Below are 101,590 nucleotides of genomic sequence, written 5' to 3' on the forward strand. Positions count from 1 at the left end.
GCACTTTCTGATAAGGTGTGGATGCTACTGAAAACCAGGTAGACAGGTCGCTGCCCTCCTAGAGATTATAGTCTGGTGAGAATAATCCCGTTTTGAGTCCCTGCCAGGCTCTAATTTGACCTTGGACAAATAACTTCTCCTGCCCCAATTCTGCAAAATAAATGGGGGTCAGACTAGCGGATCTACTCCTCAAATTCTGAGCCCCAGGCGTATCTGCTGTCGCAGCGCCCTGGGGAAGGTGGGCTAGACTCCCTGGCCCTGCGCCACGGCCTGCCGGGCGCCAGGGGCGCCGCTCGGGCCCTGAGAGCGTTCGCGTTCCGAAAGCGCTTGTCCCTCGCGGCGCCCCGTCGGCCCCGCCGCCGCTGCCGCCGCCGCCCGCGGAGCCGGAGGAGGCGGAGCTGGCGCTGTCCCGGCTCCCGAGCAGGGAAGCAGCAGAGGAGGCGGCGCGGCGGGCCCCGGCCGAGGCTCGGGCGGGGCGGCGGGGGAGGCTGGCAGCGGCGCCGGTAGTGCGGGGAGAGGGGCGCCGTGGGCTGAGCGCTCCCGGCGAGAGGAGTCCGCTCCATGCATGCGGGCCGAGCCCGGCCCCTGCGAGCCGCCGACATGAAGAAAGACGTGCGGATCCTGCTGGTGGGAGAACGTGAGTCCGCGCACCGGGGCCGGCCGCGGCCACCGCAGCCCCTGCCGCCCCGGGCCTGCTCGCCCCTCTCCGCGCTCTCGGGCCTCCCAGCCCCTTAGCTCTTCCCTTTCGGCAGCCCGCTGGCGGCCCTCAAGCTCTCACCTCACCGTGGGCCCTCTTAACACATCCCGACCCTGACCCCCAGTCGTCCTCTCGAGCCTTGTCTCTGTGAGTCTCTGACCGCCAGCCTCATCTCTCCGAAGGTCCTCTCCTCCTTTTCCGCTTCGAATCCTTTCCTCCTGGGCCTCAACGCGTTTCCGAGGCCGCTTGCCTTTCAGACCCTTTTCTCTTCGTGGAGAGTCCCTTGTCACTGCCGGGCAGGTGCTGAAACAGGCCGACTGACCAATTGGGATGGTGTGAACTGGCTCCCGGGGAAGCTAGGGGGAGGGGGACGCAGGACTGTTCGACTTGCGGACAAGGTCAGGTTTCTGCCTTTTTTTTTTCTTTTTTCTTTTTTCTTTTTCTTTTTCTTTTTCTTTTTCTTTTTCTTTTTCTTTTTCTTTTTCTTTCTCTCTTTGTCTCTTTCTTTCCTTCTTTCTTTCACGTTCGCAGTCTTCCCACCCTCTGGCATTGACTTCAAGGTAGGGAGCGTTTTTAGAGATACTTGCACTTTACATTGGAATAACTTCTGTTATGCTCTCTGTTTCCTCAAAAATTTACTGTCAAGTTCAAGTTATACAAGTTACACAAGTGCTTAATGAATGAATAATTATCTGGGGAGGGTTCTTTAGTTGAGAGAATTATTCTTACCCTAAAGCCTAATTTACTCTCCTCTTTTTAAGTATTATTTATTCCGTAGCTTGGTAATTATTTTATAAATAACAGGCACACAGGAAAACAGACACATGCACATACACATAAGACCCCCTAGAAATTCTTAGATTTCACCCCTTTAAGATATAATAAAGGAGAAATGCCTCTGTTTACTGACTTGGGGACAGGACAACAGGGACTTCTTGATATCACTTGGCTGGTTACATGACTCATTTGGTAGGACTAAAATAAGAAAGTGGGCTGGGAGAACTGAATTGTTTGTTTGTACATTAGTTAATGCTCTGCCATTGCTGATTTGAAGCATTCTTTTCCAAACTCCATTTCAGCCTAGAGTAGCCCCTCCAGGTCACTGTGATGCACTCCCAAGGAAGAAAGCTAACACATTTTTACCCTTCTCTGTAGTGTTCTTTGATATTCATTGAAGTCTCTGTTCACCTGCTCTGTGGAGAAGTCTTTAGAATCAGAATTTGGAAGTAAGCTTGGCCTGACACTGTTGTCTTTTGGGTTTGCAGTTGTGAATTTTAGTCTTTATTTATTATTGTATCTTAATCTGTATTTTGCATCAGTTTCCTTGACAAAGTTCAGGAAGGTGTTACTTAACATGTGATTCATAGCTGATGCATTTGGAATATGGTAGGGAAAGTGAGTAGATGAGCCACTTAAAAAGCTGATCCTTAACTGTCATAAAATCGTTTTATAGTATGGTGATTGTAATGCTAATGTTCTAAAAGCAGAAATCCTATGTTTTGGTTTTAGTTTTAGGAAGCATATAATTCGTCTGTGAAACATCTAAATGGAAATGCTATATATACGTAAGATATATTGACAGCCTTAGGACATTTAAGTTAAAACGTTAACAGTATTACTTATTTAGAAATACACAAAAGAACTAAAAATTTGTTGAGAAAATTAAAAGCCATGTTCTGCAGATATGAAAGCAAACAGGAGAGTTGAGAAAAGTGTCCATGCAAGAGTGTTTTGATTATAGGGAGTTACCTGACTTAAGAGAAAGTCTTAGTTTTTGAGGAAGACATTTTTCTTGAAAAGGTTTGTACCAAAAGCTTTAGGCCAGCTACCATATATATAATTTTTTTCACATTTAAAAATATTAGGATTATATTTATGTGAAATATGTAATTTTAGTGAGTTTTATTAAAGGTTGGTATTTTGGGAGGAAAAAGTTGGAAAGATTAGTTTTCTTTTTTTTAAATTCATTTTGAGAGGGAGAGAGTGCGCACATGTGTGTACTTGTGCAACTGTGTGCACATGATTGGGGAGGGGCAGAGAGAGAATCCCAAGCAGGCTCCAAGCTGAGCAGCACACAGAGGTCAAAACCATGAACTGTGAGATCATGACCTGAGTTGAGATCAAAAGTTGATGTTCAACCGACTGAGCTGCCCAGGTGCCCCAGAAGCATTATTTTTTGAGATTTAATATAAATATTTGTTAGCTTTAGCCTACCTGCCCCACTTTAAATGCTAGGTAAACATAACTGTGACGAAGGCTATTTTAATACTGGTCTAACACATGAATTTATCTGGGAAACCACTTTTTTAGGTAGAAGTGGTAGTAACTTAGTTGTCATTTTAAGATGGTTAATTAAGAGAAATGGGAAAAGCAAACAAACAAACAAAATCCCCACATCATTTCTGGTATTATTGTAGAGCCTGTTCCTTTGCTTTCACTTCAGTACATCTTATTGCTGTTAGCATCTGTCCCAGAACCACACAGCAGCTGCTTCATTCACTGAAGCTCCCAAATAGTTGTGAATGGTTTCAACATTCTCTTGGCTAAACCTATAATGTCCTCCGAAGGTGAAACAGATCTTTTTTTGGCCCATCCAGAATCTGGATTCTGATCCATCCAGGCTTAAATGCTAACTGATGCTTACTGTCTGTTTAGTGCTTAGATCAAAGAAGTTAGATTGTCTATGAATTTTAAGGTAATTATTTGCAGAGAAAGCCAAAGTGTTTTAAATATCATTTGCACCTTATCTTAATTATTGAACACAGTGAATACCATTCAGGCCATGTTAAAAGTCAGTTGCCATTCTTGAAACAAAACAAAATTTTTAAAATCATTAAAAATGCAAGCATGCAAAACAGTTCTCAGGTTATGATTTTTCATGGTCAGATTCTTTGGCCAGAATTTGTGTTTAACGATGTTTGTGTTAGTATGCTTAACAAATGTCCTTGTTGCAATAAAATTAGCATGAGCCTTAATACCCTTTTATCTAAATCATGTAGGTACATTAAAATTACACAAGATTTAGTTTTAGCGAAGTCTTGTTTTTAAGTTGAGATACGTTTGTCTTCTGATCAAACTCATTAAGAAAGTGGAACTGTTACCCTCTTTTTGAATGAATCTGGTCAGAGGCACCTGGGTGACTTGGTTGGGCATGCGGCTTCACCTCAGGTCATGATCTCACAGCTCGTGTTTTTTTTTGTTTTCTTTTAATTTTATTTTTTATTTTTTAAGATTTACATCCAAATTAGCATATAGTGCAACAGTGATTTCAGGAGTAGACTCCTTAGTGCCCCTGACCCATTTAGCCCATCTCCCCTCCCACAACCCCTCCTGTAACCCTCAGTTTGTTCTCCATGTTTATGAGTCTCTTCTGTTTTGTCCCCCTCCCTGTTTTTATATTATTTTTGTGTCCCTTCCTTTATGTTCATCTGTTTTGTCTCTTAAAGTCCTCATATGAGTGAAGCGATAGGATTTTTGTCTTTCTCTAATTTCACTTAGCATAATACCCTCCAGTTCCATCCACGTAGTTGCAAATGGCAAGATTTCATTCTTTTTGATTGTCAAGTAATAACTCCATTGTATGTATATACCACTTTTTCTTCATCCATCCATCGATGGACATTTGGGCTCTTTCCATACTTTGGCTATTGTTGATAGTGCTGCTATAAACATGGGGGTGCATGTGTCCCTTTGAAACAGCACACCTGTATCCGTTGGATAAATGCCTAGTAGTGCAATTAATTGCTGGGTGGTAGGGTAGTTCTATTTTTAGTTTTTTGAGGAACCTCCATGCTGTTTTCCAGAGTGGCTGCGCCAGCTTGCATTCCCAACAGCTCATGGTTTTGAGCCCCGCCATCAGGCTCTTTGCTGACAGCTCTGAGCCTGGAGCCTGCTTCGGATTCTGTGTCTCCCTCTCCCTCTGCCCCTCCCCTGCTCGCTTGCTCGCTCTCTCTCTCTCTCTCTCTCTCTCAAAAATAAACAAACACTAAAAAAAAAAGTTTAAATGAATCTGTCACTCTTACCCAATGTCTAACTGATTAGCTTATCATCGAAACTAGTTGAAGCCACTACAAGCTTCGACTGGCTCTGGCCTAGGCTTTTGTAATATCTCCTTACCCAGTCTCCCTCCTTCTAATTTTGTCCATTCTCTATGTAGCAGGTAATCATCTTTAAAAAAATATCTCAGATCCTGTTACCTGTTTTTAAAATTCTTTGATGATTTCTCCTTTGACTTACAAGAAAAGTCCAGACTTCTTTATGCAGGCCTGCAGATACCATCACAGTCTGGCCCTTGCTTCACTCTTGTAGTGCTGTCTACTGCTTTCTCTACAAGAAGTCCCTGACTCAGGCAGTTCTTGTGTGCATATTTGTTCACTTGTCTGTTGGGCTGGAAAGTAAGCTTCATGAGGGTGGTGGATTTGCCTCGTTTTATTGCCGTATACCCTGTGCCTGGAATAGGCCTGTCACAAAGTGGGCACTCAAATACAGTTGACCTTAGGTGGCTTAGTTGATAAGCGTCTGACTCTTGGTTTTTGACTCAGGTCATGATCTCATAGTTGTGAGGTTGAGCCCTGCATCGGGCTCATGTTGGGCGTGGAACCCTGCTTAAGATTCTGTCTCCCTCTTCCTCTACTCCCCTACCGCATGAGTGCTCTCACTCTCAAAAAAAAAAAAAAAAAGTCAAATACAGTTGACCCTTGAACAACATGCAGTTCAAACTGTGTGGGTCCCTTTATACAGGGATTTTTTTTTACACTACTGTAAATGTATTTTCCTTATGATTTTCTTTTTTTTTTTTTAACGTTTGTTTATTTTTGAGAGAGAGAGAGCACGCCTGCGCACAAGCAGGGGAGGGGCAGAGGATCTGAAGCTGGTGCTGATGGCAGAAAGCCTGTTGCAGTTTTCAGACTCTCGAACCATGAGCTCATGACCTGAGCCAAAGTTGGACGCTTAACCACCCAGGCACACCCCCCCTTATGATTTTCTTAATAACATTGTCTTCTCCAGCTTACTTTATTGTAAGAATACAGTACATAATACATAAAATATACAAAATATATGTTAATAGACTGCTTATGTCATTTGTAAGGCTTCCAGTCAACAGTAGTTATCAGTAGTTGAGTTTTGGGGGAGTCAAAAGCTATCTGAGGATTTTGGACTACCAGGGGGGTGGAGAGTTGGTTGGCGCCCCTAACCCCCACGTTGTTCAGAGGTCTTCTATAGCTTTTGGAAGAATGAATGAGTTTAGGTTAGTTCCATTTATTTAGACTTTGCTTGTTTTCCAAATCACTCTTAGTCATAAAAATTTTATTTTCTTTCTTTCTTTCTTTCTTTCTTTCTTTCTTTCTTTCTTTCTTTCTTTCTTTCTTTCTTTCTTTCTTTCTTTCTTTCTTTCAATTTTAAAAAGAGACAGCACAAGCTGGGGAGAGGGGCAGAGAGAAAGGGAGAGGGAATCCCAAGCTGGCTCCATGCTTAGCATGGAGTCCAATGTGGGGCTTGATCCCACAACCCTGAGATCGTGACCTGAGCCAAAATCAAGAGTTGGGACGCTTAACTGAGCGAGCCACCAAAGTGCCCCTGCTCATTCTCCTTTCTCAAATCCGGTCTGATATGTGGTTGCTGTTAGCATTTGAAGGGGCAGTGTTCATCCAGTCTCTTGTTCCAGGTTCTTAGCTTTGTTTGACCTGGGAGATTCCTGTGTTCTGGCCATAAAGTATACCAGTGACTTCTAATGATGGGGTCACGCCTATTCCATGTCTTGGCTGCCCCAGTTCTATTCCTTGCCAAAAGAAATAGAAACACCAGAGGTCGGGGCACCTGGGTGGCTCAGTTGGTAGAGTGTCCGAGTTGGCTCAGGTCATGATCTCACAGTTCATGAGTTCTAACTCCTGCATTGGGCTCTGTGCTGACAGCTCGGAGCCTAGAGCTTGCTTTGCATTCTGTGTGTGTGTCTCTCTCTCTCTGTTCCTCCCCTGCTCACACATAGTCTCTCTCTCAAAAATAAAGATTTAAAAAAAAAAAAAAAGAAAGAAAGAAACACCAGAGGTCATCTTAGTGGGACTGGGAAACAATTCTTCAGGCATAAGATAAGAGTCAAAGAAACTTCAGTAATAAGCTAGCATTTATGGTAGAAAAAACTTTCTACAATCCTTTTAAAGCCGTATTGCTTTCCATTCTGGTCTTTGTTAAATGATATTTGAAGATTAAACTCCATTTTCAGTTATACTGTGTTTAGTACCTGGATGATAGTCTGTGACCGAGCATGTTCAAGCATAGTCTACATAGTCTTTTCTGTTCAGATAGAGTCTATTCTGTATCATTCTCACATCTGTATTAAAACTCATCTTTTTGTTCCTCTGGCACCATTTGGGCCCTAGTGTTGATGTAGTTCAAAGGAGAGGGATAGACCGTAACATTGTTCTTCTGCAGCACAGATAGTCTGATTTGATCAATGAAATTTTCCTTTGGAACAATACTCAGCTATTGCCACAAATGCCAAAGTTTCCCAGTTAAAATTCTAACTGCATAGTCACCCTCCTGCTCCCTGTGTATTCTAATTTCCTAATTTAGGAAGAGTCAACAAGGCTTCTTAAGAAGCCAATAAAAATGAGGAGTAGGGCCCTTTGCCACTTAAAGCACGGGGTGTTTGTTATCAAGAAAAATAGCCAATATGGCTGGTAGGATGGTATTTGGAACTAGAAAATGTTATTTCTGCTTCATGAATATTAGGAATTTGCTGTCATTTAGAAGTAGATGTTCAAAAGATGTGATGAAAAGACAAAGAAATTTTTAGCCTGGATAAATCTAGATAATTTGTTCTATAGTGATGAATTATGTTTCCCATGGATGACCTACTTAGAAGCGTGGAGTGTCAGACAGAACTGTAGCATGTTGTGTTGAACTGAATCAGAAGGCCTTCTCTCTTTGGGGATAATTGTGACCGTGCCTTTTGTTCTTACAGATCGCTTCAGTGTTTCTCAGGCAAAACAGAGGAAATAGAGACCATTAAATGGCTAGTTAACAAAGAATAATTTTTTGTCCTCCATATAATATACTTATATCAAATACATATATTTTTACATGTATTTATTTATACTTAGGTATTATAAATTATGTAACAATATCATAGATGATATTTATCTTGCATATAAAATTTAATTGGTAGAGTAATTAGAGAGTTTTCTTCCTTTATGGAAATTATTTTTTGGAGCAGTTAAAAATATGCAGTGTTTATACTCCTGCCATTGTCAAAGAGCCTTTTTGATTGTAGGCTTATTTAAATAATTTTTAAGGGGCGCCTGGGTGGCTCAGTCAGTTAAGCGGCCAACTTCGGCTCAGGTCATGATCTCGCAGTCAGTGAGTTCAAGCCCCGCGTCGGGCTCTGTGCTGACAGCTCAGAGCCTGGAGCCTGTTTCAGATTCTGTGTCTCCCTCTCTCTGACCCTCCCCCGTTCATGCTCTGTCTTCTCTCTGTCTCAAAAATAAATAAACGTTAAAAAAATTTTTTTTAAATAATTTTTAAAATTTAGTATTCTAAAATGTCTTCCTTGTTTTTAAGGTCCTCATTTATTTTTGCAGTTAAGATTAGCCTAAAGTTAGTGGCCTGTTGTAATTTTAAACCTGCCGATTCCCTATTTCTTTGATAGTCTTACTCAGGGTTTGGTTGTTAAGTCTTAAGGGAAGCAAAAAGCTGTAGTTTAGATTCACTGAAGCATTTCTTAACTTAATCACATCTGATCTTTTATTAAAGTAGCTATCATCTTACTGCTCTTCCAAAAGGAAACCCAAAATGATACTAATGAAAATGTGCTCATTTTCTCCTAAATTCACTATAATGTGTCTCGCTCTAATTTTAAACTTTTTTTTTTTTTTAAAGAGGAAATCACTCTTGGATTTTTATGTAAAGGAAATTCGTGTTTGATTTTTAAAAGGCCTATTATACAATTACTTCAGAAACTAGATTCAGTTGTTTTATTGTAGTGAGTACTAACCTGCATCAGATTCTTTAATGGGTGAGGCACAATACGAATGAATAAATAAATGAAAATGCCATACTCTAAATGATAGTACCCATATAAATAACTTAAATGGAATGCTTCTTACTTTTTGGTACCACTGTCTGTATCATCAAGCATCATAAAGCTCTTTAATTGTTGCAGTGTTTACAGTGCCCTTCTCCTGCTGGGGGTGGGGGTTCCTTTTCTGTCTCTGAGGCCTGCCATGTCGGAGTAGACCTGGTGGCAGGTTTGTGTTTTGGCAGGAGTCTGCTGCTGCACAGGCAGCCAGAACTGCCTTGTTGAGCTGAGCTGTGAAGAAATCTGAATTGCCTCAGAATGTTGGGCTTTCTTTTCTGGAAATATTGCTGGGAAAAGAAGAAAGGGACGATGGCTCGGAAAAGGGGTGTTCTCCTGAGTTTTAAGCAGAAAGATGAGGAAGAATGGATGACACGTAAGGGTCATGGTGAGGGAGGGGACTTCAAAAGTAACACGGAACACCTGTTGAAGGCCTGAACTTTGCTAAGAGAGCCTAAGTGGTTGTGATTAAGGAGCAATAGTCTTTAGCTTTCTTGGAAACTAATAAGTCACTTAATGTTGGTGTTTGACTTAATTTTGATCGTTCTTGTTTAACATTTTGATCTATGGATTAAAAGTTAGGTAGATTTCTTCTGAGACTTGTCAGGGCTTTGGAGTGGAGGGATACAAGCAGATTTTTAAAAAGGTAATTCTGAAAAGGGAATCTGAGGGGAATCAAGGTCTTAAGGGTATTAAGGCAGGCAAATTTCTCAAGGACCAAGCAGGAGGGAGACTTGTTTTTCTTTTGGGTAACAATGAGCATCTGAGTTATTGAACATCTGATTCATTTTTCCCATTCCTTTTTTTTTTTTTAGGTTTATTTCTTTTGGGGGTGGGGTGGTGGGGGAGAGAATTCCAAGCAGGCCCGCCGATGTGGGGCTTGATCTCTTGAATTGTGAGATCACGACCTGAGCCGAGATCAAGAGTTGGACGCTTAACCAGCTGAGCCACCCAGGTGCCCCTCATTTTTCCCATTCTTAATAAATAGTTGATCATGGATAAGAATGTAGAGATACGTAAGATGTCCCGGAGAGCCCTGCAGAAATGGAACAGTTTCTGGGAACATCTGTGCTGGCAGTAGTTGTGGGATTTTGGAGACACTAGGGAAAAAGACCCAGAAGTTCAAAGGTCACAGGAATTGTACAAGCATTGGATCTTCTAAAAGGTCTGTTGTTTTAAGTACCTGGGAGTTTTACCACTTACTAAAATAAATAACATACAGGGCCTGGTGGACGCAATTGGACTTCACAGCAGAGGCATTCTGCTATCAGGTGACAGAACTCTGCTGTATGTTCTCTTAGCTCAGACATCACCGCCCTTTGCAAGGAACTTGATTAGGGCTCTTTCCCAAATGCACTCTTGCTCTGCAGCCTCAGTTGCCAAGAGTAAAAAATAGGCAGGAGGGCCAAGTTCTAGGTTTTCTGATGCTGGAATAAAGGGCATTGGCGTGGTTCACGTTAAGCTATTTTGCCTCCATTGTGCATCGTCATGTGGAGTTAGAATGGACCACTGTGGATGTTGAGATGAATACTACCCTGAGCTAGCAAATGGTTTGGCGTTTCTGGGACCCTAAACAAGGCCATAACAGAAGCAGTTATTTAAGGAGAAAAGTTACAAAATGCTCATTATAAGTCAGCAAGTTCTACAGATTTCTGGACCCCATATTGGCTTGGTCCCACTTGAGTCCCACTTTGTTCTTACAGATACATGAATGTTCCTCACCGATCACTTTCCATACACAACTAAAATAGATAACAGATACAACTTGGGGATCTGTCTGCCATTGCTAGGGTACTGTAAGGTACATGTCATATGCGCTTTTTCATCTGTTGCAGGCCAGTCTTCTAGGTGTGCTACACGATAGTTTAGATTACTCACAGAGTGTACACATTGATAGCATCTGGTCCTTTTTTCTTTCTTTCTGTTTTCTTTCTTTCTTTCGTTCTTTCTAACTGTTGAGAAAATTGAGGCCCAGAGAGAGTCAGTGACAACACAAGGTTATACTGCTAATTAGCTGATTCCCAAATCCGAAATTTCTGGCCCACTCTCATACTCCCTTAACTCCTTTAATTTAAACTGTGCTCATCATCATCGCAACAACTATCATTTGTGTGTTTTATGTTTGTCAGGTATCGTCCTAAGTGTTATATATCTGTCGTCTTAATTCTCTTACCAATTCTGCTGAAGCTGTTCAGCACTATATAGAGGGACAAACTGAGGCTTGATTACTTGCCTGAGGAAACACAGCTAGTCAGTACTGGAACTAAGGTTTCAGTCCAGTCTTGTCTGATTCTGAAGCCTGTATTGTTTTCCTTTTGTTTTGGTGAAAAATTTATATCAAAGGTATAAAGAATAATATAACAAATACCCATCACTTAGCTTAATAAATAAAACATTACCAATCAGTTGAAACCCCTTGCATTTCCTTCTCTTTCTCTCAAAAGTAACCAGCCACTCTTCCTAAATCGTAAATCTGTGCTCTTAACCGCTAAGCCATAAGCTCCATTTACTAAGAGCATTTGCTAGGAGCTAAGATTCAACAGTGAACAAGAAAGACACATTCTCTGCCCTTGTGGAATTTCCTGTGGGTGATAATGAAATATTTGTTCCTTAGTCTTTCTAGAGATACTCAGTAGCTGGTAGGAAAAGTAATGTTTTCCCCAAGGTCTAGGAAGTCCTTCAGGAGACCACTAGTGATGTGTTAGAAGGTTGCCTGTTACACAGGCACAACACTGTCTTAAGAAACATACATGTCTTAACTGATTATTCAATTTTTCCTCCTTGTGACCAAACTATAAGCTTCTTTTATGAGATTTTCAATTTTCTGCTATATTTAGAGACTTCTGAGAAAAGTAAGTATTCTCTTCCCATCCTTCCCTGCCCACCTTCCCGTTTTTCAAGAGTGATTGAACATAATACTTGATCCATACTTCTTTCATAGCAATTTTATCTTGTTTAATACATTTTCCATATTATCCCCATAGAATATCTAAAATTAAGTTTTGTGCTTGGAAGGCAGTCAGGTGAATACTTCTCAAATGAATTAATAGAAGGAGTCTGCACAAGTAAGATGGGTCATGGAGAAGCATAAGTTAATACTCTCTACATGATCTTTCAGGGTTTTGTTTTGTTTTGTTTTTTTGTTTATTTTCTTTTTAAAAAAACAATTTTTTTTAACGTTTATTTATTTTTGAGACAGAGAGAGACAGAGCATGAACAGGGGAGGGGCAGAGAGAGAGGGAGACACAGAATCCGAAACAGGCTCCAGGCTCCGAGCTGTCATCACAGAGCTCGACGCGGGCCTCGAACTCACGGACCGTGAGATCATGACCTGAGCCGAAGTCGGGTGTTCAACCGACTGAGCCACCCAGGCGCCCCTGTTTGTTTATTTTCTAGTTTGGTCCAGGCCCGGGAAAATATGCCAGAGTGGAACTTGTACTCTTGGATAGTTCTGTTACAGTGTTTCTCAGTTTTTTGAGCCATCCCTACTTTTTATAAATACAAAACTGTCGTGCCCTCTTCTTTCTGATGATTGTCTGACACTGGGCGTTCTACAATTCATTTCAGTTTTGACATTAACCACCTGGGTTAGCATCAGATCCTACAAGTTAAAGGGCAAGGTCCCCAACAAGATTACCCTTACTTTAGACACCAGCTACAAGTGTGGTCCCCAGACTATCCACTTTTCTTCCTGGCTGACTACAAATTTGGGGCTTTCTACAATGCCCTTAGACTTGATAATTCACTAGAACAACTCACAGAACTTGGGAAAGTGCTATCCTCAGGGTTACACAAATGAACAGCCAGATTAAGAGGTACATAGGGCAAGGTGTTGAAGGATCCTGAGCCAAGACCATTTGTCCCTGTGGAGTCAGAGTGCACCACCTTCCTGGTTCACCAATCTGTTCACCAACTAGGAAGCTCCCCTGAGCTTTGATGTCCAGGGTTTTTACATGGGGCTTCATTATGTAGGCACAATTGATTATATCATTGACTGTGTGATTGAACTCCATCTGTGGGCTCCCTCTACCCACCGCCCTCCACCACACTGATAGGTTTTGGGGTGGAGCTGGAAGTTCCAACCCGCTAATCACATGGGTAGTTTGTGTGGCAACCAATCCCCATCCTCCTATCTAGGGCCTATCTAGGCCCTCCCTTCTCCCTAATGAGTCACCTCATTAGGATAACTCAAGTATGGTTGAAAGAGACTATAACAAAACACACTCCTATCACATGGGAACTTCCAAGGCGTTTTGAAGCTTTCTGCCAGGAACTGTGTGGGGATGAAGACCAGATGGATTCTTTGTTATATCACACCCTCCTTTGATATTATTTGAAATTTCAACATTAATTATTTTCTATTAAAGACAAATCGAAAAAAGTAATTTTAGAATTTTTTTTCCCCCTAGCATTCACAGCTTTGCAGTTGTTGTTGAGCTTTGAATGGGATAGATGCTCCACGAAGTGGAACTTAATTTCCTAAATGGCAGTGCTGAAGCAGTAGCAATGCTGTTGTGCTTGGGCGAGGTGAAAGCAAGTCAAATGAAGTCAGTCTGGTCGATGTGCTAGAAGTCTTTCTCCCATTCATATAAAATTAGAAAATTCAGCTCATTATCCAAGGGTTTTCAAATATTAGATTATTGTGTTAATGTAGACACATACATGTGAAGTATGCACCTTCCATTCATAACTGTTTGATGTAGGTTAGGTGGCACGGAAGTAGTTCAGAGGGGGAAAGGAGGTCTACAGTAGTCCTGGGATGTCTTTAAGGATGAGGCAGAATTTGAGCTGTCCTCCAGAGTTGGTTAACATTTGGAAAAGTCGAGGGGAGAGAGGGACTGATGTTTTAGATGAAGAAAACCTTGTGAGGAGGCAAGATTCATCATAGCTTGTTTGTGCTTGCACAGAGCAGAATGGCCTTATGTGAGCAAATTGTGTGTATGGGAATAGTGAGCAATGAGGTTGGGTAGATGAAGTGAGGTTAAATTATGAATTGCATGATTTTCAAAGGCCAGCAGAGGAGTTTCGCCTCGATGTGGTAGGTAATTGAGAGTCAAGGCTTTTGATGAGCTGAGAAAATGAAAAGATGGAGTGGCATTTGTATTGTTGATAGATTTTAGTAAGAGGAGAGATTGGAGGAGGCGGGGAGAAAGTTGGGAATAGAGAGGTGTTTCAGTAAGAGTCCCATAATTAGGGAAAAGTGGGAACAGAGAGGAAGGAGTGAATATTTAAAATTTCAAAGGAGGGGCGCTTGGATGGCTCAGTTGGTTAAGCTTCCAACTTCGGCTCAGGTCATGATCTCGCGGTTTGTGGGTTTGAGCCCCATGTGGGGCTCTGTGCTGACAGCTCAGAGCCTGGAGCTTGCTTTCGATTCTGTGTCTCCCTCTCTCTGCCCCTCCTCCGCTTGTACTCTGTCTCTCTCACTCTCTCAAAAATTGAATAAACATCAACAAATTTTTTGATAAAATTTTCAAAGGAAGTTTTGACAGAGTTTAAGTGTTCAGTATAGAGGAAGGGTGAATCAAGGATGGCTAGTTTTTAAATTTTTGCTTTTTATCCTGATGTGAAAATCTCTTATTGGTGAAAATCTCTTAAATCTGTTGAAATATAATCTCCGTGAGGGGGTGCCTGCGTGGCTCAGTCGGTGGAGTGTCAAACTGTTACTTTCGGCTCAGGTCATGATCCCAGGGTTGTGGGATTGAGCCCTGTGTCGGGCTCTGTGCTGAGCATGGAGCCTGCTTAAGATAGATTCACTCATTCATTCATTCATTCTCTCTGTCTCTCTGTCTCTCTCTGTCTCTCTCTCTTCCTCTGCCCCTCTCCTTCTGCCCCTCTTCCCCGCTTGTGTTCTTTCTCTAAAAATAATAATAAATAATAAAAATTTAAAAATATATATAAAAAATAGGGATACCTAGTGCTATGATCAGTGGTATCCCTGGCACCCTGGGATAGTGCCTGGTATATAGAAGTGCTCAAGAAATATTTGTTGAAGGGATCGAAGAATGCATTTTACATGTCAGTAGGTAAATTTCAGTGGCCATCTATAAATTTAGAACATGCCAATTTTTACTGCTAAAAATTATGACTGTAAAATAGTACTTGTTAACATTTTCTAGTAGCAAAAATTGTATATTTTTGTTGTAGAAAATTGGGAAAATATGTGAAAGCACAAAACACAAAAAAAGTTACATTTACTTCAGAGATAACTGCTGTTGGTGTATATATCCTTTCTGGGTTTTTTTGTTTGTTTGTTTTTGTTTTTTTTGGTGTGAGTACATATTCATTTATAAAATGGATCATATAGTAATGCTGATTTATACCTGCATAAATGCCCTTTTTGAAAGTAAAATGGAACAATTTGAGCCTCCAGATAATGACAGTAGTGGATTATAACACGTGGAATAATGTAGGAGTCCACAAGACCGTGCTGTTACAAATCAGATGGGAGTGTTTCCTTAAAGTGGAATGCAAAGTAATGTAGAAGGATTGGTAGAAATAGAAATATCACCATCCAGCAACCCCTGTAGCAACACAAGACTAGAATCATGAATGGCTGCTAAAACTAGGAGGCAAAAGTTTGATGAGAAACAATATTTTCGTGGTCTCAATGTATCTTCTCACGGGTTACTTTTTAATTACAAAGAGAAAAATAATAACCTGGCAGACACCACCTCCTCCAAGGGACGATAGTTAACATCACCAGTAATGGGACAAATTGACATCATCTCCCTTCTGCTGTGATGCACTGTGAAGGATACAGTATCATTTCTGGGGCAGTCCTGCCCAAAATGCAAAATCTGAAATTAATCATGAGATAACATTATAGAAACCCAATTGAGAGCTATTCTACAAATTAAATGGTTTGGGTTTTTCAAAAATGTCTAGATCATTAAAGATACTCTTCCAAGCTAGAGACTAAAGACACATGACAACCAAATGTTGCATTTGATCCTGGGGGTAGAAAAAGATTTTTCTTTTTTGTAAAAGATGGTAATGGAACAAATGGTGAGATGTGAATGAGGTCAACAGACTAGACAACAGCATTGTATTAGTATTAAATTAATTTCCTGATCTTGACAGTACACTGTGGTTATGATGAATAAGACAATGCACTTGTATTTAGGAAATACATCCTAAGGTGCTTACGGGTAAAAAGACATCATCACAACCTACTCTTAAATGGTTTAAAAAATATAGAGAGTTGGGGGTGGGAGAGGGAGGAAACGATAATGCAAATGTGGTAAAATGTTAACATTTGGGGATTTGGGTTACAGAATAGACGTGACTCCTTTGTACTATTTTTGCAATTTTTCTGTAAGTGATACTTTCTCAAAATAAATTACAAAAAAAAAAAAAAAAAAGGAACCAGAGCTGTTGGATTAGTCACCAGTGAATCAGTGGATATTTTAATTAATTTACATAGTATTTGTATATGTAGTGCTTGCTGACTTTAGAGGCCATTATTCCTTTTCTGTATTGTGTGTTAACAATATTTTTTAAAACTATGTCATAATAAAGAGGAAGAACACTGGCTTAGTCATCAGAGGATGGGCTATTCTCTTAAGTCTGCAACTCATTGTTTAGTGAGACCTTGAGAAAATCACTGTTTCTGGGTCCCGGGTTCTGCACCTGCAAATGTTTGCAGGGAGCTGGATGAACTAACATGGATAACTGGATTCTAGCCGTTGTGTGATGATGGGTTCTGGACTCACTACCATGGTCGGAACTCAGGGAAATGTTATCTCACGGTTAGCTACTTGAAAAAGGCCCAAGCCTTCTCACACAAGTAGACTGAAAAGATCCTCGAACCCTCCACTCTGGCCCTCCACTAGCGCACGCAACTTGTTAGTGGCACATCCTCTGAGTTGTAGGACCAGTACTCTTCTTTCCAGCCGTTCATCATTTTCCAGAGACTTGACTTGTGTTGTTAGTCACCCTTTCTTTTAGTCATTTAAAAAAGGAATGTGACTTTTCTTCGCTTTAAAATTTTCCAGTTCTTTCATATCTAGACTTTACCTTTGGAAAGTAATTTGCCATTATGGCAGAGATGAATAAGTGGGTGGACTGTTTTCCTCTAGGATCACGAAAGAGTTCAGTTGATAAGCAGTTGAATGTAGATGACCAGAAAGTGATGGGAATGGAAGTAAAATTTCAGAATGAAAATTAAGATTTTTAAGTTTGTGCATTGAAAATCTTGTGAGGTTAGTAATGTAACCAGGAAGTTACTCTTGCTCTTCTAAGCCTTTCAATATGATTCCCCAAGAAAGACAAAAACGTAAGGATACCCAAAGCAGACACTCTGGTCTTCTACTGGTGAGGATGTAAATTAGTTTTGGGTTTTTTTTAGAGGTAATTTAACAATATTTATTAAAAATAAAAGAGATCATGCATGCTAACTTGAGTTCCACTTCTAGGAATTTATCCTGTAGAAACGTTCATTGCAGCATTGTTTATAAAGGTGAAAACTTGAGCAGTGTTCATTGTTAGGACACTGCATTAATAAATTATGACATATCTTACAATAGATTCTTATACAGCTGTCAAGAAATAATATAAGATTTTTTATGTTAATATAAAATGGATTTCCTGTTGCTGTTTTTAAAAATTGTGACAAAATATATAAGACGTATTATTTGACATTTTAACCATTTTTGAGAGTACACTTAAGGGGCATTAAATACATTCAGTGTTGTATAACCATCAGCACTTTCTACATCGAAAATTTTTTCATCATCCCCAGTAAAACCTCTGTATCCATTAAATAACTTTACCTTGGGGCGCCTGGGTGGCTTGGTCGGTTGAGTGTCCGACTTCGGCTCAGGTCATGATCTCACGGTCCGTGAGTTTGAGCCCCGCGTCGGGCTCTGTGCTGACAGCTCAGAGCCTGGAGCCTGTTTCGGATTCTGTGTCTCCCTCTCTCTCTGACCCTCCCCTGTTCATGCTCTGTCTCTCTCTGTCTCAAAAATAAATAAACGTTAAAAAAAAAAATTAAAAAAAAAATAACTTTACCTTCACCTTTCCCCCCACCCCCAGGAGATTTTACATATTGACATGGAATATGGCCCAAGTGCATAATTAAATGATAAGGGAAGACTGTAAAATAGTATAAATACTATGATTCTACTAGTAAGTTGTATGGGGAATTATAGTATGTTACTGTAAGTGTGGAAAAAATCTGGGAGTCTACATGTATTAAACTGGTAAAGGGGGATATTTGGGGAGATTTTAACTTTTCCGTTGTATTTTGGTAATTTTTTTGTTTTAAAGGGATGTGTAACTTTTCTAAGCAAAAAACAAGAGCTGTGCTTTAAGTATTGTAAAACTTGGTGATTTGGATAACTCTGATTTTGTCTAATGAATAACAGACTTTGCTGTGTGGTTGCTGAATTTGAGTTTATATAGAACCTAAACACTTTATTAAAATAATGATGTTTGTTTTCACAGCTAGAGTTGGGAAGACATCACTGATTATGTCCCTGGTCAGTGAAGAATTCCCAGAAGAGGTAAACATTTTTATCTTTTCTATATTTAAAATCTTTTAAATTTATCAAAATTGAGTTAAAATGAAATAAATTCTGCTCTTTTTTTGGATGTGTTTCCTTCCTGACAGTTATGACTTTAAAAAGGCTCATATTAGTTATACAAGACATCCCTGAAATATAGTGCAGGAGAAAGAATCAAACTAGATCTGAGCCCACCTAAGTCCTTTGTTCTTCCTACGTTTTCTATTTCTTTTTTTTTTTATTTTTATTTTTGAAGTTTATTCATTTTTGAGACAGAGTGCGAGCAGGGGAGGGGCAGAGAGAGAGGGAGACACAGACTCTGAAGCAGGCTCCAGGCTCTGAGCTGTCAGCACAGAGCCTGACACGAGGCTCAAACTCACAAACTGTGAGATAAAGACCTGAGCCCAAGTCGGATGCTTAATTGACTGAGCCACCCATGCGCCCCATTGCTTTTTCTCTTTCTTTCTTTCTCTTTCTTTCTTTCTTTCTTTCTTTCTCTTCCTTCCTTGCTTCCTTCCTTTTTTTAGTTTATTTTGAGAGAGAGAGGGACAGAGAGAGAGTAAGCATGTTCGTGCACACACAAACAGGGGAGGGGCAGAAAGAGAGGGAGAGAGAATCCCAAGCAGGCTTCGTACCATCAGCACAGAGCCCAGCATGGGGCTTGAACTCACGAACCGTGAGATCATGACCTGAGCCAAAAATCAAGAGTTGGATGCTTAACTGACTGAGCCATCAGGTGCTCCTGCTTTTCCTACTCTGATCTTGGCTAGGACATTTCTCATCTCTGTGCCTTAGTTGTCTCATCTGTAAAATGGGAGCTGGAAGGGATTATTAGAGATCATCTAAGCTGTTAATCCTTTCTTAAATATAAAACAGGTGAGTATTCCTTTAGTTTGAAGTAAGGGTAAAAGGTCTGCTGGTTTCCTGCCTGCCTTCCATCTGCCACTCTCCAGTCTTTGAGGCATTAGAACCACTAGGATTCTGACACATGTATTTGAGAATCTTTAATACTATCCATTGCATCATTTTACAGGTGAAGAAACTAATTCATTCCACCTTTACCTAAACTCAAAGGATTGTTGTGTCTCAAATGAGAATTGCTTAATAATAGTAGAGTGCCACCAAAAGTAAGGTGGTTTTATTATTACTTGCAATATATTTATTTATATTCTGGACGTTCCAGGATGAGGGACTGCTGGCTAAGGCCTTACGTAAAGTTAGAATTTTGTTTTGGGAAATGCTATTGATGCAAATGGGGTGAACGTTATTTCTCCTTTATTCTGTGTCTTCACATAGTTGGTACTATTAGCTCCACAATTTGCATTTTTCCCTTTTTTTTTTACTCTTGTTTAGTTAGAAATGCATAAATTCACTGTTCAGACAGGAGTTTGATACATTATGTGGTAGTGTTCTCAGCAGCTACAAATACCACATGACCATTCATTGTTTCTTTTGCTTTTTTCCGTTCTTAAGTAAGATAGCTAAATAAGTAAGTACTTAATTTGTGAAATGAAACATATTGTCATCTGATTACTCAGAGTATAATACCTAAATGTTTTCTCTGATTGTTTAACTTAGTTTAGACTTGTCATTTTAGCACTGTCCTCTTGGGTGTGGATAAAGCATTTTTAATGTATTAAAAAAATCATAGTCTTTCTAAAAAATGGATTCATTAAGCAAGGCCTATGTAGCCAGTTATCTTCTAGAAGAAATGAATTTTGATCATTTATTATTTTATTTGAGAATTGCTTTGGATTAACATAGTTCCTCATTTGTATAGCATCTTAAACTTTCAACAAAATAGAATGAAAACAGCATTTTAAAAATCAAATGTTTGAAACACCAAATTAAGTATTGTTTTAGGCTGCATCAGATCTGAAGTATCCTTAATATGCATTATGCCCACACAGGTAGCAATGTACATGCTTTTTTATTTTTTTTATTTTTTTAACGTTTATTTATTTTTGAGACAGAGAGAGACAGAGCATGAACAGAGAGAGAGGGAGACACAGAATCTGAAACAGGCTCCAGGCTCTGAGCTGTCAGCACAGAGCCTGACGCAGGGCTCGAACTCACGGACCGCGAGATCATGACCTGAGTCGAAGTCGGACGCTGAACCGACTGAGCCACCCAGGCACCCCTGTACATGCTTTTTTAAAAGAAATATTTTATCACGTAGCTTTTAATATATACTTGAATCCCGGGGCATATGGGTGGCTCAGTTGGTTAAGCATCCAACTTCTGCTCAGGTCATGATCTCATGGCTCATAAGTTCAAGTCCCGCATTGGGTTTGTGCTGACAGCTTGGAGCCTGGAGCCTACAGCCTACTTCTGATTCTGTGTCTCCACTCTTTCTCTCTGCCCCTCCCCTACTCGAACTCTGTGTGTGTGTGTGTGTGTCTGTCTCTCAAAAGAATTAAAAAAAAAAAAAAAAAAGTGTATATACTTGACTCTGGTAAAGCACAAAAAATAAGCATTTAAAAGTGTAATAAATCTTGAAAGGGCAGGTATGGGTGAAAGGGGCTAATACAGATGAATTTACATGCTCTGTTAACAAGTTTGGTTGATAATATCCAAAGGGTTTTTTCCTTTATTTGTTTGCTAATGAAGGTTCCTCCGCGGGCAGAAGAAATTACCATTCCAGCTGATGTTACCCCTGAGAGAGTTCCAACACACATCGTAGATTACTCAGGTAATGAATATCCTCTTGTGGGTGGCGCTGTAGGGTTAATTTAATAGTCCTCCAAAAAAGTGTTCAAAGATAGGTGTTCCTTTTTCTCTAGCAGCAAATAATCATTTATGACTCTTGTCTCATTTGTATCTGCCCCCACCTCACACTCCACATAAAGCCTCCATCTTGCAGTTGTCTGTCCCAAATTTACTAAGTTGGGTTCCATAATAATGAAAAGGAAGGAGAGAGATGGCAAATGACAAGTAGTAGTTAAATCATTACCCTCCTTGAATTGGCCTGTTTGCAGAGGTAAGTTCTAGATTAGTTTTGTTATCAGGCATGTAGAAAGAGTTCTGCATTTGAGAATTTGTTGAGTTCTAAATTCGTTCTTTAACTTATCTGCCTTTATTCCCTTCCCCAAATAATAGATAAAACAGTTGTCAGCTTGTTTACATTATATGATAATAGAAGCACATTTGTATCACTTAATAATTTAAAATTTTTCTACCCACTGGTACTTACTTTTTTTTTGTTTCTTAATGTTTGTTTATTTATTTTGAGAGTGAGAGAGAACACAAGCTGCGGAGGGGCAGAGAGAGACGGGGACAGAGGATCTCCAAAGCAGGCTCCAAGCTGTCAGCCCAGAGCCTGATATGGGGCTCAAACTTATGAACTCTGAGATCATGACCTGAGCTGAAGTCAGACACTTAACTAAGTGAGCCAACCAGGCATCCCTAGTACTTACCTTTTTTTTTTTTTAATGTTTATTTTTGAGAGAGAGAGAGAGAGAGCAGAGCATGAATTGGGGAGGGGCAGAGAGAGGGAAACATAGAATCTGAAGCAGCTCCAGGCTCTGAGTGATCAGCACAGGGCCCAACATGAGGCTTGAACTCATGAACTGTGAGATCATGACCTGAGCCGAAGTCAGACGCTTAACCGACTGAGCTACCCAGGTGCCTACTTACTATTTACTCTAGTACTTACTCTAGTACTTACTATTTAATCACTAAATTATTTTGCTTGCTTTAGGACTTCTTTAAAAAAAAAAAAAAAAAAAAGGAGCAGTGCCCAGCTGACTCAGTCATTGGAGCGTGTGACTCTCTTGATCTCGAGGTTGTGAGTTCAAGCCCTATGTTGGGTGTAGAGATTACTTAAAAACTTTAAAAAAACCCATAAATAAAAAAGGGAGTCCATTGTAATAGATGTCCCACTCTGATGGGGAATATTCATAATGTGGGAAGCTATGTGGGGTCAGGAGGTATATAGGTAATCTCTGTACCGTCCACTCAATTTTGCTACGCATTTAAAACTGCTCTAAAAATTAAAATCTGTTTGTAAGGATGGTGTAACTGCACTGTGGGGTTATATGCACATCTACCATTAGACCTGTTCCAGCCAGAGATGATATGCTAGAAAGGGAATTCTGGACGCTTTATTTATTATCATGCTCCGGTTTTGCTTCTGGGGCCTGCTCCCTAGCTTGTATTGCCCAGATTCTCACCTGGCCTTCTGACCCTGTGTGTATGGACTCTTTGTCTGGGCTTCTGACTCCTCCACCCAGTCTTCTAGCTTGGGTTTCTGATCTCTTTGGCCTGACCCTTCTCAACCCTGGATCAGATGCTGGCCTAGATTTATCACACAATGCCTTCTGCTCTCGAGTGCCTGAGTTATCCTCTGCTAGACTTGTCTTTCAGTGCCAGCCAGCTTCCTTATCATAGCCCAGCTCTTTCCTTTCCCTGGCTTGCCCTTGTCTTTGCCACCTCATCTGGCACTACACTGCGTAGATGACACAAGGGATGAAGGATATTGGGCGGGTGCCGTGTAGATGTTAGCTTCGTCATTCGTTTTTATGAAAATGTTTAAAATAATGGACATTTTTTGACTTTGTCATTTGTAGAAGCAGAACAGAGTGATGAACAGCTTCATCAAGAGATATCACAGGTGAGTTAAAAAAAAATAGTTGCAGGTTTTTATGTGGGAAAACATCGATGATTCTGTGTCTTGTCTTTTTCATTCTCTCACTTAGGCTCTTTCAATTCTTTGTTGTTACTGCTTTGAGTATGTTTTTTTGCTATAAATCCTTAGGAATTTTTCCTCTTAGAAGCATGCTAACTTTGGGGTTTTTTTAGGTTTCAGAGTTTATTCTTCCTTTAGCCCAAATATATTAGCTAGTTGGTAATTAAATGTTACCATTTACATTTGTATTATTTTAAAATGCCGTTAATGTCTTAATTTCTCTTATAGGCTAATGTCATCTGCATAGTTTATGCTGTTAACAACAAGCATTCTATTGATAAGGTATGAATGTGTGAGTTTTTTCACTATATTTGGTTAAATTTCAGTGAGGGCACTTTTAAAATTGATCCTCAAAAAAGGGCTTCTGTTGTGAGTGGCACACGTAGGGCAGCTCCATTGCTCTTCGTACAGAATTGACATCAAGAGATTTCAGAAGCAAAATTTTTTGGTACCCAGGCAGCGGGTGATCATTGGTCCCGGCGCCCCAATAAAAAATAAAACTGATCCTCAGCTTAGAGTTTTAGGGGTCCAAGGACAGAGTATTTTTCAGAGAAGAGCCACATCGTGGTTTAGCTCTTGTTAATTTTCTTTTAGGTAACAAGTCGATGGATTCCTCTCATAAATGAAAGAACGGACAAAGACAGCAGGTATTTTTTTTTCCTCTGCAACTTGCTATATTGAAAAATTTCAAACTTGAGAGAAATGTTGCAAGAAATAGTACAGAGAACAGCTGTAAACCTTCCACTTTTTAAAAAAAAATTTTGTTTTTAATGTTTTTATTTATTTTGAGACAGAGACAGACAGCATGAGTAGGGGAGGGGCAGAAAGAGAGGGAGGCACAGAATCCAAAGCAGGCTCCAGGCTCTGAGCTGTCAGCACAGAGCTGGATGCAGGGCTCGAACTCACAGACCGTGAGATCATGGCCTGAGCCAAAGTCGGACACTTAACCGACTGAGCCACCCAGGCGCCCTAGAGATCTTTATTTAGGAATTCATACAGGGAGATTTCTTTGAAATTCTTTGGGAGATACATGCGTGATGGGAAAAAGTAAGAGAGCACACCTTCTGTATTTTTCTGAGCAGAATGATAGTTTTGGGTATAGATGTTTTCAGTTTTAAGTGAAAATGGAAATCAAAAATTTTTCTTTCAGTATTAATCAATTGAACATGTTATTTATGAAGCATTTGAGTATTTTTAAACATTAGGAAAATCAGATTTCTCTTTTGGTTGGACATTTTTGTGCCTTGAAACTATAAAGATGTGGTTCTAAACAGATGAACATGGTCATTTTTTTTTTATTTTTTTATTTTTTAATATATGAAATTTACTGTCAAATTGGTTTCCATACAACACCCAGTGCTCATCCCAAAAGGTGCCCTCCTCAATACCCATCACCCACCCTGCCCTCCCTCCCACCCCCCATCAACCCTCAGTTTGTTCTCAGTTTTTAACAGTCTCTTATGCTTTGGCTCTCTCCCACTCTAACCTCTTTTTTTTTTTTTTTTTTTTTCCTTCCCCTCCCCCATGGGTTTCTGTTACGTTTCTCAGGATCCACATAAGAGTGAAACCATATGGTATCTGTCTTTCTCTGTATGGCTTATTTCACTTAGCATCACACTCTCCAGTTCCATCCACATTGCTACAAAAGGCCATATTTCATTTTTTCTCATTGCCACGTAGTATTCCATGGTGTATATAAACCACAATTTCTTTATCCATTCATCAGTTGATGGACATTTAGGCTCTTTCCATAATTTGGCTATTGTTGAGAGTGCTGCTATAAACATTGGGGTACAAGTGCCCCTATGCATCAGTACTCCTGTATCCCTTGGATAAATTCCTAGCAGTGCTATTGCTGGGTCATAGGGTAGGTCTATTTTTAATTTTCTGAGGAACCTCCACACTGCTTTCCAGAGCGGCTGCACCAATTTGCATTCCCACCAACAGTGCAAGAGGGTTCCTGTTTCTCCACATCCTCTCCAGCATCTATAGTCTCCTGATTTCTTCATTTTGGCCACTCTGACTGGCGTGAGGTGGTATCTGAGTGTGGTTTTGATTTGTATTTCCCTGATAAGGAGCGATGTTGAACATCTTTTCATGTGCCTGTTGGCCATCCGGATGTCTTCTTTAGAGAAGTGTCTATTCATGTTTTCTGCCCATTTCTTCACTGGGTTATTTGTTTTTCGGGTGTGGAGTTTAATGAGCTCTTTATAGATTTTGGATACTAGCCCTTTGTCCGATGTGTCATTTGCAAATATCTTTTCCCATTCCGTTGGTTGCCTTTTAGTTTTGTTGGTTGTTTCCTTTGCTGTGCTGAACATGGTCATTGACCTTGCCTCATATATTTACAGAGGCAGACTTTGTGACTGCGATGGCATTGTGTATATGCTATGTCTTGCAGCTCTGATGGCTCCTCTTTGTTATAGCTGTAAACTCTGTTGTTGTTTTTTTAATGCTTATTTATTTTGAGAGAGAAAAAACACACTCGAGTGTGAGCAGGGGAGAGGCAGAGAGAGAGGAGAGAGATAACGCCAAGCAGGCTCCGAGCTTTCAGCACAGAGCCGACTTGATGCTCGATCCCATGACCGTGAGATCGTGACCTGAGCCGAAATCAAGAGTCGGACACTCAACTGACTGAGCCACCCAGGTGCCCCCGTAGCTGTAAACTTTGTAGTGACTTCTTAACGAGGTGAAAAGGGGAGAATGGCCCTGTGGAGCTAGTGTCCAGTGTGGTAGACTCTTGTCACTTGTGGCTGGTGGTTACAGTAATAGACAGTACAGGTAAATATCATTGCTGTCAACACAGAAGGGTGTGTCAGAGAGGGCTGCCTTGGAGGAGCCCACGGCCTTATGCTCCTGACACTTGCTTTTCTTGCTGAACACCTGAGCTGTTTCCAGAGGCGACTCTTCAGAGGAGGCATTTTTTCTGGGATCTGTCAAGCACTGTATTGGACCACTGAATTAAAAAAAAATTAGTTTTACTAGGACAGCTTCCTGAAATTCTGTGACTAGTTTTGTAGCCCTGCTGGGAAAGGAGCTTTTTTAACATTTGAAGATTGAATTGGGCTTTCTCAGGTGTGGCTGTTTTTTCCCCCCTCCCTGAATCATATGAGCATACTTATTTTTCTTGTGGTTGACTTGTCCCAAGGTGATCTGTTTCTTCATTTTTGGACCTTACACTTTCCCGGTAACTTCCTTCCTGAGCCTCATACCTTAAGTTTTTGTTTGTTGCACATATATTTTTCCTTAGGATTTCCTTGGACTGTTGTCACAGTGGTTCTTAATCACTTAATCACGGTCACCTGAGGTACTTTCAAAGACTACATGTGCCTTTGCCCCACCCCTAGAGTTTTAGAATCTGTAGGTTTGGAGTAGGGCTTGGACATGTGTATTTTTTTTAAGCTCCATAAACTATTCTGAGCTCCCCTTCAGTTGCAAACCACTACCTTTGGAAACCTCCTGGCTGTTAGGAATCTATATTTGGGTTATATAATGGGCCAGTCCCCTTATGCATAACCATACTAGGGGGGTAAATAAATGCTTGCAGGAATTTCTCTTGCTATTTGGAGTTCCAGCAAGATGATTTGCTTTCTTTCCAAGCTCTCTTGCAGGACGTACAAATAACAGTTCCCTGCTAGACTCTCTTTGATAGTCCCCATTTAGATTTCTGATAGGCCTGTCAAATTTAACTTGTCTAAAACAAAATCCTTAATTCCCTGCCTACGCCCTACCTCACCCCCAAATCAATCTTTTCTGTCTCAGGAGATCTACTCATTTTGTCCAGCCAAAAACCTATGTATTTTTCCTGATTTCCTGCCTTGCCCTCCACCTCCATATCTAATCTACCAGTTGCTCCTATCAGTTCTGCTTCTAAAACATATCTCAAATCTGAATACTTTCTCTCCATCTTCACTGCTCTAATCCAAGCTTTTTAAAATCCAACCACATTTTAAAGACTTTATTATTGGAAAAAGCCAAACACACAAGAGTAGAATCGTCTAAAGAATCCCTCTGTATCTGTCATCCACTTCAACAGTTATCAATTCATGACCCATCTTGTTTCGCTTATTACCCCTCCCATTGGGATCATTTTGAACAAATCATACTGTAAATATTTCAGTACGTATCTCTAAAAGACAATATATGACTCATTTTAAAATGTTGATCAGATCATGTTGTTCCCCTACTCATAGTTCTTCAGTGGCTTCTCATTTTTAAACTCATAAAAAAATGCACACTCCTCACCACAGCTTATGTGTATGTCCTTTGTTCCTCTTTCCAACCCCATGTTACACCTCTTTCCCTTCGCTTAGTACTCTCCAGCCACTCTGCCATTTTTCTTTCTGTTTTTCTGTTCTTTGGACTCACAAGGGTATTTTTTTCAATTTGAGCTCTATGCATGTGCTGTGCTTTCTTCCTGAACAGTTCTTTTCTGGCTCTTCACAGGGCACATTCCATTTCATCCTTCACTCCTTGGCTCAAATACCACCTTGTCAGAGAGATTTCTCCCTGATTCCTATATAATTAGCCCCCTTCAATTACTCTGTCCCATATTCCCCTGTTTATTTTCTTCATAGCACTTACGGAATTGGAAGTATATTGTTTATTTGCTTATTGTCCATTTTCTGATTTTCGCTATTAGAATGGGCAGGGACTTTGTCTATCTTATATCCTGAATGCTTAGAATGGTACTTGCTTTTAATAAGTACTCAGCACCTGGATGGTTCAGTTGGAAGAGCTCGTGACTCTTAATCTCCGGGTTGTGAGTTGGGTGTAGAATTTACTAAAGAAAATAAATGAACCTAAAGATTTTTGAAAAAAAAGTACTGAGTAAATACTTGTTGAATATGAACATGCTCTCTAGGGGACCAGAGCGGACTACAGTAGAAGGTTCGTGTTGGGGGGATTAAGTAAAGCTTATTAGTTAGAATGAGTTTATGTACTTTAAAATGGATATTTAAGGTCTTTTGCCTTCCTTATTGTTACAACATATCCTGTTTATTTCAGGCTGCCTTTGATACTGGTTGGGAACAAATCTGATCTGGTGGAATACAGTAGTATGGAGACCATCCTTCCCATTATGAACCAGTACACAGAAATAGAAACCTGTGTGGAGGTATGCATTACCGTTTGATTTTGAAATTTACTAGTGAATTCTCACTAAACTGAGGTTTAAAATCAGATGTGGGAAGGTAGGGGATGGAATAAATTACCTGCTGTTTGTGAAGTCATGTAAACCAGATAAAACAGATGATTTGGAGATGGCCGCTGTGTTCTTGTAGACATTACTATTGTGATATCAGCAAAGAAAAATGTATTTTTCAGTTTCTTCAGGCAATCTTATTATTATTTTATATTGATTAAAAATTGTCTTTAACTCCCATAAATGCTTTCAGAGTATAAAATTTTTAACTTTCTTTTCAGTGTTCAGCAAAAAACCTGAAGAATATATCAGAGCTCTTTTATTATGCACAGAAAGCTGTTCTGCATCCTACAGGGCCTCTGTACTGCCCAGAGGAGAAGGAGGTAACCCCATCACCCCCAGGCTATGTTAGTAGGGGCTGGAATGTGTAGGTGGTAACTCTAGTAGTGATGATTTTTTAGTAACTCTTAAGTATTCTTCTGAACTGCTGAAATCTAAATTTATTGTCTCTCAAACAGTTACATTTTCTAGGTACTTCAAAGGCATTCATGTTAAATACTGTGAATAATATTCCAGATCAAATAGTATTTCAGGAGATGCCATTAAAACAAACCAAAGAATTGGCAACAATAACAGCAGAAAGTCCAAAGACTTAAGTAATGGTCTACTTGCTTTGCTTGGATAAAGTTCACAAACTTAAAAACACATACAAACGAAAGCCTTGTGTAGTAATTTGACATAGGTACAGCATGTAATACAACTCGAATACTCCTTTTTGTTTCATAGCTAAGAAACACAGTAATATCTAAAATTTAACAATATTTGCCATAGACTTTTTTCTGTCTTTTTTTTTTTTTTTTTAAATGTTTTTTATTTATTTTTGCGACAGAGAGAGACAGAGCATGAGCAGGGGAGGGGCAGAGAGAGAGGGAGACACAGAATCAGAAGCAGGCTCCAGGCTCTGAGCTGTCAGCACAGAGCCCGATGCGGGGCTCGAACCCACAGACTGTGAGATCACGACCTGAGCTGAAGTCGGACGCTTAACCGACTGAGCCACCCAGGCGCCCCTTTCTTTGTCTTTTTAAAAAATTGTTTTTTAATTCCAGTATAATTAACATACAATGTTGTATTAGTTTTAGGTGTACAATATAGTGATTCTACAGTTCTGTACATTACTCAGGGCTCATCGTAAGTGTGCTCTTAATCCTCTGTAGCTATTTGCCATAGACTTTTTTTTCTTTTTTCTTTTTTTTTTATTTTTAATTTTATTTTTAATTTTTTAAAATTTACATCCAAATTAGTTAGCATATAGTGCAACAATGATTTCATGAGTAGATTCCTTAGTGCCCCTTACCCATTTAGCCCATCCCCCCTCCCACAACCCCTCTCGTAACCCTCAGTTTGTTCTCCATATTTATGAGTCTCTTCTGTTTTGTACCCCTCCCTGTTTTTATATTGTTTTTGTTTCCCTTCCCTATGTTCATCTGTTTTTGTCTCTTAAAGTCCTCATATGAGTGAAGTCATAGGATTTTTGTCTTTCTCTGACTAATTTCACTTAGCATAATACCCTCCAGTTCCATCACATAGTTGCAAATGGCAAGATTTCATTCCTTTTGATTGCCGAGTAGTACTCCATTGTATATATATACCACATCTTTATCCATTCATCCATCAATGGACGTTTGGGCTCTTTCCATACTTTGGCTATTGTTGATAGTGCTGCTATAAACATAGGGTGCATGTGTCCCTTCGAAATAGCATACCTGTCCGGGGTGCCTGGGTGGTTCAGTCAGTTGAGCAACCGACTTCGGCTCAGGTCATGATCTCACAGTTGGTGAGTTCAGGCCCCGCGTCTGGCTCTGTGCGGACAGCTCAGAGCCTGGAGCCTGCTTCAGATTCTGTGTCTCCCTCCCTCTCTGCCTCTCCCCCACTCATGCTCTGTCTCTCTCTGTCTCAGAAATAAATAAGCCTTAAAAAAAAAAACAAAACAGCACACCTGTATCCCTTGGATAAATGCCTAGTAGTGCAATTGCTGGCTGGTATGGTAGTTCTATTTTTAGTTTTTTGAGGAACCTCCATACTGTTTTCCAGAGTGGCTGCACCAGCTTACATTCCCATGCCATAGACTTTTAAAATTAACTTTTATTTTTTTTAATGTTTATTTATTTTTGAGACAGAGAGAGACAGAGTGCAAGTGGGGGAGGGGCAGAGGGAGAGGGAGACACAGAATCTGAAACAGGCTCCAGGCTCTGAGCTGTCAGCACAGAGCCTGACATGGGGCTTGAACCCACGGACTGCGAGATCATGACCTGAGCCAAAGTCGGACGCTCAACCAACTGAGCCACCCAGGCGACCCTAAAATTAACTTTTATTGAGATATAACTCACATACTTTAAAATTCACCCTTTAAGTGTACAGTTTGGGGTGCCTGGGTGGCTCAGTCAGTTAAACACCTGACTCTTGATTTCAGCTCAGTCATGATCTCATGGTTGATTTCTGGGATCAATCCCTGTATTGGGCTCTGCACTGAGAGTACAGAGCCTGCTCGGGATTCTCTCTCTACCCCTTACCCCTCTTGCATGTACTCTCTCTGTTAAAAATAAATAAATAAACATTAAAAATAAAGCATACAGATTAGCGATTGCTAGTATATTCACATTTATACATCTGTCACCATTAATCTAATTCCAGAACATTTCACCATCCCAAGAAGGGATGTACCCATTAGCAGTTACTACCATTCCCCCTTTCCCCAGCCTTTGGCAACCACTAATCTTTTTATCTCTATGGATTTGCCAGTTATGGACATTTTAAATGGAATCACGCAATAGGTAGTGTTTTGCGTCTGGCTTCTTTCACTTCACGTGTTTTCAGCATACATCCATGTTGTAGCGTGGATCAGTATTTCATTTCTTTTTATGGACAAATAATATTTCCTTGTATGGATATTCCACATTTTGTTTATTCATTCATCTGTTGATTTTTTTTCCTTCTTTTTTATTCTTTTTTTTTTTTTTTTTTTTTTAATATTTGAAATTTACTGTCAAATTGGTTTCCATACAACACCCAGTGCTCATCCCAAAAGTAATCTGTTGATTAACGTTTGGGTTGTTTCCACTTTTTGATTATAGTGGATAGAGCGGTTGTTAACATTCATGCAAAAGTTTGAATACTTGTTTTCATTTCTTTTGAGTGCATATTAGCAGTGGAATTGTTAGGTTACATGGTAGTTCTGTTTAGTTTATTGAGGAATCACCAAACTGAATGGCAGGTTCCAATCTCTCCACATCTTTGCCATACCAGTCCTTTTTATTTTTTTTTAGTGGTTTGTTATAGCCACCCTAGTGGTTGTTGGCATTTTGATTTGCATTTCCCTGATGGCTAGTGATGTTGAACATGTGCTTATTGGCTACTTGTATATGGAGAAATGACAAAGTCTTTTGCCCATATCTTAATTGAGTTGCCTTTTTTTTTTTTTCTTTTTTTTTGGTGCTGCCTTTTTATTGTTGACTTTCAAGAAATCAAAAGTTGTAGATTTTTTTCCAGTAAAAGTTTATAGTATAGGTGAGTGGTTGTCTGACTTTGACCTAATTGGCCTGCCACCAATTTTTATATAGCCTGTGAGCCAAGAATATAGATGTTACACATTTTTCAATGACTGAAAAAAAAAATCCAAAGGAATAATATTTTGTGATACGGAAAAATTATACAACTCTCAGATCTCCTCATTCATAAAGCAGATGTTGTTGCAGCCCAGCCACGCTCATTCCTTTATGTTTGTCCGTGACTGCTTTTGTGCTGCAAAGGCAGAGTTGAGCGGTTGCAGCGGGGCCCGGGTGTGGGTACTTGTCACTCCTCATCTGCTTGGCGGACTGCTGAGCGCACTGAACAGGTGGAACTCGATGGCTTGAGTCCTATGTGTGCCACAGTACCATAGCACTTCATTTTTTTATTGCCAGTGCATACCTATCACGCCAAAACAGGAGAAGAAACAGTTGGAGTTTTAGATGTCAAAGCAGATATGTTTTCTGAGCTAAGACCACAGTTCCAGCATCGGTTTTCGGGGGACCGTGATGAAAATGTGAAGGAAGTTTCCTGTTTTGTAACCCATCTGACTGTACACCGGAGGCCCTTCCCCTAACCTTCCATTGGGACTGGCTAATCTACAGTGTGATGACATGCTAACAGGCAGATATCAAGAAAAGAATCTGATTTTATAAACGCCTTCCAAGCAGTGAATGTGGTTGATTAAAATTACATGTGTACGGATGTGTGTCAGTATTGTCTGCATGTATCCACAAAATTATTTTTCAAAGAAGAAATACGTAAAATCTCATTACAGATCAGCATTAACAGACGAACATGTTCAGTTTTCACGACAGAGAACGCTAACTTTGAACCCTAATTAAGCGAAATGTTACTCCTCCAAAAAGAATTCCATTTTTTTATTAGTAGATCTCTATAGCAAATTTATACTCCATTATTATTACATTTTGAATTCCGTCAATTAAACCTTTGTGGAAATTTGATTCTCCCTTATACCTACATGATCTTCTTGATTTTGCCTGTTGGCCCCCAAAGCCTAAAACATTTGTTATGTGCCTCTTCACAGAAAAATGCTGACCCCTGGTATTAGTAATTAATCTGAGTTATCCCTTAATCCGACCCTGATTTACTCTTCCTTAATCCTGATTTCTTGTTCCATAATAGGAATGCTTCTTTCTAATTTATTCTTAGTCCAGTATTTACTTGATTTGCTTCATAATAGTCACTAGGCACACTTGTTACAAACACCAGTTCCATTCTGATTCTGCCAGGTACCACATCCTGTGATCAAGGAAATTTGGGAAACAGTCTCATCCTGTGCAGATTTACCTGAGGCCCAGGCCCAGTGGTACATTAAATCCCCTCTCCTAGTTTGTTCTCAGTGCTTTAACTGCTACTTTTTCCCTAGGCCTATTATTAGTTATGCTAATCTGCTAATCGCCCCTGTCCCTCCCCTGGTCCCATAAAAGTAAAACACCTACCACCATCTGTTCTTTGTTTCTCAGGTGGACCTACCTGACCTAAAATCTGTAACTTTTAGAGACTAAACCTTGTTTTAGACAAGTATAAGTTTAGTGTCTAAGCTTGTACCAGAACCTTTTATTTACACAATAATAACTTTTTTTTTTTTTTTTTTTTTTTTTAAGTAAGGTCTATACCCAACGCTAGGCTCAAACTCCCGATCCTGAGATTAAGGGTTGCATGCTCTACCGACTGAGCCAGCCAGGCGCCCCCAAAATAATAAACTTTTAACACAGATTTGAGGTGGAATCATCAAAAAAAATATTCAAATTTAAAACCTGATTATTAATTCAAAAATAATTCCAGTGATGATGGACTCTGAATGGCCCATGGAATCCTCGACTTAGCTAATAATGAAGATGTGACTTGTATAATAATAATGTTTACTCTGTGAGGGTTTCAGTTACTTACATGCAAACAATATTTTTATTGTAAAAATTTTTTACAGCTTTATTGAATACAATTTTTTTTTTTTAATTTTTTTTTTTTCAACATTTTTTATTTTATTTTTGGGACAGAGAGAGACAGAGCATGAACGGGGGAGGGGCAGAGAGAGAGGGAGACACAGAATCGGAAACAGGCTCCAGGCTCCGAGCCATCAACCCAGAGCCTGACGCGGGGCTCGAACTCACGGACCGCGAGATCGTGACCTGGCTGAAGTCGGACGCTTAACCGACTGCGCCACCCAGGCGCCCCTGAATACAATTTTTAATACCTTGTAAGCATAGTCATATTTTGGCTTATATTTTAAGGTAATTATTATTTAAATATTGTATTGAGCAAATACCTTAGACCACTTTAGTTTCTGATGCATTTCAAATTTTAATGAAAAATGCATCATTTTATTTTTCTCCAAATTACCTTTTTTTAATGTAGCTTTTTATGATGTGAGGAAAAACAAAAAGTTACTTTTCTGTTTTTTACATCTTTCTAGGTATTGCTACTTTTTTAAGCATTTAGGTTATTATGTAACAGATTTTTGAAAGGAAAGTAAATAAAGGATAACAATGGAGTCTTTATTAATTTTGAGTATCTAATATTAGGATCACATTTATAGAAGTTATATCTTACCATTTTAAGTAAAAACTCACCCATGATTGTAGATGTTCTAGGTATGGCTCATTTAGTATGCTTACAGAGGAAGCCCTATGAAGGCTTTTTAACTTTTCTCAGTTTTTTATAATCTCTTTATATCTTAGGTTTTATCTTTTTCTCATTATATCAAATTGCTCTCCTAAAGACCCTATTTTTTTTTAATGTTTATTTATACGTTTGATAGAGAGAGAGAGACAGAGACAGCATGAGTGGGAGAGGTGCAGAGAGAGAGGGAGACACAGAATCCAAAGCAGGCTCCAGGCTCTGAGCTGTCAGCACAGAGCCCAACGCAGGGCTCGAACTCACGAACTGTGAGATTTATGAAAGCCACCCAGGTGCCCCGTAGAGACCCTATTTAAAACAAAAAAAAGAAGGGTTGTCTATATATGCTTGGGAAGAAAACTGTTTCCTTTTTTTTTTTTTTTTTTTCTTTTTTAAGAGAGCGAGCGTGCGGGAGCTAGGGAGAGGGGCAGAGGGAGAGAGAGAATCTTAAGCAGGCTCTATGCTCAGCTCAGAGCCTGATGTGGGGCTCAGTCCCTCAACCTTGGGATCATGACCTGAGCCAAAATCAAAGTCAGATGCTCAACCAACTGAGCCACCCAGGCGCTCCATCTGTTTTCTATTTTTATTTTTATTTATTTTTAAAAATTTTTTGTTTAATGTTTTTATTCACTTTTGAGAGAGAGAGAGAGAGAATATGAGTGGAGGAGGGGCAGAGAAAGAGAGAGACACAGAATCCAAAGCAGGCTCCAGGGTCTGAGCTGTCAGCACAGAACTCAACACGGGGCTCGAACCCACGAACTGTGAGATCGTGACCTGAGCTGAAGTCGGATGGTCAACCAACTGAGCCACCCAAGTGCCCCGTTTCCTATTTTTAAAAGAATTTCTTTTCTGCATTTGAGTTTGATAGCATGATCAAAACTCCTCATTACTGTTTGTTCTGGATAGCATGATTTCAGTTAATAAGTACACATTTCCTCACCTTGCCATCTTCATTTCTCAGATTCAGACTGTCCATAAGAGATCTCCTTCCGGGTTAACACAACGTTTAGAGATCTTCCTGAAAGTTCCATTTTCTCAAAATTGTTGACAGCGCTTATCTTACAGCAATTATACAAATTAGAAGCCTATGGGCCTTATTTTTAAATAGTAAAGTATTTGTTCTATCCATTATAAATCCTAAAACAAAATTAAGGAAGCTGTCAAAATATGTCTCTAGCAACATTACTTATAAAGGTTTTACAGAGTCCCAAAAGGCAAGATTCTATTTTAAATGTAATTCTGGTAAGAGGAAGTTAATAAAAGCCTTTATGCTTCTAACCAGTGCTGTTTGCCACCTGTTTGTGAATAAGTACACTTAATTCCCAACTTTGATACACACACACACACACACACACACACACACACACACACATGTGACCAAAACTTTAGTCCCATTCTTCTACCAGAAGATTGGTCAAAAATCAGAAATTGGTTATACCTCAGTAAAGTTGGGGGGAAAAATCAGAAGTTGGGAAGGAAAGCCCTTATAAGTGACTTCATATTCTTTCTTTTTATTTAAAAAAAAAAATTTTTTTTTAATGTTTATTTTACTTTTGAGTGAGAGAGAGAGACAGTGCGAGCAGGAGAGGGGCAGAGGAAGAGGGAGACACAGAATCTGATGTAGGCTCCATGCTCTGAGCTGTCAGCAAAGAACCCAATGTGGGGCTCGAACCCATGAACCAGGAGATCATGACCTGACCCGAAGTCAGACGCTTAACCGACTGAGCCACCCAGGCGCCCCGAAATTCTTTTTTTTAATTAGTATTTATTTATTTATTCTGAGAGAGGGAGAGACAGCAGGGGAGAAGCAGAGAGAGAGATGGAGAGAGAATCCCAAGTGGGCTGCATGCTGTCAGTGCAGAGTCAGATGTGGGGCTCCATCCCACGAACCGTGACATCATGACCCAAGCCGAAACCAAGTGTCAGATGCTTATCTGACTGAGCCACCCAGGCACCCCAGTCAATTCAAAGTCTTTATGAAACAAAGGAGGGCATAAATAAATATTTCTTTTCTATATGACTGGAAAAATAAATCTTCTCTAAAGATGAACTTCTTTTTTGCTTATCCTTGGAGAATTTGTGGTCATGAGGGGCAGAATTTGACCACTTTGTATATTGGTCTAAGTAAATAGTGCCTCATTTACTTAAAAAGGTTTTGAGTATAAAAGTTAATGGTTTAGGGGCACCTGGGTGACTCAGTCAGTTGAATGTCCGACTTCGGCTCAGGTCATGATCTTGCAGTCCATGAGTTCGAGCCCCGCGTCAGACTCTGTGCTGACAGCTCGGAGCCTGGAGCCTGTTTCGGATTCTGTGTCTCCCTCTCTCTCTGCCCCTCCCCCACTCACACTCTGTCTCCCTCTGTCTCAAAAATAAATAAACATTAAAGAAAAAAAAGTTTTTTAAATAAAATAAAAAATAAAAGTTAATGGTTTTGCTTCAGTTCATTTTTCATGCTGTATTTGATGTTATATGTTTGATAATGAAAACAATCAGAACTATTCTTTTTTTTTTTAACATTTATTTATTTTTGAGACAGAGAGAGACAGAGCATGAACGGGGGAGGGGCAGAGAGAGAGGGAGACACAGAATCTGAAACAGGCTCCAGGCTCTGAGCTGTCAGCACAGAGCCTGACGCGGGGCTCGAACTCACGGACTGCGAGATCATGACCTGAAATGAAGTCGGACGCTTAACCGACTGAGCCACCCAGGCGCCCCAGTCAGAACTATTCTTAACATTGCTTATGAAATTCATATTTTGAAATCCCAACTATTTTTTACTTCATTTAATTTTTTAAATTTTATTTATTTATTTTGACAGAGAAAGAGAGAGAACTAGAGGGGCAGGGAGAGGGAGACGGAGGATCCAAAGCTGGTTCTGTGCTGATAGCAGAGAACTGGATATGGGGCTCAAACTCACAAACTGAGATTTTCACCTGAGCTAAAGTGAAGTGCTTAACTGACTGAACCACCCAGGCGCCCCCCAGCTATTTTTTGTTTGTCTGTTTATTTTGAGAGAGAGGGAGAGAGAGTCTCAAGCAGGCTCAGTGCTGTCAGCGTGGAGCTTGATGCAGGGCTTGAACCCGTGAAATGCGAGATCATGACGTAAGCCAAAATCAGGAGCCGAACACTGTGCCTCTGAAATCCCAACTATTTTAATTAACATAATTGTTTCTTTTCTCAATGACGTTTAGATGAAACCAGCCTGTATAAAAGCCCTCACCCGTATATTTAAAATATCTGATCAAGATAATGATGGCACTCTCAATGATGCTGAACTCAACTTCTTTCAGGTAGCCCTATTCTTCAGGCATTTCTCTATCTTGGGGTGGGGGGGGGGTTGATGAGAAAAGCTATAAAAAAAACTTACTGGCTTCAGTAATGTTATGTTGATAAACATGTCTCTTTCACGTAAAACTCTTTCACATCAAGCTATTCCAGTCTTTACCTGAGGTATAAAGCTCTCCTATGCATAGGAATTGAGGGGACTCCTTGACATTGTCATTTCATGGTATACAGTGGGTGTATTAAAGATGATGTGAAATCTGAACTCTGAATTATTTTTTTCTTTCTTGGTTTGTATAACATGGGTACACAGAAAACTCTGTATAAGAAACACAATGGAAAGAGTATGGAAGGTTTCTTTCCTTCTGTGTATGATAGGTTTTAAATAAATAAGGCAAGGTGGAGATTATCCTAATTTAGAATTTGTTTCTTTTGGTTACAACTGATTTAATGTTGTTTGGTAGATTAACGTTTTATATGGTTTGTGGTTTTAATGCTATTTTGTTTTTAAATTCATTTTTACATTTTTTGCTAGAGAATTTGTTTCAACACTCCATTAGCTCCCCAAGCTCTGGAAGATGTCAAGAATGTAGTCCGAAAACACATAAGTGATGGTGTGGCTGATAGTGGATTGACATTGAAAGGTGGGTGAATGGTATTTTTCCCCCTTTTAACCTTTTCAAACTTTGGCAGAAGGTGAAGGTCTTTATAGCATTATGTATACTTTAAGGAAATGTTAGTATTTACTGATACGCCCGAAATCTAACTTGGATACTCACAAGAGACAGGCCATTGTGGGGATAATCATCCTTACTGTCAGCATAAATTAGAGGTGGGGGAATTGCTTGGTTCTTAGGAATGCGGAGGTCCATCTGATGGACAGAGATTTCTGGGACAAACAAATTTATCTTAAAATTCTTACTACTTAAAGGCATCTTTTAGATAGAAATTATTTTTAGGGAAGACATTTTGTCTACCAGTCATATTTACTGAGTAGAAAATGTTCCTTGTGGAATGTATTCTGGAGGCTCAGTGAAATAAGAAACAAAATTGAAAACCATAGTTTTCCATTACAGAAATAAGTTCAAAGAGCAATAAAATGACTTCCGTTTATTTTTATCCTATAACTGTGAATGTCGATGTACTCCTTAGGATTCATTTTTGGCTCTTTTATCCATTGGGATCTCTTGTTGACATGGGTGTATGTGAAATGATTCTGAAATCTGTTGTGTTTCATTCAGAGACTTGCAAACTGCATTTTGATTTGACCTTCCATATGCAAAGCTTTATGCATGTGTTCATGGATCTAACTCTTGCCATTGTGAGTTACGTGCTTTTCTCCCATGTGACTTTGTACCCTTGTTCACGTCAGCCGTACTTACTAATTCATTTTATTTCAGGTTTTCTTTTTTTACACACACTTTTTATCCAGAGAGGGAGACACGAAACTACTTGGACTGTGCTTCGACGATTTGGTTATGATGATGATCTGGATTTGACACCTGAATATTTATTCCCCTTGTATGTACCTTTGGCCTTCTAATTAATTTTGCTTGCCAAGTATTTTTAAGTTTTATTTAGTGCACAGTTTAGGTAGGCTTTGAGCTACTCAGGACTAATTTAGATTTATAGAGAGGTTTACAGCAGGGTTTGTCAACCTTGGCACTATTGACATGTTGGACTAGACAGTTCTTTGTTATAGAGTCTGCCCTGTGCATTATAGAATATTTAGCACATCCATAGTTGCCAGTAACACCTCCTCCCCCAGTTGTGACAACTGAAAATGTCTGTTGTCTCTAGAAATTACCAAATGTTCCTTCAGGAGTGAAATCACCCCCATTTGAGAGCCCCTGATTTATAGCATGGCATAAACTTTTCCTCTTCTTCTCATGGAGAATATAAGTATCTTTTTTTTTATTCATCTTACTATGGAAGGAGATCATAGGTGCTGGACAAACTTGCATTTGGAGTCAAGAGGTCAGAGTCTATTAGTTCACTTCTTTTCATTGGTCCTTCTTCTAAGTTTTATGGCCTTTTCTTAGCTCAGGGTAAAAAAAGTATTCTTCCTAAATAGCCAGACTGTTTGTAGTTATATTCCTGCAGATAATGCTATGTGTAAGTCGCGTTTGTTAAAAAACAGACCAGTGTCACCTAAAACAGGAGACTGCCTTACCGTTGGTTGCCTTTCCTGTGCCCTAGGGAGGTGGGCTTTTCAGGGAGGCGATGTCCCAAGATCTAACCTTTTGGGTCTTTAGCCTTTCTCTCTCTCTTTTTTTTTTTCCCCCTGTGGCACATTGTCTTCATATTGTCCCTTTTTATTTTAGCATAGCACCCCTCGCTCTCTATGTAAGGATTCAGAAAGATTCTTGTTTTTTTCATTTCTCATCAAGAAAGCAAAGTTCTTTCAAGCTGGATTCCTGGTCCATTAGGTCTAAGTTGGAACTTCTCTTGTCAAAGTTAGTAAATCTTGGCTCAAGTAATTTCCCAGATTTTTCAATAAAAATATATTGAATGAATGAATTTGTCCCGGGATCTTTTGTCAAGTTTTCTGTGCCATTAACATGGGTAGATAAATTTTACAGGAGATTGCTTACTGCTTTCTTAAGCATGACAGTAAGAAAATGCCATTGCTAATGGCTTTGTGGTTCACACTAATATCTTCCAATTTCTTTAGGCTCTTTGCCTTTTGTTTTCTGTAGAATAGCCCTGTAAAGCCACCACTTGAATCTTTCTAGCCTTCTTACTGAACTATCTCCTTCTGTCCTTCATACTGCTGCTAGATTAATAGATTTATAAATACAGATTTGCCCATGTCACTTCTCTTTGAGCCAGGATAAAGCTCAAGCTTCTTAACATGTTATACAAGGTCATTCATGATCTGCTGTGCTCATGCTCACTCCCTGCCTTCATTCTAGAAGTAAACACTAAGCTATTTTTAGTTCCCCAATCATCTGTTGTTTCATACCCCAGGCTTTTGCCCAGGTAGTCTCACTTTCTGCCTCTCTCCTTTACTCTACTTACTAGCTTTTATCCTTCAAATCACCATTCAGGTGATGATGTCTCCCAACACAGCTGTCACCTTCCCATCACCGGGCCAGAGATGTCCCCTCTCGTGTGGGCTCCCCTAGCATCCTTGGCTTACCCATATCCACCACTCGCCTCATTCTGTTGCAATAGTGAGGTTGTCTGTGATCTGTCTCCCACTTGAATGTGGTTCCGTAGAGGTAGGGAACCTGTCGTGTTTTTGTGTCCCTAGTACCTAGCTCAGTGCGTTTGCTTGAACTGAACTTCAGATGTTTAAAGGTCAAATCAGGCAGAAATAATTACTTGAGGCTCACATCATTTTTAACTCATTACAATGTTGACATAAGCAACAGTTATGACTTAAAATTTGTTTATGAGAAGAACAAACCCGTTACAGTGTAATCAGTGTTACTTGTAAAATTTTTATTTCAACCTGCCCTTCAGAAATTTGAGAAAACTTTGTGTTAGCTCAGAGTGAGCATGATCATGGCTCTTCTGAGGATTGCCATCCCACTCTGTTGACTTACCCTGGGAAAGTCTAAATAAATGGCTTCAACAAAGATACTTTATAAATGCTATCATCCCACAAAAAGACTTGTTGCAGTTTTATATTCATTTCTTAAGTTAAATTGTAATGTTTGGTTAATGATCTATTTTACTCTTGAAATTTTTTTATTTACAGGCTAAAAATACCTCCTGATTGTACTACTGAATTAAATCATCACGCATATCTGTTTCTCCAAAGCACCTTTGACAAGCATGATTTGGTAAGCTTTTTAGCTGCAGTTTTCCATGATTTGTAATAAAATACTTTTCTGTAAATGATTTAACTGTTTCCTTAGCTATGGGATGCTCATGTCACATAGCCAAGAATTGCTCAAACTTGTTAAGTTAGACTAACAAAAATACTTTCTTTTATTTATTTACTTTTATTATTTTCTCAAGATGAAAAAGTCTAGATTCTAATAGACTCTTGTATAGGTTTTCTTATGTACATGAGAGGAATTTTCTTGATAAAATGTAAAATTCCATTTGTTTTTAGAAGCACAGCTTTATTAGACTGGGGGTTCTTATGTTTGGGAGTTATTCTCTTACATATCTAAACATTTTGTATACTTCCTTATGTATCTTCAGGATAGAGACTGTGCTCTGTCACCTGATGAGCTTAAAGATTTGTTTAAAGTTTTCCCTTACATACCGTGGGGGCCAGATGTGAATAACACAGTTTGTACAAATGAAAGAGGCTGGATAACCTACCAGGGATTTCTTTCCCAGTGGACGTGAGTACAGAGCTCACCTATCTCCTCTAGAGTTACAGCTCGTTTAAAATTATGATGCGTCACATTCATCATTTTGTAAATTTGTCAGGTCTTACGAAATGCTTCAGTCATAACTGTAAGCAGGATTTATAGTGCTGATGCAGTGTCTAAGATGAACTTTAGACGTTCTGTCAATTTATCAGGAAGGGATGTGTTTGCTTTTGGTTGATGTACAGGGAAGCAGTAATAAGTCTTACATCAAAATTGAACTAGATTGTCATACTTTTTTGATTAAGGGAACTGGAAATCTCATTGCTATTACACAATTCTTACACTTCCAGAATATGGGGAGAGCATATTTTACTTGACAGTGAAGACTTAATTTTGAGGGTTTTTTGGTTGGTTGTTTTTATTTTTGTTTATTTTTTTAAGTGTTTATTTATTGTGAGAGAGTGCCCATGTGCATGCAAGTTGGGAAGGGGCAGAGAGGGAGGGAGAGAGAGAATCCCAAGCAGGCTCTGTACTCTCAGTGCAGAGCCCAAGTCAAAGCTCAATCCCACGAACCATGAGACCATGACCTAATCTGAACTCGAAAGCTGCATGCTCAACCAGTTGAGCCACCCAGATGCCCCTTTGTTGTTTGTTTTAACGCACTTTTTTTTTTTTTAAACATTTATTCATTTTTGAGAGAGAGCATGAGCTGGAAGGGGCAGAGAGAGAGGGAGACACAGAATCCAAAGCAGGCTCCAGGCTCTGAGCTGTCAGCACAGGGCCCGATGCGGGGCTCGAACTCACGGACTGTGAGATCATGACCTGAGCTGAAGTCGGACGCTTAACCGACTGAGCCACCCAGGTGCCCCTTGACACACTTTTTAATGAGGGTTTATCTACAGTCTGTTTACAGTGTAGTTGACATTGTATGTAGGGTACTAAGGACATCCTCTGGTCATGCATGATGACATTATTACTTTAACCTTGGTGAGACTAAGTTTCTCAACACCAGGACCTATTCTTTTCTCACATCACAAAAAGGGCTAATTTCAAGTTATTTTTGCACCCTTTGCAAACCTCTTCGGATTTAATTATCAAATCCTCAACCAGCCAGTATTTGCGATATGCTGTGTAACTTGGGAAGCAGATAATGTAAAATATCCTTGCCCTAGATTTTACCAGCGTCTCACTGCTCATCTGTGTGTAGATACAGGAATCCCATTCTACCCCTGCCAATCTTGCGTTCCCTCCCTCTCTTCTCTGCCTTGAGAATGTCAGTGTAGGGAAACCTGTGGTTGGGCACATGGGAAATTAAAGGAGTCTGACAAAAATTATCTGGGTCTGGTGATAAGATATTTAAGCTGTTGGCTTTTGGTTTTTTTTTTCTGTAAATGTTCATTTAGGAATTTTTCTGATCTTCACCTCTTCCCTTTCCTAGGCTCACGACCTATTTAGACGTCCAGCGCTGCCTGGAGTATTTGGGCTATCTAGGCTATTCAATATTGACCGAGCAAGAGTCCCAAGCTTCAGCCATTACAGGTGCGTATTTGAATACTACTCACTCCATACTTAGAAACGTTATTTACTATTCCGGTTTCATGTGTGAAAAGAGTGAAAATAAACTCATCTTCGTTAGCCTTCCCTGTCTGCACTCTGTTTGTTCTCCCTGCCATTTGGTAATTTGAGTCGAGAGTCTAGATTTTATTGTTTATCAAAAAAGAAAGGGTAGAGGTTTAACTTCTAGTTTCCCCCTGAGGATACTCCACTGAGGAAAATCAGGGAGGGCTGTGGGCATTAAGTGTATTGTAATGTGCCAGTTTATCTTGTGTTTTAATTTTCTGTAGACATTAAAAACTGTACCTATTAACACGTAATCCTGATATTGAACTAATTGTGTAACTTGTGGTTTTGTAACCATTTTCTACATTAGTAAATCTTTCACAGACTTTGTAATTCTTGCTAAGCAGTGTGCTCCACTTAAAGAATACCATAGGAACAGATATAACAAGTTAGGGAACTGATTGTTTCGAGATTTTCTTCTTTCTTTTTCTTTTTTTAAGTTTATGTATTTTGAGAGAGAGAGAGCATGAGCAGGGAGGGGCAGAGAGAATGGGAGACAGGGAGAATCCCAGGCAGGCTCCACGTGGCTAGTTCACCCCTCAGGATTTTCTTATTTCCTAATTGGTGGGGGGAAATGCCATATCTTACAGGAGGAAGTTCCAGCACAAGAAGACAACCAATCTTAAATCGACAGAGCAGGTACCCTTTAAAGTAGTTAACCGGGGGGCGCCTGGGTGGCTCAGTCGGTTAAGCGTCTGACTTCAGCTCAGGTCATGATCTCACAGTCTGTGATTTCGAGCCCCATGTCAGGCTCTGTGCTGACAGCTCAGAGCCTGGAGCCTGCTTCGGATTCTGTGTCTCCCTCTCTCTCTGCCCCTCCCCTGCTCATGCTCTGTCTCTCTCTGTCTCAAAAATAAATAAAAACGTTAAAAAAAAAATAGTTAACCAGGGGCCCCTGGGTGGCTTAGTCAGTTAAGTGTCAGACTCTTGATTTAGGCTCATAATCCCAACGGTTTGTGAGTTCGAGCCCCACATCCGGTTCTGCGATGACAGTACGGAGCCTCCTTGGGCTTCTCTCTCTCCCCCTTACTGTCTGCCCCTCCCCCACCTGTATTCCCTCTCTCTCTCTCTCTCTCAAAATAAATAAACTCAAAAAAAAAAAAAAGTAGTTAACCAGTTAAATGTTATTTAATTCAGCACCAAAGAGCAAGGAACTAATTGCTAGCTAGCATGAGGTTCTTTCACTTAACAAAATATTGGGGACATGTTTCTGTATACTTCTATGTATACTTCTATAAATCTTTAATGTTAAATAATGCACCATAATATGGATGTTGTAATACTTATTTAACTAGCCCCTAATTGGAGTGTGTGTGTGTGTGTGGGAGTGAGTGTTGTATCATTTTCAGTTTGGGGCTACTCTAAATAATGCCTCTGGTGAGCTTTGTTAGAGTTGAACTTTTGAGTACAGCTTAAGGAAGTCTCTTTGCCTCTGGAAGAGATTCACAGTTGCTCTGCCGTTGGAGCATTGCTATCTGGCCTGCCTCTTTTACACATTTATACTGGGAAGGCCACTTAAGCCCAGAGTGCATATTCCTTTCCTGTTTATAGATTCAAAAGAGTGCAGATTGGAGAAAGCATCTCTTAATTTGTCATTTGTTATGACAGTCATTTATCATAGAAAAAAAATAGATGGGATATAATGTTGGCTGTATTCACTGTAATTTTCATTTGTTTTTTTGGATATCATTTTCCTTATGAACATGTACTACTTATTTTATGATGAAATAAATATCACTTTAGAGCCAACTTTCAGAAATGCATCTTTTCCACTAAGTGAAGCCCTTCTGTATTATATTTAGTGTTTTATTTCCCATACAGCTTGACTGTTGCACAGTATGTTTATTAATCATACACTTCATAAAAATGATAGATAGCAATACCATATTTTGCAGAATGTGAAATGCGGGCTTAGTGAGTCTAAGTGGTACATAATTAGGTTTTTTTTTTTTCTTTTCAGTAACAAGAGATAAAAAGATAGACCTTCAGAAAAAACAAACTCAAAGAAATGTGTTCAGATGTAATGTAATTGGGATGAAAAACTGTGGGAAGAGTGGAGTTCTTCAGGCTCTTCTTGGAAGAAACTTAATGGTGAGAGTTCTCAGAAAATAGAGCTTTATCCAACAACTTTTTATCCTCACGAGTTTACGTAATTTTTTCATAGCCATTAACTTTTTTAGATGATTGCTACAGATCAGTCTGTAACTTGTATGTATTAGTAAAGTGCAATCTAAGGGTAACAGTAATCCTGTTGAACTGGCTTTATTTTGGTTTCATTGCTGTTAGTTATCCTTTGTTTTTGTTTTTGTTTTCCTAAGCAGTGTTTTTAGGTGGGGGGTTAAATAAATAGAATACATCTGTGAAAGCACCTAACACAGTGCTTGGCCTGAAGTGAATGGACTGTAAATACATCAAATTGAATACTGTATCTAATTCTGGCTACTGCCCTGAGTACGGAGATGGATGTATTTCCACACGAGTTTCATGGCGGACCAAATTATAGTGTAAGGAGCATTGCTAGCAGGTGGCTCTGCAGTGCACTTGGCAGTGGTGTAGTTTACTTCCTTTTCAGCTCCTGCTTTTACTTTGTGCAGAACAAATGCATCTTTTGAACTAAGAACTAACACCTTAAGACCTAAGAACTAAGGAACGTAAAATCAACGTCCCCTCTGTATGGATAAATAATACATAGCATAGGGAGGAACGCCCTTTTATTTGTAACACACTCACAGGTACATGCAGAGTGTGTTGATGAAAACTAGATACTGTAATTGCTTACTGTAAATATTGAGATTTCCGGTTGTTTTCAGAGACAGAAGAAAATTCGTGATGATCATAAATCCTACTATGCAATTAACACTGTTTATGTCTACGGACAAGAGAAATACTTGTTGGTAAGAAATTCTCTGGCATGTAAAGATTACTAATTATTAGGTGTATTTTTATATGACTTTGAAAACATAATTGGATTTAATTTAGTGGCTGTTTTTAGAACTTTTGTGATTTTTTTTTCTTTCACTTGATTTATTCATTGGAATTAATTTTAATTCCCTTGATGTGTGTGGTGATTACATGGGTGTAGATATAAGTAAAAATCTATTTGTGTGCTAGATTGTGTATTATACACAATAGAAAGTAAAACCAACAACAAAAAATAATTTCTCTTTCCTCTTCCGCTTTTATTTAAAAAAATGTTTCTTCCTCTACTGTTGACTAGAAATCAATATGAAAACTTACTGTGGGTACTTTTGGTAGTTTATCTATACTCTGAATCGAGTTTTATCTATTTAGCAGGGAGGAGTATAGTTACCAAATGTGTTAGTCCAAAAAAACGGATGAAAGAAGTATATGACTGAAAAGATACTGTGAAATACAGTAGTAAAAGATTATATGTTCTTCTTGGATCCAGTCATATTTTGGTTGGAGCCCTGGTCCACCATTGATTAGCTGGGTGACCTCAGGCAAGTGGCTTTTTCTCTCTGAGCCTGAGTTTCTTACTAAGTTAGCTAATATGAGGAGCTCCTAACAAATAATAGATACCAGAAAGAGTTAATTTCCTTTCTTTTTCTTTTTGGTAATTATTTATTCTGCTAGACAGATGATCACATTGAATTTTATACAGTTTTCCTCTTTATGATAAAAGTTCTTTGTCAGTTTCTTATTAAACCTGGTTTATCTCCCATTCTTCTCCTATAAGTTTAGTTCTACTCATTGGGTACTCTGTGAATGTAGCTGGCTGTTAATTTTCCTGTTTTTATTCTTCTATTGTTCTTTGCAAATTGATATCTTTCATGTCTCTGAATGCCCATGCTATAGTAGTGTTTTATTTGGAATATATTGAATTGCTTCTGACCCTGTATCTCCCCTTTCCTCTCATCAAAGATACACTCTCTTATATAACTCAATAGTACTGAATTTTACTCTAGTTAGATCATTGTCATATTATAGGTGGGATATTTCTTTAGAGGTTTTATAATAAACATTGAGAGTAGGCAGTGAAGTCAAACAAAATGACCTTAAAGAGTCTTTTGCTCTGTTTTTGTTTTTACTTTTTTTTTTTTAATTGGTGAGGAGAAAAGGTGGTCTGTAGTCTGTTCGAAAGAGAAGAGACTTGGAATCACATCTGAGCTCAAAGTTTGGTCTGATAACTTGGTAGATGTGTTATATTGGGCAGTTGACTTAATCTCTATAGCTTGTCTAATCTATATAGAGAATGTGTGTAAAAGGCCTTGCTGGCACACATTGGTCACTAGCTAAATGTTCACTTCTGTAAAACCTTAATTACCATTTTCAGTCCACAAAATCAGAAGCCACTTATTTATCTACACTTCCCACCTCTAAAAACAGCCTGAAAGTTATGCTTAACTAGTAGTTTCTTATTTGGAAGTCAAGCAGTAATAACACATGACTTGAAGTAAACATTGTTATGATATTAATGTTTATTATCTTTCTCTTTTTACAAGTTGCATGATATCTCAGAATCGGAATTTCTAACTGAGGCTGAGATCATTTGTGATGTTGTGTGCCTGGTGTATGACGTCAGTAACCCCAAATCCTTTGAATACTGTGCTAGGATTTTTAAGGTTTGTTGTTCTTTTGGTCGATAACGTAGTTTAACTTTATATGGAGTTAAATGGAATTGTAATGTGATGTTTTTCTAACCAGGGAGATGCAAGAAAATCACTTGCGGGGCTTTTAAAAATACGTATATTTGTGTCCTATCCCTACAGGTTCTGGTTTCATTTTGAGGTGTATTATAAAATTATTATAAAATTTTTTTTCCACATGTGCCTCTGATGGGCATTCCTACTTAAGAACCTCTGCATTAGGGGCACCTGGTTGGCTCAGTCGGTTGGGCGTCCGACTTCGGCGCAGGTCACGATCTCACGGCTTGTGAGTTCGGGCCCCGCGTCAGACTCTGTGCCGACAGCTCAGAGCCTGGAGCCTGCTTCAGATTCTGTGTCTCCCTCTCTCTCTGCCCCTCCCCCACTCATGCTCTGTCTCTCTGTCTCTTTCAAGGATAAATAAAACATTTGAGAAAAAAAAAAAAAAGAACCTCCGCATTAATGGAAGGTCTTCTTAGCTGTTAGGAATACGCAAGGAGGGATGCCTGGCTGGCTAAGTTGATAGAGCATGCAACTTGTGATCTCAGTGTTGTGAGTTTGAGCCCCCCATGTTGAGTGTAGAGATTACTTAAAAATGAAATCTTAAAAAAAAAAAAGGAATGCACATGGGTTGTTATACCAATAGTAATAATAGAGCAAGGGGAATAACCAGAGGCTTGAAAAGTCCTCAGTCACTTTGAGATTATCACCAAGAAGCAATAGGAGTAAAAAATATATGTATAAAGGAATTTATTCTAGCATTGTTTTTATTTATTTTTTTTATTAAAAAAAATGTTTTTTTAACGTTTATTTATTTTTGAGACAGAGAGAGACAAAGCATGAATGGGGGAGGGTCAGAGAGAGGGAGATACAGAATCTGAAACAGGCTCCAGGCTCTGAGCCGTCAGCACAGAGCCCGACGCGGGGCTCGAACTCATGGACCGCGAGATCATGACCTGAGCCGAAGTCAGCCGCTTAACCGACTGAGCCACCCAGGCGCCCCATAGCATTGTTTTTAATAAAAAAAAGAAAACTAGAGGGGCGCCTGGGTGGCTCAGTGGGTTAAGCTTCTGATTTCAGCTCAGGTCATGATCTCACGTTTCGTGAGTTTGAGCCCTGTGTAGGGCTCTGTGCTGACAGCTCGGAGCCTGGAGCCTGGAGTCTGCTTCGGATTCTGTGTCTCCCTCTCTCTCTGTTCCTCCCCTGCTTGCAATCTGTCTCTCTCTCTCTCTCTCTCAAAAATAAGTAAACATTACAAAAACAAACCAGTGGGGCACCTGGGTGGTTCAGTCGGTTGAGTGTCCGACTTCAGCTCAGGTCATTATCTCACGGTTCATGAGTTCGAGCCCTGTGTTGGACTCTGTGCTGACAGCTCAGAGCCTGGAGCCTGCTTCGGATTCTGTGTCTCCCCTTTCTCTGCCCCTCCCATGCTCATGCTCTGTCTCTCCCCGTCTCTCAGTAATAAATAAACATTAAAAAAAAATTTTTTTTAAACCCTAGAAATAATCCAGATGTCTAACAATAAAGGGTGGTTTACCAAATTAAGATAAAATAACAGAGCAGAATATTAAGCAGCTATTGAAAATAATGATTTTGAATTCTGAAAACATGGAAGATTCAGTGTTATATATATATTTTTAATTTTTTTTTTTTTAATGTTTTTACCTATTTTTGAGAGAGAGAGACAGAGTGTGAGCTTGGGAGGGGCAGAGAGAGAGAGGCAGACATAGTATCCAAAGCAGGCTCCAGACTCTAAGCTGTCAACACAGAGCCCAACCTGGGGCTCTAACTCATGAACCACGAGATCATGACCTGAGCGGAAGTCAGATGCTTAACCTTAAAACTGAGCCACCAGCCGCCCCTCAGTGTTGTGTTTTTAAATGGCTATGTCCAACATAACTTGAAGCTACAGAAAAGTTTATAAATGCATGTGCTTAAGGACTAGCAGTACATAAAAAATGAAAATAGTGAAAAAAATAAACTGTGAAGGAGAAATGTATGAAATGAAAATAGTGTGCTTTAGGATAGAGGAATTTAGATGGATTTCTCATTTCAAAATATGGTATCTTTTTCATAAAATATATATTTTTTCAAATTGTAGTGAATCTGAAGAATCGTTATAGGTTTGTATTATTACCAGTGTTAAGAGAATTGGCCCTGGTCTTACTACGAGACTGCTCTAGACCACTGCCAATCATTGCCTCTTAGTTTACTTTCTCTTTGAAGCTGTGCTTTGCCTAGGCAGAGATAATTTTTAGTACACATTTAATTAAATTTAGTGATTTTTTAAATTTGTCATCAGCCTTTGATTTTTTATTCCATAGCAACACTTCATGGACAGCAGAATACCTTGCTTAATCATAGCTGCAAAGTCAGACCTGCATGAAGTTAAACAAGACTATAGTATTTCACCTGCTGATTTCTGCAGGAAACACAAAATGCCTCCACCACAAGCCTTCACTTGCAATACTGCTGATGCACCCAGTAAAGATATCTTCGTTAAATTGACAACAATGGCCATGTACCCGTAAGTACTTGCTCTGCCGTCATTTTCATGTTGCATGGTTCATAATAACATTGCATGCCATTATTAGCCATGAAGGCGAAACTTTTGTCGCATAGAAGTTGTTCAGCAACAGAAAGAGACTTTGTTCTGAGAAGGTACAAATTTGAATAAATGCGAGTTTGGTTTGGGTGCCATAATAAAATTACATAAACAGTGCTTCTGACAGTATTTGTATATTTTTAAGCAGGCTGTAACTATCTTAATAGGATAGTACAATAAAACTCAGCCCCAATCCCAGCGTTAAAAAAATAAAGTCTTACTGCATTAAAATGGGGTTGGCATCATGTTGCTTTATGCTTTTAGGACATTTCCATATGAACATTTCCATATGAATTTATATTAAATTATAGATATGTTTGAGTTCAGACTATAATGTCTTTTTTAAGTGCTGTAAAAAGTAGTTGTGATTGGAATTCCTGCTATATAAATGTTTTACATTAAGTGTTAATGAGCCATGAATTTTATGTACATTTATTGTATATCTATACATGCATATGCATAAGCACATAACTGTGGACATCTTCATAGCTTACTAACTGCCTTAGAAGTGCATGGTTCTTAATGGCATTCTCCTCAAGTACCGTGTGTGTATAATTCTGTTGTGTAACAAGATAGTTTTTCAGGCAGTGCGTTTCTCAGGACGTTAGCTTAATCTATTTATTATTAATTTAGTCTCTAAATAATTTTCTTATGAAAACTAGGATATAAAATAGAGTAATAATCAAACATGGCTATAAACTGAAGTCTTGCAGAAGGTGTTAATTTGTGCAGATTTTTCAAGTCAGAGTCAACTTAACTGCTATTCTGTTAACTAATACGTTTTTAAAAAGGCAGCAAACCCTTGAAATTCTATTTGTATTGGAAGACAAGTCATTCCTATTACTATAAGATAAACAAAGCCTTATTTATGTTTTACCTTTGCTTTAAAACTCTCGTGTATGTTATCTACAGAGAGGATCATTACAGAGACAGACTCTCCCGAGACACGGGCAACCCTGATAGGATAGAGAATTTGAGAAAAATCTGGGTCTTTCTAAAAACTGCTTTGTAAGTTACTTTTTCTTTATGGCTTCTGTGGGATTTTGTTGACATTTTCTTATAGATGACCAGATCTCCTTTCTTGCCAGAATTAACATTTAGTAATTATCCAGAAACGCACTGCTTGGTCCGGCTTATTGCCTAACTGTATATTACAGTGGTGTTTTTTATATTTTGTTTTGTTTTACTATGTAAATGCGCTGTATTAATCTTGTAGATAGCTATGACAGTGTTTTCAGAGCTGCATCTTTAAAACATTTTCCTGCAATTTGTGTGCGTGTGTATGTGTGTGTATATGATAAATGTACATACAGGGACACTTGCTTAGATGGTGACTCCCAAACTACTTCTCATGAAGCATCTCCCTGTTGCTAAGCATACTTTGCATCTCTCCTTTTTGGTGGGTGGAGCCTGTGTATGTTGAAGAGTCAAATTATAAAATAACAGACGGATTCCAGTATGACAGCTGGCAGCGACTTAGTAGCTTTGAGATGTTCATCATCGCAAGTCAGGTTTTTGAAAGGAATGTCTTGAGTCTGTAAGAGTTTTTTTAAAAAAAATTAATTCTTGTTTTTCTTCATGTTGGGAATTAGGCATTGTTGGGATGCTGCTAATCTCCACAACCATGCCACCGTGCCATGTGGTCTCATCAGATCTCACAAGCTCAGCCAAGTCAGATTGGGCCAGTCCTTTGACTGAGAAGCCTTTATAAAAAAATGTTCAGGTGTTACAGGAAGCGATGGCATTGATTCATCAGGTGGCACTCTTCCGAGCAGGTTCTGCGCCAGTGCCTCTTCAGGGTGGTGTGATGGCTTTGTGTGTCTGAGTGGCTCTGACCACCGAGCGGTCGTTGAAGACCCCCTACTTTGGTGGTTAGGACGGAGGTGAAATAGGTTGCCCCATGTGCCTGTACCAACTAGTATCACTCCACTCAACCAGAAAGGAGCCAGAAAGTCTCCCTAAATTTCATCTCTAAAATCAATCGGACCCATTGTTGATTTTTACAAGCTGAACCCAGAGTTTCATACTGTCATACTCAGCTGCTGTGTTTTAGTAGCAGGTGAAATCAACCCTATATTTTTTTCAAGTGGAAATTTATGAAGCACTTTGGTTTCCTTTGGGAGCCAAGGTGCTTGATGAATTAAAGACGATGTTGTTCATATCTCCTCAGGGTTGAATATACTCGTCTTTTGACTCTTTTGTGTATTTGTCACTCTTCTCCTTCCTGGTTTTCAGGCATGTGTGTATGCTGAGGGAGGAGGAGGAGAAGGGAATGGTTATTTAAATGCTAGCAAACTGTGTCTTTTCGGTGGGTGCTATGGCTTACTCGGTTTTTCTTTTTATTAATTTACATGAGGGTGCCATCTATTGCTGTGCATATTTATTCCACTAAACCTCTTGTAATAATAATTCCATCCCCCCTCCAAAAAAAGCCAAACGTGTTAGCTGATTTTCCTTAGATTTTCTCTAGGGAGGGAGGAGGGAGCTATTGCTGTTTATTATATTTTTGGTAAACGTGGAATTCTGCACAACTTTAGCATGCCCCACACTGTCCTTTTCCTTAGTGTTGCTTATGCCTAAATCTTTTTTTTTTTTAAGTTGGCACACCCTGACTTGTGCCATATTTGTAAGTAAGAACTCAACTCCTGTCCTTCTGTGTGTTTTCGCAGCCATGCCCGGTTACGCTGTATGTGCACCTGCAACAGGTGTACATTTTGCATCTGTCAGAACTTCCTCAACTCAGACTTGCTGCAATCTGTAAAGAACAAAATCTTCACTGCAGTTCTTAACAGGTTCTTAACTTTATTTACTGGGTACCAGGCATTCTGTTAAAATACAAAAGAAAAAAAGTTGATAACTATTTATTATACATCTACTCACTACAAAGACAACAAGCCAACTGATGCCCAACTAACTTCCACTAAAATACTTACTGTGGTGACAGTGTTTTTAGGGGACTTACAAGATTTTGAATTTCTTTTTCATGAAGGAAGTTAAAGTATTTTTCATATTAGAGGATAATATGTGTAGGGAGATTACAATCTTTTGGTTGAGAGTTGTAGAATTAGATTAGGATTTTTGTGGTAAGGAGCAGACCCGTTGTTCCCAAATGTTATGCATGTTACGCTCAACTACTATAACTTAATTAAAACCATAGTAATGAAAACAGTATCTTGGGTTTAAAAAAAAATTCTCTATTATAAGTACTGGAATGTTTATTTGAAAGAGCATGGCTTCTGGAATTGAGGATAATAGCCAACTTTAAGGATTCAAAGGAATATCATGGGAAAGAAAAAAGGATCGGTAGAACTAGTTTTTGAGGTCTTTATAATTGAGCCCAAAACATGAAGTATGCGTAGAAAGTAATGCGCTTTTTCAAAAGGCAAGAAAAACAAAAATATAAGATACGGACATTCCTTTAGAGTGATGAACTTGGAAGGTGTATTCTTATTCTGGTTATGCTTCCATTGTTCAGATTGACATTTTGTGAACACTTAAGAGCCTGTGTACTTTGTATCTACTGTAAAGTTTTGTGTCTGAAGATGAATGAGTGTTCTGAAATTGACATTCAACTGTTATCAGGAGCTGAGCTTGATTAAAACAGATGATGAAGCTAAACAGATTTTGGTTAGAAATGGGTCCATTCTTTGGTTTAGCACTGGACTCTCAACAAAGGCTAGGCTCTGATGGTACCGAATGAGTAGGATAGGTTGTGTCCACTAGCAAAAATAGTAGATGTGCCTATGAAACAATGAGACTGTATTCATGTGAGTCAGAAACTGATCTTGAAGGCATTCTAAAAAGAGTTTCGATGATATTTTGAACACTAGCAGCTCTGGAATAAGAATGCAGCCATCTCGGGTGACTGCTTTGAAGGGACCGCCACACTAATTCGGTGGTAAAGTTCTGCCTCTGTCCTTCGAATGGCTTCTTGTAAAGTAATGACACAGATTCTCTCATGGAGACTGAGAAAATACAAGGCTAGTTCAAACCAAACAACATTCAGGAGCTCCGGTGTTAGAAATGGTAGAGTTGGAAGAGATTCCAGAATTCATCTGGCCTAACCTCCCATTAGAATGCCTTCCTGAAAGCCTTCCCATGGAGAGTACTGCTTATCTGCTGGTGGCTTTCCTCATTGGAGAGGGTTTTTGCTTTTGCTTTTGCCTTTGCTTTTTAATTTTATTTTTTAACTAAAATGATTTCCCTATAACTTTCTCTCCTTTAGTTTTAGTTCTGCCCTTTAGAACAACATACGACTATTCTCCCTCTTCATCATAACAATCCTTCAGACATTTGAAGACGGCCATCATGTCTCCCCTAATTTTCTCTTCTCCAGGTAGAACATCCCCATTTCTTTCAGCCTTTTCTTAAATTAGATGGTTTAGTGACCTCGTCAGTCCTGGTTGTTCTCATCTGAAAGCCCTTTAGGTTTCCAGAGTTCCTCTTAAAAGAGGTGCCACTGAGGATGGAGAGCAGTGCCTCAGGTGTGACGGGGCTAGTCCAGAACAGTGGGCAGGCCTGTTCCACAGTTAAGACAGCACCTGCCCGCTGCATGAGTTAACTTTTTTAGCAGCCCCATCCCATTGTTGATGCATATTAATCTTGGGGTTAATGGAAATCAGATTTTTTAAATATGAAGTACTGTTAAGGCAGTGTCCCCTCCTCTCTAATTATGTATTTGACATTTTTAGTTGACTCTCTGAATCTAAACACAGATACGTATGTATCCCTATTAAATGTCATATTCTTCTTTTTGATCCATTTGTTCTAGCTCAGTCATTTCAAACATTATTTTTGTCATTTGTCCCATTATATATACTCTCTCGGCATTGTGTTATTTGCAAATTCGGTAGATATGTCTTATCTTTCAAGTTACTGATAAAAAATAATGTTGAATACCCGGAGCTTGGAGAGAGAGAGAGAGGGCGCCAAAGCCAGCAAGCCCAAAAGTATTCCACTGGAGAACTCTTTTGCCAGTGACACGGATTTAAAATTCTTGGGGAAAGACTGTTCTGTAAATTAAAAATATTTTATTATCCGGTCTACATTTTCTCTTATTATCTTACAAGAGATTTCACGGAGGGCTTTTTTGGAGTCAATATGTAACTTCCACCACATGCCTCTGATCTACCAGTGTAGTCATTTTACCTGAATAGGAAGTGACATCTATTTGGTGTCTTATTCTTGTTGAACCCGCCTTAGCTCCTAATAATTGCTAATCACAAACCATCTATTTTATTTACTCTGGAAGGTCTTGAGTGTCCATAATTGCAGATTGATACATTGTCCGCACCTTTAGTGACAATTTTATTGTTGGGTTGATTTAGTCAGTTTCCAGATGAAATAGGTTGGGTGTATATTAATGGATGAGCTTCTTTATAGTAAATTACTCTGTACAATGATCTTTGAAGAGAAATCAGTACATTTTGTCCTATCTACTTACAAACTAGAAGTAACTTAATGGTAATGTCAGCATACATCACTGACAACTAGTAACCAAGAATGGAATAAATGAAAACGATAAAGAGGAAAACCAGTGTACCTTTCAGAGAACTCCTTCCTGGTTTCTGGAATTTTATGGAAGTGCAGTGGACATTTAGGGCTTCTGAACTGAAGTTTCTCCTAGTTTACAAAAGGGTGTAGGTAAGGTAGGTGGGGGTAGAGGCCCAAAACTTAAGTGCCTATGGGTCTGGACAGGCAATGTGAATGAACAAAGGTGACCAAGTAAAAGAAGTAAGAGCCGCGGGGACTGTGACAGGCCCTGGCGAAAAGAGGCAGCCACAACCCAGCTTGGGCCGTTTGTTGTTGTCCGGGCTGGGTGTGCCAGGTCTTCTGATTCTGTGAGACCCTAGAAATCAGGGTTTTATGTGAAATTTCCTGCTGGTCAAATAATGGCAATTAAATTTGAATCTTGGAAAGTACTAATCAGAACAAAGCGTGCTTACAGGCCACCAGCTTGCAACGTCAGTCTTAAGCTGTGGCCAGGCAAGAAAAAGAAAAACATACACCTGAGGAATGAAAATGTCTCTTTCCCTCCCCCTCACCACATCCTATTCCTTTTTCACCAAGAGTCTGAACACGTTATGGGGTCACCTCCTTTCTCTCCCATCTCTCAGGTCGTGGCAACCTTTGGTGGTTGGTCACAATTGGTTCATCGTGCTAGATGTATCTTAAAGTTATAAAAGCAGAAGGAGGATTGACTAATTGGGTAAAAGTCATCTAAGAGTTTTTCACTGTAGTTCAGGAGGAGTGTCACTCAACACTGAGCCTTAAGTCTTTGGTTTCAGAGATCTGCCACATCTCGTGTTTGGTTTAGAACTGTAAGAGAGTAGTTTTGAAATTTTTATTCAAGCAACAAGTTTCATTAAATGTTCATTAAACTCTGGTACATACGTGTTGGTCTCAAATTAATGCCTTGTTTTAGTGTGCTTGTAAACATGTTGCTTGCTGAAACAAGTCACTTCTAGAAATAGTCCATGTTTGAGGCCACATTCTGCCTTCACCTCCCCCTGTCCCTGTGATTTATTCAAATACTTAAGTACCTGCTTTAGACAGAATCCTCTGCGAGCTGGGGCAAAATATAAAGATGAAGATAGGGACCTGCCTTTAAGTAAATATTATGTTATTAAAATTTTTTCCTTAAAGTTTGGTTATGTTTTCAGTAACCTTAGCCCCTCATACCATAAAAGGAAGTGCTATGTAACCTCATCATGAGAGGCTTTATTAAGCCTAACCATTTATATTCAGGCTCTTCCCACAGATTCATTTCTAAAATTATCCATTTTTTTCCCTAGCTGTCTTTGGCCAGTAAATATTGTCTCCCCTTTTTTTTGAGCTTATTTACTGACACTGCATTATTTTAAGTAGAGAGTAGTAAGAATTTTTTTTCTTTTTAACGTAATCGAATATATATATATATTTTTCAAGATGTGAGAAAAGTGTTAAACTATGTGTCTGATATATAACTTTGTTCTTTGATAACTATGGTCTCACCCTTCTGACCTGGATAGGTTTATGTTTTTCTTTAGAAGAATTTCTGAATAACGGGATTATTTGCATTTAAATACATTTGGAAGACGACTAACATGTGGTCAGATGATTTTAATCTTTGGCAATGCTTTCATTTCAAATATTGGTACTGGGATAAATATACCTTCTGATTATATTTTAATTTTTAAAGACCTTTTTAACCTGAAAGTGTTAAAATGAGTATGTAGGAGTGAGCTGGATTGTTGGTTTGAACTACCCAGGATTTTAGTTATTACGTATTTATTATTCTGACTTCAGAAGACTCCTACTTTGCATGAGGATGTTACTATACTGTAGTGTGCTGTGAACTTTAATTTGTCCTTTCCTTTAGGTGTTCAATTTGTCTGTCTGTGTCACTTAGTCATTTTTTGAACTTCTCTCAATCCCTGTCCCAGCTAGAATTCTGAATGTAATCCTCCTACTTCTCCCAGCTTATAATGTAATCAAAATTGTTTATTTTATAATTTATTATTTTGGTGCAATTTTCTTTGATACAATTTTGGTTTTAGGATTCTTTCATCCCATTTTATTATTTGAATTAGCCTCATAAATTATTTGTTCATGTTACTTCTTGAGTTTAGTAGCAGCATTATACTTTAGCGACCAAGTACATAGTTCACAGTGAGTATTTGAGTAATGATGCATTTTTAAAATTGGGTATATGTGGCATTTATTTTAAGCCATTTGTTAATGACATTTGCCCATATTGCTTTAATAATCACCTAAGTTGCTCCTTAATGTTAGAGAGGTTCTGTTGGGAATGTAAGAGTGCTTAGGATATTATGTTACAGTAAGATGTTATATACAAGAAAGTCTGTCCTATTTGAGCTTCATATGAAACCTCTGTGTCCCCCTGTATCAAGGTCCTAAAAGGCTTTTCTTTTAATTAGGATACATAGTCTTATGTTTAAAATTGTACAGGAGCTTATGTTATAGATTCTCATTAAGGAAGCCACTGCTTGTACATTTAAAATTTTTTTGCCATATTGTCAGAATATTAAAGACGCCACAAGGTGGAGTTTGCCTATTCTGATCTTTAAGTGTCAGGAGTTAACATGTAGATATTATGTGTTTCCCATGTATCTACGATCATCTATAAATTTTGGTTCTTCTAATGCTTGGTGAAGCATTTCTTGACATTGATGCACACTTATGTCCTTTTCTAAAGTATGTTAGGCATGCTCAGTTAACAGCTTTCTTACGATTTGTGTTGCAGTTCATCTTTGTTGGATACTATATTTTGACTTCTTAACCTATTTTGAGAAATATATTATTAAAAGATTTCATGCCTACTAGTTAGAAGAATTGTCATTGTTAAAATTGTTATTAAGAGTAATGGCATTATTATTAGGAATGAATGTAAAAAATACTTCACTAGGCAAAACAAACAAACAAAACAGTAAGAGGAGTAAAAGCAGAGAGGCCCAGAAGACTTTAAGAAGAAAGTGAAATATTTTATTTATTTATTTATTTTTAATGTTTATGTTAGAGAGAGCGAGTGAGCATGGGGGAGGGGCAGAGAGAGAGGGAGACACCGAATCTGAAGTAGGCTCCAGGCTCTGAACCCTCAGCACAGAGCCCGACGCAGGGCTCGAACTCATGGACCGCAAGATCGTGACCTGAGCTGAAGTTGGATGCTTAGCTGACTGAACCAGCCAGGCGCCCCAAGAGTGAAATATTTAAAAACAGAACACTTAACTATAGTTTTGGTGACCTCGGTACAGTTTTCAATTTGAGATATGTTTTTGCAACTAGGAAAAAGCTATATGTGATATCTCTGAACCCTAGTAACTAGGCTACACACAGTATAGTTAAATAGGCTGTTTCAAAGTATTAACTTAAAAATTCATACTTGAGATATGTAAGTGGATAGAATTATGAAACTAAAAGTACATTAATATTACTGCATTTGTACACCTCTGAGTTGGGTTTGGAAAGGATCAGACGGTGAGATGAGAAAAACAGGAGCTAGGAAATCCACACTTATTTCTGAAAAGCTGTGTGGGAGTGCTGAGAAGTACTTGGCTGGAACTGCTCTTCCTGCAGATCTCCTAGTGCTACTGCTCTTGACTGTGTTCTCCTGAACTTTTCCTTCCACCTCATAATAGCCTGCAATCCCAGGCAAGGTTAATTGATACCTTGACCTTTCTGAATTCTCCCCTTTCCTTAAATTCTAGTTTTTGCAGACTTTAAGTCTTTGCAATAGAGTTTTTATGCCCCAGATGTAAAGTTCCATGACACGTTATAAAAAACAGTATTAAAAGTACCCTATTTGGGAATAGCTAGAATGGGTTTAATTCCATTGAGCCCTTTAGAGTTTGATTGTTTTGTTCCTAAATATTGCAGCTGATAACATTCCCTTTATGATTGGTTAAATACATTGAACCAATAAAGATTTCACCTCATGTTCTTATATACGCAGTAAATTGCAGAGTGAATCAAAAGTATCTTGTATGCCTTCTTTAAGGCATTCTGTGCAAAGATACATAGGAATTTTGGTCATTCTGTTATATGCCTTATGTGATTGTTCACACAAACACCTCTTCATTTAAGTCTTTATTGCCTGACGTTTGAAACCTTTCCTCCTCTTTGCCTTATTAAGTAGCAGGGCCTGGCTGGCTTAGCCAGTGGAGTGTGTGACTCTTGATCTCAGGGCTGTGAGTTCAAGCCCACAATGGGTGTGGAGCCTACGTAAAAAAAAAAAGAAAAAGAAAAAGTAGCACTTGTCATCTGATTGACATATGGGCCCTCAGCACTTCTAAGCAGAAAGCCAGCATCCAATATGCAGGAATTTTCCACCTAAGAGCTTTGAAGCTCTGACAAGCTTCAAATGATTAACTAAGTTATATTCTAGTATTTAGTAATGATTTCTTATATTCTAAAAAGAGATACTGCTGAACTAAATTATTCCACGCAGAGAAGGAAAATGTGATTCTGGTACATCAGTAGGTATTTTTAAAAAGAATCTTTATACACACAAATGCACACTCATTTTTGACCCTGTAATACTAATTTTTGGGAAGTCTGTCTTAAGGAAACCACTAAAAATGGAGAAAAATCTTACATGGAAGGATATTGATCACTTTATAGTGGAGGTGGCCACCCATAGGAGTGGAGTATAATAAAGCTGTCTAAAATGATGTTTCTGGAATTATGAAAAAGTCCTTATATAAAGGATGTAAAAGTATATAAATTATACATATTGTATTTGCAGCACTGTAAGAAGCACACAGAAGAAAATCTAAAAGGAAGTACCCTAAATTTTAATCAGTTGCTTCAAGTGATGGGACTCTAGGTGATTTTTTTCTTCCTTCTTTTATTTTCCTCGTGTCTTATCATGAACATATATTATATTTTGACAGTAAAAAAAATAATAAACTTTAAAAAGAAAGAAAAAGTATGCCATAAGATATTATAATTTATTCTAAGATGATATTTTAGGTGAGTCACTTTGAAAGGATTACACTTTTGAATTGTGGAAGGATTATTTTTGCTTGAGTTTAGAAATGAAGTAGGAAGCAACTCTCTGAAACCGTTACTCCGTTTCCGCTTGAGACCTGAAATGACAAATGTGGCCCAGTGCTGATACTCTGGAATACAGTTCAGATCTTCACACTGTTCTCTAGTCAGGTGTTGTCAGTCAGCTAATCAATGACAAATGTGCCATCCGGTGTAAATGCTTTCTCCTAGATGGAGAGCCTGCTTAGGGCAGCTGTTAAAAGCACATGCTAAAGGCATAAAGTGGGTGTCTAAGTAGCTTTTCATGTCTAAAAGTGTCTTAAATAACCACTATAACGTTATGGAGTCATTGAAGCATATTTTATGAGTTAATAGTTGCCTTAAGTTTTAAACTAGCTGTATCTAGAGTATGTATCTATATTATTTGTCATACAGGAGTATGAACTGCTGTTCTGCCTGTTGGAGGCTATACTATAGTTGGGGGAAAATAATAATCACTATAATTACTATCTGACATGCAAAAGTAAACCAACCAGTAAAGTCAGAATATATTATGTCATGAATGGTAGGGAATACTTTCTTAAAATACAAAAAAAGGAGCTGTGTGAAAACAGATTCCATACTTGAAAAAATGTTTATGAGAAATCATTGTGACTGATTTTAATGTGATGGCAGCTAGCTTTAATACTAACCCCTCTCTTGCCCAGGTTAAAAAATGAATGTAAACATTTTTTTTTTAATCCTCCATCAGTAAAGATGAATAAAAAATCACAGAGAGCCCAAAGCTGAAGCAGAAGCTCTAATGCACTTGTAGCCAGTGTTCTCACTTTAAATTCTGTGCATCTCTAATTGATTTGGAATTATGCACTTTGAAACTCTCACTGTAGGTCTGTTACAGTCTATGATTTTGGGATGTTGGACCTGATTTTTTACAGATACATGTTTGCAGTTGTTGGTAGTCTGCAATTAGAAGCCTCAGTAAATTTCATGACTAATAGCTGTTAGCCTCATTTTGAATGAATACTTACGGTCACCACGTAACTGTCAGATACTGCTTTTGGTATTGGTTTCAAGGGCTTCCCTTAGTGTTTTGGGTCAACCAAGACCAGCCTCTAAGGGATATATAGACACTGTATATAACCGCCTTAGGTTTCCTTGCCTGGTACGTGAGTGTTTTTAAAAAGTACACATAGATAGGTGTTTTTTTTAAGTTGGGCAATTTGTTACAGGATATATTTATTTAAATATAGAAAGCATGAGATGCATCCTATTATGGTGGCGACTCAATTTGTGTGTGCGATGTTTAATTGAGAGATGTTATTTTCAGTCCCCCACTTTTGTGAGCTCTGCTGTGAACTGCAAATTGTGTGCATGTGTATATAAAAGGTTAAGAGCCCGGGTAGCTGAGTGGGGTGCCATGCTGTTAGCAGACGACGAAGGCAGTATTACTCACCAGGTGCACGCCGTCAGCTCTGTAGAAGATTCCATCTTCATGGAGTCATCTCATGGTCCACTTTTTCTTGAAGCCAGGTAACATTTCCCCCAACCAGCGGGTTGGCCTTGGTGGAGTTTTTCCAACTGGAAAAACTGAAACCGAAGAATTTTCTTCCCCTAACTTAAAATAAATAATTAAGCATTGCCTGTTGGAAGAACTAACTCACAAGGTGGAATGAACCTGTGTTACCACTTTGCTTTGTAAAATAATACTTATGTCAGGAGTGATTTTTATTTTTATTGTTTAGGAACTGGGGAGGATAAGAAATGGGAGTGCTGTGTGTTGTGTTGCCATGGTGATAAGCATGGAGCACTCTGGCTTGTATTACAGACTGTTGTTTCTAGAGATGCGCAGGTTGCATTTTGTGATAACTAATCTGATTGTCACCCTTTGACTATTGCTGAGGCAAAGTAGTTTTGTACAATTGATATTCTTGGCTCTTAACTCTTTTGCATATGTCAGTGTCTTGGTCTTTTAATGATGTCTGACTTTTGCTTCAAATCTGTTTGTTTCACTTAGTTGTAAAATAACCTAAACTAGACAGCCTCTCTAAACTCCTAATTCTCTAAATTTTCTGTATCTCCTCAATTGTGTTCAGTTAACTCAAACTTCAGTGATACTTGAATAAAATATTCCAGCCTTTGCTTTAAAGCTTTATCCTCTCTATGGTAAGCTGTCATACTTGAGACTCTTGACGGTGCTTAGCAGTGTTATTAACTGAGCATGCTCACAAACTCAGTTTGTGGTACAGGCTGTCCCTGTTCTTGTCATGCACAATATGGCTTCTTTTACGTCATTTACCTTTCAGTCCATCTTGTTTCATTATGTCCTTTGGTTGGTACCATTGTCACTGCCTGTCTAATAATCAGGGTTGTTTTTGTTTGTTGTTGTTTTTTTAAATTTTCTTTCTTTAATCAGCAGTAACCAGATTAATGTGAGCTGGTAAACCTTCCCCATCCCCTTTGGGATTTTTTTGGTAAATTTTTATGGAGCTCAGTGTTCCCAAAGTTGATTTTAAGCAATGCTCTTAGAAAAGTATTGTCACTTGTCGCTTAACTGCTTACAAGATAGCTTTCAATTCCTGGGGACAGGAGATTGTATATTAAGTCCCATGAAATTGACTCTCAAAATTGTGAGATCTCAGTTTTACCTCTCATTTTGAAGGACTGTGGTGGTATTAAAAACTGGTAGGTTGATTTGTCTATGTTCTCCATTTCCCATGTGAAGAAAACACACAATTTTAGATGTTTATTACTCCCAGATAGTAGCTAGTTGTAAAGACATTTGTCTTTATTAATGTCTACATTATATCGTAAGATAATGATGATATAAACAATGTACATGTGGCCACATGGATAAATGATTTTGGTAAGCATTACTGTATGCAATTAGCCTGACAAGTGTGCTAATACTTCCCTAAAAGTAGACTGTTCATATAATTGGTATTTTCATACTAATCATGTTTTGAACATTAATTATATTTTCTAACTACAGGCACGTGACACAAGCTGACCTCAAGAGCTCCACGTTTTGGCTTCGAGCAAGTTTTGGTGCTACTGTTTTTGCAGTTTTGGGTTTTGCAATGTACAGAGCATTGTTGAAACAGCGATGATTAAAAAAAAAAAAAAATACTGGCCCCACCAAAAACAAATACTTTTATGTATTTATGTATGCTTTAAATTCTGCTAGAAATATTGAGATATTTATACATGCAGAGTTACTTTATTAATATTTGTAATTCATGCATAAGAGTATTTTAATGATAGTTATAACTGCAGTATTGACTAGCATTGGAAAAAAACAGCTTAACAGCCAAACTAAAATGGCTAAATTTCAGAGGCCAAAAGGGAATATTTTGTAAATAATGTACATATTCAGACAAGATATGGTCTCCCACACTGAATTCTAGAAATGATGTTTCTAGACGTTTCTACATGGTATTGTTAGTGTTCAGTTGGCTCATTCTCCTAGGTCTAAGCTCAGAGATTGTATTTACTCATGGATTACTTATTTATTTCACATTTTACTCAGAATGATCCCTCTGGGTTCTTCAAAGAACACGAGGCACAATTGGCCATTTTCTCTCCATTTTTAAAAACAGATGAGTCATGTCAGCTTACACTTCTCCTTCAGCCACTCATGGTAGGTCAGCCTTGAAGCCATCGTGCAGTCTAGAAAATTGCATAGCTGAGTGCTGAAGTGCTTCTTTAAGGAAGGAGTGAGTTCCTGGCAATTAGCAGAGGCATTGCCTATATGATTATGTTGCTTCCTTTGTCTGTATGTTGAATTTTATAGCCCTTTCAATCAAATGAGAAAAAAAGATTTGTATATTATCAATGTTTTTAGTTTAAATAAACAGTCACCATTCCTACTATGGAATTTCTTCCCAAAGTGCGTACATCATTCTCTAGTGGCTGTGTCTGTTCTAGTGTCTTACAATAGCTGCATGTGTCATACCGTTCTCCATCTGGCTAGGATAACCTAGAAGCAGCACTTTTGTAAATGGTAAAGTAAATCTAATGAATATAAACTCTCATGATAAACCTATTTTTTTCCATCATCGAACTTTTCAAGTATTTAAATAAATAACTGCTGTGTACCGTGATCTTGAGTTTTTTTGTCTTCTGGAGTAAATATTTTGCACAGATGTGAATGCAGTCCTCTGGTTTCTATCTTTCTCACCTTGAAAATTATTTTTTGTTCAAGAAGATAATAGTCGTGAGGAAAGAAGACAAGTATGATTTGTATCATATGAGAGGAAGTCTGTCTTAAAGTTGTGGGCAAATCTATTCTCTGAGAAGGCCAGTTGTTTTCTCCTGCACGTACCTAACTAACGTGGTTTCTGCTGTGACTTACATGTTTATCTGCTCCTCTAACATGGATTTTTTTCCTCTTTGCTGTTGTGATGAACATTTTCTCTAAACATCACACTCCCGGGGGGTGCCTGGGTGGCTCAGTCGGTTGAGCCTCCGACTTCAGCTCAGGTCATGATGTCACAGTTCGTGAGTTCAAGCCCCACGTCGGGCTCTGTGCTGACAGCTCGGAGCCTGGAGCCTGCTTCAGTTTCTGTGTCTCCCTCTCTCTCTGTCCCTCCCCTGCCCCTGCTTGTGCCCTATCTCTCTCTCTGTCTCTCAATAAACATCACACTCCCTGAGGAGCTGGTAACAGCAGAAATTACTAGCTATACATTTGTAAGATAATATGTGCCATACTTAGCTACATACTTCCCTTCCCCCTCCCCACCCTCCCACTCCCCATTTCCACTCAAAATGTGAGGAAAGAAGGGGCGCCTGGGTGGCTCAGTCATCTGAGCTCCAACTCTTGATTTCAGCTCAAGTCATGATCTCATGGTTCGTGAGTTTAGGCCCTGAGTCAGGCTCTGTGCTGACTGCGTGGAGCCTGCTTGGGATTTCTCTCTCCCTCTCTCTGTCCCTCCCTGGCTTGCTCTTGCGCGCACGTGTGCTCTCTCTCTCTCTGTCTCTCTCTCTCTCTCCCTCTCCCTCTCCCTCTCCCCTCCCTCCCCCCCCAAAAAATAAACATTAAAAATTTAAAAAAAATTTTTGAGGAAAGGAAAAATTAAGCAAAAATCTGGTGACTCCTCATTTCCAGAAGTCTCCTATTTACCAAATACATTTTCATCAGTTACACGGCTTCCAGAGACCATTCTTTGCTTCCAAGTTCTTCCCTGTTCAGACTGAAATATTATTTTAAAGGGATATGCCTTATGGATTGATGTGTTTGTGAGAAACAGAGGAAAGAACGTGGTTTGCCAAGACGTGAGAAGTGACGTTGATATATTTAGGCTTTTCTCTCTCAATCTTTCTCGTTTGAAGCTTAAGTGTCTGACAAGGAGGCTGGTGGCCACCCCGTCTCCCCTGTTGTTGCCACGTCTCCCGCTCGGAGCCTCCAGCCTCCCGGTACTGTCAGCCAGTCCAGGTGGGGCAGATGTGCACGGCAGTGCCCCCTGGTTTCTCCTCCGGAACAACAGGCTCACGCACGCATTTCCTCCATTTCACGTTCACTCTAGAGACTAGTAAATGTGGGGAAGTGTGTGAATAGATCTAGTAATAGGCTTCTTCTGGCTTTCGTGATTTACTCTCAGAAGACGGGAGCTATAAGAGCACTAAGGGAAAATGAGGAAAATAGGAACTTGAGGATTCAAAGAATACCTTTCTTTCACTTTGCACCAACTGCATTGTCTCTTAAACGGACAGCTCAGGCTGCTTGCTGCAATAGTTCAATGAATAGTGAGGCAGTCGTGTGAAGAAACATCACTGTGAAGGTTTGTAGCCTTACTCAGCACATCAAGGGTCTGTTGCTTCGTTTTTTATTTTTGTTTTTGATGTTTATTCATTTTTGAGAGAGACGCAGCGTGAGCGGGGGAGGGGCAGAGAGAGAGGGAGACACAGAAGCCGAAGCAGGCTCCAGGCTCTGAGTTGCCAGCACAGAACCTGACATGGGGCTCGAACTCATGAGCCACAAGATTGTGACCTGAGCTGAAGTTGGACGCTCAACTGACTGAGCCACCCAGGCGCCTCTTGGGTCTGTTGCTTTTGCCATTCATGTCTTTCTCTTGCACATTTGACCAAAAAACGATTCATGTCCCACATTGTTGGAGCTCATAAGTGCTACAGTAGGAGTGAGTTCGGATGTTAGCAGTTTGGGGCACACATATTGGCCTGTGAAGGAAGTAGGAAGGTTGCGGAGATCTGTGCATATCAATACATCACCCGTCAGGGGAAGGCACCAAAGAGGAGACCCGCTGATGAGCCAGTCCTGAATGAAATGAGAATTTTTCTGACCTGAGGGAAGGCAACTGAATAAAGAAGAGCAGGGAGAAAAGAGGTGAGTGCTCAAACCCAGGGTAGAGCATCAATCTTTCCTGAATAGGCCCTGTGAACGCAACTGGTCTTAGCTTTGGTGCCCCTTTTGTCTGAGTTGTACTAGCAAAAAGCAATATAAAAGTGTCTTTAGAATATATGTGCAAGTTTTAAAACTGAGTATGTGACCTAGTTGTCATTAACACATTTATTTGCCATTATCCTTCAAATTTTAATAGTCCATGTGTTTTTAAGAAGCTGACGGGGGACTAGTTACTTCTTGCGAAATAGGACATCAAGATACTAAATTTATTTAATGTTTATGGCATGACAGTGCTCCAGGCAGGTAGCCTCACCGTTCCAGAAACACTGATCCCCAGATTTCACAGCCCCAGTAACCCACTTGTTAAAACCTCTAAGCTTTTAAGTAATTCTTGTCTTTTTAACTCCGTTTATCAAAAGTCCGTCAGAAGGAACGTCTGTTAACCTGAGCCTCGGCTCTATGGAAGTCTCGACCTGTGAGCATCACAGTTAACAAATCTCACGTTTCTTTAGTGTATCCCAAGTTCAGAAACTCCCAGGGCACGCACAGACTATTCAGACCATTTCCCCCCAGTTATTTTTGGCTCAGAAAGTATGGACATGTTTATCAGAAAGCAAGATTTTGACATCAGGAAACACTTCCTAACTTCATAGCCCCTTTCTGGTTCCTGGATGTATTTTCCAATGATAGTGTTTTGCTCTGTAGATTTTCTCATCTTCTTTTAGACAGTGGCGGATGTCAGGGAGATCGAGGGGCTGTCATTCATTCTGGGTTTGAAAGCCGTATGTTGGATGCACACTCCCCGGAGGGCACTGCCAGCATTATCTCTGTCCATTGAAAACTCCAAATTCCACATGATCATTTTTTGCTTTTTCAGGATTTTCCTATTCATGGTTTACATTTAAGTCCTTTATAGTCAAATAACCCTTGGAAGTTTGATTAGAATGATGTGGGTATACATGTTGTAGTATAACTTACGGGTCACAAACTTTTTCCATCAGGGGCCAGATGGTACATGTTTGAGACTTCTGCTGCTCCTGTGCTCTGTCATAGCAAGAAAGCAGCCATAGACAAAACAAATGAGCATGACTGCATTCTAATAAAACTTGATAGGCACTGAAATTGGAATTTCATATCATTTTCATTTGTCAACAAATATTTTTAATTTTTTTAATTACATAAACATGTGGACCTTCTCTTAGTTCAAGGGCTGTACAAAAACAGGCTGTGGGCCAGATTTGACTGACACTTTGTAACTGATGCAAGTGTAGTAGTAAATGCATGGCAGCTTTTACCAGTAGTTAAAAAAAAATTTACCTGATTGTTTTGGAATTCGAAAAGGTATAGTAGTAGGAAGAACTTCAGGGTATTGTAGGAGGTGTTTGATTTGTTTCACTTTTGCTAATGATGATGTTCAGAACGCCGTGCTCCGGCTGAGCTGGGGCTCATCTTGGAGGGCAGTGTGGCCCGGGAAGGTAAAGACAACATCAGTTTCCCTTCCTCTGAGCGCTCCCCTGGAGCCGTTCCTTTGGTACTTTATCCGTGTTTGTTTTCCTTTGTGAAGTTGTGTAATCACACCTGCAAGGTAAAAGAATCCCACAAGAGTATGTAGTTTGAACTCCAGTTTTCTGGGGGATCTTGTGCACATGACAGCATGATAATGCTTTTCATTTCTTTAGATGTCGAAGTTAGAATTTCAGAGGTAAAATAGACCAAGATATCATCTGTTCAACTCTATACTTTTATAGAATAAACTGAGCACAGAAAGTAGAAACGACTCATTCAGAGCCACACCGTTAGTCTGTGCTTGAGCTACGACTGGAATGCAGGTGTCCAGACTCCCAGTTCAGTGCTCTTTCCACAGCAGGAGCCAGCCCTAGACAACTTGACTTGATTTTTTAGCTTCGGTAAGTTTGCAGTATGTTCGGTTTTAAAAACCAGACCTAAAAAGAAAGAAAAAAAACCAGTTTTGACATTTCTATTACTAGAAGGGTTAAAGATGGCAAAGCGAATTCTTTGGAAGACTTTCAGTTCCTCTGAGGCATTTTGCCTTCACGTCTGGTAGCTGTCACCAGGTAATTGATGGTGTCTATTTACAGGAGCGCAGGCTTGGTGGTTAGGTTTATTTCAGGGATAGATAACTGAGGGAAGTAGGGCTGTAGCTTTTTTTTTTTTTTTAATTAAAAAATTTTTTTTTAGTTTATATTGAGAGCATTTGAGCCGGAGAGAGGCAGAGAACGAATCCCAAGCAGGCTCCGTGCTGCCAGCACAGAGAGCCCGACACGGGGTTTGATCTCACAAAGTGTGAGATCATGACCTGAAGCAAAATCAAGAATTGGATGCTCAGCCAACTGAGCCACTTAGGTGCCCCTTTATTTTTTTATTTTAAGGATGCTCCACACCCAGTGTGGAGCTTGGACTCAACCACCCTGAGATTAAGAGTTACATGCTCTACCCACTGAGCCGGCCAGGCGCCCTGTAGCCACTCTTTTAAAAGCACTGTGTATGATTTTTGTTTAATATTAAACTGCTAATTTTGAAAAAATATTCTTTTTTTATTTATGAGTAGAAAAGTACCTTGGAACAGAGGCTCTACTAGAGGGGAAAACTCCTTGAATCGTGTTTTGTCACTGACTTAACTCTTTTTATCTCCGCTTCTCTAACCTCCCTCTCCAGCCTCCTGCACCCTGGCCACTTCTGGGTACCACCTAGACCCTAAGCGGCTCGGTGGGTCTTCACACATCTGCCCTCGCAGATCTCTTACTTTCCCCCCAGATTCTCCCAAGTGTGGTCACAGTGCTCGGGGACTTGGAAGGAATAGACTTCAGGCCCCACCCCAGACCTACTGGCTCACTCAGACACTTGGGGGTTGGGGTTCAGCAAAGTGCGTGCTCACAGCCCCCCACCCTGGGACTCTGATGCATGCTGCAGTTTGGGAACCCCTGCACTGGACACCGGGGGACAGAGTAGTTCGGTACTCAGTCTTGGCCTTCAAAAGGGGATAATGTTCATCTCGGATAACTGAGTTGACAGTGGTTACAATTATTTTCCAACAGAGTGATTAAATTGTGCATGCGTGTTTAAAAAGTTAGCAAACTCTAATGTCTTTCCTTTCCTCTCGTGATAAAACTCAAACCTTAAGGTGGTTGACAGGGTCCTGCAGACCTGGCCCAGACCTTATTTGTCCCCAAACTTGCACTCTCACCTCTCACTACACTCTAGTCAAAGAGATCTTTCAGTTCTAACAACACTCACTGTCTGTTGGGCTCTTTGCAGATGCTTCCTCCAAAACCCTTGTCCTCCCAGCTCCATATCCTGTAGGTCTTGGGAGGGTCAAGGCCAGGCCACCAGTATCCAGGAGCTCAGTCTTCATCACCCATTTCATTGCCCTGCTTGCAGCATGGCTCCCCTGCCCTCACCTGTGTTTTGTCCAGAGAGTCTCTTCTAACCTCTCTAGAGGCTCCATTAAAGGGTTTAAACAGGTGTTAGGCAGGTCTTGGCAAATTGCCCCTTCCCCTGTCACTGAGGAACTGAACTCAGAGTAGCTGACCCATCTGTGTCTTACTGGTCGTGCACGGAGTCCCAGATCTTTGCCCTGCTTGCTGTGTCCCTTGCCTATTCTCAGAGTACCCAGGGAGATACATGTCTGTCTCTTGTGTCTAACTTCATTTTCTTGATTTAAACACTTTCATGAGAAGCAGCTTTACTCAGTGACTGCCACTCTTGTGGAGACACCGACTAGCAGCTCTAGAAACTAAATGATCTCTTAGTGGTATTGGGAATTCACTGCGTGCGGGAGTATAAAAGCATGACCTTAAGAGGTAAGGCCTTGAGTTTGAATCTCAACTTTGCCACTTCCATTGCGCAAAGTACTTGAATTTTCTTGTTCTGTTTCCCTCTCCATAAAATGTTAGGATTGTTGTGCACATTCACTGAGATCTGTCCCTGGTTGTTTCACCTCCCTCTTTCCCCAGGTGAATAAGAGAGCTGCCGTCCCCACAGCAGACACCATTGGGCGGCAAGGCTCTGGTCCTCCCACACGTGAGCAGAGCTGAACCATTGCATCTGGGAGAGCAGGAGAGGCCTGGGCGACAGCCAGTTTGTGTGTGTGCATATCTGAGAAATGTCTTGATTAGGATGTCTGAAGGACTGGACCCAATAAAATGTCCCTCAACCCCCTGTTGCCTTGGCAGGTGGCACAAATAGCTGAATTTCCTATCTTTCTGGCTACCTTCTGTTTTTCAGTCTCTCTTGGCTGTTCGACCTCTGCTGAACTTCGAGAGCCGTTGGTGCGCTCCAAGGTTCTGTCCTGAGTTTTCTTACCCTATCTATACCCTGCCTCTAGGTGATCTCACTGAGTTCCTTGAACTGTATTTTTCTTAACTTTTTATTTCAAAATAATTGGAGACATCTTTATAAGTTACAAAAATAATAACAGAGTTTGCCTGTTCTGGACATTTCCTATAAGCAGAGCCGTCTAATATGTAGTCTTTTGTGACTGGCTTTTTTCATGTAGCATAATGTTTTCAAGGTTCGTCCACACTGCGTTGTGACACCAGTTACTTCATTCCCCTTTTTTTGACTGAGTGATAACTCATTGTATGGATGTGCCACATTTTGTTTATATTATCTGTTGAAACATTCAGATTGGTTTTACTTTTTTTTAACAGTTTTAATTTTTTACTTTATTTAAGTAAACTCTACGCCCGGTATGGTGCTTGAACGCAACATCCCCGAGATCAAGAAGTATATGCTCTGACCGAGTCAGCCATGCACCCCTTTATTTTTTGACTAGTATGAATAATGCTCCCATGAACATTTTGTATGAGTTTTTGGGAGGAGGTATGTTTTCACACTTCACTCGGGCATGTACCTGGGAGTGGAATTGCTGGGCCATCTGTAACTCCGCTTGAGTATTTTCCAAAGTGGCTGCACCATTTTACATTCACCCCCGCAATATATGAGGGTTCCAGTTTCTATGTATCCTCGCCAACGCTTGTTATGTGTTTTTTTTTTAATTTTTTTTTTTTAACATTTATTTATTTTTGAGACAGAGAGAGACAGAGCTTGAATGGGGGAGGGGCAGAGAGAGAGGGAGACACAGAATCCGAAACAGGCTCCAGGCTCTGAGCTTTCAGCACAGAGCCTGACGCGGGGCTCAAACCCACGGACCGCGAGATCATGACCCGAGCCGAAGTCGGCCGCTTAACCGACTGAGCCACCCAGGCGCCCCTGTTATGTGTTTTTCATTGTAAACGTTCTAGTGAGTGTAAAGTGGCATCTCATTGTAATATTGACTAATACTAATCTTGCCCAGAATAGTTATTACTGTGATACTTGCTACATTTTCTACTTCTATCATTTATTCCATGTTTTTTTAATTGGAATTGTGCTATAAGGAAAAACCATGCCGTTTCCTCCATTTATTTACTCAGTTATTTATGTGCATCAGTATGGACTTGTGGATGTTTATTTTATGGGTCATAACCCATTACTTTATTTATTTATTTATTTATTTATTTATTTATTTATTTATTTATTTATTATGAGTTTGTTTATTTTGAGAGAAAGGAGATGAGCTGGGGAGGGACGGAAAGGGGGACAGAGCATCCAAAGCAGGCTCTGTGCTGACAGCAGAGAGTCTGATCCGGGGCTCAAACTCACGAACCATGAGATCATGAACCATGAGTTCAGGCCCCACCTTAGACCTGAAGTCAGACACTCAACCGACTGAGCCACCCGTGCGGCCCTATCAGTGTTTATTTTGTTGCTCATCTGTTATCCCAGATTTGGGCATCAGGAGTGCCTTCATCCTGGTTCACGGATCCTTTCAACATGTACCCATGGTCTTCTTTGTGCTCCTTACTTTCTGGCTTCATAAAATGTTCCAGGCAGCTTTTGCACTTCTTTACTCCCTTGCCATCCTTCTGTACTTAACCCCAGTCCTAGTCCTGACACCAAAAATTTCTCCAAGGAACCTTGGTTCCTTTCACTGGAAATGTGGTTAGAAACCAAGATCTGGCACTAGGTGTAGCTCATTGCTGCTAGCAACTCCTTGACTTTGAGTTGAATCCTCCAAAGACCCCCACATTGGTATTATCATCCCTAACCTCATTCCAGAAATCCACACTCCTATTGCCAGTTTCCTGCCTTTTGTTTCCTCTTGGATATCTAAGGCACTTTCAGCAGAGCCTTTGATATCCAGCACTAACTGCCCCTTTTCCAGTTTCCCCATTTTAGCAGATTACACCATCATCTGTGTTGTTGCCCAATGTAGAAATCTTGAAGTTCTCCTCTGCTCTCCACCACCCATGCGGTCCATCAACAAGTCCTGTTGACTCTACTTTCAAAACCTGTATCTGTCCACTTCCTTGATCCACTACTATCACCTAAGTCTGGGCCACACGACTTTCCACCTGGACTAAATGCAAGTGACCTTCTAACAGTTGGTTTCCTACTTTGATTCTTTCCTTCTCAAATCCATTCTCTTTACAGCAGCCAGATTGCCATGACCATGCTTAGATTCTCTCAGTGTCTTCTTGGCACATTTTAATAAAATCATATTCCTTGCCTGCCTTCTAACCTAGCTGACCTGCTCCTTGCCTGCTTCCCTGACTTTACCCTGTTTCTAGACTTTGCACCTGCTTGAGCCTCTGCCCTGGCTGTTCCCTATTCAGAATCCTTTTCTCTGATTTTTGCAAAGCTGCCTCATTCTTGTCATTCACATCTCAGTTTAAATATCACCTCCCCAGAGAGGAACCCTTCCAGACCATCTACTCCAAAAACGCTCACAGAAACATCACCCTGAATTCTTAGCATCTCACCGCCTGTGGGTTTTTTTCCTCATGTGTATCCCTTCATATGTTGAATGTCCCCACCCCCTGCTTGCTTGTAAGCTTTGTGAGAGTGTGGCCTTGTCTGTCTTTTTCTTTCTTTCTTTCTTTCTTTCTTTCTTTCTTTCTTTCTTTCTTTCTTTCTTTCTTTCTTTTGAGGTATAATTGGTAATATTAATTTCACGTGTACAACATAATGATTCACTATTTGTTTATATTGTGAAAAGGTCATCATAATATGTTGTTCCTATCTTTCACCGTACAGGTACAAAACTTTTTTTTCTTGTAATGAAGACTTTTAAGATCTACTCTTAGCAGCTTTCAAATACGCAATAAGGTATTATTAAGTAGAGTCACCATGCTGTACATTACATCCCCATGACTTATCTTATAACTGAAAGTTTGTACCTTTTGACTTCCTTCATCCAATTTGCCCATCACACCCCAGTCCCTCCCTGGCAACCAATCTTTTCTCTATATTTATGAGCTTAGTTTTCATTTGCTTGTTTTTTAGATTCCACGTATAAGTGAGATCATACAATACTTGTCTTTCTCTAACTTTATTCACCTAACATAATGCCCTCAAGATTCATCCATGTTATCTCCAATGGCACAATTTCGTTCTTTTTGGTGGCTGAATAATATTCCGGGGTGTGTGTGTGTGTGTGTGTGTGTGTGTGTACATCTTCTTTATCAACTCATCCATTGGACGTTTAGGTTGTTTCCATATCTTGGCTATGGTAAGTAATACTGCAGTGAACATGGGGGTTTTCATTTTCTTCAGATAAATACCTAGAAGTAGAATTGCTGGATCATATGGTAGTTCCATTTTTAATTCTTTGAGGAACCTCCATACTGTTTTCCATAGTGGCTATACCAATTTTTTAAAGATTTTACTTTTGGGGCGCCTGGGTGCATCAGTCGGTTGGGCAGCCGACTTCAGCTCAGGTCATGATCTCGCGGGCTGTGGGTTTGAGCCCTGTGTCAGGCTCTGTGCTGGCAGCTCAGATCCTGGAGCCTGCTTTGATTCTGTGTGTGTCTCTCTGCCCCTCCCCTGCTCGCTCTCTGTCTCTTTCTCAAATAATAAACATTAAAAAAAATTTTTTTTGAAAGATTTTATTTTTAAGTAATCTCTACACCCAACGTGGGGCTTAAACTCACAATCCTGAGATCAGAAGTCGCAAACACCACCAACTGAGCCAGCCAGGTACCCTTGTGGCTGCACCAATTTAAATTTCCACCAACAGCTCATAATGATTTTCTTTTTTCCACATCCTTACCAACACTTGTTACTTATTGTCTTTTTGATAATAGCTACTTTAACAGGTATGATGTGATATCTTATTGTGGGCTTTGGGTCTTTTGAGAGAAAGAGCACGCACGCATGCAAATGGGAGGGGCAGAGGGAGAGAGAATCATAAGCAGGCTCCACACCTAGCACAGAGCCCAACGCGGGGCTCAACCCAGGGCTCGATCTCACAACCGAGAGCTCATGACCTGAGCTGAAATCAAGAGTCAGATGCTTAACTGACTGAGCCACCCAGGAGCCCCTCATTGTGGTTTTCATTTGCATTTCTCTGATGATGAGTGATATTGAACAACTTGCCTGTTGGCCATGTCTGTATTTGTTGGAAAAATGTCTATTCAGATCTGCCCATTTTTTAACTGGATAGTTTGGCTTTTTGCCATTGTGTTATACGAGTTCTTTATATGCTTTGGATATTAACCGCTTATCAGATACATGATTTGCAAATATTTCCTCCTATTCTGTAGGTTGTCTTTTCATTTTGTTGATGTCTTCTTTTGCTGTGCAGAAGCTTTTTATTTAGTTTGATGTAGTCCCATTTTTTTTTAATATTTATTTATTTGCTCTTGTTGACTTTACTTTTGGAGTCAGATTTTAAAAATCGTTGCCATGACCAATGAGAGGATGTCTTCAATCATCACTGTATACTCAGGGCCTAGAACAATAGTTGGCAAGAGTCAGTGCTCAATAAATATGTTTTGAACGAACAAATGAACAGGCAGAAAACAAAGCAGGCTGTTGGCCTTAAAACTCTCTGGGAAGTCAGTGCAACATACTGGAGTAAGAAGTAAGAACTAAAGGGAAACCGAAATATTTCCTGCTGAGATGGCCCTGACAACTGAGCTGTGGGGAGGGGCCTCAGCAGAATTAACTACAGAATAGCAGGGACTCAAATACTTTGGAGCCAGTGGGAGCAGCCCTCGGAATTGGGGTCTGGGCTTTTCTAAGCAAGTAATTTGATCAACTAGGCTCCTTAGCCTGAGCTCAGCGATCTCTCAACTACTGCCACACTTGGTTTTATCAGGAGGGGTTCCATCCTGCTTGGTCATTCATTCACTCAGAGACACGTATATGGAGGCTTCTGTGTATAAAGTGCCAGGCCAGGTGTGAGAAATAAAAATGAAAGAGTTACAGGGGGAGAAGGTGCTGGATCAGAATATTTTTATCTTTATTTTATTTTATTTTATTTTATTTTTAATGTTTATTTTTGAGAGAGACCAAGTGCAATCAGGGGAGGGGAAGAGAGAGAGACACACACACACACACACAAATCTGAAGCAGGCTCCAGGCTCCGAGCTGTCAGCACAGGGCCCTACATGGGGCTCGAACTCGTGAACCGCGAGATCATGACCTGGGCTGAAGTTGGACGCTTAACCAACCGAGCCACCCAGGCGCCCCAGATTCTTATCTTTAAAAAGGAAATATGTAAATAAGTGTCTACTGCGGGTAGAAAAAAAACTGCAGGAGATAAAATCAAGTGCAATGGAAATTCAAGCAAAGGGGGAGTTTTCTCAAGTTGAGGAGTCCCCCAAAAGTTTTATAGAGGAAGTCATGTTCAACTTGACCTTGAACAACTTCTACATAAAAAGTATTCAGTTTCACTTGGGTTGAAGGAATCAAGTGCCTTCATGCTTCCAGGGCTAGAGATTAGCGATCACCCCTTTGAAGGACTTTCTCTGGCATGGCATATAAAAATGGAGACACTTCTATAAAAAATGTCAAAGTAGCAGCTGAATTTGAAAAATATGCTGCGTAGGGGCCGTGCCTGGGAGACTTAGTTTAATCCTCACATCAACTGTAGAATTTACTCAGAAAAAATAAAAAAAAATTTTAAAGAAAGAATTGGGGTACCTGGGTGGCTCAGTCGATTAAGTGTCCAACTTTGGCTCAGGTCGTGATCTCACAGCTCGTGGTTTCGAGCCCTGCCTTGGGCTCTGTGCTGACAGCCCAGAGCCTGGAGCCTGCTTTGGATTCTATATCTCCCTCTCTCTCTTTCCCTCTCCCACTCATGCTCTGTCTCTCAAAAATAAATAAACATTAAAAGCAATAATAAAAAAAAAAAAAAAAAGAGAGGCATGTCACCCGCCAGAGAGAGCCTATCTTAAGTAGCCAGGTGTATGGAGATCCCAAAACTGAGGGACCTCGGAAGCTGGCCAAGGAAGTTTGTCTTTGGATGTCTCCTGGCTGGTTTCTCTGTCCCTGGAGCCACCTATCTTTAGAGCTCCCTGCTGTACTCTGCTGAGTTTATATTTATGCTAGATCAAATTTTTGAACTGATTTTCTCTTTGTGAATCAGAATTTTAGAACAGAAAATATGTGGTTCTGGAATTTGTGAGAGACAGGACTGCTGTATGTGTTGCTTTACTGGGTGCTTGCTTTAGAGAAGGAAGACACCGGCCTCTAATTGTTCACCCAACCCAATATGGTTCTTTCTGGTCGTAAGGCTGCATTCCTATACGAATTAACCTCTACCTCCTACCTCCAAGGAACAGCTCAAGTGCTGCTTACATTGTTTTTTAACTAAAGATCTCAAAAAAACAAAAGGAAATCCCTAGAGTCTGACACTCCAAGCAAACCTAGGTCTGGGAGAATTGACAGACAAGGATTTAGGTGAATAGGCAACCCATTGTCCTCCCGTCTCACCTGAGGTCAGCTCACGTGTGGCAGGGGTGCTTGATGTGTCGGTATCCGCTTACTTCCTCTTTGTGTGGTATTTAAGAGGTGATTACCTTACGAGGCGCCTGGGTGGCCCAGTGGGCTAAGTGTTCAACTTGATCTCAGCTCAGGTCTTGATCTTGGGGTCATGAGTTCAAGTTCTGTGCTGGGTGTGAAGCCTACTTAAAAAAAAACGAGGTACGGGGTGCCTGGGTGGCTCAGTCGGTTGAGCATCCGACTTCGGCTCAGGTCATGATCTCACGGTTCGTGAGTTCGAGCCCCGCGTCGGGCTCTGTGCTGACACCTCGGAGCCTGGAGCCTGCTTCAGATTCTGTGTCTCCCTCTCTTCTCTCTCTGCCCCTCCCTGGCTCACACTCTGCCTCTCTCTTTATCAAAAATAAGTAAACATTAAAACAAAAATTTATAAAAAAAAAAACAACCAAAACGAGGTGCTTACATTAAGGGAGTACTCAATCTGCATATCTTTCTTTACCCACTAATCGAAAAGAGTTCTTAAATTTGCAGCTAGCAGGTTGGATTCCCATTTATTCTGTAGGCAGGATGGCTCTATTTAGGGTTCCCCTTCTCAAAAAATAGAAACAGGGAAAGGCAACAAATTCTTCTGAAAAAGTGTATGGGGTTATAGCAGACAAGGGTAAAATGCCTATCACAAAAGATAACCTATTTTACTCATCAATGAGCTGTGTGTCCTTTGACTTCTCAAGGTCCTGGAGAAATAGGAGTCCAGCGGGCAGTAATCTGTGGGGACCCCTACCTGTGCTTTAAGCATCGGGTAGTTTAAAGTAGCACGCTGCCCCTCCTTGGTTAGGAAATGATTTCTGAGCCCTTGTAGGGGGCAATACAGCATAGGAAATGCTGGGCTGAAGGATGAAAGTGTCTGTGCTGGCATGCTTCTGCCCTCAGGTTACAGTCTGGGGCCCTGCAGATGGAGGGACCCCCAAGCACTTTAACCTCTTGCCAGGACGGAAATGGAGGCGTGCCCTGAAGCCTCAAAATTTGTCAGGTCTCTGGTTTTTTTCTACGCCGCCTCTCTGCCCCACACACAGAAGGAAAGAGCACCTTGGCTCCCTTACCAGCAATATGGAAGAATGGCCCCCCGCTCCCCATCTCAGGATCACCCCCACCTCCAGCCCATAGGAACTCAGATGCTTGGAGAACTGCTGGCCTATGAAATCAGCGAGCCCATCCTGCCCCATCCTCTTAGAATATGCAGCCAGGGCAGAGTCTTGACTGAACTGATGAATCCTTTTCTTCGGGATGTGTTCTTCCAGTTTCATTTTCCTTCCCGTGTTGCCTTTATTTCTAGAATTCTGGGAGCCGTACTGATCATTGTTTCTACCCATCATTATTAAGGGAGAGATAGGGAAACATTCCCATGGTAACAGTTTCATCTCAGAATATCTGAATGCTATTAGCTGCTTTCCCCTCCAGGGAAAAGACTAGATTTTTTTTTTTTTTTTTTTTCATCTTCATCCTCAGAGTAGAGTTGACAACTCCTGTCTATCCTGCTGGGAGGCCTACCCAGGTCAGGAGCAGAGAGGAAAGCCCAGAGAACAGAATTTGTTTCCTAGCTGACCTCACTTTCTGAACAAAGTGAAAACATTTTTTAAAAAACTTAAAATTTATATGGTTCTCACATTGACCTAGGGAATGGCTGGTGGGAACACAGACGAAAATACCAGCTTCTTTACTCCAGGGGAAATCATCACCTGAGAGCACCCGAGATGGGCCAGCACAGATGTGGCTCAAAGCCCCACATGCCACGCTATCTTACTGCAGAGGAACATGGTTTGAGCAAATTCAGACATCTGTGCTGATCATCGGAGAGGCAGGGGAGAGGAAGGGACAAAAGGCACCATATTTTATATTCATGACATACTTTATAGCCGGCAAGGGACTTTTTGTATTGAAATAGGATGCTGAATGAGATGGGATGCATTTGTTTTAAGCATGTGTATTTGTTGTCTCACAGTTTTGGTGGGTCAGACATTTGGGAGCAGTTGAGTTGGGTGGTTCCGGGTCAGGGTCTCTGATTAGGTTACAAACTGCCAGCTGGGGTTACAGTCATCTGAAGGTTTGACTAAGGCCTCAGAATCCCTTTCCAAAATGGTTCACTCACATGGCTGTTGGCGGGAGGCCTCAGTTCCTCACCACATGGTCCTTTCCCCATGGGGCTGCTTGAGGTCATGGCGGCTCCCTTCACCCGAGAGCAAGTGATCCAAGAGATAGAGAACAAGGAAGAAGCTGAGTTGTCTTTTGTGACCTAGTCTTAGAGGACACACATTGCTTCTGCCATATTCAGTTCATTAGAAGTGAGTCACGAAGTCCAGCCCACACTTAGGAATCGAGGTCCACCTCTTGAAGGAAGGAATATCAAAGACTTTGTGAACATATTTTTAAATTGCTATATCATAGTAGTTATGAAAAAGAATGAGTCAGTGCTATATGTACTGATAATGAAACAATCTCCAAGATACATATTCAGTGAAAACAGCAAGATGCAGAACATTGAGTAAGTTTGGATACCATTTGGGGTTTTTAAAAGCGATGAAGGATATATATGCAAATATACCTATGTATGCTTTCATATACATAGATTATCTCTTGGGGGATATTTAGTAAACTGGCCTCAAGGAGGAGGACTGGGGACAGAGGTAGGAGAGTGATTTGCTTTCTGTACCTTTTGAATTTTATTTGTGCAAGCATTTCTCTTCAATGACAAAATAAAATTTAATTTTAAAAATTGATTAAAATAATAGAAATAAAGGGGCACCTGGGTGGCTCACTTGGTTGGGCCTCTGACTCTTGGTTTCGGCTCAGGTGACAATCTCACGGTTTTATGGGTTTGAGACCCACGTCGGGCTCTGCGCTTATAGGGCAGAGCCTGCTTGGAATTCTCTCTCTCTCCCCCTCTCTCTCTGCCCCTCCCCCACTTGTGCTATCTCTCTCTCTCTCTCTCAAAATAAATAAAATAAACTTAAAAAAAATGACAGAAATAGGGGCACCTGGGTGGCTCAGTCGGTTGAGTGTCCGGCTTTGGCTCAGGTCATGATCTCACGGTTGGTGGGTTCAAGCCCCACGTCGGGCTCTGTGCTGACAGCTCAGAACCTGGAGCCCGCTTCGGATTCTGTCTCCCTCTCTCTCAGCCCCTCCCCCCACCTCAAAAATAAATAAACATTAAAAAAAGATAACAGATATAGATAACATTGTTGAAAGAACTCAGAGCAAAAGAATGACCAGCTTGAGATAGAGTTCATTTTTAAAAGCTACCAAGGTAGATGATCTGGGGGGTGTTAATGTGCTTGCTTGCTTATTTATTTTCTTTGAAGCCAGTTTGCTTTCTTTGAAGGCATGTGTTGAGACAGGAGGCTGGAATCATGATGTTCAAGGAAAATAGACCGAGCTCTCTGAAGGAGGGCTCTTGGAAGAGAACTTCCTCGAGCTCCCACACCATCTATATACCCACCTACCTGTATTTGTATGTGGCTAATGTACTTTCTTTCCTGTTATTACACATAAACTGTCCACAAGGCAGCCCATTACTTCAGCACTGGATTCCAGCCCCTCTAATTTACTCCAGCAATTCTCTCTACCTCTTTCTCTCTCTCCCCTCCCACACCCACCCTCCTTCATCAACCATTTTTCCTCCTGGATCTCTCTATACAAATATATTGTTATCGCGGCCATCTGAAAACATTATCTTCTTGTCCTCATTCCTCTGTTCCCCTTTGTTGCTTGAAAGTTTCTCCTACATCTCCTCCTATTCTCTTTTGAAAACTTGGGATATAATTCACATACCACAAAGTTCACCTGCTTAAAGTGTGTGATTCAGTATATATCTTCACAAAGTTGTAAAATATTCACAAAATTGTAAAACTGTCACTGTGATCTGATTTCAGAACATTTCATCACCCCAAAAAGAAACCCCATACACGTTAGCAGTCACTGCCCCCCACCCCCCTGGCAAACACTAACATACATTCTGTCGCCATGAATTTGCCTATTCTGGATCCTTCATACAGATGGAATCGTACAATGTGTGACCTGTGTCTCTGGCTTGTTAGCATGTTTCCACAAGGTATATCCATGTTATAGCATGTATAAGGATTTCATTCCTTTTTATGGCCAAATAATATTTCATTGCATGGATATCCCACATTTTGCTTATCCGTTCATCAGTCGATGGATTTAGGGGTTGTTTCCACCTTTTGGTTATTACGAACAATGCCGCTACGAATATTTGTATCCAGGTTTTTGGGTGGACATACGTTTTCAGTTTTCTTGAGTATATATTTAAGAGTGGAATTGCTGGGTCATGCTTTAACTTGTGTTTAAAATTCTGAGTAACTGCCGGACTGTTTTCCAAAGCAGCTGCAACATTTTACATTCCCACCATTCTTTCCCACTGTTAACACTTGTGATTGTCCATCTCGCTTTTGTAGCCATCCCAGTAGGTATGAAGTGGCATGTCATTGTGGTTTTTGATTTGTATTTCCCTAATGACTGATGATGTTAAGCATCTTTTCGTGTGCTTATTGGTCATTTGTATGTTGTCATTAGAGACACGTCTATTCAAATCTCATGCCCATTTAAAATTTTTTCTTGCCATTTGCAACTACGTGGACGGAACTGGAGGGTATTATGCTAAGTGAAATTAGTCAGAGAGAGACAAATATCATATGACTTCACTCATATGAGGACTTTAAGAGACAAAACATGAACATAAGGGAAGGGAAACAAAAATAATATAAAAACAGGGAGGGGGACAAAGCATAAGAGACTCTTAAGTATGGAGAACAAACAGAGGGTTGCTGGAAGGTTGTGGGTGGGGGATGGGCTAAATGGGTCAGGGGCATTAAGGAATCTACTCCTAAAATCGTTGTTGCACTATATGCTAACTAATTTGGATGTACATTAAAAAACAAATAAAATTAATAATTTTTTTCTTTTTACTAAGCTATAAGTGTTACATATTCTGAATGCTACTCCTTTATCACATATATGATTTTCAAGTGTTTTCTCCCATTTTATGAGTTGTCTTTTCATTTTCTTGATTTTCTTTGAAGCATTTAAGTTTTTTTTAAATTTTTAAATGTTTTTATTTATTTTTGAGACAGAGAGAGAACAGAGCATGAGCAGGGAAGGGGCAGAGAGAGAGGGAGACCCAGAATCTGAAGCAGGCTCCAGGCTCTGAGCTGTCAGCACAGAGCCCAACGCGGGGCTCGAACTCACAGACTGTGAGATCATGACCTGAGCTGAAGTCAGATGCTTAACCAACTGAGCCACCCAGGCGCCCCCCGCATTTAAGTTTTTTTTTTTTTTTAAGTTTTTATTTATTTATTTGGCGGGGGAGAGAGAGAGCATGAGCAGGGGAGGGGCAGAATCCCAAGCAGGCTCCTCATTATCAGTGCAGAGCCCAGCGCAGGGTTCGATCCCATGAACCATGAGATCATGACCTGAGCTGAAATCAGGAGTTAGATGCTCAACTGACTGAGTCAGCCAGGTGCCCCATAAGTTTCCTTTTTTAAGTAGTCTCAACACCCAACATGGGGCTCAAACTCATGACTCTGAGATCAAGAGTCACATGTTGTACTGTTGAGCCAGCCAGGTGCCCCTAAAATTGTTCTCTTAATTTCATTTTCAGATTATTCACTGCTAGTATATAGACATGCAATTGATTTTTATATATTTACCTTATATCCTACAACTGAGCTCTAATAGTTGTGTGTATGTGTGTCTGTCTGTCTGTATTCCTTAAGCTCTTCTATACATAAGATCATGTCATCTGTGTATAGAGATAGTTTTACTTCTTCCTTTTCAACCTAGGTTCCTTCTATTTATTTTTCTTTCTTAATTGCCCTGGCTAGAACCACTGTACAATATTAAATAAAAGTGATGAGCAGACATCTTTGTCTTATTCCTGGCCTTGGGGGGGAAATATTCCATCTTTTCAGCATTAAGTAGGTTATTAGCTGCAGGTTCTTTATAGATGCCCTTTATCGGATTGAATAAATACACTTGTATTCTTTGTTGAGTGTTTTCATTATGAAAGATGGTTGGGTTTTGTCAAATCCCTTTTCTTATCTATTGAATAATATTTTGGGTTTTATCCTTTATTCTGTTAATATGATGTTTACATCATTTTTTTTTAAGTTTGAGAGAGAGCCGTGGGGAGGGGCAGAGAGAGAGGGAGACGGAATCCCAAGCAGGCTCCATGCTGTCAGCAGGCCTCCATCCCACAAACCATGAGATCCATGACCTAAGCTGACATCAGGAGTTGGACACTCAACCAACTGAGCCACCCAAGCACCCCTTACATTGATTTTTGTAGGTTGAACCAATATTGCAATTCTGGGATAAATCCTACTTACTTAACATGGTGGGATTTGTACATAAAAAGGACTTTAGGTTGGCTTCAGTTTGCTAGTATTTTGTTGAGGGTGTTTGTATCTATAAGATAAGGCCGATTGATCTGTAGTTTTCTTGTGATATTTTTGTCTGGCTTGGGTACCAGAGTATTACTGGCCTCACAGAATAATTTGGGAAGTGTTCCATCCTCTACTCTTTTTTGGAACAGTTTGTGAAAGAGTGGTTTTCCTATTTTGTCTTGAATCCACTCTAATCAGGCTTTTTGCCTGCACTATTGTGCCGAAACTGCTCTTGTCAAGATTTCCAATGACCTCCACATCGCCAATTCAATGGTCCGTTCTCAGCCATCATCTTAAACTCATCAGCATCATTTGATACATTTTCTTCTTGAAATACTCTTTTCTTGACTTCCGTACTTCCGTGGTTTTCTTTCTGTATCATTGACCACTCTTTGTGAATCTCCTTTGCTAGATTCTCCTCCTTTATCAGATTTTTAATAAAGGGACCACAGGCCTTGACATTTTTCTGTCTTTTTTCAGACTTTTGGTGATTTCATCTGCTCTCCTGAATTTAAACACCAATTATGTGCTGAAGATTCCCAAATTTGGAGCCTATATCTGTCTCTGGATTTATATGTCTCCTGCCTAGTAGACATCTTAATGGGGATTTTGAATGTACATCTCAAACTTATCACGTCCAAAACAAAACTTTTGATTTGTCCCACGAAAACCTGCTGTCCCACCATCTTCCCCATCATATTCAGTGCAACTTCATCCTTCCAACTGCTCAGACCAAAAATCTTGAGTCATCCTTTTTGGCTCCTTTCTTTCTCTTATTCCCTACCCATTCCATTAGCAAATCCTGTGTGGACCACCTTCAGAATAACCAGAGTCTGAGCACTTCTCACCACCTCTGTGAATAGATTATCACCCTGGTCTTTCTCCAGCTGGGATTGTTGGAATAGGCTTCTCACTGGTCTCCCTGCTTCTCTCTTTGTTGGCATTCAGTCTATTCTCAACGTGGAAACCACGCAGGAGTTTTTGTCATGCATAGATGTTGAGTTTTATCAGATGATTTTCTACATCTGTTGAGATGATCATTGTGCTGTTGTCTGGGTCGTTTTGTTTTGGTCTGTCAATGTGGTAAATTACATTGATTTGCAAATGTTAAACCAACTTTGCATTCCTCAGATTAACCCCATTTGGTCATGTGTATCCCCCTTTACATATATATTACATTTGATTTGCCGAAATTGCAAGAAAGTTTGAATCTATGATCATAAAGGATATTGGTATGTCATTTTCTTTTCTTATAATTTTTTTCTGGTTTTGGTGTCCAGGTAATGCTGGCCTCATAGAATTAGTTAAAAAGTGTTCCCTCCTCTTCAGTTATCCGGAAAAAATTGTGCAGAATTGGTATTTACTTTTAACCCATCTTTTTTTCTTTTCTTTTTTTTTTTTTTTTTTTTTTAAGATTTTACTTTTAAGTAACCTCTACATCCAATGTGGGGCTTGAACTCACAACCCCAAGATCAAGCGTTGCATGCTCCACCGACTGAGCCAACCAGGTGCCCCTTAACCTATTTTTTATTTAAAGTAACTTTCTTGTTGGTGCGCCGGGGTGGCTCAGTCGGTTAATGTCCGACTTCAGCTCAGGTCATGATCTCGCAGTTTGTGGGTTCGGGCCCCATGTCGGGCTCTATGGTGACAGCTCGGAGCCTGGAGCCTGTTTCAGATTCTGTGTCTCCCTCTCTCTCTGACCCTCCCCCATTCATGCTCTGTCTCTCTCTGTCTCAAAAATAAATAAACGTTAAAAAAATTTTTTTAATAAATAAAGTTTCTTGTAGATGGCATATAGTTAAATTGTGGTTGTTGTTGTTTTATATCCAGTCTTTTTTATATCTAGTCTTTTAGTGCTTGCTTTAGGATTTATAGTGTATAGCGTTAGCTTATCTCCATCTACCTTCAAGTGATATTATACCACTTTACGTACTATATTAAAATCTGTGGACAATACAGATAAAAGAGATTAAGAGGTACAAACTTCCAGATATAAAGTAAATAAATCACAGAGAGGACAAGTACAGCACAGAGAATATAGTCAGTAAGATTGTAAAAACATCCTATGGTGACAGATGATGACTACGCATATCATGGTGAGCGCTGAGTATTGTAGAGAATTGTTCAGTCATTATTTTGTATAATCACATTCCATGTTAATTATACTTCAGTACTAAGAAAAAGAAACAACAACAAACAATAAAAACTTGTAACTGTGTATTTCTGTTTCTCCTGTCCTGGCCTTAGGGCTACTATTGTCGTATATCTTATTCTCAAATATGTTGTATGCCCCATGATTCAGTGTTACTATTTTTGTTTTAAGAAATTCATTATCTCTGGGGCGCCTGGGTAGCTCATTCGGTTGAGCGTCCGACTTCGGCTCAGGTCACGATCTCGCGGTTTGTGAGTTCGAGCCCTGCGTTGGGCTCTGTGCCGACAGCTCAGAGCCTGGAGCCTGCTTCAGATTCTGTGTCTCCTCTCCCTGCCCATCCCCCGCTTGTGCTCTGTCTCTCTCTGTCTCTCAAAAATAAATAAATAAATATAAAAAAAATTTAAAAAAGAAATTCATTATCTCTTAAAGATATGTGTATATATATATATATATATATATTAAGATTTTATTTAAAAAATTTTTAACATTTATTTTGAGAGAGAGTGCATGAGTGAGTGGGGGAGGGGTAGAGAGAGAGGGAGACAGAGGATCTGAAGCAGGTTCCACGCTCTCAGCGCAGAGCTTGATGCGGGGCTCAAACCCATGAACTGTGAGATCACAACCTGAGCTGAAATCAAGAGTTGGAAGCTCAACCGACTGAGCCACCCAGGCGCCCCTATTTATTTAAGTAATCTCTATGCCCAACGTGGGCCCTGAACTCACGATCCCGAGATCAAGAGTCACAGGCTCTACTGACTGAGCCAGCCAGGCATCCCTCCTAAAGACATTTAAATTAAAAAATAAATAAATAAATAAAAGACAGAGGGGCGCCTGGGTGGCTCAGTCGGTTACGTGTCCAACTTCGGCTCAGGTCATGACCACCAGGTGCATGAGTTCCAGCCCCACATTAGGCTCTGTGCTGACAGCTAAGGGCCTGGAGCCAGCTTTGGAATCTGTGACTCCCTCTCTCTCTGTCTCTTTCCCACTCACACTCTGTCTCTCAAAAAATAAATACATGTTAAAAAAAAAAAAAAAGAGAGACACATACTTAAGTACCCATCTATTTTTTCTGGTGTTCTTTGTTCCTCTGTATAGAGCCAGATTTCTCTCTGATATCATTTTCCTTCTGCCTAAAGTTCTTCTTTCACCATTTCCTATAGTGCAGGCCTGCTGGTGGTGACTTCTTCCAGCTATTATACGTCTGGAAAGTATTTCACTTTCATTGTTTAAAGCCATGTCACTAGGTACAGAATTCCAGGGTCACAGCACCTTAAAGATCTTGCTCCACTGCCTTCTAGCTTACGTCGTGGGTGGCGATAAACATGCTGTCATCTTATCTTGGTTTCCATGTGTCTAAAGTGTCTTCCCCTCAGGCTGCTTTTGTGATTTTTCTCTTTATCACGGGTTTTAATCAATTTGATTAAGAAGTGCTTTTGTGGGGTGCCTGGGTGGCTCAGTCAGTTAAGCGTACGACTTCAGCTCAGGTCACGATCTCGCGGTCTGTGGGTTCGAGCCCCGCGTCGGGCTCTGGGCTGATGGCTCAGAGCCTGGAGCCTGCTTCCGATTCTGTGTCTCCCTCTCTCTCTGCCCCTCCCCCGTTCATGCTCTGTCTCAAAAATAAATAAATGTTAAAAAAAAAAGAAATTAAAAAAAAAAAGAAAATTAATTAAAAAAAAAGTGCTTTTGTGTATTTGTCTTCATGTTTCTTGCACTTGGGGTTCATTGAAGTTCTTGCATCTGTGTGTTTATAGATTTCATCAGGTCTAGAAAATTGTTGACCATTATTCCTTCCTATATATTTTTTTTCCTCTCCCTCTTCTTCCTGGGACTTCAAACATACATAAACATAAGCCTATCAGGCTGCTCACTGTCCCACTGCTCACTGATATTCCATTAATTTTTTTTTAGTCTTTTTCTCTCTCTGTATTTCATTTTAAATAGCTCCTATTACTGTGTCTTCAAGTTCACTAATCTTTTCTTTTCCTTCTGTTAATCTTTTTCTTTAATTTCTATTTATCTATTTATTTTGAGAGAGAGAGAGAGAGAGAGAGGCAGAGAGAGAGAATCCCAAGCAGGCTCCACTCTGTCAGCACGAAGCCCGACACGGGGGCTCAATCCCACAAACGTGAGATCATGACCTGAGCTGAAATTAAGAGTTGGACGTCACCCAGGCACCCCGTCTTCTGTTAATCTTATTCAGCGTATTGTTCATCCAGATATGCATGGGACTTTTCATTTCTGCACCTTCCATTTTAGTCTCTTTTATATCTTCAAATCTCCCCATCTTCTACTTTGGCCTATCTTCAGGCTTCTGTCAACATAACAGCCAGAGTGAGCCTATTAAAATGTAACATCCTACTCCTTGGCTCAGAACTTTTCAGGGGCTTCTCATCTTATTCAGATAAAAAGTCATATTTTTAAAATGACTTAAAAAAAAAAAAAAAACAAGTTAGAGAGGGAGGGAGCCAAACCATAAGAGACTCTTAAAAACTGAGAATAAACTGAGGGTTGATGGGGGGGTGGGAGGGAGGGGAAAGTGGGTGATGGGCATCGAGGAGGGCACCTGTTGGGATGAGCACTGGGTGTTGTATGGAAACCAATTTGACAATAAATTTCGTATTATTAATTAATTAATTAATTAAAATAAAATGACCGACAAAGCCCTATGTGACTTACTCTGACTTCATCCATTCTCTCTTTGATTTTATCTCCTCCCCTCACTCCTCTCCATCTACTCTGACATCCTTCTATTCCTGGAATATATGAGGCATGCTTCCACCCCAGGGCTTTTGCACTTGCTTTGAGCTCTGCCAGAAATGCTCATCTCCCGTATATCCACATGCTTTAGCCTTCACTTCCTTCAGGGTCTTACTCAAATGTCACCACCATTAAGATCTTCCCTTCCCCCATTTTAAAAACTGCAGTCTCTTTTCATATAGGCGTTTCCTGAATCCTTGCTTTATTTTTCTCATCATCTTACACACTGCACTCTTTTATTTAATTAATTGTGCTAGTTAGTCTCAACACTGTTAGCTCTGAAAGGGCAGAATTTTCATGTGTTTCGTTCACTGCTTTACCCTCTGCTCCTAACACCGTAGTACTTGGCACATAGCAAGCACCCAGATATTTATTCAGCGAATAAATGAGAGTCTGTCAGTACAGAGGGTGGAGGAAGAGTTTAATAAAAAGGGAGAAAGGGGCCCTTGGGTGGCTCAGCCAGTTAAGCGACCCGCTTTTAAGTTCAGCTCAGGTCATGATCTCATGGTTTGTTAGTTCAAGCCCCACATCAACAGCAGGGAGCCTGCTTGGGATTCTCTGTCCCTCTCTCTCTGTCCCTCCCCTGCTCATTCTCTCTCTCTCTCTCTCTCTCTCTCTCTCTCTCTCTTTCTCTCTCTCTCTTTCAAAATAAATACATAAACATTAAAAAAATAAATAATAAAAGAGGGGAAATTAACACATACTACAGGGCCGTTTCTAACGTCCTTTCTCCATATCATTCAATTCTCATAACTAAGAGGCACAGGCCCTATTATAAATATAACAGAACTTCAGCTAACGGAGTTAAAATCACACCTCTCGGGACAGTTAAGTAGCAGGACTGAGACTCAAACCAGCACCCTCTGTCAGTTGCCATGACTGAGGTTAGCGCCCAGTCAACAAGGCCTTAAGGGCTAGGCCTTAAGCTCCTTTCAACTTTGATTTCACTTGTGACCATTTCCCCCAAAGAAGGAGCAGGGTTTCTGCTGCAGGCTTGGTACAAGCAATTCCCTGATTCTGAGTTACAGCAACCTAAGAAAACTCCAGCACGGCAGAGTGAAGACACCACCTGCGGATACCCATGAGAGCCTGGGACTTATTTTTAGCCAGAATAGGAAAAGTGCCGGATATCTTCTAGGAGAGCTGGCAGCTGGCGGGCTGCTGATACAGCTGTGTTTATGTAAGCTGGTGGCAGAGGAGAGTAAGAGGGTTAGCAAGGAGGCAGGAGGTGCTGAATCCACCTGACGCTTGCTGATGCTCTGATGTCCAGTGCCTTTCGCTGGAAAGTTGCGAGTCAACCGTTACCGCTCAGGAGAGAGGGTCCCGCAGAACCTTTGGAGACTGCAGAGAACATGGGAGCCCCTGACTCCCCCGAGTCAGCATTTGTTGAAGCGGTCCCTTACAAGATCTCTCCCCTAGTTCCTGGCCTCTTCCTGCTCTATTATCCAGGAATAAATAAGAACAGAAGTGCATTCAAATAATGCGTCTATAAAGCACGGCAGTTCATCTGATTCTGCCTGTACTGCTCAGACGTGCCAGGTGAAAGCAATCTCCAATACCTCATCCTACAGAAGTTGTCAAATAGTGGGCTCCCGTTTTCTCATGGGGCAGCAGAACAAAGTTCTTTTTTTAAAGACATTTTTAAATATTTATTTAGTTTTAAGAGAGAGGGTGAGCAGGGGAGGGGCAGAGAGAGAGGGGGACGTAATATCCGAAGCAGAATCCGTGTTGACAGCAGAGAGCCTGATGCGGGGCTCGAACTCACGAACCACGAGATCGTGACCTGAGCTGAAGTCAGACCCTTAACCAAGTGAACCACCCAGACGCTCCAGAACAAAGCTCTTAAAGGAGTCATCTGTGGGCTCTTCTTAAGAATCAAGGTCGAACTTTTTCTAGTAGGGATTTTGTTTTTACGTTGAGTTATGAAAATTTTCAAATATAAACAAAAGCAAAGCAAATAGTGTAATGAACCCTCATGTATCCCTCATCCAGCTTTAACAGTTAACATAGCCAGCCTTGTTTCATCTGTGCCCCCACCCACTCTGAAATTATTTTTCAGTAAATCCCAGACAGCACATCATTTCATCTGAAACTATTTCAGTGTGTACCTCTGAAGTATGGGTAATCTATAAAAAATAAACAACCACAATACTGTCTTCACACTTCAAAAATGATGAACAATTTCTTAAAATCAAATATAGAGGGTTAGAGTTCCCAAATCGTCTAAACAAGCTTCCCCCCACCTCCCCTCGCTTTGTTTAAATCAGTATCTCAAAAAAGGTTCATCTCTTTCCTCTCTTCTTGGCAATTTATTGCTGAAGAAAGCAGGTCATTTTTCCTATAGAGCTTTCCACAGTCTGGATTTTTCTGATCGCATTCCCCATGGTGCTGTTCAACATATTCCTGTATAAATTTATTAATTTGTTAGCTGTCAATTTGGTTCCTGTAAATTGGTGGTTAGGTCCAGAGATTTGATGAGGCTCAGGTGCAATTCCGTGGCAAAAAATGTATCATAGGTTGCAGTGCCTGGCTGGCTCAGTCGGCAGAGCATGTGACTCTTGATCTCAGGGTCATGGGTTTAAGCTCCGCATTGGGTGTAGAGATTCCTTTAAAGAATACCTCAAGGTCATGCTGTGTACTTGTGTCGGAAGCAGCAAACGTCTGGGGTTTGTGTGTGTGTGTGAGATTGTTAGCAGCCTGGAATCATTGCCTCGACCCCATTAATTGACTGATGCCTCATGAATTTTCAGGAACAAATGTGGCTGCAGTGGCTGTCTCTGAGTAATGCATTCAGAAGAGCCTTTCCTGGAGAAGGTGTTGTTTGTCATTTCCGAGTCATGAAGACAGGCTTGGGAAACTGCGCTGGAGGCTGCGCTATGGCGCTGATCCGGGGCGCTTTAGGGAAACCGGCTTCTTGTGTTTGGTCAGCTCCGTGCGGTGTTATGACGGTCTTCCCCACTAGAGGACACTGTGGCTCCAGGACTTCACGTGATTCCTGGTCAGAGTTGTAACCTGGAGGCCCAGAGAAGAAGGCCAAACCTTTGGTGTGCATTTATTAGGCACCAACTGTGTGCCTCCTCGTCAAAGGGAGAGACGAAAGAGGTCAAACGCAAAGTTCTGCGCCATTGTTTCCCCAGGTAGTCTCCTCGTATTTTCCTTTAAAAATAAACAGAAGTGATTCTCCGTCTGTTGAAACCATGTAAGCCCCCACAGGGCGGCTGCCTCCTGCTGTAAACAGCAAATTTGGTTATGTGGCCTTGGATTTTTTTTTTTTTTAAACAACTGCAGTATATGGGCTTTTTGGAATGTGAATGTATCCAAGAAAGATGCCAAAGTGTATTCATCTCTGAAATAATTTATTCATCTATTCAACACCATGTATTGAGTATCCAGGGGGAAAAGGGAAGGAAAAAGGATGCTTACTTACTGAGAGCTACTCTGTGCCAGGCACTGTCCCATCCTTTTTATCTACATCCTACCAAGATGTGTCATATTAGCCTCATTTAAATACAAGGAAACTGAGTCTTAGGGAGTCTAAGTGAACTAACTTGGTGAAGGTTATCCTGCCAGATGCAAATGAAAGGCTGTGAATAAGTATGTCTGTTTTCCACTTAAACCCCTAGATACCACGCTGACAGCATGATACTAGAAAATAGAGAAAGCGAGGAGGTCACAAAGGCATGCTGTTCTTACGGAGGTCACCATGTAATACAGAAGTTACAGGTCCCCTATTAAGTGGGCACCCTCACCACCTGCAGCCTGCTGCTGCTGTGATGCTGTCCATCTGCAGGGAGGGGACCCACTGACCACCAGAGCAACAGGGCATCACTGGGGCTCCGCAGGAGCTGTGTTGACTGCCCACCCACCTCACCGCATCTGCCCCACGACCCAGGCTTGTGGAGGCATCTGCGTGACTCACACCGTGACCACCAACCCACCGGGATATGTAGGAAAACCACGACAGAGGTAGCCTGCAGTTTTCATGGAGGAAGACGCAGGCAGACACATGCATTATCAGGCAAAGGCAACGAGTTCGTGAAAATTCTGTGCTAATGTAGCCAATAATTTAAGATGCCCTTCCAGTTATTCATATTTTCAAACCCACTTAACCACCCCAGCCCCCAGCCTCATCCCTATTGCTTTGTAGTTCTGTGCCGGGAGCACAGCTGAACTCACATCGTAAGAGCCCAAGCTGTGTAATTGACTAAATGCAGTCAAATACATTAAGGAAAGAGAATGACAGCTGGCAGCTGGGAAAATGAACTAACTGGCTTAAGCTGGGGAAGAAGATACAGGTGGCAGGTGTCTAAAGAAACACAGGAGTGCTTGGAGAGGCCCAATCCCGAAGGCCACTTCAACCTCAGGCAATCACAGCTGCAAGGTTCTGGGAAGAGGACGAGAGCGTGGGTGTGCTTTAAGCCACCACCCTCCTCCAAATGAGCCCTAGGATAATGAATGAGCCATCAGCCAGCGCCTTTGCTCTCCGAGGAAAGGACCTCCCCCTGCAGACCGTCCCTCTGCAAATACAATTGTGCCCCAGGAACCATCTGGCAAATGTGCCCGTTCCTTCAGCATTTCTGGTATTTCCCTGACTTGCAGCCCCCTTTTCTTGGATATAAATTGTTGCGGCAAGCCAAACCAGCAGAATGCTTACGGTGCTTCGGAGGTTTTCCCCGAGCCTGGTTAACGCCATGGTTCGCAGCCTGTGAGGCTGCTCACAGCTAACGGAGGTCTTGGACGCATGCATTTTTTTCTGCACTGTTCTTGTGTGCTTGGGAGGATGCAGAGTGGGCATGTGAGCTGCAGACCACAGCTGCAGCAACCAGATTGAGCGCATTTCCGTTGCAGGACGTCCTTCACGGAGAAGGGACAGGTTAACTCCATCTCTCTGCAGAGGACTTGGACTGCTCCCCAAGGAGCCACGACAGGCTGCCACAGCTGTAGGACAGATCATGTGCTCTGGCCACACACGGGAGGATGCCCAGCAACCCTGACTGCCAGCCTCCGGGCCCCATTTTGCACAGGGCCGCGTTCCTCTTCTGACCCGGCCTGATGGTGGGTCACCGGAAAAATTGTGGGTCACCTTAGGACCACTTGAGCCAGCCCTCAATTTCCAGCCTGCTTCACCGATTCTAGTTCGGAGAACAGATAAAGGCAGGGGATGGAAGGAGATACTCTTGTCAGTCTCTCACATCCTTGCTGTTGTGCCTCATGGACAGGGGGGGCCAGGCTGAGCCATTAATCGCAAGCCCCTCACCCCCATCCAGGGAGTGCTGGATCGTTCCAAAGGGGTGGGAGATTTGCAGTCAATGCAAAGACTCTCAGAATGTCCCCATCACCTAACAACGAGGAGGCAGTTTCCATGCAGATGTACACCTTCCTGCCTTAGTACGTGCAGTACCCTCCAACCTGCACACATCAAGCCTCACCCAGCTGGCGAGCTCCTACTTGGTCTTTTAAGATCCAGCTCCAGCATCACCCCTTTGGGCCCCCTTTCTGCCAACCGCATACTTGGCGGACATCTCTACTCAGTACCTATCACACCGTACCTGTAGGTGTTTTTAACGTGTCTTCTCCACCTGTCTTACTGCTCACTGTGGGCAGAGACTACGTCTCATTCATCTCCGTGTCTACAGTTTCCATCTGCAAAGATGTTTATAGGCACCGTTTTGGAATAGAAAGTTGGACATCATGGCATTCCAAGATGGATTCTCCTACTGCAGTCTCTTAGTCCCCAGGGTCACATGGCTAAACAGTGACAGAGTTTGGACAAGAACCCAGGTCTGTTGACTCCTGGGCCTACTCGAAGTACTTAGGAATCACATCTTGATCTGTATTTCCCCCTTCCAGCCTGGCTGGGGAGCAAACACAGTTCTGGGTGAGTGGCAGGAAGGAGAAGGGTCCAAATGACCTAAGTGTATTTCAGGGCTGGGGGAGAGGTCACAGCTCATCTAGTCCGACCTCTGCATTTACAGGCCTACGGGGTTGAGGTGCTTTGGTCAAGGTCATGCAGCAAGCTGATGGCAGAGCGAGAATGAGGATGCAGGTCTCCTAATCCCCAGAAGAGGGGAGACTTACCCTCCCACCCCAGAGAGGCGATGGCCAAGCCCTCCAGTCCAGCGGCTATCCAAGGGGTAGGTTCCTGGAGTCCTCGACTCTTCTGGGCGTTTCTCTCTTTCTCCTGGTGGCACAGCACTTAAGTAGGGTGCGTTCTGCATAAATAATAAAGAACGCTTCCCTTCCAGGGAGGAAGGCCGCGTCTGGGCAGGCAGTGTGACAGATGGTATTTACAATGTGTGCGGAGAAGTTCTCACACAGCCTCACTTGGGCTGTGCGGCTGAGAAATGGAGGAGGCAGATCTGAGTGCCCACCGTCTCACTCCCCTGCCCGGCGTCCCAGGCGGCTGCTGCCGCTGCTGTGTCCCCATCATCAGAAAGCCTGCCTCGTGGGCCCCAAGACATTCTTCACTGCAGCCCCTCACCGGAGTAGGTGCCGGGTTAATGACATTCTTTCCCTGAGGAGGCCGAGAAGTCCCCATGAGGCCAGAGGCCAGGCAGACTTCCCAGGAATTCTGACCCCTGGCTTGCCTTCTTTGGCCTGGAGAAGTATAAATAGGACAGGTTTATTCACTGAGCAAATACTTTTTGAGAGCTTTCCATATGCCAGGAACCGTTCTAGGAGTCACAGACACTGCTGTAAGCCAACAAAACCAAGTCCTTGCCCTCATGGATTGTACACTCGAGTGGAAAGGCTCACCATGGGCCTCGTGGCAGTTTCTTAATGTCTCTTCCTCTCCACACAGCTCGATGGACACCTCATAGGAGCCCGGCACTGTGCAGTGGTGAATGAAAGCAAACCATTCCCCTCCTTCTGGGAGGAGTTTGCACATATAATTTTACGAAAAACAAAGCAGACAGACCAGTGGCTTTTTCTCTAAAGCCAAAGACACCCCCCGATGCATACCAGCCCGCAACTAAACAAGCCACCCCACTTGGGCACCCTGATTCAACCCTGCCCAGTTGCCCTGGGAGAAAGTCACTGCAAGCAGTAGTTGGGGCCAAGGGCACTCACCACATTGGGGTTGGTTTTTTTTTTTTCCCTTTGACCCTTTGTTTGTGTGTTTGTTTTTCTTTCTTTTTTTAAGAAAACTTCCTGCCCAGCTCGGAGCCCAACCCAGGACTTGAACTCATGACCCTGAGATCAAGATGCGGATGATTAACCAACCGAGCCACCCAGGTGTCCCACCTAGACTCTTAAGAAATTTGGTGAGAGGAATGGAGAATCGTATCTCCTCCGAGCCCAGGGGTTTTAGTGTCCCCATTTGTAAACTGGAGGCAGTTGTACCTATTCTGCTTCCCCTAAAAAAAGGCCAGCTTTTTGAGGATGAAATGGAATGACAAATGTAGAAACGCTTTGACATGAAGGCAGCAGGCAGACAATTGTATTTTTATTATGCAGAGGAATCTTTTCTCCACAACATAAAACAAGGAACGAGTTTCTTGTTGGGGGCTGAGAGTAATAACTATGTAATTAGGCTTCGTGTCATATCAACAGACATGCTCTGTTTTTCATTAAACAGACATTTGTTCAGCTCCTACGGTGTGCAATGTTGCATATTGTGATGGATGTAAAATCGAACAGGCCAGATCCTCTCCTTCAAGGGACACGCATTCTTGGATAAAGAAGATAAAACTTAGAGGAGGGAGTGGTCCGTTTGGGCTGGAGGGTTAAGGAAGGGCTGGGGGAGGAGGGGCGTGCGTCACAGAGAGGTGCACAGAGAGGTGCACGTGACTGAACGGACAGGACTTACCTCTTGCATAACCAAAGGTCGCAGAGAGTGTGGGAAGCCCAAAGAGAGCCAGAAGTGGCACCCTGGGGACCAGCCAAGCCCCAAGGAGACAGAAGGAAACTGAGAGCCAGCAAAGCAGCTTATCGTTTTTCCCGAACATGGGGTTGGCTACATTTCGGAACTGGGAGAGTTTCCTCTGTGCCTTTCTGAGCTTCACTTTTGGGAGCCCACGCCTCTCTTTGAAAGGGTTTGGTGTCTGTGAACCTAGACATCTTTCAGTAATGATTTAAGTGACTCGGCAAATTGGGGGCCCTGGAGGGAGTGAGAAAGGAAGAGACGAAAGGAGAGCAGCAGCGTTGTGCTGTTTGATCTCCAAGACAGCGGGCAATAAGGCAAGAATGTGGGAGCTGGGGTAGAGGGTGGTTGGATTCCAAGTGGCAGTCTCCTCCCTGAGCGGCGTCTGCTGTTCGGACTTGCAGGCTTCAAACATGACTGGGGGATTCCTGGAAGACAAAAGAATTCAGGGCTGGGCCTTGGATCTCGGTCAAAAATAACTCATGTCTTCATCTCCGGCAGGCAAATGGCAGGAGCTGTTTGCAGGTTTCTCTGAAGATCGGGGCTCCACGTGGTGGGAGGGGACCGTGAGGGTCAGTTTGGATTTGCTTTAGGGAGAGAAAAGGGCCTTGAGGGGTGCATGCCTGGCTGAGGGAGACGTCAGAATGGGAAACTGTTGCTGGAGAAGAGGCCCAAGCCCCGAGAAGTTCTGGAGAAAATCACCCCTGCTCACCCCCTGCTCTGCACGGCCATTTGCTTTGGGCAGTAATTACAGCCCTGAATGTTCCTTCCCCGGTTTCTCATTAGCTCATGTTGTCCACAAACTCCTTGGCTCCCCACACCCTGCTTCCCCCTCCCAGTGGCTCCCTCTGGCTTCCCCCCCCCACCCCCACCCCTCAACCCTGGCAACACCTTGTTCTGGCCCCCAGGTTCAGATCCTTAAAACTACACTCTTCCCTCTCTTGGTGGGTGCGCCTTAAAGACTCAGCCCCCAAACAGCTCTCCTCTTCCCTCCTTCCCTTTCTCACCAGGCTGTAATCAGAGGATTATCCGATTTTTCTCCCAAGAGGCCAGGGCCTGGGTCTTACTCCCTTTGTATTCTCAGCACCTCGGCCAGGGTCTGGCAAATAATGGCCACTCGCAATGTTAGATGAATTGCACTCTTGAGCGGCTGCCAACTTAATCTCCCTAAAATGCGGCTCTAGTTAGAAGCTATCACTGCTTCTCCATCGCCCACTGAGCAAGGTCCTCGCTCCTCAGCCTGGCACTCAAGGACTTTTGCTACATGGTTCTCACCCCCCAGCCACCCCCAGTTTGTGCTCAACCACTGAGTTGTTCTTAACACAGTCTGTGGTTTTTCTGTTCCTCTGGTGCAGTTTGTATCCTTCCACCCCAAAGCTGCCCCATCTTTCAAGGCTCATCTCTGAACCGTGTTTGACTCTTCAGAGCTCAGACTGCTCTCCCCCAGGCTCTTACGCTGCATCGACTAAGAGTGTCTTGTTAGGGACTTGAAGAGAGGTCATGGGTGTGGAGTGCTTACAAAATGAAGAGCTGGGTATCAATCAATGCCAATCAGCCCTTGTTTGCTGTCATTTCCCACCAGACCTGGGGTTCTCTGAGGGCAGGGCCCCTGTGCAGTTACCTCAGGGCATCTACAAGTGCCTGGCCCATGGCAGCCATTCAGTGAAGGTGAGTAGGCACTGATACCCATTCCTTCCTCTGTCCCCAGCGTGGCACAGAGTGTGCTGGTCCCCAGGCTATCTTAGTCTGGAGTGGCACAGAAGCTATCAGACAGCCTGGCCACTCCCATCCCTCAGAGGGGCCCCAGGCCCCATGTCCCGCTGCTTGCTGGGGAGTGGGGTGTACCTAGCTGCCGATTTCCCTGGGGCTGTGCGGTGAAATGGGCTGGCTGGCTGGTGAGGCCGAGGCAACAAGGAAGGCAAAAGGTGAGAGTGTGGCCTCAGGTTCACAGAGTTTGGGTGTTACACCTCGTCTGCGAGTCCAGATGGCCATTCTCCTTCCAGCCAGGGCCAGGGTAAGGGAAGCAGTCTCCAGAAGGGAAGCTTCTGGTTAGTGGTTGGCAATTCTTTCCTAGGATACTTTTGGTGTGGGTGAAATGTTCCTAGGGCAGACAGAGGAACAAGCCGCCCTTCTGGATACTTCTCGGATCCTCCCTCTCCCCTAATTGCTGCTGCACTCGTGACCTCTTCCTTGGATGGCGTTGCCCCTCTCCCTATGCTCAAGCCAACCTCCTCCTGTCTATCTTCCACATTACAGCCGGAAGGATCTTTTAAAATAGGATTCTTGGGCTCACAATCCTTCAATGGCTCCCCTTTGGCCTTAGGTAGAGTCCAAGCTTCTTTCTCATGAAACTCACAGCCCTTCAAACCATCCCTTTGAGGCCGCCCTCTTCATATGAGACGCCCAGATCTCATGTGCAGCCACACCAGGTTGCATGTAGTTCCCTTGCCAAACCAGACTGCTTCACGTTCCCAGCCTTTGCCCGAGGTGTTTCCTCTGCCTGGAATGCCTTCCCTTCCTTCAGGTGTCTCACTTTGCCTGGTTCTGGGGACGCATCCTTTGGGAAGTCTTCTTGGGCCCTCAAGGGCCCTGTCCTTTGGGTTTCTATACCCCCTGGACTTCCCTGGCTGTCTCCCCCAATCAAGCAGTTTCTGGAGGGCAGGGTCCAGATCCTACTTATCTCTGTATTCCCAAAGCCCCGTCACTGGCACTTAGGGAGAGCTCCATACATGTTCAGAGAACTGAACTGAGCCTGCCAACGTCCCTTCTAGAGGGAATGACAGAGTCCAATATGTGGATAAGAGGTGCGAAAAAACCAAAGGTCAGCTGGGGTCAGAACGCTGTCCAGGGGCTGCTGGGCATCTCAGCAGAGTGGCTATGACGCCTCTCTGAGCCCTTCTTCTCCTCACCCCACCCCAGGCTTGTTGGCCCATTGGTCCAGTCCCAGAGATCTAAGTGTAACACAGCCAGCACCCATATGGGTCATGCAGATGATATCAGGAAGGTGGGGAGGAGGCAGTGACATTGACCTCAGGGCCGCATGCTTCCTTTTGTCCTTCTGGGGCTTCTTTCCACAAAGGAGTTAGGCCTCTCTTCTGTCCCTCTGAAGGCTGTTTTCAAAATCACACCCTAGGCAGACAGTTTTATTTACAAGGAAATCTTGGCAGGATCTTGACTTGTTAGTAGAGTAGGGATGGGGGAGGGTGGTAAGAAACAAAAATAGTTGAAATGATCACACTTTCTGAAACCGAGATGAAAATTGGTGTCTGTAGCAAACTCACCTAATTAGAACAGAGTTAATTTCCTCCTCTGTGTTTAAGGGGAGCAGTCCTTGTCGGGTGAGATGGTCACAGGTTAGATCCTGGGACTGGGGTTATGTGTCTGCTTTATGATGATGAGAGCATTAATTGCAACTTTCGGTGTTGGAAAAGAGCCTCCCTCACTGAGAGGGAGCAGAGAGGAGCAGACACCTGTGAGTGGGTGGGTGTTGGGTGTTAGGAAGAGGACTGGGAGGGGACCACTGACCAGACACGAGCCCCTGTGCCTCTTGGGAGAGTGGCACCTGTCCCAGCAGACCACCGGACGAGTTTGCAGGCAGAGCCTCTGTTTCTGGGAGACGGTCTCCTGGGAGGTCCTGCAGGGAAACAACACCTCCCCCCCTTTTTTTCTTCTTTAAAAGATCTCCTATTCCTCCGATCTAACTTCATCACTATTTGCTTTAGCTTCTTTACCTCCCATCTCCCAGTTGGGGCACTTCTCTGGGCTTGCCTCTGTCAACCTGGTCAAATGAAGCCAGGGCTCTGTCAACATAGCTCTCCTGCAGGAAGAGAAAGACTTAGGATTGGGGATCCTGGCAGCCCCTGTCTGACTTCTCCCATCCCTAAATTACTGGACCTATCTGAGACCGAAAGGAGGGGAAGAGAGGTGGAAGGGTGTTGAGGATCCCGTCCTCCCAGCATCCCGCCCCCAGTTCACTCCCAGTTAACCCCGACGTTGCCAACTTAGTGAAAACCTCGCCCCTGCCTCCTTCACGCATCT

The 101,590-nt window shown here is 41.1% G+C and overlaps 1 protein-coding gene and 1 non-coding gene across 10 annotated transcripts; both read left to right on the forward strand.

The window, feature by feature from the left end:
• Nucleotides 1-413: 413 nt before the first annotated feature.
• RHOT1 (ras homolog family member T1) lies at nt 414-92,484 on the forward strand. Of its 9 annotated transcripts, XR_006211030.1 has the most exons (22): nt 420-637; nt 18,213-18,271; nt 20,882-20,963; nt 22,840-22,883; nt 23,187-23,240; nt 23,553-23,605; nt 27,966-28,074; nt 28,383-28,484; nt 37,497-37,595; nt 38,123-38,231; nt 38,988-39,108; nt 41,294-41,378; nt 41,746-41,891; nt 43,300-43,400; nt 45,442-45,572; nt 46,292-46,375; nt 47,945-48,064; nt 50,410-50,612; nt 51,603-51,698; nt 53,360-53,482; nt 60,934-61,014; nt 64,168-64,213. XR_006211030.1 is itself a non-coding variant. In XM_042965871.1 (21 exons), the coding sequence occupies exons 1-21, from the start codon at nt 562-564 to the stop codon at nt 64,283-64,285; spliced, it is 2,115 nt and encodes a 704-aa protein (XP_042821805.1). In that variant the 5' UTR covers nt 414-561; the 3' UTR covers nt 64,286-65,278. The 9 variants fall into 9 exon arrangements, 7 of the variants coding, with proteins under 7 accessions (XP_042821805.1, XP_042821807.1, XP_042821809.1 ...); XM_042965871.1 differs by lacking the exon at nt 60,934-61,014 and having other exon boundaries at nt 414-637; nt 64,168-65,278; XM_042965873.1 differs by lacking the exons at nt 60,934-61,014; nt 64,168-64,213 and adding an exon at nt 54,916-55,002 and having other exon boundaries at nt 422-637.
• On the forward strand, nt 23,312-23,445 carry LOC122233863. Its single transcript, XR_006211588.1, has one exon. It is a non-coding gene; the product is annotated as a U11 spliceosomal RNA (small nuclear RNA).
• Nucleotides 92,485-101,590: the final 9,106 nt, after the last annotated feature.

This window comes from Panthera tigris, chromosome E1 (assembly GCF_018350195.1).
Source record: "Panthera tigris isolate Pti1 chromosome E1, P.tigris_Pti1_mat1.1, whole genome shotgun sequence".
Lineage (NCBI taxonomy): Eukaryota > Metazoa > Chordata > Mammalia > Carnivora > Felidae > Panthera > Panthera tigris.

What these genes read in the sequence shown, in the direction of transcription:
- RHOT1 (XM_042965871.1), top strand. Translation starts at nt 562, where the DNA reads ATGCATGCGGGCCGAGCCCGGCCCCTGCGAGCCGCCGACATGAAGAAA. An exon ending in ACACATCGTAGATTACTCAG is followed by an intron (nt 20,964 to 22,839) that starts GTAATGAATATC and finishes TGTCATTTGTAG; the next exon opens with AAGCAGAACAGAGTGATGAA. An exon ending in AAATAGAAACCTGTGTGGAG is followed by an intron (nt 28,075 to 28,382) that starts GTATGCATTACC and finishes CTTTCTTTTCAG; the next exon opens with TGTTCAGCAAAAAACCTGAA.